This window comes from Phallusia mammillata, chromosome 1, assembly GCF_965637545.1.
Source record: "Phallusia mammillata chromosome 1, kaPhaMamm4.hap1.1, whole genome shotgun sequence".
Lineage (NCBI taxonomy): Eukaryota > Metazoa > Chordata > Ascidiacea > Phlebobranchia > Ascidiidae > Phallusia > Phallusia mammillata.
In genome coordinates this window covers 5350002-5492276 of record NC_137252.1, presented here as the reverse complement: position 1 = coordinate 5492276, position 142275 = coordinate 5350002, and the positions used below count along the sequence as shown (strand labels likewise).

The following is a 142275-nucleotide window of genomic DNA, read 5'->3' as shown; positions in this document are numbered from 1 at the left end:
TTGTACTTGCCCAGTAAATGAGTTTCAATGTGCATGTTATGAAAGTAACACATGTGCTGGTTTGCGTGGCTGTCTGCCAAGGTCGAAGCTATGTGACAGGGTCGATGATTGTAAAGATTACAGCGATGAAGCCAACTGCCCTTGCTGGAAGAATGAATTAGAGTGCAAGTCTAAACAATGTATCCCTTTATCTTTAAAATGCAACGGGAAGTACGACTGCAATGACACCAGCGACGAAACCAACTGCACTTGTAGTGGTGATCAAGTAATGTGCGGATGCATCTATGGTGAACAGATATGTCCGACTACTGGGCAATGCATACCTAACACATTGGTGCTCGATGGTAAGCCGGACTGCTTGGACCAAAGCGATGAACCATGTCAGACGTTGAGCCAACAATACAGCATATACTGCCTACATCATTTATTTAACTGCACCAGTAAAAAATCGGTGGAGAGATTTCTGAAGTATCTGGGAAACATTTCTGCGAACTGTGTTCAGCATCACAGCCCGTGTAAAGGGCACAAGGATAAAATGTGCACAGATGATTACTGGATTTGCAACATTCCACAATGTCAAACACAGAATGCATCACTATCGACACAGAATACACCTCCGGTTTACTATCAAGATCTTAACAACAGCATGAAGTTTGCTTTGTATTCATTTTGTCCTTTTATAACTCCAGATGATTACTACATAAACAGATACCCCAGTTTCAAATGTCTTGGATACTGGTTAACATTTCCATGCAACTTACCACAAATCAATCTCTACGATCAAGACGCCCAGTGCGCTGACAAATCTGATCTGTGTTTTGTCAACGGAGAATTCCGATGTTTCCTTTGCCTGGACAAGAGACTGGTTATCTCAAAGAATCAGGTGTGCGACGGCGCGATTGATTGCTACGACCTGTCAGATGAATGTTTGTGCGAGAATCAGAGCGTGTGCAAAGCTGTGCTTGGCGATTCTCAATCAACTTGTCCACCAGGCCATATGCACTGCTACGACCAAACAGATTGCCTTCCAATAGATTCTGTGCTGTGCAACCAATCTGTGAACTGCTTGAACGCACATAACGTTAAATATTGCTATCCGCAAATTAACTTGACCTTATGCACCAAAAGTGGGCCATTTGGTGTGGCATGCGATGGAAGACCTGAATGTTTAAGTGCCACTGATGAGTGTCCTAACTGTCCAAATTCACCAGCGTTTTGCTTTGACACCCAATTTATGTCATATGCCACTAACTATTGGGCGTGTGATGGAATAAAGCGTGCCCCCTACAACGAATCACTTTGTCCTAAACGCTATTTTTGCAGCAGTGGCACCTTCATAAGTATTGACGTCATAAAAGTTTGCGATGGAAACTACGACTGTGACGATAAATCGGATGAGGCAAAAGATCTTTGTAAGAACAAAAGATTTTATTGTCTTAATGGGAATCCACTTTCAGTGCCCATTGCTGAAAAGGAAGACGGAATCAAAGACTGTTTGGATGGCAGTGACGAATACCCACCAGTGAGCTCACGTGATACAATTTTTTCCAATCAGAAAGAAATGATTGCCAACCCTATTTTGAACGCGTTTATATGGATAATGGGTATCCTTGCATTGATTGGAAATTTCACTGTAGCTGCAACTACTGGTAAAAAGACATATCTAAACTGGAAATCGGACAATTGTGTAAAAATGTGTACTGAAATATTCATTATCAATCTATCAGTTTCCGACATGTTAATGGGAATCTATTTACTTGCTGTTGCAGCCAAAAGTGCCCAGTTTTCTGGAAGTTATTGTTATTTGGATTCCAAATGGCGATCAAGCACACGATGCTCAATCCTAGGCGCACTATGTTTCATTTCATCGCAGACGTCGGCTTTAACCATGACACTGATATCTGTTTATCGACTTGTGTCTGTCTACAAACCATTCCTTACAATGTCACTTAGGCCTAAATGGATTTTGTTGGCGTGTTTTTTAGCTTGGTGTGTTTCGTTGGTCATTGCCATCATTCCAACAATTGATTTTCCATCTGGTTACTTTGTGACAACAATCTGGTTTCCTAATTTCGTTCACAAACGTGATTTTGTTTCTTTTGAGGCTGCAATGCTTTTGGCACAACGTATGTCACCCACCAACAGCACCGTGCTGTCATGGCACGACGCCAAACGAGTCATCGATATTAACATGTCTGGGCAATCAATCAAAGGAGAGTTTGGTTACTACGCCAAAACCAGCGTGTGTTTGCCAAGACTCTTTGCTTCAAGTAGCCATTCAGCGTGGGGATACTCACTGTTTATTATCACAATTGATTTTATCATGTTTCTTTTCATGGTTGTCGCTTATGTCCTTATTTATCGTCGCAGCAATCGCATGGCCGAGGCAAAAAGCAATGATACGAGCGCCAAAATGCAGAAGCGAATATCCAGATTGCTTCTGACCGATTTCTGCTGCTGGATTCCGATTTGCCTGCTTAGTTTTTTGTCGCTTAGTGGTGTAGTATTGTCAGATATCGTTTATGTGTTTGCAGCTGCGATTTTGCTTCCAATCAACAGCGCCCTCAACCCGTTGCTTTATTCATCCATGATTGACAGCGCAGTCAATAAATGTAAGAAATTTCGTGCTGCTTGTGCTCGCCGAAATACTACTTAACTCGTTGTATGTAACTCTCCGTAAGTTTTGTTTTAAATATATGTGTTGCCAATGTTACCAATACCCCTTAACCAACCAAATATTCTATTTGTGTACACATATGCGTGTTCCTTCTTTTCCTTTCACGTGATGCGCTTGTAACCGATCTTCTTGCTACAGTTTTGTACAGGTTTGGTTTATTCAAAATCAATACATATCTGGAAATATCAAAACGAAATGTTTGTGCTGAAAACAACAAAACTTTCTTTTTTGAGTTTCTACAAGATGGTCACTAATAAACGGTGTGGCAGTAAACAAACTTATGAATTTAAAACCAGTTTTAGAAACATATGCTTATAGTTTAGTTTATTACCAACAAAGGATTTTTTAAAGGAATACTCAGTTTAAAAACACACAAAGGGTTTAGTATCTACTCGACACTCTTGCATAATTATTTGGAAAACATTTAATCCCAGATTGTTTAACATGTACTAACCCTAAGGGTTGACAATTCAAAACACTTCGATCTGACTCTTTGAATGAACATGCTAATTGCTGAACATATAAAACCTAAATGGCACCAAACACTACAGTTAAATTCCCATATCTGCATTTTTACAAAACATAGTAAGGGCGCTACAAGCGGTTGAACATACAACACAAGAATCACAACGCACTGAGTTATTCATTATTATCCGTCTCACTGGTTTGAGGCTTAAAAATGCTTGCTTATGTACCGTTCGGGTCGTGAGATAGTATGTGAAAATAGTTGTAAAACACGTACTCGTGAAAAGCTTAACTATGTTCTGTCGTAGTTGTCAACACATTTACGAGAATATGTCACCATTATTGCATTTGATAAAAATGTTTTAAAGTGCAAAGTCCGATACAAATACAAACAGAACATACTCGTTATCCATCAGTCAAACTAACGCTTTGCGACGATCTGTTGGCTGCCTCGCGGGGTCATTGGCCGACCCAAAGTAGATAAATTTGCCGCCACGATCTGTTTCCTGTTTGGTGGAGTTTAGAAATGTAAAGGAACATTCTCAACTTGTTTTGACATTCAAAATAGCTGAAACACTATTTCACTTTTGTCTGTAAAATAGGGGACGTTCAAACGTTTAAAGATTTCCAAAGAAATCGGAAGTAAATGGACTCGTGTATTTTCGTCTATCATGGTTATTAAACAAACTCACGGCATTTAGTCCTCGATGTAAAGACACGACCTGGTAAATACTCTGTCCCAAAATACTTGAAATCGTTCAGAACCTTTGGTAAAACTTGTATATCTGGACAAAAACAAACAATGAAAAACCTATATTCTGAACTTTTACGTTTTAGATAAAAACAACAAACACTAAATAAAAAGTGAGCAGAAAACAAGGTTTCCATGTACATCAGTTCCTTATAATCAAAATAATTCACCCTTTCAATATCGTATCATTTTTATTTTCTGAACAGTTTGCAGATACGTTGTGTCACAAACAACGTTTTTTTGACAATCCAGCACAACTGATTACCCAGACAAATTACTGTTGTTAATTATTTGTGGCGTAGATGTCGATGTTGGGCAGCAAACGCTTGTGTTGCGTGAAAACGTCAGAAGAAGCGATTTGCAAAATTTTTGTAAGGTTTAGAAGCGACGACACAAAATTAAAGCCTAAATGATGTCACCTAATCCTGCACAAATGCGTTTATTGTGTTGTATTATATACCCCATGAATTTCTGCGCAAAAACCCAGCATATGGACTTGCTTGCCGAAGATGAATTAGTAGAAAGGTAAAAAGCAGCATACTTTTAAGTGAAGGTGCTTGCGAAGTGTTTTAAACAGCATCATAGCCACTTTTGGACTGTTTATATCTTCCCTTAAAACATAAGAGGAAGCTATTGCACGTGCATCCTGTCTCCACATCAACACCAACAATAATTATTAATCACCTGTGAGGGAAACCGGGTTTACTCAGTTGAGGTTACGCTGGTATATCAAAGTCAATGTCTTCCTATTAAATGTAGTATGCGGCTGCAACACCAACACTATTACCATGTTTCTATACCGCTATTGGGACTTCGACCAAACTTAGCCAAAATCTTTTTATGTTTTAAATTAGGCGCCAAAAACGGGTTATGTTTTAACGTCGCCAGCGCAATCAATCGCAACGTGTTGCAGCGATTTTTTGCCTGCCCAGTGGGGTTTGGGGCGTAACAAAGCTTGACAAACTAGTTTGTTACAATCTTGAACCCCTTTTTGTGATAAAAAAAACATTCAAAATTGCTGCAAAATAACTCTTATATCTAAAAATGAATTCTAAAATCGTCAAAACCCCTTGAACCCCTTTGCAATGTCGTTGTTATTTAGGTTGTTTCTATACTTTTTCATGGGTTCAGTACGACGGTTTATTTTAGATAGTTTTATTGCATTTGTACCTCTGGTTCCATACTGCTGTACACTAGGGTGACACTAAACCTTACAAGGGTGCCTCGATCTTTCTCTATAATGGTATCATCGCTGGAAAAAATGTGTTTATACAATTGAAATTAGATTAAACTTTCGAAGTTTTATCAATATATGTCGAAGTTGAAAACTACGCTTACTTATTCTAAGTATAAAGCGTCGTTACCAATCGAAGCAAATTGTTTCTAATTGTTTTGAATCAAAGGCTACTGGATGTTTTGTTAAATTTTCCTACCACTGCAAATACATTTACAATCTACTCATAAAGTTATTATAATTGGACATAGTAATAAAATCAAACAACCCAGAAACATGAATCAACAGGGTTTTGACACACGTTATTTTCATGGCAAGTTAAAAGCGGTAGGCCTACGTTGGAGTATAAATAGAAAAACAACAAACCAAAAATGACAAGAAAGATGTAGATCGGCTGGTGGAGCAAAAAGTTACGATATTCTCACCAGTAATCAATAGGCAGGCCAGACCTTATGCTGACTTCGAACCCTGTTTCCGGGAGCAATCACAGATCAAGGTTTTTTTATAACCTGGTGTGTGTCAGCAGGGCCGGATTAACACCATTAGAGGCCCTAAGCACTAAAACAATTTGGTGCCCCACACCATTTTTAATTCAAAATATAAACGTAATTTTTAAACGTAAAACAAAATTATTCTTTAAGATTTCGATTTTAACATAATATACAGCAAGGGTAATAGACTATAAGCTTAGCTGATATTAAACTTGCAGATTTGTTTCAGAATGTCAGAAATACTCCAAAACTCAATTTAAAACGCCTAATTTTGCTGCTGCCACTGTTGCCCAATTTTATAAACATACTAGTAACTTATTAGCGTCGTGTTTAATGTACGTTTGCCACATACGCGAATATGTTTTCAAACAGCATGCTATTAACTATTAAGCATTGCCTTATTGTCTTGACCAGGGGTGCCCAATCTTTTTTGACTCAAGATCGACGTTTGAGGTAGTCCAACTCTCGGGATCTACCATTCCAATACAAACTAACAAGATAATGCAAGACTATGTGTGTATTACCAAAGGAAAACCAGCATTTTCCGAGCCCAGCTTTACGTTTTTGTCGTGGTTTGGGTGTGACTTTTTACACTGCATTGAACTTAAATTTTTATAATTCATCCGATGCTAATCTTGATAATAGAAAAAGTACCGGCACAAAGTAACCATTACTACTGTAACTATTATCTATGTGACGTAACTATTACTTTTGCGACGTAAAGCGTCGACTGAGTATTTGGGGTGTAAACATATCAACAAATCCTAATGAATAACTTTCACAATAAAGTCATCTATGTAGGGCAACATTCCCTAAAAACGCATTACAAAACAAGTATTTTAAATAATTTTCTGAATCCCTCGCGATCGACTTGATATCAGTCCGAGATCGACCAGTCGATCGCGATCGACGGGTTGGGCACCCATGAGTCTTGACTGTTTTAGGTTTTAACAAACAGAACAACGCAACGTTGTTACGTCATATAGCACGCAATCAATCCCTTTTGTCAGTTATTTTATTTTCTGGCTTTATAAACAGAACTTATTCATTTTCATTACATTTTGAATATAGTTGTGTTTTTTGTTAGATTTAATAATTTACCTAGAAACCATTTATGTGGTGCCCCTCCTTTACTTGATGCCCTAAGCACGTGCTTATATTGCTTATAGGTTAATCAAGCACCGTGTGTCAGGCGCGCCGGATCATTTGGCCAACAGACTTTCGTGGTTTTTGAGTTTCTCGTAGATATATACTTAGAGTTGTTGTGTGTAGGCAAATTGATACCCTATTAATTTCTTTATCTTCGAGTAGGTCGATCTGTGGCAAGTTGTTGTCTAGAGTCAAAATATGACCTGACATGCTGATGAAAGTCATAATGCTAATCGGCAACCAACAACAGAAGTTAGTTGCTATGATTTTGTTCTCCATGCCTTAGATCTGATGGTTCTTCGCTTTCACCAACCCTCCATCGCGGGATTTCATGTAAATCATCACATACGCGGTGGCGATGTACAAAAGCGCGACAATGTTAAAAATTTGTTTGGCAGAACAATTACCGTTATACTTACTAATAAGGAAATTATCAAGGTTATTGATTGCTGAAAATCATGTAAAGCTTTGTATCAATTTCAAAACTGTTGTAAGTTTGCCTGGTTCATTCTGCATGCAATGATGTGACTGCGAGTTTTAAAACAACCCAGTGTTTTCTTCAGTTTTTTAAAAAGCTTTCGCATTTGAAATCATTTGCCATGCTCTTCCTTGCGTTGTAATTTTGTGATGCAATAAGTTAATCTGTAATCAGTTTTTGCAAAGCAGCAGCTGTGCAACGTTCTACCCTAATTTCAAGATTGTGATACTTCTTTGCTTGACTGCTAAGGTTTTAACTTCATCATGTTGTAGGATGTATTTGAATAATATAGTACACACGGAGTAAACCAGCTTTTAAGTCAACCCACTCGTATACACTCCATACGCATTTATAAACAAGCGGCATTCAAAATAGCGTGAACTTGGTATCATGGTTGATGTTTGAAAACGACAACCTGTTATTTGGGATGACATTGTTTTAAATTAACTACACAACAAGAGGAGAAGAAAGGGTGTTTTGTATGCGGACTAATTTTGGAAGTTTATTTTAGTATTATCGACAAACAGTCGGGTGAGAGGACGTTCTGTGTGACATGTTTTGTGTTTATAGGAGAAGTGCTGTTTAAATCAGACTTTCGAGCTTTTTGAATTTCCCGTAGCGCATGGTTGCTCTTCGCTGGAAGCAATAAAATTAGAGTTCTTCCTTGTAGGCAAGCTGACACGATCTATTAATTTCTTTACATTCATATAGATGGTCTGTGGGATGTTGGTGTAGATTATGGGGTTGAGTGAGCTGTTGATGGGAAGAAGGACGATCGCTGAAACTGCGTAAGAGTCTGGAGTCAAAATGTGACCTGACATGCTCATGAAAGTCATGATGCAAATCGGCAACCAACAACAGAAGTCGGTTGCTATGAAAAACGTGATTTTCTTCTGCATGCTCTTGATCTGATGGTTGTTCGATTTCACCTACGCTCCTTTGTGGGATTTCAGTAAATCATCACATACGCGGTGGCGATGTACAAAAGTGCGACAAAGTTAAACGTTATCACAATTGATGATTTTATGTTGGCATTTAATTCCTCGCTACTGATGACAAAAAATATGTTTGACAGAACATTTACCTCTTTACGTACGTTTGCCATGAAAGTGCAGTGTGCTGTTACCTATTAGGAAGTTATCAAGGTTATTGATTGATGCTATCCATGTGAAGTCTCATATCAATTTTAAAACTGTTCTAGTTTGGCTGGCTAATTCCGCATGCTGTGACTGTGAATGTTAAAACAACCCAGTGTGTGCACTTTAGTTTTTAAAAAAAGTGTTCGCGTTTAAAATCATTTGCCATGCTCTTCCTTGTGTTTAATTTTGTGCTGCATGAAGTTAAATTTTAACCACGGTTTGCAAAACTGCAGCTGTGTCACGTTCTACCTTAATTTCGAGATTTTCCTATTGGGCCTACTTTTCTTCTGTACTAAACATTTAACTTTTATCTATTAGTATTTTTGAAGCTGTGTTTGAAATAATACCGTACACTCAGAGTAAACTAACTTTCAAATCAACCCATCTCGTAAGAACACTCACACACATTTATTAACAAGCGGCCATTCAAAATATTGTGAACATGGTATTATGTTTGATGTTGGAAAAAGACAACAAAGTGCCGATTGGTGTGACATTGTTTTAAATTAACTACACAACAGGAGAAGAAGAAAGGATTTTTTTGCATGCTGACTAATTTTGGAAGTTTATTTAACTATCATCGACATACAGTTGGATGAGAGGACGTTCTGCGTGATGTTTTGTGTTCATCGTGCTGTCTAAATCAGACCTTCGTGCTTTTTGAATTTCCCGTAGCGCATGGTTGCCCTTCGCTAAAAGCAACTAAATTAGAGTTCATCCTTCTAGGCAAACTGACACGATCTATTAATTTCTTTACATTCATATAGATGGTTTGTGGGAGGTTGGTGTAGATTATCGGGTTAAGTGAGCTGTTGATGGGAAGAAGGACGATCGCTGAAACTGCGTAGGAGTCTGGGGTCAAAATGTGACCTGACATGCTCATGAAAGTCATGATGCAAATCGGCAACCAACAACAGAAGTCGGTTGCTATGAGAACCGCGATTTTCTTCTGCATGCTCTTGATCTGATGGTTCTTCGCTTTCACCAACCCTCTTTCGCGGGATTTCATATAAATCATCACATACGCGGTGGCGATGTACAAAAGTGCGACGAAGTTAAACGTAATCACGATTGATGACATCACATTGACGCTTGTATCCCCTTTGCTGATGCGAAACAGGCGAGGAATGCAAACACTACTGCTGCTGTAATAACCGAAATAATTGTCCCACATGGGCACCACACAGCTGTGACTTGACCTTAAATACTCGGCAAGGTCAACCCAGTCATATGACGTCACTTGTGGTTGAGATTTGTTTTCGAGGGCACCGATGCGTAACGCGAACTGCCTGACGTCAGCGAGTGAAACTTTGTCAGTGTGAAAATAAGGACTTGGTGTGATTTGAGCGCTTGTGATCATATCGGATGAGAGGAAGCGGGAGAGTGGAAGCAAAGCGATGAAAAAGGAAATGAGCCAGATGAGGCAGATCCACATCATAACAATTCGTGCTCTGACGCTCCGCGAGTTGAAGGGATTGAAGACGCTGTAGAGTCGATATGAAGTGATACAAACCAGGGTAAGGACCGATGTTTCACTTGAAACTACAGTCAAGACACCAACGGCGTTGCACAAGTCGCTTGATCTCCATGCTTTATCAAACAGACAGTAGATGCCTGAAAACTCAACCGCTTTAATCCCGATCACGAGCAGAACAATCCCCATCAGCAAATCCGACACCGCAAGATTAAATATCAATACACGATTTATTAATCCCAACTTGACACGTGTTTTATCGCTAGTCAACCGATGAAAGTAAAGTGCCGTCTTCATCATGACTGCCAGGTTGCCAAACAACGCGAAGACAGCCATGAACCAGACGAGGATCTCCAGGGCGCGGACTTTTATCATTTGCTCGTTGGATGCAAGTGCGTCGTTTTGCAAGTAGTTTGGAGGACATTCGTCCGAGGAATCGCTGCAGTCAGAAACACCGTCGAGGACTTTGGTCGTTGGAACAAACAGAGGTTTTTTGTTGCCGCAGTAGAAGTGTGAGGTGGTCGAGCAGTTCACTTCATCAGTCGAGTTTACACAGTCGGACACGAGGTCGCAGGTTTTCTCTACTGGAATGCTGATACGATCGCGAAAACCTGCATATGGTGACAGATTAATGCAAATGGACTTGGTTAATCTTAGACTTTTTGTGGCACAACAAAAACGAAGCTCAAAAGATTTGCACCCCAAATAATAAAGCTTCCCACATCGGGATTTCTGACCCTGCAAAGTGTCAAAGCTCGAGTGTAGTTTAATACGTATTGATTTTTCGTTTTTGCTCATTACTGTTTCAATTTATTATCTCACTTTCAAACGCAATGTTGAAGTGAAGAAGTGTTAGTACGTTAGAATTACAAGTTTTGAAAGACATGTTTTGACAACTGAGGTTTAGTTTTTTGCCCTAAATTTGTGACTATTAAAACGATGTTTTGCTGACGATGTTAAGAAAAGTGTACGAAGTTAAAAAACAAAAAACTTTTTTGCCTTCTCCAGAATAAATCTTAGGTACACAAACTTTAAATATTACCTTGAAGTATAGAGCTCACTTTGCCGGCGTTGCACTTAAACTGGTTGGGGCAATTTGTTTCGTCGTATCCTTCTCTGCATTCGTCTATCCCGTTGCAAACCGATTTACCGAAGATTAGGTCCAACAACGGAGTGCACTTTCTCAATTCAAACCATACTTGCTGACCTCCAATCATACTTTTAGGAACTGGAAACTGGAAATCATAAACAAATACACACCGTGATCACTGTGCGTGCTTTGTCTTATACAAGTGACAAAGGGCAACAAAGTACTGAGTTAAATCAGGAAAAGGCTGCAACGCAAAACCGAAATAATTGAACTCCTGGAATCAGAATAGAAATAATAACCATTTGATGTTGCAAATAAGATTTTTTGAGATTATAAAACTTACGTGATGACTGGCAATTTGGTCGCACACTGAAAGTCGGTTGCTGCAGTTTGCTCTTTCGCTGCATTCGTCCTCAAACACAGAACATTCAACAATACCATCACACCTGCAAAGTACAAAGCACATAAGATTTTATGTTGCATTTTCGTTTTGTCATCGAATCTAAAACTATAAAGTTTTGCAAAATATATTTTGTAAGAGCCAAAATTGTACCGCAGTGAATTTTTTATTTTTTTTCTCTAGTTGTATTTCCGATTTACTGTTTTGCGCAAAAAAACTTTTAATTCGAAGAGTTGATCTTACCTTTTAGCTTGAACTGGAACAAAAGAGTTAACAAGGTCCTTGTCTATAACAAGTGTAGCAAAAGCTCGTACTTCAGAATTAATGACGTTGCATTGAAAGTCAGGAATATTTATGATGCTGCTCTGTTTGGTCTGTTTCCCACAATTCAGCTCGTCAAGCTTCGTGATTGGACAATCTACTCTACCGTCACAAACTTGCGACTTGGCAATACAAACGTTTTCAGAACCGCATTTAACTTGTCCTTGACTACAGAAAATGCAGGGTGAGCTTCCAGGGACTCCGTAGCAAACATTATCACACAGATATCTTGACGAAGCCGATGCTGGGACACTCTGTGCGCAAAGGCATTCGTCTGTGACATCTGGACAGTCGAAAATTCCGTCACACAACTGCTTTGGTGAGATGATGATGTCAGAATACAGACAGCGGTGACAAGTGAAAGTTCCGTTTACGAAACATAAGTCGGATGAGTCTTGGCAGTTTGGATATTCGTCTGTTAACGACCATTGTGGAATTACGCAGTATTCAAGGCGATTGTCAAGCCCTGCGTTCTGCTTGTTACATTTAAAACCGGTAACTTGTCTAACATCCTCGGTACTTCCTGGACAATCTGAGTATTCATCACACGAGTAAGTCCGGACAACGCAAGTGCCAGGATCATTTGGGCAGCGAATCATCCTCGGCTCGTTACAGCTCTCAATCTCATCGCTGCAGTCACCGCAGTGATCCATGCCGTCGCACAACAAGGACGTGGGAATGCATCGCTTGCTGTTGTTGCAACGGAACTCACTCTCCACACAAGTGTCATTCTCAGTCCATGGAACTTCGTCACTTCCGTCCTTGCAGTTTACCAACGTGTTGCCTCGCCACGAGCGAGGAATACAACGACCGTTGTCGTTGCATTGGAACTCTTTATCCGGAATACATTCGAGAGCTTGCTTCTCATCAGAAGCATTGGGACAATCGTTAAATCCATCTAATACTCGATATCTTGCCAAGCATCTCCCATTTGACTCACATCGAAACTCAGTGACATTGTGACAACTTGTCAACTTGTCAACTTGTCAACTTCATCCCGTCCATTTGTGCAGTCATTCACGCCGTCCAGAACCCATTCTCTTGGAATGCATTGCAGGGGAATTGTGTTATTTTCGGAACAGGGGAATTCCGAGTTTATACACGAGGCAAGACTCATTTCTTCGTCACTTCCGTCCTTCACCACCATCGTGTCACAGTCACGCTTTCCGTTTTGCACCAGCCAACGTGGAATACAAATCCTGCTTCGCTTGCATGTGAACTCTATAACAAACAAACGTCAATGATCGAGTCATATCAGTCGTTTTGGTTTGCTCCTGATGGAAAATGGAGTCGCCCAATTTATTGACACAATATTTTTCCAGACGCGAGTGTTGACTGTGAGTAACATTCAATGTGTTTTGCTCTCATCTTACCTGAATCATTCCTGCATGGTAAAACCAAGATTTCGTTAAGTTTGCAGCTTTCCGGTGTGTTAACCAGATGCCGAGGTACGCACTTTTGTGAAAGGCGGCAGACGAATTCATCGTCGTTGCATTTGAGGGAATCTTTGGACAAATAATGATAGTGAGTGAAATTATTATAAAGTGATTCAATTGATAAGTTTTCTGAAAACCGGTTACAAACTTTCATGTTTGATTTTTTTGCAGCATAAAGTTTTGCTGTTGTGTGGCACTTGTATGACAAAGAAACACTGCAAGCGATACAAAACCATCCCAATGTCTTTGCATTTAATGTTCATGCACTTGTCAAGATATGCCACATCAACAATTCAAAACAAATCACGAACCCATGTACTCATCGCTTTTGTTAGTTCCCGGACAGTCTGGGTGATAATCGTGAACCATGTACCGTGGAATACACAAGTTGGATCCAACGCAGCGATGGTATCCGTCCTCCTCTCTGCAGAGTGACTTACCAGGAGCGCTGCTTGCTACAAAACAAATGTTCGCTTGTGGGACTTTTGTACGTTTGTCGCCAAAAATGTGTTTTCAGACCCTCGTCTAATGTACCGTGGTTAGCTGTTAATATATTTAAAACCTGCTGTAGCTCTTACCTTGTTTCATACAAATACAGCATAGATACAGTAGGATCCCAACTTTGGCCATTATTATACTCGAGCAGCACTCAATCTGCGAAAATTTGAATACATGACATCAAACCGTCGGTAACAAAGTTGGCACAAAGTTGGTGAGAACAATTTGGTCACCGACTTGACTTTGCATTATGCGATAAAACATTGATGAAAATCGTTCCGATCTGATTTGCATTTTAGCCAATATGATGAGAAATCAGTGACTTCATTATTGCACCGAACTCGATTTAAAACTTTGCATAGAAACCGATTATTGTTTTAAATCAAATGAGGAAACGTAACCGAAATACAGCTGTAAGTCAACAGGAATAAATCCTTGATCTTGTTCCACGCGCATTCAGTGTTATTTACCCTGATGAAAGCGACCTGATATATGACGTCGAAACGTCGGCTTATATAAATCCCTAACGTTTAGCGCATTTCGAACATCTGCAATAGTCTGGAAATTTACAGTTATATTTCTCGAGGTAGCCATCAAAATATAATCAACTTCGATTCACTAGCTCACTGCTCAAACAGAAACTCAAAACAACTTCCTTAAACCGATATCAACAAAAATATACGAAACTAAACAACGACGAATTCAAACTTCCTTAGATCTGACAATGGGGCGTGAAACGTGATCTGACGTTGATAATATTAATGTCACGAAGTTTTAGATTCACAAAGAATTTGTGCAGTTTTCTTTAGTTTCCCTTCAACCGTTGGATGTTTATTCGTGACGCAACGAAGTTTGCTTGGTTTCATAGCTTAAGTCGATTTGAGAAAATGTTTTTCTCGTCCCTTTGCGTTCAGCAAAATAGAAAAAATATTTACTTGATCCACCACGTGCCTTTGACCACAACGCTTCTCGAAGTCAGCAATTCAAACCGGTTCTAAGTAAGGTTACAGTGCACGTCTTGAATTGGCGCACCTGCAAGCCAGAGGACAGCTTTGTGTTTTTAAACTTATTGAAACAGTCAATAAAAGACTTGTAAAACCGTATTGTTAGCTAGCACTTTGTGCCTGTTTATGATACCACAAATAATCTTAAAATGTAAACGGAAATAAGGATACTTTACAATCGCCTATTTGCCTTACAACTTACAAGATGAGAGATAAAATAACTAAAGTCTTTCAAATGATAAAGCCAAATAAGCAAGAATATCGTTTTTCGGTCTGTGGCCCAAATGTCTACTTATAGTAGCGATTCGTGGCTCACCACATGCTGCAAATCTTTCTTTTTAAAATTTAAAATTACATGATCTTTTAAAGAAGTAAATCCAAACCTTATGTAACTTTTGCTACATAATTATTCTTTGCAAATAATATGTTTCTCAAAACAAAGCTCATAATATCTAGAGTACTACCTGAACAGACCCAGCTTTAAAATTCAAATAATGATGTCATAAGCTACACAGATTGTATTTTAATTACAAGTCATGCACATCATATATTTACAAGCATAACTATACTTCACAATCAAGTTACTACACTACATACAAGTTCTTGTAGTTTTATGTCACAGTAGTAGACGGTCGCAAAATTAGAGTTTGAACTCGGCCCGAAACCCAAAAGTATAAGCCAGTTTAGGCGCAAAACCAAGAACTACCACATTGAAATAGCGACACAGCGTCGATCTCCTTTTCCGGTCCTTCTTGACGGTGGAACGTTCCACTAACGTTACAGTGTAGTAATCGCTTAGTTTGGGCTGCATAGGGGAAAACAGTTCCCATACACCGCTGGTAAAATGCTCCACAAATTTTCCATTATTTTTTGTTTTGAACTTTGATCGTATGTCAACAAACCTTCCCTTTAATGTTTGTTCATCGGCCCGTACCACATGTTGTTCTCCACACAACCTACAAGTAAGGACTGCGACGCCACTGTCCTCACAAGTCAGGTCGTGAAAAAGTGGAACTGTTTCCTGTAAAGTTTGAAGGTGATCGTGCGGCTGTTGTTCCACAGCGCTACACAAAGAGCAGTCATAACCGCATCGACTCGATGATCCTACATGCACATCACAATCATTAAGTACCACAGTTGTGCTTAGTTTATGTGCCAAATGATCATTGCATAATAGAATTAGTATATGACAGGGACCAAAAAAGCTTACGTCGTAACGGTATATGTATGTCCTGAGAAATAAAATAATGAATGGAAACCAAATAGAAAACAGTGCATGGCATCATAAACGCAAATAACAATGTCGGTACAGGCACATTACAATTGTTTGCATCCTGCTATCTGTATTCAACGCTAAGTTTTAGTGAATAATAAATTTGTGCAAATCAGCAAATTTAGTCAATAATAGATTCGATTTTTTTTCTTTGTTAATTGACGGTATTAACCTCTTTCTGCTGATTCCCCACATTGTATTAAGTACTGACGTCTACTTTTTTCTTGATCCCGTTTCATCCAGTCATCCAAGGCAGAACGCATAACGTCTTTACTATTCATCTGTTGTACAGAAAAGTTGTTCTAGTCTGCTAATTGTAACCTAATAGCCTCTAAATTAATCTGTAAGTTTAGTAAATTTCAAATTGATGGGACCTTAATTATTGGCATTTCAACATCATGCAGTACCAAATATGTTAAAGTTTAAAACTACCTTTGATACAATGTCGGTATGTCAGTAAGTCAAATCATATGTCGTTCTGACTCCTACAAAACCGGGAAACAAAAACAAATTCGTGTACTGAAACTAACAGATTGATTACACAAAGTGGTGTCCACTTAAAATATTTTCGCAAATCAGTGAAATCAAGATCACCAAAGCTATTGTATTCATTGCCCTCGCAAAACTCGTCAAATGGCGGCAAGACAATGCGGTTGTCACTTTGGCCTAATAGAACAGTATTGTAAAAACGTTATGACACTGTAAAATAAAAAAGTGCGAATTAAATAAAGTATTTCATATCATTGCAATCTCTATTTGACCGAATTAGTTTTAATTTATTCCTTTTGATTACAGTTGCAATCAGCTCAATGAAATTTACAGATCATACCACCAGAATAAAAAGAACCTGCAGAATACGGCTCTTTTTTTCACTTTCGGCGAAAGCCCTTGATCTATAAAATACAGCATACATATTTTATTCTGTAAAAACATACATTTTGTAAAATACTCTTGTAGTGCTAAACGATTCAAAAGTCGAAATTTCAACAAAAAGCGACTAGACGAGGTGCATATAATCGAATAAGTACATCAGTGCAATCTCTATCTCCCTGGGTCAGTTTGTGTCTCGGTTCCGTTGATTAAAAAATATTCCTTTTGTTTTACAGCTGCAATCGATCGCATCATTTAAATTAAATTTACATGAAAGAATAATTTCCAACACAATTGCACTAAATTACCAAGTTTGAATACCTGCGCAACGTTGAAACGTTATGGAGCGCAACAAGGTGTTGTGCACGATTGGTGGATAATGGCTGAACGCGCTGCAGCATTATGTGACGGACTGGCGGGAGCTCACAAAGAAGTGAGTGTGGCGCGCTGTAAGTATGACACGACTGGGGGGAAACGATGGTGGGAACGGTCGAGGGGGGCCTGGAATCTAACAACCCGTGTTAGGAAACGAGGGTTGGGTTCGAAAAAGAAACCACCGAAAGAAACCCCTTCTGGCTCGTCACACTACAAAGCCCTAGTCTTCTTACTTAGTTAACTTTAAACTTATATGCAGTTGATATTATCGATAAAAGTGTTTTGGGCCGATTTTTTCGCGGGGTTTGGACCTAGGATGCTCCCGAGTACGAATCCCGCTCAGGTTTTCATGAAGCGTGTATATGGGTCAGATGCTCGGGACCATTCGGCAAATTTCATGTCCGGAATTTTATGTGTAAATAATCACCAGGGCTCTTTACGCCACCTATCGGCATTTATTAAATTTGTCTGATGAAAATTACTCGATTACCAAGACAATAGTCCAAAGTGTAGTGCCTAAATGCTATCAACATTTTATGTATGCTCCTCTTCCGGCGCCTGAAACAGTTCGGCGAGGTTTTTTTCGATGGTTTCCCTCTTTTTCCAATATGTGGTATATTTTTGGGGTCCACTGGCAAAAATTTAACAAAGTGTCAAATACACGATGCCAAACTAACATTTATGCTTTGCAAGGTTTTTTTTAAAGTCAGTGCGTAACAAACTGTTGTTTTGGATCAAGTATTTCTAACAGCATTTACCAATTCGCTTTAACGTCAAGTCGCGTGAGAGTTCATGTTTGCCTCAACATAAGATGATGACGCGAATGCAATACGTGCAGGAAATGACGTTCGCTGGAGCTGTGACTCGGTTGGGACGAAACTCAAGTTTCGCTTCATTTAGGTTTACGTCGGGTTAAAACAAAATCAGAACAGTGGCATACATAGTTGTCAGTCAACCTTAAGATCGTGCAACGGTAGTCGAATAATAATTGATTAGGTTGTGATTAATATGACTACTAGTTGGTATGTGTCTTTGCTGTTATAAGTCAAAAACTAGCCAATGAAAATTGTGGGTTCTTGCACCGTCCCATACGGCGCAACGCAGAAACAAGAGAATGCAACATAAGGGCGAAAAGATGTATGATTAAAAAAACGAGTGGAACGGTTGCAATAATTTACAAAACAAAATCGGAAAACAATGACAAAAAATATAACAATGTGTCAATTTGTGGAAGCCTAAACGAGCTTTGGATAATCCAGTGTCTTTGGCAGTCAGTGCGTGTCAAAAGGTCTTTGGATTACTTAAACATTTTTAAACGTAGCAAAAATAAAATTAATTAAAGAAATCAGCATCCTTCTTCAGGCAAGGGTCGGTCTGACATCACGTAGCATGATGAACCACGTCACAACACGTTCGATCAGCGCATTTGCAGTGTGCGTCGATTTTAGTATGGAAGTAAGCTGTATTGACTTTGCTACCTGTGTTTTTGTTCCTTTGTAGATTACCAGGGCATAATTAAACACAAAACAAAATATAGTGTTACGATTGACTTTTCCACATAAGTTGCGACAAACTTAGCAGCCCCAGCAGAACGCTCGCCTTGTTTCAAGCTATTTGGATCAGTGCGTAAGGTTGTACACTAGAATTATATATTCAGATGACTTATTTTGCTCCCGTAGATTTCGTTCAACTCGATACGAAGGCAAAACCTGAGATCTCAGATTTTCCACAGCGGGAAATAAATATTAACTTCACTCCAGTGGCGCAAATCAATTACAAATGTGTGGAGTACGGCGAACTCCAAGTTTTACTTCCGCATTCTTAGTTGGGAGAATTGTGGAACTCGTGGCTATAGTTGTTATATAAATTGAAGCACTTGTTAAAGCTTCCTTATCGCAGATACTAATTTGCAGCTTTAACCTTAGTATAGGTGTTAAAGAAGTTCAATTTTTCTGTACTGTTAGTGGTGTACAGCATTGTCGGTACCGTAAACCGAACAGATTGTTTTCGCTACTGTAGATTGTACAGATACATCCTATTGCCATTGACCTTTCAAATCCCATTTCAGTAAACATTGTTTTTGTTCAATTAATTGCTACTAAAATTTTGGTAGTTAAACAACCTAGCCTAACTTTGTTGTTTATATCACCATGTAGAATCTATAGTTTATCGTTTACCAGGAGAACCACATTGTTCCATTTTATTGTATTCATCGGATGGCGAAAAGTTGCTTTCAAAATGTCAGGTAAAGGATTTATTGTTTTTGGTTGTTGTTTTTCCTATTTGATTCAGCCTTGACACATTTACATTAAACTTAAAGCAGTAAACTTAAATTGTATGTGACGTAGTTGTCACAATGTGTAAGGTTTTGACTAAAATAGCGTCAGATGGCATTGCTTTTCAAACTGGACTGAAAAAAATAAAGTCGTTATTGTTTAGTAAGGAAGACCTTTAATGATATTTGAGTAGTATACGACACCGTTATACCCGCTAGTCCGAACTAAAATTTCGTTAAGAAAAACGATTTCAACTTGCAGTGTTTTTGTGCTTTTCGGGTAATAAATCATTTTTAACTAAAAATGACACGATTTCTTCGATTATCGTTGGTATCTTCCAACCGTTGTTTTATTCTAGACGAAGAAAACGAGCAACCCACAAGACTACCGCCTTACGGCGATAAATTAGTCGACGATGTAGTCTACGACAGCTTTGGTGAACTTCCACTTACGGATGTTCAAAGATATCTCGATGGGAATAATATCTCAGATTTGGTAAAGTTGGCAGAATATTACCGTTGCAAAAAGTCTTGTTTGAAAGAACAGTTATTTAAAACAAGTCAGTTGTGTTGATAACACCATTTTACTAAAAACAATTCTTAAGTTGAATATGTTTTAATTGATCAGTTAGGAAACTTTATGCGTTGACTTTGGGATTCAGAATAGTTTCAGATTTTGAAGAGTAAATCGAAACTTGCAAAGGGCATTTTCGGTCAAAATGTTTCGACCAACCGAAAAGGCATACGTACCGAGGTTTAATAGACAAATGTAATGTTTTGATAACATTAGAACGTTTTCGTTTATAGACTACAAGCTCAGTCGCGATGGAGCAACTGAAATCAGAAAATGACTGGCACGACTAGCACTTGCACCTTTACGACTTGCACTTGCAGTCTTACCAGTATTTGAATTACACGCCTTATTTTTGAAGCGTTTAAACTTATCAAGAAAACTGTAATTGGTAACAGAAATAGAAAAGCCAGTAATCTATAACTTTATTGTTAAACAGATGGGTGGAAGAAACGCGATGTTTCGTGCATTGATTGATTGGAAAACTGAACAAAATCTTGAACGTCAGTGTCGTGAATTATGTCGCCTGGTTCCACAAGAAGGTGATGCATTAAAATAGATTACAACTGTTTTTTTTTCTAGACCCTGTAGTTCAACGTTTCTAAACGAAAACTCTAAACCAAAATATTTTCTTTTCTACGTGTTTTCGTCGAAATACTCTCATGATCGGTGAAATTTACATAACTTTTTCGTTTTAATTTGAAACGTTTGTCCAACAAAAATAAAAAAGAGTTCTAAAACCAAATTTTGCTACATTATTTTTTATAATATGATCTATTTTAATATTCATTTTATTGATTGTCGCAGGAGAGGATGATGATGACGTGGCAGTTGCATTGCAACGCTTAAACTTGCGTGACGATGTTGAAGGTAAGGCGTGTTTGTTTAGCAACTCGAAGGCAAAATTGTAAGCAAAATTAAACACACCGAAAAATGAAATAAGTGTAAACTTGACAGATTGGCCAGTATCCGTCGATCCCCAACTACGAGTCTGACATGTGCAGCACACGAGGCAGGCAACGGTGCTTGTGTTTCAACTTTAAGAGTGTTTGCCGCTAAGCCTGAGTAGCTTCGTTGGTAGAGCGGTAGTACCAGAAAGACTTATTTCGTAGCTTCGAATCCCACCGAACGCTAGTTTATTTCTAGCCTACGCCTTGCCATATGGTGGTGGTGAATGACTGTTTACCCGCTAATTTGGCATCACGTCTTCAATGAGCTGTTTGTGTTAAAAGGTGTTACTTTTTTGTTACCAAATGTACCATATTTTGCAGGGTTTTCGGAACGATGCAATGCACTACGTTGCAAGTTGTGTGAAGCGGTAAATCCAGTGAGACAAACTCACCTCGTAACTGCAGGAAATTTGGCTATACCGCTTAATGACAGACTCACTTGCCAAAACAGCGGCATTGCAGTGTTAACTTGTAGATTTTGTGGAGAACAACATGTGATAAAAAGCGATGAGCGATCGTTTCGTGAAAGTTTTGCCGGTATAAGGTATTCATTTAAGCACATAGAAGAAGACAGAACCTTTGTTCGACATTTTTCTCGGGGTTTATGGCAACGTTTTGGTCCCGTAGAGCCACAGTTTAGAGATTACTACAGCGTGACTTTTGTAGAGGGTTGCAACGCGAAGCACAGATGGAAAACGGTGATTCGTTCCACAATTAAGGGTTAAATACAATTACACTGCTTGTTTCATGGCGCCCTAGTATTCTCCTGACGCAAGCTGCGCTGTTTTACGTGGCCATGTTTAATTTTATTGGTTTCATGCACTTATTTTTCCATTTGATAAGGATTGCAATTACTGATAACTGCAGGTCTTTACCGTACCGAAGGCGATGTGTTTTTAGTCATACTTGTATTTAAATCAATTGTTAGTAAGTTTTAAAATATTTTTGTGAGTGTAAATAAACTTTTACTGCATTGACGTGTCCTGGAATTGGTTTCGCAAAGGTTTATCCAATGCTGTGTTAGTTCAAGAAACCGGGTCGTTGATAAACACGCTACTACTTGACGACGCTAGAGGGCCTAAGACGTTGACAACAGGTAAAATTGAGAAGAAAGGGCAGGAACTTGAAAAAAAAAAAAAGGGGGGGGGCAGGAACTTGGCCGAATGGTCCGGCGCGCCTGACCCATCAACAGACTTAAAAAATCTTGATCGGGATTGGCCCTGGGAGTGTCCTGGGTGCGAACCCCTTAAACAATGAGCAGAAATCTTGGCCAAACAGGCTAAGGTACCTGACACATGCAAAAACATTTAAAAACAATTTGGAATCATCTTATGAAACAAAGTTTATTCAAAACAAAAATGCATACAAAACTGTAGAAACACAAAAATTATATAGTGAACTGTTTAATGTGTAGAATCATACTGTTGTAGAGTAACTCGTTTGCGCGTAAGTTGTGTTCGCATTTCAACTGTTTTAAATTGTTGTTCAGTTAGGTTACGTTGTGTCAGTCAAAAAAAGCAGAACCGTTACAAAAATGCTGTGTCCCGGCGGTTATCACTGGTTTTGGAGTTAAAGAACATGGCAGGCTACGCTTTACTCTAGTAATTTTAATTAAAACAAAATGACTGGATAATAACATTATGGAATAAGATTTTAGGCCCAAAAAAGGGGCAATACCGCAAGTGTAGGGTGCATGAAATTACGATGAGCTCACCACTAAAGTCATATGCTTTTTTAGTTCTGTCAGTATGCAAGCAAATACATAGACACTTTGATTTTTTTAAATACAGACGAATCCGGTTAATCGCATACCGGTTAATCGCATAATCCGATTAATTGCATCACAATTAAAAATTCCAAACCGTCGCCCATCGTTTGTTAAGAAAATCGTCCGGTTAATCGCATACCGGTTGATCGCATAAACCGGATATTCGCATCGATTTTCCACGAAATATGCGATTATCCGGATTGATGATCTCTATGTGAAAGTCGAACAGCCCGAGTATTTGACATAAAAAAACGACGATATGATAGAAAAATCCTCCGTTTGTAATTTATGCGAAAAAGACGTAGATGCATTTTTGCATTCCACAGCAAATAACCTAACGTTGAATGACACGTCTCGACCATAAAATATTTTGGAAAAGTTATTAGGAGATTAAATCGGCGTTCAGTGCAACGCTGTGCGATAACAAGGAGTCGTTATCTTACAGCCGTGCACATTGATCCTTTATATTGGCTTATCTAATCGCCAATAGTTTAACTCAAGCGTTTAAATAAAGAGTTCAACGTATTAAAATTACGAAACTGGTGTCCGGCAAAGACGCTAAATGTAATTTCTTACAAAGTGCGAACTGCACCAAAAAGTGTTAAACTGTATTGAAATTTAAACAATGTTAAATGTAAAACAAATGTTTAAAAAGGTTTTCTGTTATATTTTTCATGACCCGCCAAACACGTAATGGTTGTAAAAAATGTTAGATCGCAAGTAATCACACCATGTTGTTTAGATTCACGTAGTTAGTAACGTGCCAATGATTGCCATATTTGTCTTCTGTTCGTGACCTTGCGCAACTTATCAGGTAAAACACCAATTAAGAAAGGCATTTATTCCTGCAATATTTGTTGCTGCTTTAAGTTTTTGAAGCAACGATCACACGTTGATCACGTGACAGTCACGCTAGTCTTGCAGCTGTAGTTTTGCTGAGTAAGCTAGAAAGTAGCGCCACAATCTGAGTCGTTAAAGTTTTGCTACAATCAAATATTCTTTTTGTCAATTGGATAACGGGTTATAATAGAAACTGATACAGCTCGCCTTACTGCCCTTGCGCTGTGGAATGTGCCAAAGTTGTAAGTTTGACTAGGTTTCGGTCGTGCACTTGCGGGTTTGGGCTTGCTCACAAATATGCACCTAGCACTTTGCCGGTTAACGCGTTGGTTCGAACTAGAAATCGAAATAGGTAAGAAACAACAGGCCATTTTACATGTATATTAGGCGAGAGGCCTGGCACATTTATAAGAAAAACTACCCAAAACAAGACTACGACATAAACCGTCATCATAGGGAAGTTTCCAAATTTAAATGTTGGGCCGCTTAGCTACGATGCGATGTAACACATAGTTTCAAATAAACCTGACTGCAGGAGAAAGCACAAATCAAGCGAACTGTGGCGTGTGCGCCAATTAAGAGTGTGTGTGTGTGTGCGTTTCTACTGTTTCTTTAACACACTTAGGCGATTGCACCATAGCCACGACAGTTAGGAAGCATGATGTCATGTATTGCGCTGAGAGCAGCAATTTTTTCAATTCTCGCAACAAAAGAGAGAAAATACTGCTCCGTTGCCATAGTTGTGCGTCACTGCAACTTTGTTTCAGCTGGGGAAGTGAAAATGAGCACTTTTGTAAACGGGCATGTACTGTTTACATAGCAACCGGATTATCGCATAATCCGGTTAATCGCATCAAATACCCTTGGCAAATGGATGATGCGATTAACCGGATTCGTCTGTATAACGTAACTTTGGAATATAACGTAACTATATGTCGAACAAATTAATTTTGATTGTTGCATCTGAGACCAAACGGTCGTTGTATAACGAATACTCTTACTTACAGCAGCTAATTTATTTTGGAATTAAACTTCAAATTTCTCGTTAATCTTATCTGTTAACTTTGGCAGGTAATTTATCGTTTGTCTGAAGTTGACACGAGATGACGTCACAACAGCTACATAGGTTTTACTGCAAGTGTCGCTAGAGAGCTGTGAATAACCAGATTATTAGCACTGGAAACGAGAAGGAGGTTTGCTGTTATTCAAGCAATCGAGCATCAATGATCAGCCTATTTGTTAAAGAGGAAAACGAAGATTCCTACGCGACGTGACGTCAGAGTGAATCATGCATAAATAAGTCGAGTACTTTTTTGATCAGGACTTCTCAAACTGTGGTGGCGGCCCAAATCGGAATCGCGAAACATCGTGCGTTACTATGTTATTGTCCTAATAAATAGTATAGGCACGAACAAAATCGTTTTCTCGATCGGTTTCGTCATCGTTAAGTTGTCATGCCTTTGCCCCTTGACTTGTCACAAAAATGCCACTTGAGTTTTCCAATGGGACGTTTATTTGTAGTGGATGTTTTTTGTTTAAACATCATTCACGTATATAGGCTATACCAGGGGTCGCCAAATTACCGCCCGCGGGCCGGTTTTGGCCCTCGAGGTCATCTTATCCGTCCCGCGGTCACATTTTTTGTTTGGCCAAATCGTATTGATTACTTTGTAACATTCAAAAAATAATCCACACCTTACGGAAGTTTTTCTATCACGATATGAAATTAGCCCTGTTCTAGATCCCTAAAAAACTGTTGTTTGCATTGACGTAAACCATTCTAAGTTAGAATTTCTGGATTAAAATATATAACAGTAGTACGAATTTCGACCTTCACATACGCAATAAATTATAACAAATAAATCTCATATCAACTAGTTAGAACACTAAGGCTCCTGTAATTTGATACTGATGCATTTTTTTAACCGACGCCAGTTAGCACCATAGCAATTTTCATTCGTTATTTTTTCAACGCATTGCTGTTACCAGTTTACAAACATAATTGTTTGTGGATTTTGGTTTTTAAAAATTATAATCAAAAACATGATCGGTTGAAACATTGCCTAATTTATTTGTTAAACGGCAACTATTGCCAACGTTGTTCCAGGTTTTCGCTTAACGTAACACGATACTATAGCAAACCCTGAGTTTCCTTTCAAACTAAATCACATCGTGAAATAGAAATTCTTTCAGCTCCTTTGGCGCGAATCGATTGCAAACATTGTGTGTTGGGGCGAAACTGGCGCGAATCGATTGCAAACATTGTGTGTTGGGGCGAAACTGGCGCGAATCGATTGCAAACATTGTGTGTTGGGGCGAAACTGAAGATTTAGTTCCGTCTGCCTCGTTGGTAGTAGAAAGGATCAAATTATCAACAGTTGGTAGTTGTATAAGACCAAAGAAAAAAATTAATTAAAGACACTTGTTATCAAACATGTTATTGGACTGGCGCACTGTAAAGTTTTGTTTGTTTTACAACCATGCGCCGTTTACCAGCCCGTCTATAACAGCAGATAACATTTTATAGTTTTAACAACGATTTGATTTCTTAACTTCTCTTGAAGCGTTTGATGTGCGTTTATAAAGCGATTGCGATGAGTCAACATAAATAGATTTTCTTTTTTCCTCACCCATTCGATTGTGCCAATAAAGATCTTGAAACCTCCGCCGCAGTGAACATTGCTTTGTGTCGTTATTTCTGTCACCCACGTAAAGTACACATAAAACGTTTCGGCAGGCATAAGGTATCAACTAAAATTCTATTTAGTTACTAAATAGTGCTCCTCTGGCAAATGAGTAAGATTGTTTATACTGACGTTTTATTTGCCGATTGAAGTGTTTACCTTGATGTAGGCAACCTTAATAATTCATTAAAAAGTAACACTATACGAAGGCAAAACCCGAGTTTTCCTAAAAGTGAAAACAAAGTCAGCTTTGCTCCAGTGGCGCGAATCGAAGACTTGTATTGCGGACAGGGCGAAACTGAAGTTTTGCCACCGTCTACTTCGTTGGGAGAAAAAGTGGAACATGTTGGAGTCACTTATTTGAAGTCTAAGCACTCTTTACCCAACACGCTGTTAACACGGACAGCCATTTAACGAGTAACCTGCCTCTTTGCAGATACTGATTAGTGGTTTTATCTTTAGTCCGTATCAAACACATATGTGCGTATTGCACTATATCGAATTTTTTTTACCAAACCGCAAGATCTGTTGGGCAAAATGCAAACAGTGAAACAATATAAAATATATATTCGAAGCGACCTATATATTTTTGCTGCACAAACATAAAGCTATAATCGCAAAGAGACAGATAGCGTGACAACGGATTCGTAATAAACATTACGCTATCAAACATTGTTCCAACTGCCGTTTCCTGATCTAAGATCGGCCATTGTCAATCATGTTGTTTCCCTATTTCGCGTAACGTAACACGAAAAGAAAACAAAACTAACGTTTTGCCCCAACCGACTCACATTCCTTTCCCGGATCGAATGCGGAATAAAAACAAAGAAACATTTGTTCAGAGCGTTGGGACGCCACAGCACTAAGCAACCGTTGGGTTGTTACTACAATGAACCAAACACTGTGTGTGTATGTTGTGAATAGATAGAACACAAATCCAACCTGGACCATTAAGCCTCGTAAAGGTTTAAGCTTTTAGGAAATTTCTAACTGTTACAAAAAATAAAGTAAATACTGCTATCTGTACAAATGAAGTTAGAACAAAGGTTTACGTTTCAGTTTTTAACCCGAACTATGCGGATTAATACACTATTTATTGATTCACTTTAAGCAAAACGTATTTTTCCCTGTTATATGCCACTGAAGTTAGCAAAGTTCTATGATTTGCATTATTTCTCTGCTGTTATTACTTCATGATAAATAAAGCCTTAACTTTAATATTGTGAAAGGTGACATCGTCCAAATCGCTTTCGCCGCATCTTGCAACGGGCCTTAAGAACAAGCACGATGTATACATATTTGTAATTTGGTAGGTACAATTTTTGATGAAACTGAAATTAACCACACTTCATGTTTCGTAAACTTTCGTTTTGTGTAATTTATTTCTCCCATTTTGCAAGCGCAATACTCTTTAAAGCTGTTAAACTTAGCGCCACCTTTTTTGAAGCTGTTTGAACTTAGCGCCACCTTTTTTCCAACGTTTGATATTTCTGGGCACAATGAACAAGTTACGATAATATCGGGTCTGTAGAATCGCTACACTACACTTAATAAATTGGTCTTCATTCCCAATTGGTAAACACTAGATTTGTTTTAATTCCTTTCTAAACCTATATGTTTTCGCTTCGTCGACTTTACACGTAGGTGACGTTTTATTTCAACCACTTACCCACATTCAAGCGCTATGTTTATTACTGTTTAAAGCAAGGGTCTCAAACACGAGGCCCAGGGGCTGCAGCGGCACTACCAGGGGTTCTTGTACGGCCAGCGAACCAACTTTAAAAAAATAAGTGTTTAACTCAGATGGAATACCTTGTCAGACCAGTGATTACAAGAAACAATCATTCGAAATTAGTGATAGCTAAAAATGAATGATACGTTTAGATTTTAGAAGCATACGATCGAAATGGTTCGTCCAGTCAAGAATCAGCAATTCCCATTGTTAAGTCATATTTTTTGATTGTTTCATTATTGTATGCCATGGTTTTCGCGTATAGTTACAGTAAAGTATAGTTGGTTCTTTCACTTTGCTACACTATTTGTCGCATATAAATGTTTTCAAGCACATACTATTTTGTTGTTATTACTCGAACAAACGTTCCAAAAGTGGGGCCATCGACTAACTTTTTTTTGGCCCTCAAGGAAGTTTGAGTTTGAGACCCCTGGTTTAAAGGCTTATCCGAGGTAATTGTTTAAAATGTTCGTATTTTAAACCAAAAGGCATCTGTTTCTAATTGTGACGTGATAAGCAAGTGCCCAAGTTTGATACTCATACAAACGGACCAGAAATTTCTTCTCAAGTTTATTTTGTTTGTTTACTTATCAACTCAAACACTAGAACACAAGTTACTATTCCGCTTATGGATTTGCAAGCGTGATCCGCACTATGCATTCAAGTTAATAACACTGGTAAAAGCAAACTTGCGTTTTTACATTTACAAACACATCAAAAAGCGCACAAACGCACACATTACAGACAAAAAGCCTTGTTGATTTAGAGTTGTTGATTTTTATAATTTTCATTTTAACTAGGCCGTTATTTGTACAATCGAGTTACAACATTTTTTATCCACAAAAACACTACAAACATGCTATTAAATTCGACTTTGAGATACAAATGTAAAGCACCTGTCGAGACTTATAATCGTGCGCAACTACACACCAAAGAATTTATTTTAGAACAATTTTTTGCAGGCAACTTGGTCGTGTAGTTTACCAATTCTCTTTTGGGTAGTTATAAACCTAAAATCGTCTGTAATTCATTCAGCATATAGAACACCACACCTAATTTTCGAAAAAACACAAACAATAAAGTTAGAGGGGGTAACTTTGTAATTATTGTCACGGTGTTATTTTTGATTTTAAGTTTGCCTGGTTTGATGATAGCGTTGTTTTGATAAAAGGCAATCAAAACCATAGTCATGTAAGCGACTGATAATAAATACGTTACGAACCAGATTAAAATTTAACTCATAGTCTGTTTTACTGGCCTCTTCTAATGGTGGCCCCAATTTTGTTTATCCAGTACAACTTGTTGGCACTGGTTTTGTCGACAAATGTCACTGAGTAGAAATAAATAATGTTTGGATTTTCAGGCACTTGTACACGGCTTCCGCACTCTTTGCTGGTAAAATGTAGCAGTAAGTTCCTATGTAGCACGTTGTTCCTGAATTCCGATTTTAATTGACCGAACCGTGTTAGAAACGTTTGTACAGTGCTTGTCGCTACATGTTGCTCGCCACACCACACACAAGTGAACACAGCAACCCCACTGTTAGTGCAATTAAGGTGCTGTTGAAGCGGAATCGGGCTCATTCTCGGAGGACAAAGGTATCTTTGAAACGGTACCGCATAGCACACAGAGCAGTTTGGCTCACCACATCGGCTTGATGATCCTGTAAAAGTAACATGTTTAAGATAACTTCTTAACGTATACGTGCTGAAAACAAAGGCATAAGCGGAAACGATAGAAACCTTTTTTCGTTAATTTCAAATGAAAGTAACCTTACACCACAGCACACCGAAAGAATTACCCATATACATAGACTTTACATTGTTTGTTTATAGTTTATAATTCTGAAAGTTTTGAACCCTGAAACATTTGTTGAACCCTGATGTTGGCGGTTGGTACATATCCATGAAATCAGTGGCATATACAAATACTATTTTTCTGCTTATATCGCACTGAACATATCGGTGGAAAGTATTTCCTAATTTTTAAACTATAATAAAAAAATTCCAGCCTTTAAATAAATTTGAGCTTTTGAGGCCGATCGTGTTCTTATTTGTTTAAAGTAAAGCGAATGGTAATTTACAACGACAGAAAGTTTACAAAATACGTATTAACGTATAAATTTTAAGTAAAATTTTCAGGCATTGAAATTGCACCCTGGTTACAACTGGACGGGATAAAAGCGACTGTGGTGCTCGCGTTTGTAAAGATGCACATGTTACAATTTAGCTTAATATGTTACCTGGTGGTGGCACGGGTGCAGGCATAAAAGGCATGGTGACAGAATTCGAAGGTCCTGACATCTTGCAATAACTTGTTGTTAAATACCTATTTGTTCAGAGTAACAATTTGTCAAATCTACAAATTCATACTACTCTGTACTAATCTCAAGTAGGTTTGTTAAAATGGTTATTTATCCAAAAATAACGGATTTCTACCTAATGCGATTGATACGCTACATTCCTTTAGTTCTTTCATGCAAGATTTTTGAACCATTTTGTAACCAAATCAGCACTGCTGTGGTTTGTAGTTGATGTAACTGACTAGAAATGGCCTCTTTCACTACAACGTTCCGTACTCTAAACCGCTATAGCGGTTTATATATATAGTCGACAGTACCATTGATAACAGGTAATGGGTGAAATTCCGTTGAAACTTTAGCTGCTAATCGCTTGACGCCAAACTTAGGTTTTGTTTCCGTCTTATATTACACTGGGACGCAATGGCGCAACAGGTAACATGAAGGTGGAAATTATAAATGATCTAGTGGAAATGAATAAATTTATTTGTTGTCAACCGGAAAAATGCACTAAGAAGCTGTGGCTAAGGGTTACATAACTGTTTCTAACTTTGGTTTCACGAGAAATTTGTTCCAATCAACATAGACTGAAAAGAACCGGATGCGTTGCAATATGTTAAAATCAACGCAGGGCGAAAGGGGCCTAAAATGGTTGGGACATCGTTAAACATCCAGTGCCACTTTGACGTAGGGGACAGTAAATATGTTAACTTAAGGTTCTGACTCAACCATTATTATTCTAAACCATGTGATAAAGGACGTAGTGGGGCGAATCCATTACAAAAAAGCTTTCGTCTGCTTCGCTCGGGATAAGGGACTATCCGTAGCTATGATTAGTAATATATATTACTAATCATAGCTACGGATAGTCCCTCATCATATGAGACACAAGTTTGCAAACTTGACTAGTTGCAGATAACATTTCACAGTTTTCACTTAAGTACGTGTTGACTCCATGTGATTTTATTGCTAATGTTACACTAACAACATCTCTTTATGTGTTTGCCATGCGTTGTTGGTACTATTGTTACTAACAACATTGCAATGGAAACTAAACGCTTTCAACGAAGCGTCAGCATTTTTGCTTTGCACAATCATATTTAAACACGAATGTTTTTCACCAATATTCTGTACGTGACCTTGTACAAAACTATGGCAAAATAAACTAGACGAACATTTGAACTAGCTAAAATATATCATAAACTTCAACCACACTATATGAATGGTGTCACTTTTCAAAAAAAAACTTTTGAGTCTATTTAGTTTTCAACTGTTTTGTCGAGTTTGTTGTTTGTGAAGCAGCTTTACCCTTTTAAAAGTGAATTTTGAAGTTCCAAACCCTACGCGTCCCGACGCCATGTCATTAATTATTTTGTAATAATGGCGGTTGAACCGAAACTCAGGTTTTGTTTTTCTCTTTTTGTTGGGCTAAAAGGGCCGCGTCAGCTCAAAGGCAGAGTTTTTAATGATGATCTATTAAACAATTCGCCTTAGTTAAACTTTACTTTCGTGCACTTGTTTATCACACGTCATCCGCATGTAGTCATTTGGTAGTTTTAATCCCAAACCGTACGCACCAAATACCAAATTTAGGTCAGTCTTTGCTTATTTTTTAACTTATTACGTGTTATGTCGATTTATATTTGTTCGTGTGACGATTTCTCAAAACAAAAGAAACTATTTAAGATTGAGTTTTCTGGAGTGCTGTTTGTGTCAGTTGTTTAATGGCTTGTATAATGCTCTGTTTCGTCACTTGTATAATACTCTATTTTTATTCATCTACTCCAAAAAAAAATATTTTTCGAAAATTGGTTTATTTTTTCGGACATGAAACTCTAGTTTGTACATTTGCACATATGGCCTCTTTATTTAAAAAGATGTTTATTAATAACACAGTATCTAAACACATGCACAGTCACACTTAAACCACACAAAATAATTTTCAAGAAAAGCCAATTATATGGATGGTTTGGGCGGTCGTTTAATTGTAGCGCCAATACCAATTTTCCAGTTATTTTTAGATAACTTGTCCCCGACGTTGTCGACTAACGACAGGATGTAGAAACCCAATAAGCTTTGATCAGTAGGTAAGGATTTCTGCACATTACATATCCCTTTGTCAAAATGCTGCACAAAGGTTCTTGCTATTTTATTTTTAAATTCCGATGCCATTTGATTAACTCTTTCCTGAAATGTTTGCCTATCGGTTCTGAACACATGTTGCTCTCCACAGAACCTACAAGTCAGCACACCGATCCCTTTGCTTTGGCAAGTAAGATGACAATTAAGTAAAAAGGGTCCATTTCTCGGAGTTAGAAGCGAGTAGGTTTGGTTCAAAAAAGGGCACAAGGAGCAGCAACGCCCACAGGGACCCGATCCTGTAATGCAAACATTATTTGTCAATAAAAGTGAACATTCTCAAAGTTCAAGTTCTAGCAAAGTTCTAGTAAGACGGGTGTTTCTGAGATAAAGGATCCGCAAATACGTTTTTGAAAAAACAACAAACAATAAAGCCCCACATACTTGCGGCTCAACGAAGCAAAAAATGTTTCCGGTTGATTTTATCTTGCCAACATTTTGATCTGGTGGTTACTTAAAGAATTTAAACTCTCACTCGAATTACTGTACTCGCAATTGCTGCAGTGCAATGTGGCATCAATCTCCATTGTCCTATCTAATTTTGAAGTGTAATACTCCACAATAGTAAAATATTAGTTTTCGCAGAATGTGGGAACCAAGTTGCAATTATCAATAACTTTTGTTTGTGCCAGACTATGCAGATAAAATTGAAGTTTTAAATGGATCAAAAATCAAAATAAATTGAAACCTTGCAAAACACGGAATAACCCCGTTTAATAAAGTTGGAAAATAGTTTTGCTAGAAATACGCCCCAATTATTTGATAGGTTTAGCGAGTGTGGTGCTTACCAAAAATACTCGTTGGATCTTAAGTGTAGCAATTTTACTTAAAATGTTACCTGGCGGTGGCTCGTGTGCGGGGCTAGAACTCATGTTGACAGACTTCGAAAATCCAGACATTTTGATATGACGTAAAACAACTAAGTTTATTTGTAGCTCAGGGCAATTTAACACATCTACAAATTCATACTAATCTGCAAACAAAATGTTGTGGTTTATAGACAGTATAGAAGATTAGTTTCTGTTTTGTGGTAAAACCATTACAATTTGGAATTCGGGACAATCCTCATTTTTGACACTTGATTCTATTTTTAGAAAAGTTAATTTTGCTGTCGCAAGTACATGGTTTGTTTAAATGGTTATTTGCAAAAAGTAACGAATTTCTACCTAATGGGGTTGATATGCTAGATACTGACTTGTGTAACGCAAAAACTTAGTGTCTATGCACCGTGTTTGTCCATTTTGTTGCCTTTAAGTAGTCACAAATAAACAACAAATATATGCTGACTGGTTTGCTCATGGTCTTCCACAAAAGGCAACTGTAGGCTAACTGGTGAAAACATTTTAATTCATTCGAGATTTTGAAACCGTTTTGTAGCCTATAATCAGCAAGCACTGCTGTTGTTTTATAATTAATGTAACTGGCTAGAACTGACTGCTTTCACTACAGCGTACTGGTGCTAAATAAAGCTCTATCTCATAGTACTACTTGACAACAACCCATGGGTTAAATTACGTTGAAACTGGAGCTGCTAATCGCTTGACGCCAAACTTAGGTTTTGTTTCCGTCTTATATTACACTGGAAAGCAACAGCACCACCGGTTACATAGAGGTGGCAATTTGAAAAAAATCTAAATCAAATAAATCTCCTACATCGAATGAAGGAAACTGGATGCGTAGTGATACGCTAAATGCAACAGGACTAAAATTAACGTCAACTCAGCAGAGAATGGCCTTCTGTGATGTTTTGACAATTCAAACACTTTGTATATCTGACTTTTTGAATAAACAAGCTACTTGTCAAACATACTAAACCAAAAGGACGCCAAACACTACCAGGTGGAAAATTTTCCCCGTTACATACATGTAATATCATCGAACTTATTTGGTTCGGACTTGGATAGGGTGCGAACTTCCGAGACTTATCATTGTGTTATGACACGAAAGGTAACATTCAAGTATGATTTTCTATGATGATTCATGCTTGAAGAATCTCTGGTAATCCAGACATAAATTGGGATAAGTCATAGATAAATCATCCTAAACATCCATGTTTGAATCTTCTCTGAACTAATGGCCAAAAACATAAAGTAGGCATCTTATCGTATTTTTATTTTATTGAAAACGAACTTAACGACGATTCATTGTTCTGTGTCCGAATCCGCCAAAGCTTCGGTTGAAGAACCACTTGATGACAAATGAGCCTGGATTCGGCCGGCCCGCCTTCCACCCTCCCAGTCGTTCGTTAAAACCACAACTATCTCGCCGTTGATTGTGGGGACCTTTTCATTTTTGTAGTCTTACCACATTTTGGAGTCTGGCGTGGTGTTCTTTATTTTATTCATCATATTTTATCTACTTAGCTGAACCAATAACACAAAAATTGCTCAATAGATTCATAAAAGGCTGGCGTTTATGCAAACAGCATGGCCTTTTTAATATAGCGATCAAATGAATCTGAAAAATGTTAGATGTTGTCATTCACACTTGTTTATCTTTAAACAAATTGAACAATTGATTCTATGGGATTTCAACAGTTGATTTTTTTGAATGCCTGGGAACTCAACTTAAGATGGCGCGTAGAGTTTTCACAATAATGATTATATAGACACAATGGGGGTATAAAGGGGGTATATAAAGGGTATAAATTATTACAAGTATATATACAAGTATATATACAAGTATCGATTAATAAGTCGCACATTCCAAGTACTATGTAGGTATGTGGTCAAGAATTTCTGCTTCAAATTCGTGTAAGAAGTTAAACGAACCGTCGTACTTTTCAGAATTGAGCTAAGTTTTTTATACGGTTTGATGTGTGGCTTAATGTCTTGCGTCTTAATATCACAGGTGAAATATCGCTATTGCCTTTCAATTGTGGGTTGGGCAGTGCTTTTGCATTCTGCAGTTGTGTGTTGGTAAGTCGCTTTGTTTCGTGTTTACTCTTGCCTAACGATCTAACAGGCTAATCACTGACAGATTATTATACTTAGGCGCTGGCGTCGAGGCAAGGTAATTGTATAGTCATCAAGCTCATTTGAGTTGCACTTACTCTTTTTAGGCGATATTTGACCCTGCTGCTTGAGCGGTGCTTATTTTTACATAAAACTCAATGTGAGTCATTTTTGCGTCCGTGCGATGAACTCTTGCGCAACGGCGGCGCGGTATCATGTGCCATTTGCATAACATCTTTACCGCTTAATCAGTATAGCTTTTTCATATTTTTTCCTTAGCATGTTTAATTGATTAAATATGTCATAATTATCGTTTTGGTGTCAGATATAGTCATGTCAAATCAAAATTTTTTTTTATACAGAGTCAACCTGCTTGGAATGAATATTATTATTGCTTTTCAATATCAATGTAGTTGTTATACTACTAAGGGTCAATCTTTAAAGGTTCTGTTACAGACGCTTCTGGCTTTGGCGTGACGTAGACCATGCAATTATAACATTTCTTTGTAATAATTATAGTTATGACATAGTGCAGTTGTTGCCATTTAAGAATTAGCAAGTCAAAAAGTAAGCTATAATGCTTAGACATATCCCATACATGCAATAGGCGTAACGAATAAAATTGAGCGTATACAAAGGCAAGTCGGCAACGTAACATTTAGTTAGGCATTTGCTTGACAAAATTAAACGTACATTGTGCTTGACTATTAAAAAAATTATTGTTCAAAATACCTGCGTATCAGCAGCGCTTATGCGATTGGGTAGCTAGAAACCTTATAGTTATGAGACATTTAAACCTACATGAACAGTTAAACCTATATGACGCCAAACACTTACAGTTCAATTCCCAAGTCTAAATTTTGACAAAACATAGCAAAGGCGCTACAAGCGGTTGAACTTCATTACCTGCTTAGTGTTAGGTTTAAAAATGCTTGGTTATTTTAAATAGCGTTCGGGTCACGATATTAGTGTAAGAGAGTAGTGGCATAACACGTACACTATGTTCTGCCGTAGTTGTCAACACATATACCCCAAAATTTCAGCATTATTGCACGGGATAAAAATGTCTGAATTTAAAGTTCAAAGTCCGATGCAGATGTTAATTCTTCAAAAATTTCATAGCAGCACAATTTAGTTAAAATGTTGGGGAGGCCTAAATTGGTGGAACCGTTTAACTTGGGACCTAAAAGCTTGAACATGCAAAGAAGCCCTGTTGAACCAGGCGTCGTAATAAAGGGTGCAGCACTAACACAACACAAAAGTGCTTTTATGCGAATTATAGTTCAGCTATACCTAATACAAAAAAATAGAACAAAGAAATAAATTAAGAAACGGGTTAGCTGTATGAAGAAATAACTGCAGCAAATCATCGGCTCATTTTATGTAACTTACAGACTTCAGCACACTTGCAAGTGACTTTGTTAGTGAACACAGTAGCCGATGTTAAAGGCATAGGTCACATCTTTAGTTGTTTAAAAAGGAGGGCGTATGGACACTTTTTTGTTGGTGTCAAAGGACAACTTGGTGTTTGTTAAATAGAAGGACACGCTATCAAAACGAGCACGTTTTGTGTTCCTAATAACTCCAAAATGTGAGCAACCAATACGGTTCCTGATCACTTGCGCATAGTAAGCACGGTCACACTATTAAACTAAGATGGCAGCCACGTACTATCTTATTAATTATTGGACACATAGTTTTATTGGTTTCGTTAATTGTGTTGACAATTGGCACCATGATGATGTAGTTATTAGTTTCGCTGATGGGACTTATTTATTTTTTGTTTCGGGATCGGGGTCGCGCATCTCATTTATTATTTCAATTTCATTGACGTTCGTGAAGTTGAGAAGAGCAAGCGCAGCGGCTTTGTAAACAAAAAAATATATAACACCGTAACTACGTTAGCTATTGCTTGCATAAGTTATTTGTGTGTTTAATATAGTCGGAAGTTTCTTTGTTATCAAAGTTAGGTGAGCTCCAAAACAAAAGCTTGAAAAGTAAAAACAGAGCAACATGAAAAAAGGGTGTGTTGACTGTTCAAGGTATTCTCTGGTGGTGATCAACGTTGTGTTTTTGGTAGGTTTGTTTTTATTGATATGCAAATTTATGTTTAAAAATTGAAACCCTAACCTGAAGTCCTAGACTAACTCCAAATTAACTACTGTATCCTTTTTAACAATCTCACATTCCAAAGCCCTTATCTATTGAACATATACATTGGATTCTGTCAAAATCAATGATTTCTTTTCTATTCTGCTTAATTGCCACTAACCTCGTTTGATTGTTGGATTAGTGAATTTTATTTCTTTTGACTTTTTCTTAGATATTCGGACTTCTGTTAGTTGCACTTGGAGCATTCATTGTTGCTGTTCCTGCCACTAATTATGTCATCACTGTATCTTCCACAGATGTTACCACAGTAAGATTAAAAATAATAATATTATAGAGGCAAAACCAGTTTGTCACTATTCTAATTTGTGTTTGTAGATTTGAATCACTTGTCCCGATTATCTAAAGGTTGTGTATGATGCATACACATTTATACTACCCTAACCGGTTTATTTTCTTAACAAATGATAAGCGGCTGTTTGGGATTTATTGAACTGTATTAATAAACCGTTTTTTTGTTTGTATCTGCTAAATATTGTTTTGTATTTATCAGAAGACATCAGGTCTTTTACAGCAAAGATCTTTGAAACTACAAATTTACTAGCAGACCAAAAATTATACAACCATTTAAAAAAAATTGACAACTCCCAATATGTCTGAACATGTTTATAAACTAGGGCTGAGCAATTTTTATAAAAAGATAATACAAGGCTTTCTTTATAACTAGGAGCAGATTTGGAATGCAAGTATGCTGGTGATAGCCACTGGTGGATTTATTATGTTAATCGCCCTTATACATTGCTGTGGAGCTCTGAACAGCAGCAGCTGTATCATGATGGGGGTAAGAGATTACATACAAATGTGAACTTCACTCTTGTTTTTATTAAAATATGTAATGTATGACCTGTTCTACTCAATAAAAAAAAGCTAGATAGTGAAATTGTATCTGTAGTTTAAGTTGGAGATTCTCCCTATGTTCCAAAAAGTATATACATAGCTTGAGCTATAATGTTGGTGGGTAGGGTTTCTTATCTACCTCAATATGAGCATTGCTAACAGTAGGTGTGTTTTATTTACATTTAATATTCAAATGTTTGGATCCAATCCAAGTATAAAGTGTTTTTTGTTGCCGGTGTGAACACAATTGTGATAAATTTTCTGTGCTTTGCTGCTGAGTTATACCAACTTTCAAACTGAACCTTATTTTATTGCTTGTTACTGTATCACACTTTCGCACACATGTATATGTATCTAATGCAGGTCAGCATTTTTACTGGAGTACTTCTTGTTTTTGAAATAACATTGGTTGTATTGGGCTTCCTGTTTTCAACTCAGGTATATATATATATAAAGTTTTTACTATGCAAAAGATAGAGTCTATATATCTGATAGACAGTTAGGTAAATCTTACAACAAGGTCTATTACTTCAAGATTGGGTCCATTAATTCATATATTTTTTCTCAAATCTTTTTCCACTATTTGTTAAATGAAACATGGTACATAGCAATTTAAATTTACACACACTGTAGATAAATATCCTTTTACTGAATTACAGCTGGGTTAAATACAGTTTACTAACATGCTCAGATCTAGATACACATATTGTTTACATAGAACAAAAATGCAAAAAGTGTGGGTTGCTGTTGGTTAACATATAGGTTTTGTAAAACATGTTTTTTTTGTGCATATGTGTCAATTTGTTAGTGTGCTTGATAATATCAGAGTTTTTCAGCTGAACCAGCCACTGCCTTATCAAAGCTTTTAATATTCATGTAATACTGTTGGGTAGTTTGTTCCACAAATCCTTGTAAACGTAGAATGGTTAAAGAAAATCTTTAAATCTTAACATTTAATTAAATTTAGATTGGACAACACATTGTAAAGGAGTTGAGTTACTCACTTTATGATTATAAAGGTGACAATGCAACTGATCCTGTCTCTGTGGGTTGGCGCGAGATACAACGCAAGGTAGAAAGCTCATATGTACTATATATTAGTGATTCTAGTGATCATTTTTTTACTTGCATACCACTTGTTTCATACAGCATTTGAAACTCCTTATAATTTGTAAATCTGATAGCATACCGCTTGTATCCAGAAAATATGCGACAACGTTTTTTGTGAACACAGTACATACAGTTTTTATGTATGTCACATCGTTACCTTATGTAACCGTTAATAAGGCGATTAAAAAATTGGTTGTAGAAAATGAAAGTACTGATAACACTTAATAAAGCACTATATTTGGTTTGCACATAATTGTTGTCAAACACACACATGTATAATAGTTGAAACAAAAGTTATTTTAAATGTTTTTTAGTTCAAGTGTTGTGGAATTGACACAGATCAAGGATATACAAACCACACCAACGTAAATATCAGTGCTGCAGATGTTGGATCGTGGTGGTACAGAAACGTGGGAAGTACCATGGGTCAAGGTAAGACACATCCTGAAACTCATAAAATCTGAAACACACACCCTTTAATTTTACGGCCCTGAAATTTAACATAGATTCTTAACAGCCTTATGGTAACTGTACCCTGCTTGTAAATGTTTGTCACCAAAACCGCTGTATCAAGTTGTACCACAAACCTGCAAATACCATCTGTAAATTAGACTGCACAATGAATTGGTGTTCCTATCTATGTACAATCTTGTGTCACTGTTTCAAAACCATGTTACTGTCACAATATGTCATGTTTTATATCCTGTTTGCTAAATGTTCATTACGGACTGATTTTATGATGGTGTCAGCAAATATTTAATTGTTTAATTATTCTATGCCAGTGGTTCGCAAACTGTGGTACTCATACTACTAGTGGTACCCCGGAACTTTTCAGGTGGTACGTGAGTAGCTTTCTGTGATACCTAATTTAAGTCTGATCTAAAATTGCAACTCAACGGACCCAACTGATCAGCCTTGGTTTGGGCCAAACTCGTGTTTTGGACATTCTTTGAAACTGCTAAATATGCTAGCCAGGTTGAGAAAATGGGCCTATTTATTGGTCTATCGATTCAAACAGGGTTTAGCACCTAAACTAAACTTTAGGTGGTACGCAGAGATAAAAATAGTTGTCAGGTGGTATGCGATCCATGTAAGATTGAGAACCACTGTTCTATGGAAATACACTTACGTAAAAAAGGTTGATGGTTGACTTTCTCATTAGATTTTAATTGTAAGGACATACAAAATTCGTCATTTAATCTAATACATAATTCATTTTTTTACATTTTTCCTGGAAGCAACACATCTGTAAGTATACAAAAATATTAACTTAGTTGATGTCTGCAAAATACTAACACATGTGATCTGAAACTTCTTTGTTTCTAACCAACAATACCAATCAGTTTCCTCACTGCTCTAGTGCATGAAATTTAATTTGCTGTCTGATTTAGTTGTAGTATATGTGGTTTTTGTTGTTAACTAATGTGAACCGAAATCACCCGAAAAGTTTCAGACTGAGGCCAATGCCGATATTATCAGTTAAGTTTCCTGATAACCGATGTTTTAAGCTGACATTTTGTTTTCACTTGAGGACCTAAATTGCAATGTTGTTTATCAGTCAGACCATTGTATGATAAAGTAGATGACTAAAAAGCTGACATTGATAATAATCCGTAATATGCTGAATATCGGCCCAGCCAATAATCGATCAATTCCCAGTATGTATATTTGTAAGGCAGCTGAGTTATTTTCCAAAGCAGCTTTTAAGATGTAAGGGCTGCAAAAACTAAAAGACAATTTAAAGAAAGCATGACTTGTGCTTACTAGTGACAACAAATCTATTGCATTTTTAAGGTTATAAAACCTTAGAAATTGATTTTATGCAAAATATAAAAATAATTTAAAATCCAAACCTGCACATTTTGGTAATGTTTCGGCCAACTAGTCTTTTATGCATCAGTAGTGTTAAAAAACAGATTATTTCTTCTGTAAATCACTGTAGACAACCAAAGATTTTTTAATTAAAGATATGCCATACTTCACTGTATCCTTTTGAAATTTTGCACAAGGTTTAAGCATGTAGGGCAAGTAAATACTTGGTTGTGCACAAACAACAACCGTTCATAAAATCTCAACTTCATGTTCGTTGTCAATATAATGCAGTGAGCTTACAAAAAGTCTCGTATGACAACTTTGTGCATAATATACTTATATACTTAAATCCTTTTGGTCAGTTTAAAAAAACCAAGCAATCTAGCAAAAATCCATATACTCCATATTTAGTCCATATACAGCTTCCAGTACATACCTTTTTCTGCACATGTACATGGCATTACAACTTTTTCTTCAAGGCAACAAGTTGTATGTCCCTGTTCATGCAGAAAAAGTTTAAAATCCGTTTGAAAACAATGTAGCCCTTCCAACATATTTCACAAAATGATAGATTTGTAAACCTGGTGTTTACACCAAAATACAATTAAACGAATATATACCTTATGGGTTTCAGTTAATTATTCAGCTGTTTGCAACAACATGTTTGTTGGGGCAGCAGTGATCCATCTGTTTAAGTTAATTACATAAATTGTAGTTTAAAAACTATACCTTCAAAATCAAAAATGTATTGTTTTGTGATTAAGACAAGTCTTAGTCGGTTGAAATTCTCCCAATCGAGTCATTACATCACTGATAAACACCAACTAAACATTTGTGTTTATTTATGCACATAAAACAAATTTGATTTTGCTGCCATATGTATAGTTACAAGGTATGTGTTAGGCTGTTAAAGCTTGTCTTTTACGTCATTTAAATACTTGCCTAATTACAGAATGGCCTGACTCCTGCTGTGTACAGAACAAATTCGGGGAAGCAAACAACACAGTTTGTCATCGAACCGTGGCTGAAGGAAACCCTGATCTTTATACCAATGTAAGTAGCTTGTACTGGGTTAATCATTGCTAGGATGAAGTGGAAGTTTGCATTTCAGATTAAGTACTTTCCATTCTAATGTTTCGTGGGTTTGCTTGAACAGCTTGAGTTTGTAATGTGCTGTGCAAAACTTATTACACTCACAACTAAAACTGCCTTACATTGTCTAGTTTTCTTGTATGTTTTCTTAAAAAGAAATGTGTATGTGTGTGTTTATACCATGACATAACTTCTACGTTTAATGAGATACGTCCAAAGTCTTTGGTTGGTAAAAAAATTAAGAATAAAATTTTTTTTATTGCCATGATCTTTTTCTGATTTTTTAAATTCATAATACAAAAAACGACAGCATTTTATATTTTTATGTTTGTTAAGGTGGCCTGGTTTAAAAACAAAAATATCTTTAAAACAAAGTGTTATTATACACATGTTTGTTTAGAATATAACCCTAGCTTATGTCTAAACCAAATGCATTCCATGCCCCTCTTCTGTTGTTGTTTACTAACAAAATGCTTTTGATGTTTAGGGATGTTATGAGCAAGTTCTGCGATTTCTTCAGGTCAACATGGGACTCATTTCCGTCATATGTATTGTGATCTTTGTTGTAGAGGTAAAAATGTTGTATTGAAAAACTTCTAAACTAGACTTAACCAAGCTTTATACAGCTCTTCTGGCAATTTTAGTTTTGTAATGGCCCTGATGAAGGCGACCTGTATAGGAAGTCGAAACTTTGGGTCAAAAATACAATTGCCTAAAAAGCCCTATCAAGTTGATATTATGCCAACATCCTATATATTACACAAGCTCTTTAGGTTTTGCAAAAACACGGTTTATATAATAACCAAGCGACTAGTTTAAAACTTACCAGAAACAATTTCTCAGCCCATTGTATTAGGTGTGCTATAACTATTTTGGGCAAAGACATTTTTAATGTAAATTTGAGAGTTTTAGTTTCTTATTTCAGTGCAAACACTCTTTTGCCATCATAAATGTATCTTTGTAATGTAAGCATATTTAATCTAGACCTTTGTTACATTTTACATCACCTTAACATTTATTTGTGTTTCGTAGATTGCTTCCATTGTCGTTTCTTGCAAACTCTACAAGGTTTTTAAGAGCCCACAGTTCCAGAAACTGTAAAGTCATTCCATTGCTTAAGTGTGCAATAATTCTTAACTGTGCATTCATCAAACTGCCACTAAAATTATTGACTTAATAGTGCTTTTTTAATTTTTAATATCATCATTACAATAACATTGTGCGTAGAACACATTGCCTAAAGTTGCAATTTTTCACTTTTTTTGTATTTGTATTGTTTGTCATTACTGTTCTGTTTTTGTGCAAACATATTTCCTGTGTCTTTTTGTTTAATTGTTCACAATGGTTGAAAAGTTAGTTCTTTATGGTATTTTATTTCCAAAAACAGTGCCCTTTTCAATTTTACATATTTTCTTTGAAGTTTTATGCGATAAGCAACTGGAATTACAAGAAATCTAATTCTTTGACAAAGTCCCTATTGAACAAAACAAATTTATATTTGTAAAATGTATACCCAATATTATCATGAACAGATAAGTTAGGTTAACTACTGAACAAATTTGTCATGCTTTTTAATGCAATTAAATGAAGTGTTTAACTTGACAATTTTTGGTTAACTATCGCTATTCAATTAACCAGATTTGCCTGTATGAAAATCTGCTCTCTGTTATGCACTTAAAGTCATGAACTTCTTACTTTTATGTTTTAACATTGTGATTTTTACATTTCAACTTCCATTGTGGTACTTTTTATAGTTGAGGTGTAAGCTTGTTGCACAACCATTCAGGACTTAGCTGAACAAAAAGTTTCCTCCCATACATGTACAATGCCACAACCTCCAACCTTGGGCAAACATAAATTATATTACCCTGCAACTTGCCTTTTATGTTTATGTTTGGAGTAATATAAGCTGGTTTAATGCTTTCAAATGGTTTTTTGCAGAGTTTTCGTCATGCTTTCTGTTTTGGGCCCATAAGAAAAACCCAAATCCATTTCATCACAGTCAATCTGTGTTAGCTTATTTATGGGTCCCCTTCCCTGAAGGGGACACATATTGTTTTTGTCCGTATTTTTTTTTCTTTTTTCTGTCTAACGCTGGTTTGTAACGCTGGTTTGGTCAAGAAAGAGTGCTTCAAATTTATTCAAATTTGGACATATGTTAGATATTAATCCAAACTTGGTCCACCTGAAGTTTGACCCCAAATTACCCAGCGGTTCACCCACAGGCCCCCGAAACGTAAAAATTTTAACGCTGGTTTGTAACGCTCGTTTAGTGAAGAAAGCGTGCTTCAAATTTATTGAAGTTTGGACATATGTTAGAAATTAATCCAAACTTGGTCCACCAGAAGTTTGACCCCAAGTTACCCAGCGGTTCACCCACAGGCCCCCGAAACGTAAAATTTTTAACGCTGGTTTGTAACGCTCGTTTAGTAAAGAAAGAGTGCTTCAAATTTATTCAAATTTGGACATATGTTTAATATTAATCTGAACTTGGTCCACCTGAAGTTTGACCCCGAATGACCCAGCGACACACGCTCGTTTGGTCAAGAAAGACACTGTAGGCAGAAGTCCCAAGAGAGTACGTTTACGAATAATAGGGCAGAGCGGGAAGGCTCAGCTTGACGTCGGACAGACGTTTTACGAGACGTCGTTTCGGTGATTAGAAATCAGCTGTTTTGCACAGCAATGCTATGTCGTTTTATTAAGTTATCACTCACATTTTCAGTTTCGGCAAAGGTTTCACACTTATGACGCCATTTAAACCTAATAAGCGTGCTTCGGTTTCGTATAATGTCAAGCAAAACTTTGTTAAACAAACTAAATATAAAAAAATAAACTTGACTTTTTTACAAGATAAAAGTTTTTTTAAATGCTCGTTGTCAGGTTGGCCGCTGCATGACCACGGGTTACTTAAGGTCAATTAGTAGGTATTACTAACACAGTTCAGAACTTTCTTTCGTCATAACGTAGCGTTTTTTTTTTTTTTGAATCAAATACCCAAGGCATGTATAAATTAGGTCAAACGGTGTTGTTGAACACCAAGGACGGCGTGCTATTGAAAACGGTGTCAAAAGGTCAAACAGTCGTTTGGTGTGTGCATCCTAAAAGGTTACTACATGTCAATGGTACTCGTTTTGCGAAACAAAGTTAAATGAAAAACTCGTTTTACGAAACAAAGTTAAGCAAGAGATTAAATTGAAAGTATTTGTTTCGTTCTTTTTTAATGTTTTTGTAATTATACGACAATAATAGTGCAAAAAAATACAACAAAATTTTTCATTGTTGGGTTAATGCTTTCTAAAAATTTGTTTTAAGAATTTAAAAATCACCGCAACATTAGTTTACCGTAAATCCGCACAAACACGCGTGTGGGGACCCATTAGTTTTTGTTTACAAAAACAATCATATGTGTAGATCAAATGATGTGTATAGTAAATTGGTAAATATCGTATAGAATATATAAAATGGAAGTATATCAGAAAGCCACCATTCTAGTTCCATCATTTAATTGTTAGTTTAGATAGATTGTGTAAGTTTTAAACCTTCTAATTTACTTGTCTTGTTTGTTGTAACACTGTTATTTTTGCACATTTAATTTCGGTACCATGTTTGAAATCTTTGAAACTCATGCTGTTTAATTGTTTTCCCTGTTAAGAAATATTTTCTCTAATAATGCCCAGCAGTTGTTCTCAAACTCGGTTTTTGGGGCCGCATGCGGCTCCCAATTACTTATTCTGCGGCTCGCACCAGACCTCGGAAAACCACCTAACATTGCTATTTTAGCTTTCAAAGTAATAATCTTCAGTGATTTTCTCAAGGTTTCAAGGCACTTAAAAAAATACCATTTGGCCTCGACAATAAAAAAGTTTGAGAACCACTGCTCTACAGTGTTAATCATGTATCTGACCAACTGCAATCATCTACCTAAAGTTTACCTGCATGAAGTACCTTTAATGTACAATGGTGCGGAGTATTAAGGTTTACCTTAGAAAAGAACAATTTGACATTACAAGTAATTATATAATCTAATAGTGTTGTATGTGTCAGTGTTATTGCTTGTAGGTAGATGTAAGCAATCTTGTTGCCCCATGTCTGTTTTTCTAAAGAAATGAACTTATGAAATACCCGAAAAAAGTTTTTTTGCACCAGCAGTACAAACAGACACATCATCATGTTTTTCTATTATTTTGACAAAAATTTACACCAATTACATTCCAACAAGTCAGTGTTACCACCCGAAAAAAACTTTGTGGGAAGGCGAATAGTTAGCACCATAATTTTTACAGGAAAGTGTTTAGCAAGCCTAATATGCTTCATCACAAAATGATAACTATAGTTTAAAGGCTACCCAAACATTTTCAAACATGGTTTTGTGTTTTGTCTGTTTCTGTGTGACTGAATTTAAGTGCTTTGTAAACAAAACAGCATTTTTAAATAAGTACATAAATAAATAAACAAAACTGTGCAACCAAAATAATTAAACAGCAGTAGAATCGTTTTTCAAGTTTATTCTAACATGATTTTGTCCATAAATAAACAATGATATTGTAAACTAATCTGCATAATAACTAATTCATCAATAAATAAATGTAATAACAAACTATAATCATCATTAGGTATTCAGAGCTTGAGAAATATATGAACAAATGTGTAAATAAATGAACAAAACTATAACATATTCATGATTAATATAATGCACAACAACGGTTTTCCAACTTATATTTAAAATTGAGTTTGTTAATAAACAAATACAGTAAACAATGATGTTTTCAACCACACAGTATACGAACCAATGCATTATTAAATAAATAGATTGCAGATAAAAAAAACATTTCAAGAAAATAAAGCACATACAAATGAAAGTTTTGTAGGCCAAAAATGCATGAGCAACCTTTGCAAAACTGAGTTCTGTCTAAAGCTTTTAGGAATGGTTTGGTGCATTACCTACATTATTCAGTTGAATTTCGCTTTGGAGTGCTTTGAAAGCAACTCTCAGGATGAAATGGAAGGAACTCCTCAGTTTGACTTGAAGCATGTTTTCGATTGCTTTAACAAAAACAAAAATAGTTTTTTTTTTGTTTAATAATACACAACACATTATTTTGTTTACATGCAATTGTTTTTGCATATACTTACTTGGTAGCAACTTGGTTTTCAGCAATCAACATTTTTGCAACTTTGCTCAGTGTGTTGGTCATATCTTGTGTTTCTTTATTGAGCTGTTTCATTAACTAAAATATGGTTCAGCTATTAGAACAAACATTCGATGGTGATAGCAATAAATATGATAAAATTGTGCTTTAAAAAACTCGGAAAACAAATCTTAAACCAGTTTTTTTAAAACACTTTATTACAACTTGGAAGTTCAAACAATTACTTTCTGAATGTGACATTCTTTTCTCTGCATATGTTTTATAGCTTGTGCAATCAGATTTTCAGCAGATTGACAAGGAGTGGTTGCAGAAGTCAGCAAACTTTCCCCAATTCCAGATGAATAAGTTGATTCCTAAACAAAAACTTTTACATGCAGTTATAAAACAGCTTCATCAGGTATATTTCATCAAAATCCAAACAGAATTTGTACCACCTGGTATTCTTTTTTCCTATTTTGCTACTAAAGTTGTTGGAATATTTTACATTATTGAATAAACAGAATTTGATTCTTTTTTCTTATTGTCTTATTACAGTCAGTGTATTTTATATTTATTATACTAAAAGCACTCTATGTCAATGGAAATTTACAAAAAACTTACAGAGCTAGACATGTCATGAACGCTATGAGATTTGTTAAGCTTAGTTTCTTTGTTTTCTAATTGTGTGATGCAAATTCGATCTGAATTACTGTATGTTCCACTGAAAAAATAAGGATCATTTGGGTTGATGAATGGATTTTTTCGTTGAGCATCTGCTTTAGAGATGTTAACAAGATGTTAAAAAATACAGCAAGACAGACAGAGAGAGATGTTACAACCTGCATAGCAACGTTGCCTCCGCAAAGATGAACTTGGACTTGGACTTGGACTTGGAGATTGAAGATCTGAAGCAGTTTTAGGAAATTTATTTCTTTTTTCTCTCATCCGACAAAAGTTGATTTCCTTCTGCATCAGTGTTTTAGGCCTAAATGGCCAACATGAGCAGGTTCGACGCCTGTTCCGACTATCAAACGAAGGTTTCCGTTTCTAAAAAGCATCAATCATGTTTTTGCATGTAGTGTGATATTACAAAAGAAGCTAATAAACGCTATGTTCTCTTAATTGAACTGAATTGAACAAAAACTAATCAGCGAAATGGAAACTTAGAACATTTTTTCACTATAGCAAGGTGAAAATAATGTGGAGAATCAGGGTTGCCAGGTTAAATTTTTGACAGTAGGCCAGACTATAGGCCAGAACGCTTAACCTAAGGCCAAACTTAAATTTTATGCTAAATTTCTACAGGAGAATATGGACTTACATCAGGTCGTTTTGAACGAACAGACGGACACCTCATTTTGCCACTTGGTGATACAGTAAGAAAAGGAGATGTTTTCATTTTGTTGCGTCGAATAAAACATTCTAAAATCCTAGAATCAAGTTTTCAAAACCAAAAAAATGAACATGTCATTTTCATTTAGTTGGTTTCAGTTTTAAATAAATCTTCTAGTAGTAAAAAAACGCTTCCGCTTCACCATACAAAAACTTTAGTAAAGCAGACTAAACGAGTTTATAACAGAATTAAAACAAACTTTAAACTAATCACAAAACTTTGCTAATATTGAGCAGAAAAATAAAGAGCGGCAAAGCAAACACAAAAAAATCAGAAACACCGCAGTAATCCCAGGAGGAATACGCACATTTTACGTAAAATCAACTTTAAAATATGTATATTTAAGTTAATGAATGCCGGGAGACATTCATCCTTTTACTGATTTGCATCTTTTATTTTTGTCTTTTTGACAATTTAGATGATGAAATGACAATATATGAAAAGCGTTTTATTACAGATGTTTTAAGGTTATCGTCCGTGACGTCACTTCACACACTTGGCATTTGCCTTTTTTCCTTAAGGCCGGTTTACACCAAGCGCGTGCGAAGCGAGCAACGCGAAATTTCTTTCTCTGTTTAAGCAACGCGTGGGGAAGTCCCATTTCGCACTTCTCTCGTTTGCGCGCTTCGCGTCTGGGTTGCTCCGTGAGCAACAGAAACGGCGCTTCGCGCGAGAATTTGGCCCAGAATATGTAGGAATGATCAATCTTGGTCATTTATGTCGGTTACTTTGTTGTCATATGGAGGTTTAGGCGCTGCAACTTTATTGCACAATGTCAATTGATGCAAATTGTAAAAATATATCACTCATAAAAGTGCTTGACAGTCATAAATCGCGCTGTCATATCAAAAAGCACATGATCAATATACTATTTTCAAATGGTGGTAGAATAGGTGCAGTGGTATCAGAATTAATATGTCTGGAACCAAGTTTTCCAATGTACAGACCCACCAGGTAGATTAAATAGGAAATAACATAGTTTTTAGAAACTTAAATAGGTATTAACTTTGTTGTATTTTATCCCCAAAAAATGGTACATGTTTAAGTTTTAGAGTGCAAACAATCAAGATAAAAAAGACACACGAATACTTAAGAGCACAATTTCTTAAATTAGCTGCACAGAGTAGTAGTTTAGCATTACATAAACTACGACATTGGTTTAGGAGCAATTGTACTACTATCAGTTGCAAAACCACATCTTTAATGGTCATAGGCTTTGTATTGTGTACTATTGTTCGATTAACCCTTCACATGCAACAACTAAACACAATTCCATGAAATTAATTGCAAGTCTTATCATATATTGGCAGTGCATCACTGCCAGTTGAGCGGACGAAAGAACTTTGTTCGCAAAGTTCGCGCCTGGTGTAAACCTCGATTTTCGCGTCATTCGCGTGAGGAAAAAAAGAGCCGTTTGCGTTCGCGCTTGGTGTAAACCGGGCTTTAGTGCTTTATATACCGTGTTCTACAGCTTGATATTGTTTTAAAGTGTATTAAAAGTGATTACGGATCGATGGCCTGTTTATTTCGCGACATGAAATAAATTAAAGACTAGAATTTTGTGTTTGGCGTTGTTATAGTTTTAGTTAAGTTTAGATAAGCAATTAGTATCTTTTTCTTCTAAAGGACAGGTCAGAACAAAATTGGTAATTTTTGGTAATTTTTGATACGGCGCATATTAACCTTCTGATAATAATCGCTGTAAACAACGGTTAAATAATGTCTCATAAGGTTTCTAACTTACGTAATCTCATGAGCGCTGCTGATACGCAGGTAGGGATTTTAGACAATAAATTTTGTTCAAACAAAAAACTTACCTATTTTTCTAAAATCACAATTCCCTGGATCACTTTAGGTCAAGAAGGAAATGTTTGGAAATACTTGTTTTTAACTTATAGCCCTAACTGCGGCAAGTCGAAAATAAAGATGAAAATCAAACGGGATTTCACTAAGTTACTAAACAGTACTTATAAACTATAATAAACTATTTAAGATTTGACCTAAAGTGAACCAGACTCCAGTGCTGCTCATTTTTATGCGTCAAAGTATCTACCAATGTCTTGTGACTGAACCGTACGAAAACAAGATCTTCGGTTAGAAATAGCAGACGACAGACACCATATGAGTGTAGTAACAGAAGCTTGAGGGTTAGTGATTTGAAGTGCGTGTGCTGTAGGCTACTCTGGTAAGTCAAAACAATAGTATTGTTGCCATTTTTATTCGTTGGTATAAAACATATATTAGTAGATGTATTTTCTTTTCTGCTTATTGATAACACAGAAACGTCATAGCTTGTGTAGAAGTCATAAAGATTTGCACAGAAATTTTTAATTTTTTAAAATAAAACTAAATAGGTTACATTTCATAAAGAAACAATAATCTTTTTTTCAAAAATATCCCCCGCCCCCTCACCCTACACTTTGGACTAATATAGAACACGTGAAACCCATGCCTATGCAGTAAAATGTGTGTTTGGAATAAAAGTAGTTTGACAAATATTCGTTATAAGCCCAGTTGATGTCGCTTGCGCGAACAACAAGCCCAGTTGATGTCGTTTGCGCGACAACAAAAATTGTCCAAAGTCTCAAAAGTAGTTTTAGGCCAGTCATTTTGTCTTGGGTCGTAAAGTCATTTTGTTAGGCAAGTCATTTTATGTTGGGTCGTAAAATTTACGAGAGCTCCACTCCCTTTACGGTTTTAAAACAGTAACAATGGAAGCACTTTTTGATATGGGTTCACCAACAATGTCGTGTAAATATCAGTAACATGTATCAGTTTAGTTGGTTTCAGACAGAGGTGACTCATGCAAGGTTTTGCACATTATAAGAATGTTGTAGAAAGCACTAGGACTAACTTAAATAAAATTTATTTTTGCAGTGGTGCGTAGTTAAGCTGTCTCTAAATTGTAGTCCGTCAAACGAAACGACAAAAAGTCATTGGATTAGGGCTTGGTCATATTGTTTAGAAAGCTAAAAAGGATTTTGATTTTAAGGTTTGTCGTCTTGAAATTTTGAACCTTTAGATCAGCAGTTCTCAAACTGGGGTCCTCGGTCCTTTAGGGCAGGGGTCAGCAAATACTTTTTGGCGCGACCCTAGAAAATTGCTCTAAATTCTCGCGACCTAAGCGTTTTGCAAAATTGCTCTAAATTCTCGCGACCCAAGGGTTTTCGCATGTACGTTTGTGGAAAATACTAATCAACTAAATATCAATATTAAGACTGCTATTATGCTATTGTCAATTGCTATTTTCACATAAAACAGTAGGTAAACGAACGTATTTATTCTAACAAATGAGAAATTTGGGCTCTGTGTTAAGAACACAGCTAATCAGAAAACGCTTGCTTGCATAGGTGCGCTTCACTTGTTACATATACTTTATGTCATAGTTACGTAGTCATACGTAACAATGCAATAATAATGAAAAGGTTAAAAATTATATTCAGGGGAAATGTAATATACTTCGCGGGTCGCGACCCACTATTTGCGGACCCCTGCTTTAGGGGACCGTGAGGCAATTTTGGGGAGACCGCGAAGCGGTTGAAGTAATTCTATAATCTTATTTAGCGTCAGTTTGTGCCGCTGAATACGTATCAAATTATAGTTGAGAATCGACTGTCTATATTGGTAAACAATAACCTTTATTGAATGGCAACTATCAAAAATGCAATTGTTCGCGCAAAGTCGTATTGGGGTCACAAGCTGTCTTTGGATCATTATTATGCGCAATTTTGCATAAATAGCTAAAATCCTGCAATCAATTTTCGTTTTTCTGAAATACACATTGACCGTTTTGAAAAAAATACTGAAAACGTTCCACTGCCTTAGATAAAGTGTTGTTATCATCAGTAAAGTCACTATTCGCATTATTGACACAGTGAGGAGGTCATGGGGCCACACCACCTTATCTTTGCAAAATAATAGGCACTTTTTTGGTCCCAAAACATTTTCAAGCAAATTGTATTGAGTCACTTTTAATTTCCCCCACTAAAGCAATGTTCTGGTGACACCATTTTTTCTGACGGTGGCAATATTTGGTCAATGCATTTTATGGCAAGATGACTACATTGTCTGCTCGAACGTGTTCGAATGTGCCCGAACAAGTAACTACAGCCATAAATACAGCACTATTTTACGATTCTTTGTGTTTTTTCATCAACAATGCTATGTATAGTACTGGCAACGGGCCTATATTTTTGTTGGTTCAACTGGATTTTAGGTTGATTAAACTTTTAAACATGGTCGGATTATAAACACTTCAAAGGTTCTGTTTCAAAACTATGAAAAGTATGAGCTGTTTTAGGAAAGAATCCGTGCGAATTGTCACTGATCCGAACTCAGGAAAAGATTTACCGTATTTATTTCGAGATGATCACCCGCAAGTATACCAGAAAAATGTCGTATCCAATCATCATCGCAGCTCTTCGTGTGAAATGTAAGTTTACGTGGGTTGTTTACATTTATAAACTACGACAAGTCAAACTCTTCAGGCTAAAACGCAAAAAACGCAGAACTATGTGGTACTTTGACAAATAAACTTAAAACATATAGTTGTTGTCTGTATAATTCAAGTTTTATTCAGATTAAATCCGAAAGACCACGTTGACCATCCGAGTATCATTAAACGCTTGGGAACGAAACGACGTACAACCGGTGACCGTTCACTTATGTTGGAAGCTGGCTGTAGTGTGACTCTACATGACGTCATACAAAGAAAACAACAACTTTCATGGCTTGAAAGGTGTTACATAGCGATGCAGCTTGCGGATGCCCTGAGTCATTTTCACTCAAAATCAATCTGTTTTGGCGATATCACGTCAAAAAACGTTTTTCTCACAAGTGCAATGCAGGTAGATTGGCAAACAGACATAGAAGTTTTTTACTTAAATATATGCGAAGTTTTGTTTCATTTCAGAAAATGCAAAAAAACAGTATTTTTATTTCTTTAACAAAAAGATAGCACAAAATTGAATTCCAGTGACTTTGTATGTAGTTTGCAGGCCAACTAAGTACGGTGCATTAATAAGAATAATGATGTATTGAAAACATTGACACCGAGTTAGAGCTAAGTAGGAATTTGGCTTTAAATGATTCATAACGTTCTATATTAGACTAAAATTGCATGTGCTGACTTTGGCAGGGCAAAAGGATTTGTGCAAGCGATTGAAAACGTCTTGCACAAACAACAAAGCATAATACCTTTCTTTAAGAGATACATTTGTTTCAGGTTAAGATATTGGAACCGAACAGAATACAAACGTTACATTTGACCAAGGTCGGTGTAAATCGACAAATCAAACAGCCTTCTAACGATATTTACAGGTATGCAGAAAGCGTTTGCACTGGCAGAATAAAAAATAAGTTTGTTTTCCCTGCTAACATAAAACATAGCGACATTTATACGGAATAATCACAAAATAGAAATGTAGCGGCGCAACCTTGGGGCGTAATCATAAAACGCAATGCGTCGAATTGCAGTTACGCGATGGTTCTTTGGGAACTGATCACAAAAAAGAAAATTCCGACAAACACATACGTGTACCACGACATACTCGCAAGCGTGGATCGAGTGCTAAAAACGCTTGCAATATATTGAAGCAATGTATGGAAGATGACAAAAGCATGGAAAAAGGTGCATTTTACTTGCGCGTGTTGTAGTTGTTTAGATACCATTTTTGTGCTAATCCGTTATTTAAAAAAGTTGTAAATATATTGAAGTCAAGGGGAGAACTCGCCATACCATTTCGTTAAAAAAAGTTTTTTGAGATCAATTTATTGGGGTGCTTAGTTTTGGTGTACGAGAACGCATTGTGACATAAAATTACATAATTGTGTATCATTAACGCTTGAATCTATGCCAAAAACGATTTAATAGTCAACATTTATTTTAGTAACGGAAACTTTAAAAGATTTTTGGAATGTAAACCTGGAAGAAAGAATATCTGACACACCACCTTTCCAAATGCCAGAAGAACGTGAGTAAAGTTAATTTTGATTTTTGTTGTTACAGCAATAGAAACATTCCATGCAAAACAATCACACAACAAACTTGGCATTGAAAACAGTGAAAAAAACTTCGTTTGTGAACTTATTTACTTTTTTTTTCACAGAAAGCAGGATGTTGTCATTCAAATGGAGAAAAATGTTCTACTTTTCATCCAGTACATTTCAGAAACTTCAGGTGTAAAATGCAAAAATGTTTTTGACTTACAAATAATTAACACTAAATGCAAGTAGTGTGACCAAATTCCACATTGAGTTAAGTTTATTCCAGTAAAACAATAGTTTGTAAGACAACTTAGCTAAAATACTGATCAAATTAAAAATGGTGGTAAAGTTTTAACACCAACTTTCCAATAACTTGGGATTAAGGTAATATTTGTTTACAGAGACTTTTTCACGAAAGCAATTCATATGATTTCATTGAAGCAGAAAAATCAAAGTCACAAGTAAGAAATGTCATGTTTATTTTCAAAACAGCCGTGTTAAACAGTTTAAAAAAACCTTAAATAAAAAAATCATTTAAAAAAAGGAATTTATGTCATAAAATAATGTTAGGGCATAAGAAAGTTTCAAACAATTTGTGATGGCGTTAAAAATGGATGAAACTGTTTTATTTTGTTTCAGAAAGTTTACACACACAGTGATACACATGAGTCCATGGAAGCAGGAAAATCAAGTAATATTTTTCCAATAATAGGTATGACTGACATTACCTTTACAGAAACCATTTTCCAAAAAATGCTTCTTTCCTTAACTGAAGCAATTTTTAGCAGGCCAAAAATACACCAAGTTAATGGAATACCCACAAGGCCAGGCAATTGAATTAGAAACTGATGATTTGTTCCAGGCTTTACCACAGGTTGAATAATCAATTAGCTATATTTTACCTACAATTTCTCATATGTCTTTGATCTGAAATTTTTTTAAAATTAATATGAAAAATGTGTTGCTAAGTGTGGGCTAAATTATTGACAAAGTTGAACCATTTATAAACCTTACTTTGAACAATGTAACAATGTAAACAAATTAATTGAACAATGAAAAATATCAAGTTACTTAGAAAATCAGTTAAAATCTTTTCTACAAGCATTTTTACCAAATTTCCCTACTAGCTTTGTTATTTAAAGCAATAAATACATCAGACTTTAATTGAGCCAAATAAAAACATATAGTTACCTACTCAGGATCTGTTCCAATAATTCAGTGGCAAAACAAAGAAAATAACATTGATATGTTTTGTTATCTTGTTGCTAATTTCATAAAATAACAGGAGTTTGTAAGCAAAACAGAAGAGTGGGTAGGAAAACTTGGAGCAAAACTAACAGTTGGTGGATGTATTGTTGACATTCCACCCGGCGCACTGACAAAATATGTTAAAATCAAACTGACTGCTTCATATGGAAATGAGGAGGATGAGGTTGTCATTTTGAAGAAAGTCCTAAAGCTTTAGTTTCTTTTTACCTCGTTTTTTTTGTATATTTTCTCCACAGATTGAACTTACACCAAAATTTGATTGCAAACCTGATGGGCTACAATTTCACAAACCAGTTACCATTCACCTTCAAACTTGCTATTTGGCTGACCAATCAATTCCAGTTGATGTAAGCTTTTAGTTAAATTGATCTAGTTCATTTAGTCCATCTTTTATGTTTATTATCTTTTGAATTAAATCAAATACAGCACAAACACTAAACCCTGGGAAACAATGGCAAATGTTGATCACCATGACAAGAGGTTCATTACATTCCAAACTGACCACTTCTCATTGTAAGTGAATTACATTTAGTGGACAACAGAATGGTGTTTAACCCATCTTTTTAGTTTCAAGGCATTTTTAGAAAAACATATGAAAGGACAAATAACTGACTTTTGTGTCACCCAAATATTCAGCAAGGAATTAACCACTTCAATTCCACAATTTGGGTAATTATTGTGAGATATTGGAAAAAAATTAACCTAAAATTTATGAAACAAAATTTTGCTTCCACTCTGGGTGTGTTTACATTTTACCAGATAATGACAGCAGTTTATTTACAGCTTGAACAAAATGAGCTTTTTGTCTGCTATTCAATGGAACGGAACTCCTCAAACAATGACAAATGAGAGTAGGTGTAAATTATTCACAGTTTATTTTTTCCACATTTGCATCAATAGTCACACAATGCATAGATTTCAAAACTCATTGTTGGAATGTAAGTTTTTTAAATTTAAGTTTAACCATGAAAGAAATAAACTTGAACATGTTATATAACTTAGCTTAAACCTTACTTTCAATCCTTGTTTTCATAGTTCTATTTTTTCATTTAGATCAAGGACAGAATATATTATCAACTAAAGTAAGTGCAACAAATTGTTTTACTTTCAGTTAAAACAAACATGAGTAAGGTATTTTCTATGAACAGAATACATCAAACACAGTTTTAAAAATTGTTGGTACAAAAGGGGGGAAATTAGAATCAGATGGATGCTCATTGGTTATTCCGACAAATGCTTTGACACAAGATGTTCTGATCACAATTACTCCATACAAGTTTAATACAGTGGGTTTGTATATCCAGTGAAAGAGAATATTTGGTGCAAGTTGAATCATTTAGTCAAAAATATAACTGCCAAAGATTGCACATAGAATACACAGTAATGAATCATCACCAATTTTTTTCATATGTTTTTGAAATTTAATTCGCTTTGAAAACACACAGGACTTAAAGAAATGATAGGACTAGAAGCCAGATGAAAGAAAAAAAGACCACAAAGCTTTAAAAACTTATGTTTAAAAATTTAACCTGTACTAATGCAAACAAAATAAAACATTGTTTACTAATGCTAAACAGATGAAGAAAATACGTCTATGCTTAGCAAAGCCCTGCCTTTTTTAGAAGAACAGATCTGTTTGCTATTTCATCAGGTAGATATTGCTCCACATATAAGATGTGGACCACCTGGATTGAAGTTTGACAAATATGTGACAATCACTCTCCCCATTTTAAGGAACAGAAACAAAACTGTGGTAAATATTTGAATACAAACAGTTTTCACATGGTATTAATGAATGTGCAACACCAGAAATTTATTTTAATTAGTGTGTTTTTAAAATATACCTCCCAATGAAGGTTAAATACTGCAATAGAGATTCTCCATGGGCAGTGTTGACAAAATCACCCAAAATTTCAGGTGCAAACATATCCTTTCAAACCAAGCACTTTACCAAGTAAGTAAGCAGTGGAAGGTTTTCCACTTGTTTTCTTTGGTGCATTTATAACGACAGCCTGTATAGATTCTATACAGGTAACCATTTTTGTTGTGTTTCAGATTTAAGGTTGTTGCTCACAACCAAAATGATTCTTGCCAACTGACAAACCTAAAAATGATGAAGTTTGCCTTTCAAAGACTACAAAGTCCCAACGTTGATCAAATCCTTTTAAATTGCTTCATTGCTGGTGATTTGGCTATTATAAGAGACAATAGGGAGTTTCAGAATTGTACTTCAGCACATCAAAATGAGTTTCGAATGAGGTGAAGATAACAAGGTTTTAACCAGGGTTGCCATCAAAATGGACCCCAAAATAAGAACTACTAAAAACTGAAACTTTTATCCTAAATAAAACCAAACCAATCTTTGCATGTGTATGAGCCACAATATCTCACATGCCATGTTATTAGGCAAGAACACTCTGTTCTAGCCTCACCTTGTTGATCGAAAATACTTCATAAATCTCACGACAGCTCAAGTCTAGGTTTAATTCATTGTACTTGTAGCAGGGATTTGACTCGTAATTCTTAAAAATAAGGAAAAAAATTAGGAATCAAGTTAAAAACAAGGATATGTTGTTGAAAAAAAGGACAATCAATTTTTCTGTTTGTACCAATGATGTTACCATTTTATCAAATTAAAGCTTTTAATAAAAAACTAAATTAAACTTATTTTTTATCTTTAGAAGAGAAGAAGACCCAGTAAACCTGTCCATTACAAATAATGATAACCAACCAGAAACACAACAAGATCATATTTTTGAAAAATCACTAGCAGAATTCCATTACCGAATAACAGGCACTAACCATCAAATCAATTACATTCTCCAATGTGGTAACATGGTTTTGGAAAAAGCAAGGGGACGGTTCTATGTACCAGGTTTGTTCAATTTACCTCATTGTAATTGACCAAAAAGTTGACCAACACAAATCTACATTTCATTGTAGAATTGGAAAGAAACAATGAAAGAAATATGGGTAAGAGCAGAAAAGAAAACACACACTACAAGTAAACCAAATCATTAAAATGTTTTTCCAAAAACTGACTTATTTGGCAAAGGTTTTTAAAATGAGGTGTGCGCAAACTCCCCCCACAAAAAATCTGACATTTAGTACTAATACTGTAATAAAAAAATATTTCTTTTCCAACTAGTACATGTTCAATTCTACAGTGCCCTTTGATGAGAATCTTCTTGTAGTTGCAAACAATGTTGAAAATGGGGATTGGAACAGATTTACACGATTGCATTTAAGGGTAGATGAAGCAATACTGCGCAACTCTATAACAAACAACCGAAATGACGCAGAAGCCCACAAACGATGCATCCTTATGGCATGGTCTCAAAATGGTAAACACCAAGTTGAAACCCTTTATTGATAAACAAAAAGTGTTATTTGTTTTTTTTTAGTTGAAAATGATGCAACAAGACTGCAACAACTTATTGAACTTTTTCACACAAATGAGCGGGAACAATTTTAGTGATTTAGCTTTCATATAGTTGAACCTACTTTGTAGAAACTGTGGTCGTGATTTTGCAAAACATATATTGTTCAAACTTGGCTTAATCAATTTGTAAACGTGCGTAGTGAAAAATACATTTTTTAGTTTAAAAATCATGCTTTCACGTGTGATTAAAGTTTCCAATATGAGTTTGCAATGTTTTAAAGTTGTCAGGAAAGATTTAGTAACACAACCATGACCCAATCTAAAACTCACCAAAAAAGCAAATAGCACGCTTTGATGCGCATAAGTGAACACGATAGTGAGGTCGCTACATGGTATATATATATATATATATATGTAACATTATATATCCATTCCCAAACTATTGAACTGTTCTAGTACATCACCAAATCAACCAGTGAAATGTGACCAACCTTTATCATTTGTCTATGATTTCTCCTGGTTGTACCCTTCATTATTTACAGGCAATCACAAAAAGGAAAAACAGCAGCACAAAACTGGTATTGGAAAACTAGAGGGGTGGCTTAGCACACTTTGCTATAGCTTATACACAACAACCTATTTTGTAATGTTAATATACCCCTATGTTCTTGTACTTTGGGTCCCATATTAGCCAACGTGTTTTCAAACATTCATTTGTTTCTGCAAGCAGAAATTCATGGATGCCCAAAACCTCAAAGTTTTAAACAAATAACCAAGTCCAATACAGCTCGGTAGATCGGTACCTTTAAGAATCATGTTATGTCGTAAAAACTGTCGGAATCTCAAGCAATTTAGACATTATTGTAAGTTTGTAAGCCTACATAGTGTGAAACACTGAAATTGATAAAAGGCATATTTACATACTGTCGAAACGTCATTTCATTTAAATATTGTGAAAAAATCACCCATTTTAGGGGTATAGTAGGTTTATAACAGGGTGAACACAATAAACGACACTTAATTATGGCAAAATGAACAAACTATCTGAATTTCATTCAAATCAGATATCGTTCAAAATTTCACCCATATTAGGGGTCATGGAGGGTAAATAATGGGGCTATCAAGTCCAACGAAACATATGGCACATTTACAAATTTTAGCCAAATCCATCAAACGTTTCATGGCAAAAGTGCATGGACCAACTTCACTAGAGAAAAACAACAACTGAGTGAAATCAAGGAAACCCATAGGGGGTTATTAAAACGCGTATTTTGAAATTATTCCCCATCGATATGATCCTGATTAGAACCAACATGTGTTTTGACAATTGTTTTTTGGATGTCGGATTGCGTAACTCCCATGGTGTAATAAACTGCCAAATCGTTGATTTTGCATTAAAAAAATACGTTTGGTTGTTAACTACCCTTTTTTATATCGGAGATGTATATTTAGCATTACCAATGTAGAGGCTGATGAAATGCGCCATAAAAGAGACCACTTTGCCAAACATGTTTTAGAGCCACTGTTTTACCCGTAATACAAGCCTGGGAACTCAATCACGAAGTGTATGCTTTGTTCAGTATAAGCGTGGTGTTTTGAAACACAATTTCGTTATTTAAACGTAAAGTCGCGCCTATATGCAGATTTAGGTGGGCGAATGTTGCTGGCATGAATCGATAAAGTTAGCACAAACTTTTATACTACTATATATTGTTTTCAGCCGTAAATCTTTTTTATCTAAATGGTTTTACTTTCTTTGACTCAATCAAGTAGACGTTGTTTGGGTTAACATCGCCATGAGTGATGGACTTCGAGCGCAAATAGCCAAGTCCGTCTGCTAGTTGCTGGGCAATCAGTAACCTTTCAAGCCAGGGGATATTTTCTTCGCTCTGTATAAAGCCGAGCAGATTTTTATTAACAACAGAGTCAAACAAACGTTGGGATCCGTCAGTCGATTTATTTAAAAAACCGTAGTAGTCGATGACATTTGGATGACTGTCGAAGTCTGTTTTCTTTAGACGACAGTCTGTGAATGAACTATATCCAAAACAGTTCTATCCAAAACAGTTCAGCAAAACAGCTACAATGTTTTTAAATTGTGCGTAACTTACTTTCTTCGTAACTTCTTTTTTTTGGGAGCTTTGCTCGGAATTGGCGTATGTTGTTGTGGTTGATCTGCACCTGAACGTTCACTAAACTTCGCACACATGCAGGTCGCTTACACATCGCTGCTGCGCATGTTTTTATGCGACTCTTGTTTCGCACTTTTTTAACTTTAATTCACGTGACTCAAGTGGATACAAACGGGTGTAACTGATGTGGCCTATGTTAACTACGCCAAAACATTGCTTTTTCAAGGGACAATAATTGTTTTCCTCTTTGTTTAAAGTTCATTGTCGTAGAATCTCATCTTCAACATTTGGCAAAAACATAGTATGTGACAAGCTTATAATCCAAGTACGATTAAAGCCTAGGTGCAAAAGGGGGCCCACGACCAACTAGCCCTTTTTCGTGCCTGAAAGCATCATTTTTGCTTAGTTACGGTCTACAAAGCTCACTAACTGGAACGCGAACGGCGACCGTAAACCACAGAACAAAGCTCTTAGTGAAAACAAAACTGAAGGTTCAGTCATTCGTAAATCAGGAGGTTCGTCTGGCGGAACATGTAGCTGGGAGTCAGAATGTGACAAGTTGTAGGATATTATAGTGGCGTTTGTCGTTTTTAATTATTTGACTTGGTTCTACATTGGATCATGACAATTGATCTGTATTTTTAAAATAAACAACAACAGATTCTGTTGTCGGTTTTTTGGTCAATACTTAAACAAAAAGTCAATACAAAAATTGTTATTACCATTTTATGTATTAAAGCTAAATTAAACTTGCTATTTATGTTGAGAAGAGAAGAACACCCAGTAAACCTGTTCATTGCATTACATAGAATGATAACCAACCAGAAACACAAGAAGACCATATTTTTGAAAAAATAACTAGTAGAATTCCATTACCGAATAACAGGCACTAACCATGAAATTAACTACATTGTCCAATGTTGTAGCATGGTTGCACAAAAAGCCAGGGGACAGTTCTATGTACCAGGTATGTTCCAAAAGGTGTACATGATTATAACCAGTTGACCAGCACAAATCTACATGTTTTGCAGCAATAAGAACAAACTGGGCTAGAAATATGGGTAAGAGCAGAAATGGAAACTTCTGTTGCAAACAAACAAATAAATCATTAAAACTTTTCTACTGAAATCTAAAGATATTTTTTTTAAAAACTGATCATAAACACTGTAAATAGATTGCTAATATTTTTCCAATATTTAAGACAATCCCACCCACCAAGATGAGTATAACTCTACAGTGCCAAGTAATGAAAATCTTCTTTAAGTTGCGAACAATTTGGAACAAATTCGCAAGACTGAATTTAATTATTGACAAAACAACGCTTGATAACTCCATAACAAACAACAGAGGTGATGCAGAAGCACACGAACGATGTATTCTAATGTCATGGTCTCTGAATGGCAAAAGGCAAGTTTAAATTCATTGTGGAAGCAACCTAAACTCTTTTCATTTCTTTCAGTTGGAAACGATGCCACAAAACTGCAGCAACTAGTTGGGAATTTCACAGGAAAGAGGGGGGACATTTGTAATTAGTCTAGACTTTATTACATTAATGTGGTGCATTGAAATCTGTAGGATTGCAAAAACTATGGTTTAATATAGTTTTATTAAATGTTGTTGTGTAGAAATGTGTTTTTCTTCTGCCATAACAAATCATGATTTAACTAAGATTGTAGCTTCCAATATATGTGTGCAATGTTTTAGCAGAGTTAATTACACAATTGTATTAGATCAAAGTCACATAATAATTTTCGTGTATAGTATAGGTGAAAGCATCTCTACCACATGGTTACTTTCTTTGCCTTACCTTTTCAGGTTCAACAGTATATATGCCTGATTAAAATCAATAAGGATTGTTTGCAAAAGAGTTTTGCTGTGGTCATTACCTTAAAATAATCTTCAAAAGTATGAGCGGTGTTTCAGTATCAGGGCATCAATTAACACTCAATAATTACCGATAAAAAGAACAACAACAGTACCTCAAAACAGACTGCAGTGTCACTACATCGAGATAAACGTATGTTCATAGTGCAATATGTTCAAGTTGAACATTTTAAAAATATAGTTTCTGATGATACAGTTTAACTTAATCTGTTTCATTGCTTGGGCAGTGTCACAGTGTACAAATGTTAAACATACACATGCTAATTGATTCATGTTTAAACATGAAACTGCATTGGAGAAAACTTAATTGACGTAAAATGTGAAACCTACTGACACCTACAGTATGCCTACTACAGTATTTAAAGTGACATTTAGTGTTTGTTACTGGATCTTTCCCGCAAATAGTAGGCATCACATGCTGACAATCGCTGGTAATATGTGTAATTTCCTGTAAGCATAATTGATGAAGCATCATTGCTTTAAGAGCAGAGTGAGTCAACAAACAGTGTTAAATGATATATATGGTTGTCATAAGTGTAATGGTAAAAGTCAAATCATTCTTCCAACATGCTATTGTAGGGGTATTGGTCCTGATGACGTCGTACTTATTACTACAGAAGTATCTTTCGCTGTCAATGTTTATACTCTAAGTCCCTGGCTATCTGAGCTACTGCTTGTCTGAGCTTATAGGACTATAGTCCGATTATGAAGACAGCGTTTAACTTAGTTTTTTGAGTTGAGAGATATGAGCGAGATTTGCATTCTAAAAATGAGAGTTACAACACATGTGAATATATAGTGGCAAAGGTGGCGATGACGCAACTGTACAATTGTGCTTAAGGTGTTAAACAGCGACAACTGACATTTAAGGTCGAGTACTGAAAAGGTGACGATGACGAAATAAAACGTTCATGCAATCACAAGCACTCGTACGATATTATACGCGCTTATGTATGACTTCAATACACGATACTCCACACAATGTCGCCAAAACAACAATTCCAAGTAATGTAATGTAATAATAACAAGTCAAAATAATGGTTCTGGGGAAACACTAGTATAAATGTCAGCAAAATTTTCCGAATTTTCCACCTACCTCTCAATGTAAGCCAATAGTTTGTTGAATAGTACATGTCATTAAATTAACTACTAACCAAGTTTATTAGCTTTAAATCTATTCAAAATGATATTAAAATGGTTTTTGATGCTACACAAAATTTTGATGAACTTCAGTTAATGCCAAAGTGAGGATAACCAATGTACTAATAACTTTTATGAAATTTGAAGCAACGTGAACAAATGCATTTTTTTATTTCATCACAACATTCAATTTATAATTTTTCTTTTTAATTGACTTAGCCTACATGAATTTTTTGTCACGGTTATTGTGTTGTTAGCATTTTACATATCATACAAATCTGTTATTATCGATCTTCCAAATTAGGGACAGAAATATTTTTAGACGTTGAAACAAACGACAAATTTTCAGATCCAGAGTGCAAACAGAGAATCAGCATTCGATTCTCACCTGTATTTTATTGCATTAGATGCTGAACACAGTTTCAAAAGTTGTTGAGGGAGAGGAAGGCAAGATAAATTCAGTAGTTGTATGATCTTGATACAGAGAGCTGCGTTAAATTTTAAGGCCAGCGCACATCGCATATTGTTTCGGTGGATTTTTTTTCAGTTTTGGGTTGTCGGTTATGACTTTTCATTTGCGAATTAGGTGCCGACTCCGATTTGCTAGAAGCTCGAGTGATGGCTTATTTTGAAGGTATAGTTGTAGAGAATAACATATGTAAATTTCACAGGGCAGCGGTGAATTTTAGGGCCAGCGCACATCGCATATTGTTTGGGTGGAATTTTTTCGGTTTTGGGTTCTCAGTTATGACTTTTCATTTGCGTATTAGGTGCCGATTCTGATTTGCTAGAAGCTCGAGTAATGGCTCATTTTAAAGGTATAGTTATAGAGAATAACATATGTAAATTTCACAGGACAGCGGTGAATTTTAGGGCCAGCGCACACCGCATATTGTTTGGGTGGATTTTGGATATTATTTATGAATTATTAACCGCGAATTTGGCAACGCCAACTTGTTGCTAGAAGCTCGAGTGATGGCTTATTTTAAAGGTATAGTTATAGAGAATAACATATGTAAATTTCACAGGGCAGCGGTGAATTTTAGGGCCAGCGCACACCGCATATTGTTTGGGTGGATTTTGGATATTATTTATGAATTATTAACCGCGAATTTGGCAAAGCCAACTTGTTGCTAGAAGCTCGAGTGATGGCTTATTTTAAAGGTATGAATGTAAGGAGTAACATTTGTCAATTTCAAAGAGCTGCGTTAAATTTTAAGGCCAGCGCACATCGCATATTGTTTCGGTGGATTTTTTTCAGTTTTGGATTATCGGTTATGACTTTTCATTTGCGTATTAGGTGCCGACTCCGATTTGCTAGAAGCTCGAGTGATGGCTTATTTTGAAGGTATAGTTGTAGAGAATAACATATGTAAATTTCACAGGGCAGCGGTAAATTTTAGGGCCAGCGCACATCGCATATTGTTTGGGTGGATTTTGGATATTATTTATGAATTATTAACCGCGAATTTGGCAAAGCCAACTTGTTGCTAGAAGCTCGAGTGATGGCTTATTTTAAAGGTATGAATGTAAGGAGTATCATTTGTCAATTTCAAAGAGCTGCGTTAAATTTTAAGGCCAGCGCACATCGAATATGATTTTGGTGAATATGGCATATTGTTATTAATATTTGGACACGATTCCGATTTGCTAGAACATTGTGTTTGGGCTTATTTTGAAGCTTGTGTTCAGGAGAAAACTTTGCAATACATTATATAATATATATGCAGCACCCCTGGCGTTATGACGTTCATATCGTTGAATATTAATTTTGAAAATACGCGTATTAATAACTGAACAATATTTTTTTTCGAAAGTTTGTGCGCTGAAAAGCTTTAAAACCGTAGAATATTGTGTGCAAATTTCAGTATCGCATCTTTTTTAGTTTTAGCGTAAAGCGATTGGGCGCTGGCTTCTTTTTGGTCAAAAATGCCTTGTCAAAAAATATGACAATTGCAATTTCACCATATGTCTACTGCACAGTAAGTGCATACTAACTTTTGGGAAGCAACAAAGCAGGACTGAACATCAGGGATTACATGTTGTGTAAATAATTATTTGTGAATCTCAGTTAGACATTCCACCATATATGATATGGAGACCACCAGAAATAAAGTGTCACAAGAATGTGACAATCATTTTAGCTTCTTTGCAACGTCTAAATATTTCCAATCATCCAATGGTATTTGTTAATGTCTTCAACCATACATGGGCTTGTTAAACTAAAACGATCATAGATCAAGTATCACAATAAAGGGTTAACATGGAGGACATTAAGCGAATCATCACAATGTACAGATACAAGTATTTGCTTAAACACAAACCGTTTTACAAGGAATTTGCAGACCAGTTTCATGTGCTTTAAGGTAACATCATCAAAATGATGATAACTAGACACATGTAACTGCTAAATTGTTGGTTAGTTTACTACAATAATATGGCAGTTTTGATATTTTAGAATTATATTTGCCTTACATTGTGTGTGTTACAGACTGGTGCCTCCAACCTGCCTTCTAAAATTTTTGGGACTGGTGCCTCCAACCTGCCTTCTAAAAATAATCTTAAAACCACATCATGTGCCCATTGATAAGAATTGTCTTATCAGCCACACTATCACAGCATGTGCTTTGTGGTCTCACCATTTCTTAAAATGTGGTTCCTTACATAAGATTCATAGGACAACTTTAGGATCAATTTGACTTTAATCCTTCAATAAGAAATTGGTGTGCTCTAGTTTTTTGTGAGTGACGGGCTATGTATAACACTTGCAAGTGTTAGGCGTGGTAATTAAAACCGTACAAACAACTTACAAACAACAGCTAAATATGTCCAGTGTGATTTCGCTTGCCCTGAAATTACACACAAAAGGTGGGACTGCATGGCATGAAAAATGGTGCACAACAGTTTTGTACTGACCAATGCTATCAATCATAACAAGGAAAAAAACACTCAAAAAATATCCCAGAAAAGATCTGCAGTTGTAAAGATAAAAGTTACTTACACTGATGAGCTAAATTTGACATTAAACATGTTGATTCTTGACCTTGAATGGTAAAAACCACAATGCATATTCTTATTAGAGTTGTCATACTTTAAATAGACTATAGAGTCAGATAATTTATTGCATCTATTTTATGATCAAACTTCTTCAGTGTTATATTTATAACTCAAATAACACCTTAACATTTTGTACAATAAAATCATAGTTCACATTCTAATATGTAAAGGCATAGCTATATATACTTTATTAAATCTATACAATACCCAGAGTCCAACGCTACACAGTTAAAAACCACATAAAAAGTACAATACAATACGACTGGGGTTCAGATGTTGGTTGAAACAATCAAGTGGCCCTAATTCTAACATTCTGTATAAGGGAAGGAGGGTGTAGTCAAACAAACAAAAAAATTAAAAAAAGAAAAATTGTCTGTTTAAATGATTAATGTATAAAATAAACACATAATAAAAATCAAGCTTGGCTTGGAAAGTGGTTTGGAACTTGCATCAAAAAGTAAAGGACGATAAACAGCATGACCAAGGCAACAAAATACTGTAGCCTACAAAATTTAGTACCTAAAAGAGTTCATATGGGTAAGTCTAGAAGCTCAACTGCTTAATATACATGACTTAGTATTTAAACACACATATCACTTGTGGTGCTCGGCGGTCGTGAACAGTCACATCTTTAAGCGAAATATTCTGGAGCCAGCAACCCCTGTTTTGGAGCTTTGGTTTTCGTTGTCTGATAATCACCAACAAAAACATATGTAAATTAGTAACAGTAACAAATATTTTTAACATTTAAAGAAAAAAATATTTTAGCATTAACACAACATCACTTTGTATCATTGTAATATTAAATATATATTTACAAAAGTAGTAAAAAGGAACAAAACATAACCCAATCTCTAGTTTTAACCTTGAAATTGATGTCCAAGGCATGTTTAAAATGGTTAAAACTTTTACTGAGAGTTAATGTGGTAGGTACACTTATGACAGTGTCATGGGAGTTCATTGTTAAACAGTTGTCATTAATAAAAAGCTCGCATTCTGTTAATAAACCAATTTTTAGGATGTAAAAAGAGTGATTCTAAAATATGTTGTTTCAAAACGCTGAAGATAAGAAAAAGTTTGCTCACCACTTTCAAAACTCTCGTCAGTAGTATTTCCGGAAGAATCAAGGTCGCTTTCAGAAACATTTTCTTAAGAGGAAAATGACATTTCAAAACATAGAATAATATTTTGGAGCAGGTAACAAAAGAAGTTGAACATGTAAATAATTTATTATTTACAAAATTGGAGTTTACGGTAAAATGTGTTCTGCACATGGAAATGTATACATGAAACGAATAAAATTCACATGAAATATTGTTCCTAACATGAAACACTGTTTCCAAAAAATCATCAAATGGCTGGTTTTAATGACAATTTGGATTTTTAGGGAAAATGCCAAATGTAACTGTTTTTTATCAGACCCTAAAAATAATATAGTTTTATCCTAAATAACAGTGTGCAGAATGATTACATATGTATCATGTGGAGTATTGTGTATTGTGGTACAAACTAGTGCAAATACCACAAGAGTGGTTTAGCACATCGTAAGTATAAGAATGTTTAAAAAAGCCATAAAGTTTTGATAAAACCAGACTTAATTGTGAAAAACCGTCTACAACAGATATCTCAAACTCAAACCATTTTGATAGCCAGAATAAAATTTTAAAATAAATGTTTCATTTACAAAAAATTGTGTCGAAAAATACCTTTTAAGAAAAATACAGGAGGAAATACATAACAGTCGATTGTCATGCTTGTTGCATATGCTTTGTCACATACTAATTGCTCATGATTAGAGAAACATGTTGTATTATTTAATAGAGTATACATAAGCCAATATAATATACATTTTGTTCAAACTACAGATGCAACTGGCTACTTGTAGAACCAGTCCCGCGAACGAATGTAAAGAAGCCAATGGACAACCAGTGCCTGCGGGCATAGGGATAGTGACCCCTGAATTAGCGGGTCGAATTAAGTAAATTATTTGGGGGTAAAATGACTAAGTAATCTTGGGTCAAACTTCCAGAGGATCAATTTCGGATAACTAACTGACACACATGTGTAAATTCCGTAAGTTTAAAGCACTTTTTTGGGTTGAACAAACCAGTGTTGGTCAGAAAACATATGAATGAAAACAAAACAAGTCCTTCCTAGAAAAGGGGGCACATAATAGATTAAGTTATAATATTTTACCTTTTATCTTGGTTTTTACATCAGAAACTGTATCTTTCCATTTATGAGAAAATGTACTGAAGCAACATAATTTCTGGCAATCACTAAAATACAACCAATCATATATATTAAAAAGTAAATAAAGCGCAATAAAAACATACCCTCCAAGAACAAAGATCTCATCATAATGAGCAATAAAACATGAAGATGCATTTGGCAAGAGATATAGTGCATTTGGAAGGAACGTCCATGTTGGGTTATCAGTGCTTGTGTCCAAAAACTCTGCACTATTTAAATGTTGACCACAGGCAGAGGTTCCACCTTGAAGTTAAAGCATACATAATTGTCATTTGTTATTACAGAGGATACAGAATGGTTTAACAGATGCTTTTGACCAGACCTGACTTGGAAATAATTTATACATTTGTTTTGTTGATACAAATTAGACTTAAAACAAGTCTACAAGTGTTGAGTATTTCCAATAAAGCTTATCTCGGCTTGAAACAAATAACAACCATAAGTGTAAACATACAAATTTAGAACATATAAATTAAAGATTAATAATAAAATAATGTCTGTCCTGCTCAATCCCAGAATTTTTCAGATCAAACAATATTGCCAAACAAACTATTTTCATCACTCAGGGAGACAACTAAAGGCACCTTGATCCAGGGAAACTAATTACAGAACTTTCCAGCGCCACACAAACTAAAATTTTAAGAAGTGTCAATACCAGTTCTCAGTAGGGCCATGTCTAACAATAATTCAAACTCATCTAAATTGCATTTCCTGTCCACCAAGAATAAAAACTTAAAAAAAACTGTTCCAACATAATTTTAACATGACCAAAAAATATGACGTGAACAGCTAACACATTTGAAATGGGTGTATTTGACGTGCTGGTTATTTTATGTAAAAATAGTTGACATTGTGCATATTTATTGTTACTAAACCTTACCAAACACATAAATAGTGTGTTGAACAGCAGAAGCAGCAAATAGTTTTCTTTTTTGTTGGAGTGGTGGAATTTCTGTCCACTTGTTTGTCATAATGTTGATACAATCCACCGAAGCAAGAACTTGCTCAACTTTCTCTTATTTTCATCACATTTGAAAAAGAAAACAGAATTACAACCTCATAATTACAAAACTAACTTTACCATCAATAAAGCACAAAACCATTTCATTAAATTTTAATAGTGATGTAAGCATGTCCTTTTGATATACAACTGATCTAAAGTACTAAAATCAGTGCAGGTGAGATGTTGTTTAGTGTTAATATAATTGCTACCTTTTAATTGTCCAGGTAATGGTGCTGGAGCTCCAAAGCTAGGCACTTTAAAAATAAAATAAATTGTGATAGTTATATTTATAGGTGTGGTTACGCCAAACCAAAACATTGCAATCTATTCAACAGTATTTTAACTCCTTGTAAGTGTGACTGTAGTCAACAACTTGTTTGCCAGGATGTTGCTAACACTAGTTAGTAATTAGAAGCTAAGTGGTTTGTGCCATAAATATCCTTGATTATTTAGTAGTTAAGAAAGAATTATGGAAAAATTAACTGTGTCATATCAATGATACTTCCAATGTCGCAACCAAAAGCTTGTTCTAGAACAATGCCTAAAACATGATGACTTGCCTTATTGATATCAAGAAATTAAAAGACCATCAACATCACAGAACAATATTAGTTTCTTAAATTGTTTACACAAAATGTATAGACAGGGGTAAATCGAAGGTAAATCTTCAGTATGTATGATCTTTTTTAATGCAGACTCATTGATGCTGTGTAAACTCACAATCAATTTCATTTACGTTTTCAATTTTTAATAAAGTGCTCACGGTCACCTTGGGTTGATCCAAATCCTGCTGAGTTAGAGCCAAATAAACCTTGTAAAACAAGGAAATTTTGTTTTATAATCTTAAAAAAAAGAATGTACAAAAACTGGAATTATTTTTCACTACTGCCAGTAAAAGACCTCAAGCCTTAATGCAGATTTTTTTTAATTCTTCATTGTGGTAAAACTTTTTATAAACATGTGAAGTGTTTACACATCCTGGTATTTTATTGGTTTATACAGCTTTCAACAACATGTAAACTAATAGTAAAGAGTATAAAATTGTTAACGAGTAAAAACATTGGTCTTTTTGCTTTTTTGCCCAAATATACATTCAATTTGGTTAAATGTAGCATAATTCCAAGGTGTGATTGAATTTATTACATAGGACCTATATTCAGATTTGATTTGATATAAATAAGGGGTAACACCTTGTAAGTATGACTAACAGTTGTGAACAACATGTTTGGCAGGATATGGATTACGCTAATTAGTAACTAGAATGGTGGCTTTTTGATATACTTCCATTTTATATATTCTATATGCTATTTACCAATTTACTATACATATCATTTGATCTACACATATGATTGTTTTTGTAAACAAAAACGAATGGTTCCCCACACACCTGTTTGTGCAGATTTAAGGTAAACAAATTTTGCGGTGACTTTTAGATTTTTAAGGACAAATTTTTAGAAAGCATTAACCCAACATTAAAAATTTTTGTTCGACCCAGACATGGTCGTCCAAGGTCAGGTTTCAAACACACTCTTTTTCTAGAAAGCTGTAACAGTTGTGTTACAGACACTTTAAATTAAAAAGCAATTTGCTACAAGTGTATACATAACAAATTGTTTTTCATATAACTTTATTTCACAAAAGTACCATTGACCTGTAGTAACCTCTCAGGGTGCACACGCCAAACGACTGTTTGACCTTTCGACACCCTTTACGATAGCACGTAGTCCTTAATGTTCAACGACACCGTTTAACCTAATCTATACATGCCTTGAGTATTGATTCCTAAATTGATTGCAAAAAACGCTACGTTATGACGAAAGAAAGTTCTGATCTGTGTTAGTAATAGCTACTAGTTGACCTTAAGTAACCCGTGGACATGCGGTGGCCAACCTGACAACGAGCATTTGAAAAAACATTTATCTTGCAAAAATGTCAAGTTTATTTTTTCATCTTTATTTTGATTAACAAAGTTTTGCTTGACACATACAAAACTGAAGCACGCTTATTAGGTTCAAATCACGTCATAGGTGTGCAACCGTTGCCAAAACTGAAATTGTGAGTAATTACTTAATAAAACGAAATAGCATTGCTGTGCAAAACAGTTGATTTCTAATCACCGAAACGACGTCTCGTAAAACGTCTGTCCAACGTCAAGCTGAACGCTCCTGCAATCGTAAACCAGTGAGTTACTCTCTTGGGACCTCTGCCTACAGTGTCTTTCTTGACCAAACGAGCGTTAGACACATTTACGTTTCGGGGGCCTGTGGATGAACCGCTGGGTAAATCGGGGTCAAACTTCTGGAAGATTAAGTTAGGATTAATAACTAACATGTGTCCGAATTTAAATAAATTTTAAGCACTCTTTCTTTACCAAACAAGCGTTACAAAACCAGTGTTAAAAATGTTGCGTTTCGGGGGCCTGTGGGTGAACCGCTGGGTAATTCGGGGTCAAACTTCTGGAGGATCAAGTTTGGATTAATATCTAACATATGTCCAAATTTGAAAATATATAGACAGTTTGAGGGTAAATTTACAGTATGTATGATCTTTTTTAATGCAGACTCATTGATGCTGTATAAACTCACATTCAATTTCATTTAGGTTTTCAAATTTTAATAAAGTGCTCGTGGTCACCTTGGGTTGATTCCAATCCTGCTGACTTAGAGCCAAATAAACCTTGTAAAACAGGGAAATTTTGTTTTATAATCTTACAAAAAATAATGTGCAATTATTATTCACTACTGACAGTAAAAGATCTAATGCATGAATGCAAATTTTTTAATTCTTGAATGTGGTAAAACTTTTTGTAAACATGTAAAGTGTTAACACATATTGGTATTTTATTGGTTTGCGTCCATTCAAAATCACTTTGTGTGTTAAAACACTATTTACTGTGTAAAGTAGATATGCAGTTACAAACCTCCCCCAGTTGCTTTTGAAATAGGAACTGCCTGGGTTGTTTTCAATAAAGTCATGCTTTTATCTGTAGTGTATGGTTTATACATCTATTAAAAGGCTGTATTCACAGTTATATCCATACTAATCAGATAGTTTTAGGTTAATACAGCTTTCAACAACATCTAAATTAACAGTAAAAAAGCATAAAACTGTCAACAAGTAAAAACACTGGTCTTTTTGCTTTTTGTCCAAATATACATTCAATTTATTCAAAGGAAGCAAAATTCCAAAGTGTGATTGAATATATTACATAGGACCTAAATTCAGATGTGATTTGATATAAACAAGGGGTAACACCTTGTAAATATGACTAATAGTTGTGAACAACTTCTTTGGTAGGATATGGCTTACAGTGATTAGTAATCAGAAGCCAGATTGTTTGTGCCATGGTTTTGTCATGAAGATGGAGCTAACTACTCATTTATAAACTACTACTTGTTTATGCCATGTTCTATGATTGCAAATCTTACAGTATTGCTTTTAAATGTTTTACAATGTAACTTTGGTACATTACATGGAAATATTAATTCCTTGGCAATTTTTCACATAATTAGTTTAATGAAACTATAAAATCATTTACTTTTTGTAAACACTGATCATTTTTCTTGTTCTTTTTATATGGAATCCATGTTGAAATATAAATAAAACATTGTTTAATTCACTTAAAAAAAATTTGTGCTACTGTACATTAGTATGTAGCAGTAATGTAATTACCTTTCAAAATTGTAGCGATACCTCCGACCAGATAAACATTATCTAGACAGAAAGAAATAGTTTATATGAAGTATATATATATTTCCACAACCACATACTTCCAATAGCAACAGCACATGCAGCAGCTCTGTTGTTGGGAAGGTTTTTTGCTAAATCTGGATAAGATCCGCCTTTAGAAAATGTTTCAGAACGATTTTCGAATTCTTGACCATTTCTGCCACCAAAAATACACAACACACCTAAATATCCATAAAAAAGCATAGTTGTAGTATGGGTATTAGCGACAGTGCCATTTGTTCATTTTTAAAGATGTTTGTAAACTTTACCTTTAGTTAGATAAAAACAAACTTTTATTTAATTTAGAAAACCCTAATAATTAAGTGTTGATGTTGCAAGAAAGTAAGCTGTTTAGGTGTCTGTTTAAGACTCCCTTACTCAATGGTTTCATACTAATTAAGAATAAACATGCATGGTATAACCTAGTTATCACAGTTGGCAATTAGGCCACAGTTTATTATCATATAAATAGTGAAGTCCTAATTCAAACAATAGAATACATCTCAAGTAATCATTAACACCAAACTTACATTATTTTACCTAAAATAGTTTCTGAGTAAACTCAAGACTTCCTAATACCAACAGCTGGTTAACAATATGTACATATTAAACAATATGTACATATATTATCAGTCATGCTTAAAATTAATGAAATTCATAACATAAAAAATGTTAAATGCTAGTTTGTCAGAAAAACATACTATACCATGCATAGACACAGCACTGGCATTATATCTGGGAAAACTCATGTTCCCTTCCTTTTTCCAAACTTCTCAATCGAATGAAATGATTGAAGTTGTTGCTTTATTATGGGTGAGAGAAAGACCTCCACAAAACATAACTTTGTTTTCATGCAATGCAATTGCACTTTGGTAACTTACATTGAGTAGAGTTTGAACATCCTACATCAACATTTAAAAAACATTTAGATTTATGAATGAAACAGTTACATGTGTTGACTTACATCACATGAACTATCTTCTTTTAATTAAAGAGTTTGAACTGTTGATTGTGGTGTTAAAAGAAACCAATTCTTGTAAACTAAAAAAATAGCACACTTTTCAGTCTATTCAACTGCATTTTAGTAACCCCAGGGTTAATGAAAACTGATTTAAAGATTCACAAACACAATTCATTAAAAAATCCTACCACTGTTGGATCTTGACTTTTGTTTTTCTGATGTGTCAGGCTCTAGTTGAAAGTGCATGACATCTTCCACTAAGTCACGGCAATTTATATTGTCCCTGATAAGTTTCTGCCAAGAAACCAGACTAACGGTTATTAGTCTTGCGGTTATAACGGTTATCCAGCGATTAGTCTTGAAATCCCGACCTTTTTATTTCACACAATCAACAGCTCACAAAGTTACACAGAACGTTGCTTTTCTTCTTTCTTGAATAAACGGCTTTAACAGCGTAAAACGAATTCTTTGTTTTACAGTACATTATTTTATCAAAAAGTTTATTCAATTTAATTTATGGTAATGTGCAATTTTATAAGGTTGTAGCGCTCTCTAACAAAACTGCTATTTTTTTCAAGTCTCAACGGTTGCGTTCTACATACAGTTGTCCAGGATGCAATGGCATAAACATCAGAAAATGCGTGCATGGCATGGAAAAACATGTTTATTATAAAGAATGTTCACGAAAGGTATTGATCAAATAGAAATGTAATTTCTTTCAACAATTAATGTGACGAGCTAAAATCCACATCCTATCTTTCTATAACATGCTTTTGCAGACAAACATGGTAGCAAAACAATACACCTTTAATGTTGGAAGCAAAACCTAATGGTTGGTTGCCATCTAATGTGTAGTTGTTTAGTAATTCAAGGAAATCGCAAAAAAACGACCACTTCAGCTGAAAAGTGGACAAGCTACAGCCAGTTATTGTAATGTTGTTGTGGACCGTAACGGAATATCAGCGATACGTCAATATTCGCCTTGTCTGTGTCTTAATTTATTTAAGTTCGTTTAATTTTCCTGCTTACTTCAGCCAGATATTTTTGTTGTATTACATGTTAGTAAATAATTCTCATACTTTTTCTATTCTTGTACCAGTATGTACAACATAGTTGGTGGTATGTCTGACAACAGTCGAGACAGGTTTGTATGCTTCACGCATTAGATGTTTTAGTAGTAAGCAAACTGATGAAAATGCAAGGAAATGACTTTGTTTCTTACTGCAATTTTAAAAAAATGGAGAAAAAACTTATGTTTGACATTGAAACAGCACTTTGCTATTTATAAAATATATACATAATAAAAAGAAAGCTTGGTTTGGAAGCAGTAGTTTAAAACTTACTTAAAAATACAAAAGGACAAAATAAAAGAACATCACCTAGGCAACAAAAAATACCTCATCATCCAACAAATTACATACATATAAAAGCACACTTGCTGTTATGGATGTTTGATATACAAGGTTCCATATTGACACACACTATTTGTGGTGCTTAAAGTCTCTTTTTGTTGGCAGTCACATCTTTAGGCCAAATATTTTGGAGCCAGCCACATCTATTTTTGAGTTCAGATTTTCTTCATCTAAACATCACACCACAAGAAATAAGAAATGGTGAATCATAATTCAATAATACATGTAGTTCTTTTACCTTCTATTTTTGTTGTTACATCAGAAACTGTATCTTTCCATGTATGAGAGAATGTACTGAAGCAACATAATTTCTGGCAATCACTGAAATACAACCAATCATATATATTAAAAAAGTACATAAAGCTCAATAAAAACATACCCTCCAAGAACAAAAATCTCATCATAATGAGCAATAAAACAAGAGGATGCATTTGGCAAAGGAAATGGTGCATTTGGAAGGAACGTCCATGTTGGGTTATCAGTGCTTGTGTCCAAAAACTCTGCACTATTTAAATGCTTGCCATTGGCAGAGTTTCCACCTTAAAGTTGTAGCATACATTACTGTCATTTGTTATTACAGAGCTCATAAATAGGTGATAAATGGCTTTAGACCTCACTTAGCCAACAAAAAAATTATATTTGCATGCTTACGTCTAGAAGTGTTGAATATTACTTACAATGGTTATTGTATTCAAGTCTTGAAACAAAAATGTAATAGAAAACATACAAATTTATCACACTAAAATTTTACAATAAAGGAACATCTGTTCTATTTAATCCTGAAAAATTTGAGGTCACACAACATTGCCAAAAAAACAATAACTATTTTCATCACTCAGGGAGATAACTGAAGGCACCTTAATCCACAAAAACTAATTACAGAACTTCTCAGCGCCACACAAACATCAAAATTTTAAGAAGTGTCTCAATACCAGTTCATAGTAGGGCTATACAATAATCCAAGTTCAAGTAAATTGTATTTTACCTCCACCAAGAATGAATGATACAAGTACATAAAAATTATTTTAGCATATTTTTAACATGACCAACAAATTATGCTGTTAACAAAAAAATATAACAAAAGAGTTAGTATATTGTGTATATTTATTGTTACTAAACCTTACCAAACACATTTCAAAACCCAGTGTGTAAACCCTAGGCCAAACAGAATCAACCGTACTTGTAACTAGATTTTTTTTTACCAAACACATAAATAGTGTGTTGAACAGCAGAAGCAGCAAATTGTTTTCTTTTTTGTTGGAGAGGTGGAACTTCTGTCCACTTGTTTGTCATAACGTTAATACAATCCACTGAAGCAAGAACTGGCTCAACAACTTTCACTGTACAAAATTATATCACATTTAACAACAAAATATAAAACCCAATAATTTCAAAATCAAACTTTACCATCAATAAAGCGTAAAAACATTTTATTAAATTTTAATAGTGGTGTAAGCATGTTCAGTTAGCTACAAAACTGAACAAGGTTTTGATGTACGAATAAGCCAAAGTACTAAAATCAGTACAGGTGAGATCCACTAACATGTTTAGTTTTTTTATAATTGCTACCTTTTGCTTTTGCAATTGATTGTGCTGTAGATCCAAGGCCAGACACTTTAAAAAAAATGTGATAGTCATATTTATGGGTGTGGTTAAGACAAACCAAAGCCTAGTTATCTACTTAACAGTATTTTAACACCTTGTAAGAGTGACTGTAGTAAACAACTTGTTTGCCAGGACGTTGCTTGCACTAATTAGTGATTAGAAGACAGATGGTTTGTGCCACAAAAATCGTTGGTTATTTGATGGTTAAGAAAGAATTATGTAAGAATTATTATGCAATATGTACTAATAGCAAAGGACCCAATTTTCAGCCTAATGCATGGGCAAAATTTTTAATACCTCATCAGGTAAATCCACCAATTTTCTAATATATATTTTAATGATACATAAATAGAAATCTAATACTACTTACTTAAAAAGTACTGAGCAGTTTTTAAAACTTTATTTACCTGATTTGTGAATTCTATTGTATAATCATTTAGGAAACTAACCTTTTACTGATAACAGATGCAAAACACTAATAATTATGCAGGAGTGGTAAAAGCAATTCCAATCAGAAACAGAAACCAATATTCAATGTACTAAAATTAGTGCAAGCGTGACCCACAATGTTTTAGTTTCATTTTTTTCAACATGTGGTTTCCATTTTAACAGGTTTAAAATTTTGGATGTAGTCACCTTTAGCTCCTTCAGTTGATGGTAGTCCAAAGCTAAAGGTAGCTTTAAAAATCAAAGAAATTTGATTAGTTACATGTTCTAGAATCAATGTAAAATCTAATTTGAAGTTGATTATTATGCCATAACAGGTTTGATTAAATTAAAAACTAAACAACTAAAATGAACATGCCATTCATATGGTGAAACATAAGTTACTCAATGGATACATGGTTAAATCACTGTGTATTTTTTGCAATTGCAAAGTTTAAGCATTTTAGAAACAAACCTTCTACTCACGAAAGATAGTGCAACAACACTAACAAACCTTCAATTAGTGGCAAAGGCATTTCTGATTTAAAACAGAAACAAACAAGTTTTTCACATACAAATTAATCAATATAATTATGGCAAAGTTATTAGGTTTGATTAGATTAAAAAGATAATGACTGGAATTAAGAGATGCAATATCAAGTCTCTGTGAATATAAACAGTTTATCAGTTATTGGCATCATTCCATTTGAAAGAAGTAGTATTAGCTTGCATTCATTTAAAATCATTGTGTGTATGTTAAAAAATTCCTTAACTTTACTTTGCAATAGTAATAATAATGTGACATTTAACACAAGCAGTTACAAACATCCAGTTGCTTTTGGGACTCTCTGGGTTGTTCCAAATGGACTCGTGCTTTGATCTGTAGTGTATAGTTTATACATCTATCAAAACGGTGTCAAACTGTATTCACAGTTTTATCCATGCAAATCAGATGGTTTTAGGTTAATACATCTTTCAACAACTTGCAAATTAATGCTAAATAGTATAAAACTGTTAAGTAACAAACACATGTGTTATTTTGCTTTTATGTCCAAATATACATTACATTTTGTTTAAATGTAGCATAATTCCAAAGTGTGATTAAATTTAATACATAAGACCTAAATTCATATTTGAAATAAAGAAGGGGTGACACCTTGTAAGTGTGACTAACATTTATCAACAACTTGTTTGGCAGGGTATGGTTTACGGTAATTAGGGACCACATTTTTTTGTTTCCTTCCCCTTTCCAAACTTCTCCATCAAATGACACAATTGATGTTGTTGCTTTATTATGGGTGAGAGAAAGGCCTCCACAAAACACTACCTTGTTTTCATGCAACACAATTGCACTTTGGTAACTCACATGGAGTGGAGTTTGAACATCCTACATCAACATTTAAAAAAACATTTAGATTTATGAATGAAACAGTTACATGTGTTGACTTACATCACATGAACTATCTTCTTTTAGTTGGAGAGTTTTAACAGTTGAGTTTGGAGTAAGAAGAAACCATTTCTTGTAAACTGAAAGAATGACACATTTTAAAGTCTAATAAGCTGTGTTTTAGTAACCCATTACTGAGCTTAACCAAAACTAAAAAATACTACCATTGTTGGATCTTGGCTTTTGTTTCTCTAATGTATCAGGCTTGATTTGAAAGTGCAACACATCTTCTACTAAATCCCGACAATTCATATTGTCTCTGACAAGTTTCTGCCAATAAAATCACCATGTGTAAACAAGACACTAACAATGCTGTTGACATCACAAGTTTACCTCTTTTCTGATGATGTTGGTCAGAAATACTTTTGTGACAAACTGAAGTCGAATTAAACTGAAAAGTCCTAAAAAAGATTCTTGTCTTGCTTGGAGATTGTGATTTGTCCAATTTACCAGTGCGGTAAACAACACATCTTCTACTTCAACCTAGTAGATTATCTAGTTTTTAGTACAACACTTCCAAGGCAGAATAAACATCAAGGCAAGTATATCCATATTTCTGTAATTTTCACTTACAAGAAAGCATTAAAACGATCTCAAAAAAGTTTGATTTATTAATAAATACTAGCCGATCTACCCAGCGTAACATGCTTAAGATGATTAACAACAGTTATTGTAACTTAAAACGTACTCATATATATTTTGTATTTTAAATGTATTTGAGCTACATTTAAATCTCAAAATAGACAAAAAAGTCAGAATGAGTGATTATTATAATACGTAAGTTACATAAAAAAGAGCCTACATTCAGTTCATCTGATTCATAAAAGCAACGGACTTCATTTTCAGAAAGGTCAAGAAATTTCTCTGACATACAAACTTCATCAAAGTGTTTGTGAATACATTCTATAGCTGCCTGTTCCAGAGATTTCAGCATAAAATGTTGACTTATTTCTTTTAAGTCCAATGAGTTCGAAGCAGTCACAATCAGTAGTGTATATTTTTCAATACATTCCAATAAATCTGGCAAACAAAAGTGTAGTACATAAAAAAGAACAAACAAGACATAGTGTATCATCATTTTTAGCTGTTTAAAAAATTGTTTTGTACTAATAATTATAGTGTTTTTATTTAGGTTAGAATTATCTCAATATTTTAGATAAAACCAAACAAAATTTACAGTCGAGTCCAGGTAATTGCCTCATCAATTTTACAATATTTTTGACACAATTAAAGGGATGTGATAAACTATGTTAATTAAATGAAAACTTCTCAAAGATATTAAAGAACAAGGTCAAAAAACAAACAATCATAATTAAACTACCTTCCATTTGAAATAATGAGGCAGCTTTCAAAACTGGCACCACACTGTCCCAGCACATCTTCACTTTTCCTGTGTATACAAAATCTAGAACTTGTTCAATTGTATTTGCAGACACTTCTTTTAAATCAACAACTCCAGTGTACTTTTCTTTCATCTGTGTGTACATAATAAGAAAACAATAACACAGTTTGTCTCTAATTATTTACCTGCCTAGCAAATGAACTGTACGTTGTAATTGAGCCACCAAGTGCTACTGATTTAAAATAACCAAACTAGAAAAAAAGAGTATCTTACATTTGTATTAAACATTGTTGCAAAGTATTCACTACTTGCTGCTAAAATATTTCTGTGAGCTGCAAATTTTTGTTCTTCCACATTAAGTTCCACATCACAAAAATACCCTGTATCTCTAAATCTGAAAACAAAGTTTTTTTTAAATATATATCAGACACAATGTTCACCCCGAGCTTTGAGGCCAAGGGTGTATATATCAGACACAATGATCCCCCGAGCTTTGAGGCCAAGGGTGTGGGGTCATTGGAAACAATCACAAAGAAACATTAAGCCATCATTTTTTCGTGAGTAACTTCCGTTCTTTCGTAATGCCCAAAATGAGGGGGTGTTGCCAATTTTGAATTTGTTTTGAGTGAATGGACATTTGTTTACTGATTTAAGCAACAATTTCCCACTTGACCATTGTGCCCACATACACTTTAATGCCTTGCTGGAAGCTGAATTTATTGCCAAACTACAATAAACCTTTTTTACATAATATGATTGTCGAACTAAAGTTGATTTGACATTACCTATTAAATTTTATGACTATAGCATATTGTTTAATGTGGGCACAGTTCATGTTGAGGTACTCAGGGCCTATTTAATGTCTTAATATTTTTATGTTGTTCAGCTGTTTTTTGGAAAACAATACCTATTCTGATAGATACTGGACTATAAATTGGGCCCACACGTCCTGTTACTTGAAGGGAGCCATGATCTATAAAAGGTTAAGAACCACTGCTTTAAAAACAAATAGCTCTGTGGTACAGGCCTTAATTTAGACTCATTTCTTCACTACCGATTCAAACAAGGTAAAGAAAGAATCATAGTAGATCAGGCCCATTAAAGGCATGTTACCAAATCGACCAGTTACCAAGCATTTCCACATATGGCAAGACATAGGCTAGAAAAATCTAGGCTAAAGAAAGAACTAGAAAATGTTTCTGCATTTATTTGATTGTTTATAATTATGTTGTGTCGCAGTTTATTTTGGGCTGAAAGTTTGTTGAGGCAAATCAAAAGTGAAAAGATTTGTGAAAAGAGTGTATAGTTTATTTTACTTTAAAATACATTTTTGGTAACATATTCACCTAGCCAACAACAGCTGCATAATGTTAATAGGGTGTAAATGATCAGTAGAATGAAAACTAAGAAGTTGAGTTTATTTGGTTTGGTGAAACAACACACAGTGACACATTGCACTAAACAATCATTAACCAGGAAGGAGGATGTAGATGGAGCACAAAACAGTGGAAAACACTTGGTGAATCATGCTAAAGCTACACCACACATAAAAATGTATTGGAAGTAAGTATGGCCACTACAAGTGAAACATTAGGGGACCTGCTAGTGGGGTCAGTCAAGGGACTTGTAGAAGCTTGCAACCCTTGTTAGGGAAATATGATGGGGTTAGATATTGAAAGAAATGACTGGAAGAAACACAGTAACTTGTCTATAAGTGCCGACAAGAGACAAACATTTTACAAAAATTAAATTATGCTTTAATAGTTATACTTGTTAATTTAAATGACTTCGTGTTTGATAACATTGCAAAAAAATAAGATTCATCACTTAGTTGTACTATCTTTGATCAAGCAGAACATTTTGTTGTATTTTTGTTGTTCGATTGTAGACAGAAATTTATGGTGTCCCAGTATCTTTAAACTTACCTATTTAAATTTGTGAAACATTTTCCGGGAAATAAATCACTTGACACATATTTTTCATTGCTCATAATTAATGCTCAGTTGAATAAACACTCTAACGAAGCATAAAAAATGCCTACAACCTACGAACCTAGTAACATTGAGTTCCAATCAGTACATATACCATAATAGATTAGGTATAAATAAACTTATTCAAACATCATTGGATATCAATGTGATCATGTTAACTGACCAGTTCTTTCTGGCAAAACTCTATCCTAAAGGCTACCCTACCAATAACTTGTTAGATATCCATAGTCATCATAAGCTTACTTACTTCTACTTCCTATCCATTGCCCATTTGACTGGTAAACAATCTACGTTCAAGTGGGCAAACCGTGCGTACGTTCAAACTTACGTTCCCGTAAGCAAGTCAAATATTATTCCTTACTAAAAATGATTGACTTGCACTGCTGGATGTTGTTACACGTTGTCATTCCTAAACTATTGGAAGACGTTGAACCAGAACTAACATAACACGGCTTTTCTTTGGGATTGGTTAAAAGTTTGTTTTCGTTTCCGGGAAAATACCCTGTCTAGTCCAGACTCGTTAAAAATGCTACGTGTTGAGTTGCGTTTATTTTCTCCCCACCGTATTTATTTTTGATCTACTGCCTCAACAGCTATAATAATTCAAAATATCTGGCTTTAAACATTCGAAGCAAAATCTATTTAAGGCTGTAATGCAACTTAGGTTTTGCATGGCTCATTTTTGTATTCGGCCCAAACCATTTACGTTTTTCTATGTTACAAATTGTTTCAAACATGCCATTAAGCAAATTTCTAACTGATTCTTTGCTAACCTTGTTTTGGAGTACATTCACAATGTCATTGGATTACATTCACCGCTCCACTCGCACCAACTGATTTAACAAGTTAGAACTACCTTTTATTTCAACCCTTTCTAAATGTGTTAAAATGAATATGCCTGGCGTGCTACGACTTTCTTAATGTGGAAACATCCTCTACGTTTTAAAGCTTCACCTTCACCTTTTAAAGCAGTTTTTCGAGGCCCCACTCGATTTGCATCACCAACGTTTCCACCCAGTCGTATTTACCCACCACGCCAACCTAACTTCCTTGTGAGCCCAAGGATGGTATAGCTGTAGAATGTTCAGTCATGATTCACCAATTGTGTCCACCACTTAGTATTCCGGTATAGCTGTATCCATGAGTCACCAATCGTGCCCACCACTTCGTAATGCGGTATAGCTGTAGCATGTTTGGCCATGATCCACCAACTGTGTCTCACTTTTTTGCCCTTCATAACGTTTTAACTTTTTTATTTCCGGCTTTACGATTGTTTAGTGCAACTGTGTAACTATGTTTTAGTTTACTAAGCCAAATAAATTAAACTTAATTCTGTTGTAGTTTTGAGTTAAGTTGAGTTTATTTTGCGTTTGTAAACAACTTGTGAGAAATTATCAGTAAAAACATTGCATCAGCACCACATGTTAAAAAAAAGCAAACAAAAACATAAAAAAGAGCAGTAATAAAAAGGTACAAGCAAGGTTGGTAAATTTACAGAGATTTCGATCACTTTTTAGCAGAACACATTTACATTCCAAGACCAAAAATCTTTGAACCACCAGAACATTTGCAAAGTGATTCAACTTGCTCAACTAATCAAATAAAAATACAATTGGAGCGATCATTTGGGAAAACAGAAAAAAACGTTACACAATAAAAAATGATTACCTTTTTCACTATTTGGCTTCTTGATTGTTTTTGACCATGTTAAAGAAATAGTGTTAAATGAGTAAGGTTGTTTGCCCCTAAAAAGAAACACAAGTAATAACTTATAGCCTGGGATGTTGCGGCATGATCAGGAAGAAAAAAACTTGATCACATTTTAATACACACTAACTGCAAAAATATACAAAAATGGTGTGTGAATGTGATCACATAATTTATTCTTTTTTACTGTTGATTTACAGTAACCTAGGCACAAACAGCTGAAGTTAATTAAAGTACCCTAGGCATAGTAAGAGCACAAAGGCTGTCATATGATGTTTAACACTCAATAAACAAAATTAGTTGAAGCATGGACAAGCATGAAAGCTAGAAAGATTACCACCAAGCTACTCAGATTTGTGGGTAGTTATGCTTAAATCAAAACAACCAAGCATCTAAATTTCTATAGGTGCAGGATACACAATTACAAAAACCAGACACCATAATAACAAAAAACAGAATTAGTCTGTCTTAAAAACCCTTACCCTCCAAGAACAATAAATTCTTCATTTGAAGCAATACATGATGATGCACAATACAAAGGTAATGGTGCAGTTGGTAGCAAAGTCCATGTTGGGTTATCAATGCTTGTGTCAAGAAATTCAGCCGAGCCCGGATGTTCCCTTGTGTTAGTCCCACCTGGAAATATTGTAAGAAATAAAGACAGGTTTTAAATGTTCGTTTGACAAAAAAATTGGAAATGTTTCTTAGCATTTGCAAAAACAAAACAAACAAAGGTGCAGAAATAAATTGTTGTAAAGAACAACTGGAAATCAGCAAACATAATAAAACTTGAATGTAAATCAACTAAATGTTACCAAAAACGTAAATCTTGCTTCTTAGTTTTGCAACAGCAAAATCGTTCCTTCCATGATTCAATGGAGGTCCATCTGACCATTTATTGGTTTTTGTTTTAAGACAGTTGACAGTTGAACTGCAGAGACTATTTGGAGTGCTTGCCCACCTTGTGTCCACTCAAAAAACAAACAGAAAAGCATAAGAAATGTTCAGTTTTCACACAAGAGTAAATTGTACACCTTGATCACCTGTATATACTTAACTTAACAGTGTAAATCTACCAAACACCATATAACTAAAGAACAAAGAAATTCCTTACACAAGAAAAGGTACAACTAATTTCTTACTTGGTGCCACTGGATTTCCACCAATGATATAGACAACATCTGGAAATTTACATTGAAGATCGTTTGTAAAATTAAAAATATATGCTTAATTTTGCAACTATAGACATTCACTCAAGGATTGTCTGTCTACTGTGAGTGTTAAACAGATTAAAACAAACATAAGTACCTTCAACAACCACAGCAGAAGATGAATGATGAAATCTTGGGGGATTTTCAGTGGTGTAAATTGTACATTTTCCATCCTCAAATGTTTCACATTGATGTACAAATTTGTCACATCCCAAATCATAACCATTTTCATAATTGTAACCACCAAATATATATAGAAGACCTGTATTATAGAAATATCAAAATAACAATAATGCTATGATTTTTAAAAGCTAGTTTAGTCAAACTAGTTCACATGTTTAGGGCATTTTCTTTACCCACATGAAGGTAACAAAATGCAGAAACAAACCCTTAACCTGCTACTGACACAGCACATGGAGCTCCCCTTTTATGTAGCATATCACCCTCTTTCTTCCAATGTTTTCCATCAAATGAAATGATAGAGGACATGATGGACCGATTAATGTCTGTTTCCATACCTCCACAAAACATGACCTTGCCCTGGTGCAAAACTATTGCACTCATGTAACAAACATGAAAATTTGGCGTTGAAATCTGTAACAAAATCATTTTGCTCAATTTTAAAGTACACTCTTGCTAAAGTAGTAACTGTGCTTCTGTTTCACCTAACATTACAATAGCCGTCATCAAAGTAAGAAAGCATAGTTGTTGCGCCCTACTGTACAGTTAAACAAAAAAACATGGAAGGATACATGCATTTAAAATTTAGCGCATAACAGACTTCCAAGACTACAAGTTCACAAAAGTCCTATTGTTCTGTGGTATTTCCTGTTGCTGGAGACAAGATTTCACAGAAAGGAAGGTCAGTGCTTGCCATCATTGCAATAAATTACAGGTGGCAAGAAGTGAATGAGGCAATTTAAAAAAAACAGCCATTTAGCATTTCAATCCATGTGGTGGTATCATTTCAAACAAGTTCACTTAAGGGAGAGCTTTTATGATCCATGTTTTCATAGCCAATTAACATAATAATTGTTTCAATCACCTGCAGCTATTTTTTATCAGTTAAATTTTGTAGTTTGGCAAATAACAAACATTGATACAGTGACAGAATTGATTTTCATTGATGTACCACACCCTGTCATAAATTAGCTTCCATGCCTACTAGCTTGATATGTCCTTCATTTTGTTTCCACTCATGGCAACTTATTACTGTGTGATCATACAACTTGGCTTTTCAATCTTAATTTTTTTACGATGCATCTTTTACCAACAATATCAATATAACTTATAGTGTGCTAAACCAAATAAACTGTGTGTACACAATTAAAATGATACAACAATACATCACGTGTAAAACAATGCATACCTGTGACCTGGGCATTGACTTTGTCCAGCGCAAAGCTTCAATAGTTGTTGCACCGCATACTACAAGAAACCAATCATGATTTAGAAAGTTTATCTCTTCATGCGATAAATTCTTCAAAAGTTCATTATCAAGCTGTTTTTGCCTGAAGAAATTATTTGCAGATATTAATAATTTGTATATTTTCTAAAAAAGGTTTTGGCTGGTTACAGTGATTTTAATTTTTAAAATATATCTTTGTCAAAAATACCTTATATAATAAAAATAAAGTAATTGTAAAGTAACTGATTAAAGGTTTTTTATAGCGATACCACACACAACCAAAATAGTTACATTAGTAAAAATTTGCAGAACTTACTGATTAAAACTGTCTTGGCCACCAACTCTATTAAAAAAATATGATCTCACATTCCCCATAATCTCTTTTCAAGTTTCTAAGTTTAAATGCAATGTTATACTTAGTTGAGGAAATTAAAACAGCTTAGTTCTCAGTAGGAATATTTCAATCAAAAGTGTAAAATTAGTATATTACAAGCAAAGGAAAACACCTAAGAAACTGCAAACAATGCATGTATAAACAGTTTTACATTATGTCAATGCTATGCAGTTATGCAGCTATTCAGGCCTTAATTAATGCTATGACTTTTCTTCACTAAGTGGAATTAGCTTAACTCAACAAAGTAACTTCCCTTTTTTGCAACAAAAGTGTTTTATTTCCGACTTCAAGCCTCATAATGAAGCTTAGTTTTCCTAATTGCAGCCCCTCAAAACAGTGTGTTTTTCCATAATTCTCAAACACGACTGAAACGACTTTATAGTGTCCCTAAAGCTAAATAAAAATGAAAAATAGCAGCGTAACCAGTTCAGATGTTATATGCTTTACTAGAATTTTTTTAATATTAAAAAAAATACAATCACTAAAAATAAATGAGTACTGTTCTGTTCCCTTAAGGTAGATACCAGTTAGGGAAATACCCTGATACCTTTTTCGTATATTTTTTTTCTAAATATACCACGTTTATTGCTTAATTGACATATTAGCCTCCAAAAAACTGTCTTTTACTTTTTTAACTTTGTAAAAAATAATTTGGTTAAATCCTATGTTTTAAACCCTCTGCAACTGCTTGCAGTAAAACATAAAATTAGGAAAGGGGCAGCCATACCGTATTTACCCGATTGTAAGCCGCCCTCGTTTATAACCCGCCCTCGATTGTAAGCCGCATGTTGAGGTTTCAAAAAAATAATGTAAGCCGCCCTCGATTGTAAGCCGCACGCTGGAATTTTAGATACGATTGTTTCTTAATACATCTTTCTGTTGTTATATGGTATGACTATTTGCCCATATCTGTTAGTTACGTTGATAACTGTATCCGACAGAACGTATATCGATGTATAATATGTACACGCATACATGTTTTGAACCCCAAATAAGTTAAAATGGTGGAGTGCAGAAATAATTTCGGTATAAAATTAAAATATAAGCCGCCCTCGATTGTAAGCCGCCCTCGATTATAAGCCGCACAAACGGCAGCTAAAAAACAATATAAGCCGCGGCTTACAATCGAGTAAATACGGTATACCAAAACCCATTGCAGCGACCGTTGCTAGACGCGAATTCCGTTTGTGCACACATCCGTAGTGACTTTGTATTAGCACAAGTTGAGTTGAGTTATCTTATAGTAATATGGTATCGCTCAAAACAACATGTATATGTACGTCCAACCGTCAACGACGAACAGCCAACATAAGTGACGACATATGGTATATAGCTCCGACACCATCTTTTACTAACCACGATCATGATGTATATTATGAACGCTGAAATTGATGGCCAAAGTTACCCCTTCTGTAGCCGATCATGGCGAAAATAACGTACTCTAGTATATGAAGTGCCTGAACCAGTAGAACGTGACGTAGGGGCCAAGTTTAAAACCCTAACCGTGTAAAACTATAAAACAAGCACGGGTGACAAGTTGTCACTGACAACGCCAAGTTCTGATCAATTTTTTCAGGAACAACAAATTATAGGGGCACAACAAAATACACCAATGAGTATAAACAAATTAAGATGCATCTTTACGATTTGGGATATGACGAAGAAGTCAAGAAACTATTAGATCGAATCAAGCTTGTTCCTAACATCAGAAAAACTGGTAACTTGCAAAACCGTAGCTTTGCAGTAGGGTGATAATCATCAAATTAATAAAGTTTCAAAACGTGGAAAATTAAATTGAAACTTACTTTATTTAATGCAATTAAAAATTTAGTTTCTCACTGAAATATTAGCATCTAATCTACTGTGGTATCTTTTGAAAATATTTTTGAAGAACTTGTCAAATGATTAACCACAATTGCATATATAAACTCCTTTTTGTTGCAACTTATTGAGTAAAAATGAATTTCATATTTACATCGATTAAGCAATCAAACTGCATTTTTTAAACGACATACTTACTAACCTCAATACCTATAAAAAGAAAACTGCGAATGCATTTCAGTATTGGAGTCACCTTGCTAAAGTCTGCAGTTCAGCATGGTAACAGTTGAATACAAGCCGTTCGTAAGCGTTTGGAATTTAGAAATAAATAAATGTTGTACAAAGTTTTTTATGTTTATTTAAACAAAGTTTGTTTGGCTTACTGATGAGTACCTCACTTTTTTCTCATCACCAGTAACTAGGGTCTTTTATTTTATGTGGACTAAAAAATACTAAAGACATTTTAAAATGATCAGACGACTAGCAATTACCACATTACTTTATTGTTTGTTACATTCCCGCACCAAAATTATTTGAGCAATAGGAACAAAAAGCAATCTTCAATACCTACACCCAAATGTGGCTATAGTATAACATTAATTTTCTTTTTTGAAGGGCATTTTATAAAACATAATACACAATAACAAAATTATTTAAAGTGAACAAAAGGATGGGTATTTCTTTAAAATCAAAATTGCACCAAATTACACCCACACAAAATTGCACACCATCTATTTTAGGTACTAGATAAAACAAACTACAGTGAAAGATGCAATGACACAGGTTGTCAGACTTTTTATTGCTATTGTTTAAAATCTATGTATTATCAAGAGAAGCAACTTAAAAAATCTACTTGCAACAACTTATATTTTATCACACACAACAAAAAAATGTTATAGTAACTTTTTCCATTCTTCCAGTTTTGCTTTCTGATTGTTTTTGACCATGTTAAGTTTGTTGTGTCAAAGCAGAAGGGTTGTTTGTTCCTGAAACATAAAAGAAAAAAAGCTAAAAAAACAGGGTTTTATTGTAACCAGTGCATACATATGTTTTTACATTTTTTATAAAAGACACTACAATGTGTATTGGATCTCTTTGGATTTGTGTTAAATCAGTAATTAATGCTAGAATTGTTTATCTGGTCTCGTTAAAAACTGCCTTGTCAATCATATTTGTGCATATGATAGTCAATGTGTTGAACTGTTTTCTGTTATAACTTAAACTAAAACTATACAATGCAACATCTTCATTGTGGTGCACAACTAAACAGGCAAATTTCAGTAGACACATGCTATTTAGGTTTCTTTGGGTTGGTATGTAAACTAGTTTATCTATCTTGTGTTTGAAGAATATATTGAATAGAGAATATTCTATAAAAAAAGTAATGAGTTCTGTAAAGATGACTTACAATCACAATATACTCATGAGGTTGTGGGTTTTTATTCTGTCTAGGTCTCTTGTGTTTCCCTGAGCAAAAAAAAACATTGCTTGCTTTAACTCAGTAAAACCAAATGGTTTGAACTAAATTGCAGTTGCAGTTACTAACCTTAAGGTATAAAAAAATGAAACACAAAATAACTAAGGGAAGGATGAAGGAAATACAGTGATGTCTTTAAAACTCACCCTCCTAAAACAATGATTTCATCGCTCGAAGCAATACATGATGATGCACAATATAAAGGTAATGGTGCAATGGGTAACAAAGTTCATGTTGGGTTATCTATGCTGGTGTCAAGAAATTCAGCTGATCCTTGATGCTTTCTTGTGTTTGTGCCACCTATGTAAAACAGTTTCCCTCACCGGGTTACAAAATATACCAAGAAAAAGAACTACAGAATCATGAGAGTTTAAATAATATATTTTGGACTTTTTAAGTTGGTTGAGTTTTTAGTAAAGTTAATATTTGACTGATAATAGCTAAATAGCCTAAACATTGTAACACCATAAAAATCACAAACATACAGCAAATGAAATTAGGCAGAAGTTCTTTTCTATAGGTAACCATTAAAAAGTCACAAAAAATAGTATGTGGTTAAACTGAGTGTTACCAAAAACATAAATCTTGTTTCTTAGTAACAGCAGAATTTTGCCTTCCATGAGTTAGTTGGGGTCCATCTGACCATTTATTTGTCTTTGTATCAAGAAAATCAACAGTTGAATCAAAAAGACGATCTAGTGTACCTTCCCATCGTGTATCACCTAAAAAACTCATATAACTGTAATATCCTGACCATACAATATCAAACAGTTTATATGAGATATTTTTTGCATGTCACTAGATTTGAAAAGTGAAAAATAAAAAAGAACAAAATACTTACATGGAGCAACTAAATTGCCACCAATGACATAGACAAGATCTAAAAATGTACAAATGAATAAATCCATTATTTTTTAAACTAGATAAATTAAAGTGGATTATTTGTCACATTGTTTCTCCTGCAGCTTATATTGTAAGAGATTTCTTTTCATAATCTGGTTGGCTAATTTCATTTCAGCAAAAACAATATATGTGCAGTTTTCAAAAAGCCCCTTTTGTCACATTGTGATCATCGTTCTAGAGCAGCGGTTCCCAAACTGGGGTCCGTGGTCCTTTAGGGGTCTGTGAGGCAATTTTGGGGGGACCGCGAAGCGGTTGAAATAATTCTATAATCTTATTTGGCGTCAGTTTGTGCCAGTAAATAGGTTTAAATCAAAGTAGAATAGGGAATCGACTGTCTCCATTGCTAAACAATGGCCTTTATTGAATGACAACTATCAAAAAGTGCAATTGATCGCGCACAATTGTAATGTTTTTGTCCTGTTTGTGATGTCACATGCTGTCTTTGGATGATTGTTATGCGCAATTTTGCATAACTAGCTAAAATCCTGCAATCAACTTTCGTTTTTATGAAATACACATTTAGGCTTAAGGACCGCAAGCCCTCGAAATAATGGCAAAGGGACCATTTTGAAAAAAACATGAAAAAGTTTGGGAACCACTGCTCTAGAGACAGAGATACAGTAAAATCTAAATTTTCTTACCCTTAAGCACCAAAGCACAAGATGAATGTCTGAATCTTGGAGGATTTTCAGTGGTGTAAATTTCACACTTTCCATCCTCAAACAGTTCACATTGATGCACAAATTTGTCACTCAACAAGCCATAACCATTTTCATAATTGTAACCACCAAATATGTATAGAACACCTACATTAAATAAAATTCAAAAATAAACCTGTTTCATTGGTAATAACTCAAGTTTTCTGTTTGTATGAATAAAATGTATAAAGCGTGAAAATCAATTTGATCTGGGTGTGTATAAGGAAATAAAAAAGAATATTAGGTAATGACTAGATGGCAAAATAAGTATTTCTCAGTAATTTTCTAATCAATTATTTGTCAAGTGTTACCTAACATACTTTTGCACCACTTTTTCAGACTTAAGTCTGACTTAAGTTAGTCTTGTCAAAGTGTAACAAAACATCTTGATTTATGGTTTCAATAATAATATTTCAATGTTTTTTTTAATATTAGCACACTTTACTGTTAAAAACAAATGAAATAAACCTGATACTGAAACAGCACAGGGAAATTCTCTTTTATGCAGCGTATCACCCTCTTTCCTCCAGTGCGTCCCATCAAAAGAAATAATACAAGACATCACAGTCCAATCTGGTTCTGTGCCTCCACAAAACATGATTTTATCTTCATGCAAAACTACTGCACTCTTGTAGCAAACATGAAATTTAGGTTTTGAAATCTGCAACAAAGTACACACAAAGTAAGTGATAAGACAACTTCAAAGTAAAAGTGACATATGTATTGGGGTGACCTTTATGTAACATTCCAAAAACTTAGAGCCATTTTCAATCACTGTTTTAGTTGGATGTGTGACTACTACTGTCTTGGCAAAGCCTGCTAAGCCTAGCCTAACAAAAACTGAGATTGACCAAGTATGTTATAAAGTCAAAATTTAATACAACGTTTTTTTGTTCTTACCTTTGGTTTGCGCCTTGATTTTGTTAATTGAAATGGTTTAACTGTATTTCCTTCACACCGGCTCACAAGAAACCAGTCATGATTTAAAAAAAATTCTGCTTCAGGGGATGAATTACACTGGTCAACACGATTTTTGGTGTCTTTAATGTTAAAATTGATATTGACTAATTTTGGGGTACTGATTTCAAAAATCATTACGGTTTTCTTCAATCAGATCAACTTTTTAAGTTATTTACAAAATCAAAATTTATGACCATATTGATTCAATGACTTTAAAATCATGCTTTTTTGTGTTTGTTAAAGTTTTGTTACATTATACACATCATTTTTTACAGTGCAGTCAGTTTTATAGCATGAATATGCGGTCTATGCTTATGGTCTGTCTAAAAATGGTTGGTGCAGGCTAGAGGTAACTTTAAAATATACATGTTTTATGGAGTGCTTTTCAGGCTAGTAAAGCAAGGTGGTAAAACTAAAATTAATAGTGGCTAGGTCATCTGTACGGTGTTGCATGAATTACCAAGATGTTTTGGTGTACACCCATACAACACAACAAAAAAGTAAAAAAGATCTGTATCAAATGTGCATATCTTGCACACTTCGATGTGGCCTTAGGAGTTTAGGACAAGCAATGGGCGCCACTTACCTAATGTTGGCTGGAATATTGCAGTAATGGACAAAAACAGTAGAAAGGGACTGAAATTATTAGAAAGAGTACATAATTAAGTGATTAGGCAGTCTGAAACATTCGACACGAAAATGAGTATAAAGCTACACTGCCCTTAAAACGTAGGGGAGGGATATTAATGATGAGAATTCAGCTAAAAGGTTCCAACAGGATATCAGTAAAACGAAACGGGTCAGGGAAGGGGGAATAATGTGGTCCTGGCTAACTGCTGTTGGTCAATTAAACGGGACGATATTGCTGCCACTCAGTTTCGAAAGTTACCGAAGTACATGTGTAGGGGTATACCTGATAACTTACAAATTTGAAACATTTTTTTGTTTTTTTTGTATTGAATTTTGTTAGTTAGGAGTGTCCACCTGTTACATTTAAAATTAAATTCGAAATTTTGTTCTTGCAATAACGTTAATTCCAAATAAAATACTCAAAACCAGTTTCACTATAGTGTATACATATAGATTGTTTTTCAAATGTGGATGTACCATAACAGGAAAACTAGACGTGATACAGATAAACTGATTGCATTTTTGAAATCAGGGCACTAGAATTAGTCAAAAACAGTTAAAACATTCTAGACACCAGTAAAAAAATATTTTTTTGTTGCCCAGTGTTATTTTTCCATGATTCATTTTTGACTGCTTTACGTCTAAAATGGTTACAGTTTCTAATTTTTGACCTTTTATTCAAGTTTTGGTTGCTAAAACGCCATAAACTGCATGCCAATTAAATTGAAAAACAAATTTAATAAAAATATAAATGTTATGTGGTTTAAGGTCATGTAACATTTTTGTAGAACATGTATGCAGGTTGATGTTATTTTAATTAGAAAAATGAAACAAAAATGTACAAACCGATTTATCGCATGTTGGCCAAGAATGCTATCATGAAGAAAAGATATTACATTTCCCATGGTTTGCGTAAATCTGCAAAATCTGCAAACATCCAAATTCATGGCGGTATTTTGGTGAAAGGCATAAGGCCAGTTTGTCAAAATAAGCAAGTAACCAATTCTTTTAGAAACCTTCACATAATGTCTGGTCAGTTTTTGAAAAAAGTTTTAATGTTAAATACACATTTTATTTAATGTTAAATACACTTTTTGTGTTCTTGGGTAAGGTAAACTTAATTGCATTGAGGGAAATACCCTGGTACTTTTTTGATAGAAATTAAATCATTCACACAAACACGAAAACGTACCTGTATTGTAGCGTACTGATGTTTTTTTTAAATTAATTGAACAAGTATTGACGAACCATACGATCAACTTCCTGAATCAAATCAAAGAACTTTATCGAACCATTTTTTTGCAGTCCGACAAACAGCGCAACAACACTTCTTTATTGTAACCCGCCAATTGTTTTCAAATTTCAACCAAACTTTAAAAGCCCATTTACAATCTAAGGGGCGTGGCGTTCGATAGCTTAATTAGCCACTTCTACAGCACAACATCGCCATAAATAGCCACTTGAGTGTGTTGTGTAAAGTGTTTTGGCCATTTTTTGCTCGACCTTTTTAGGTTCAGTGCCAAACTGGAAACCACAGTGTGTACAAACACAGCTCAAGTCTTCTAAAAAGAAACTTTCGGTAGATAATGCTATTTTTAAACGAATATTTAGTGTTACGTTAGCCAATCGCAATAAGTTTGAAAGGGTCGAAACATACTGGCATCTGTATAGTCGAAATTCAAAGTCGCACAAAGAATCCAAAATTCGCAAAACCACAAATTTCTATTTAAGGTAAAGGTAATCGATCGATCGGGGATCTTCTTAAACAATACTAGTGACATGTAATTTTATTTTGTCCTGTTTAAAACCTACGCTGTAATAAGGTTATTAAACAATAATTAGTTAAGATTCCTTTGCGGACGTTGTCACGAAATGTCAATCAAAATTGCAACTGATTGGATTTTTCTTACTCTTAACAACAATTGGAAAATAAACCACATTCTGAGGTCAAAGGCTTAGACTCTCGGTAAAAATGAAAACGGTTTCGAATGTGTCCTCAAGTAAAGAAAAGAAAACTAATTGATATGTTTCGAATGCAATAACACTGAACTTAAATGTTGATCATAGCTTGTGCGAAAAAGAGTCAAGAGCTACTTAAGTTTGAACTATCGTGTTATGACAAGCGTTCAACAGTCAAGAAAACCTATGAAGTTGTTTATCTGAAAACTGGTGACAAACACGTCATCAATGACGTATGATCACGTTTCAAGCATCCGCGGAAGTTGCATCTCTGCGTTTTATATTATGACATTTTTGGTTTAGACGTAGTTGGTAATTTGACCCTTCAATAAGTATCAAGGTTCTGAGTCAAAATTAGATCCAGAGATTCACTCTTAAATTTACCACGGAATTAGAGTTATGTGGAAAATAGATTCCTATGTTCACCTTAGAAGCAAAAACTGCACGTTTTCTATTGTCCACTTTAGAAGGATAGAAGCACAAAATTTGAAACAGAAACAGCAACAATTAACAATAGAACTAAGTTAATAACAATTAACACAGCCTTCAACATAAAAATAAATTAATTAGAATGCTGTTATGAGAAGTTACTTTATTTTTTGTTTATATCTACATAATCAAGGAACACTTAGAGTTCTGTCATAAAGACTATGACTAAAATTGGAATATTGTTTTTTCTTCTGTGGATTTGTCGTAGGCAAAGTAAGTGCAAATAGTTTTAAATAAATATGCTGGATTAGTTGTATGTGTCCTAATAGGGGTTTATTTTATAAACTACATGAGATTAAAATTACCGCTTAAAGTTTGATTTTAGGGAATATAATTGTTGAATGCAACGTAACTATTACTAAGTTTCGTTTACAAGCATTTTATTCGTGGTAAATGCGGTAGACTAGATTATTCCAAAAAGCCCTGTTATTTATTTCTATGCAAGTTTATTACTATCTTAATTATTGCATAACTTTGTGTCAAACAGTTTCATAGCGTTATAAACTAAGCGTTAATTCATGTTCAACTTCATTTTATTGTAATGTAAATTAATATGTTTCCGGCTCTATGATCTTAATACACGCCTCATTGTACCTCCTTTTTATTAATTATTAAATCAGCTGGCACAATAATGCAATATATTTCGTGCAAAAAGTTAGAACGACAATTATTACGTAGTAAAATAACGTACGATTTGGCACGCGGCGTTCGGCAAGTTGCCGACCCCTGGTGGAACATAACCGCTAAGTGTAACAGAAAAAAACAGTACGTGAAAAATGAGCAGAAACAATACCGACAGAAAATCACCCGGGGATAATGCTTGAGCCAATTCGGTTGTGTTAGTAGTATGATGAATAGCCTTTAACCGGATGCCGTAAAGTTAAACAGGAGTTTAACAAAGCGTTTTGAATACCAGCTGCCTTAAACTTCAGTCAACACACAATATGTGCAAAAACTGATAGCAAACAAAAAGTACTTGAGCAAAATTTAAATTTTCACTCTTTGTCCAGTTGAATCGGGAATACTCGAAAAACGTAAACGGCATATTAACAGTGTTTTTAGCTACCATGGCACACCAACGGAATAAATTTTCATTGGCCGTGGTATGCAGTTTAGTTCGTCCGTTGTGGGTTAAATAAAGTGTTTTGGAAGTACGCCATTGCATTAAATGTAAGTGCAATCTAGGCCCGTCAACTACATTTTAATTGTACTCCAGTCCTGTAACCTTAACTATTGGGTAAAAACAAAAAAATACAAGGGATTTATTTACGTTTTCATGTCTACATAGTAAAAAATCTGTTCAAAAATGATTTATAATATCAAAATATAAATCTTGAATGTTTTAATTTTAAACTGAATCGTGGTACGTGACAATACTCGAACCCTTTCAATCTGATTGTGAAATTAATCACAAGAGGCATTGAACACTCTGGTGTATCAAAAAACATGCATACTTAAAGGTAGCACAACAAAGCCATGTTTTTTCGTGCAGTTCATGGAGCACCAGGAACATCACCTTGCCGTGAAGAGGACGGGTACCATCGTTGTGTTCAATCCAGAAGATGTATACCGAGGTACAAGGTTCACAACTATGAAGTTGAATGCCGAGGACACGATAAAACAGATGAGTTTTCAGGTTCGCAAGTTACTTTGCTTGATAAATAGCCCTTTACAAATATGAACAAGCTTTGTAACGTTTCACAATCGGTTTTTCGGACCAAAATAATTTATTGCACAAAGACAAACGATTACCGAATTTGACAAAAGTTCCATCTTCGCAATTGCAATACAACTGTCAGAAAACTTTATTAACCTTGCAATCTAACTGTAAGTCTTTGGTCGAAATGACTTAATCCTTATCTTAAACTGCTCAACAAATCTTTGGCTTTTTTTTGAAAAGCACTATTTCAGGAAACTAAACATATCATGTTAATCATTATCACTGTCCGTCCACAGATCCTCTTAAATGTGATGACGATGAATTTGTGTGCCGCTTTTCACAAAAGTGTGTACCTCGGTATCTAATCAACACAAAACGAAGCTGTAAACTCAATGAGAGTTTGGTTCTTCCGTGTAGGAATAAATCAGGTGGGCGCAGAAAACTTGGTGTTTTTTGCGGAGACGAAAGTTGTCTTGGGATTATGGGGGAAACCCTGGAAAAACGTAAAAATAAAATTCAGTATTAGTAGGGAGATTTCTGAAAAAACAAAAAAACTTGGACTTGTGCATAAACGGTGTCTTACAAAATCTGTTATAGGGATTTTTTTGTTTGCTGAACCAGGTCTCATACATTAAGCATTCTATGAAGGCGATAAGATTTAGTGTAAACTATAGACTAGTAAAGCAGCTTTAAAACTGAGCTTGAAACTTTAGTTTCATTGCAGAGTTCACATGCAAACGAAGCAGGATTTGCATTCCGCGTTGACTGGTGCAAAACGGAAAGCGAGATTGTGACACGATGGTGGTAAAGGACGGAAGTGACGAAGAAGCGAGTTTTGCTTCGTGCGATATCTCAGAATTCTCCTGTTCCCAAAATAACACAGTTCCCTTGCAATGCATTCCAAGAGAATGGGTTCTGGACGGCGTGAATGACTGCACCAATGGAAGAGATGAAGTTAAAAAGTTGACAAGTTGTCACAATGACACTGAGTTTCGATGTGAGTCAAATGGGAGATGCTTGGCAAGATATCGAGTATTAGACGGATATAACGATTGCCCCAATGCTTCTGATGAGAAGCAAGCTCTTGAATGCATTCAAAACAAAGAGTTCCAATGCAACGACAACGGTCGTTGTATTCCTCGTTCGTGGCGAGGCAACACGTTGGTAAACTGCAAGGACGGAAGTGACGAAGTTCCATGGACTGATAACGACACTTGTGTGGAGAGTGAGTTCCGTTGCAACAACAGCAAGCGATGCATTCCCACGTCCTTGTTGTGCGACGGCATGGATCACTGCGGTGACTGTAGCGATGAGATTGAGAGCTGTAACGAGCCGAGGATGATTCGTTGTTTAAATGATCCTGGCACTTGCGTTCACCGGACTTACTCGTGTGATGAATATTCAGATTGTCCCGGAAGTACCGAGGACGTGCAACAAGTTACAGGTTTTAAATGTAACAAACTGATCGCAGGGCTTGACAATCGCCTCGAATACTGCGTAATTCCACAATGGTCGTTAACAGACGAATATCCAAACTGCCATGACTCATCCGACTTATGTTTCGTAAACGGAACTTTCACTTGTCACCGCTGTCTGTATTCTGACACCATCATCTCACCTAAGCAGTTGTGTGACGGAATCTTCGACTGCCCCGATCTCACAGACGAATGCCTTTGCGCGCAAAGTGTCCCAGCGTCGGCTCCGTCAAGATATCTGTGTGATAATATTTTCTACGGAGTCCCTGGAAGCTCACCTTGCTCTTATTGTAGTGAAGGACAAATTAAATGTGGTTCTGAGAATCTTTGTATTGCCAAGTCGCAAGTTTGTGACGGAAAAGTGGATTGTCCAAGCACGAAGCTTGACGAACTAAACTGTGGCAGACACACCACTCAGAGCAGCAACAGAAAGATTCCAGATTTCCAATGCAACATTATTACTTTAGAAATACGAACTATTGCTTTAAAGTTTATGAATAAAGATCTTGTTGACTCGTTGCTTCCAGTCGAAGCCAAAAAGTAGGTTAAAAAAGCAAATGAGAAAAAACATTAGACAAGAAAATGATTTGAACGGCAACTTTGGTGAAACAAACTTTAAATTTTGCATCTAACTGCACGAAATGTTTCTGCCTTGATAACTCTTTATGAATAAACCATTACCAAGAATTTATAAACCTGCCACAACCAAACAAAAATGCTAATGAAAAAAGTTTGTGTGTTTGTACTTTACAGGTGTGATGGTATCGTGGAATGTTCTGTGTTTGAGGACGAATGCAGCGAAAGAGCAAACTGCAGCAACCGACTTCCAGTGTGCGACCAAATTAAAATTGATAACGTAAGTTAAAAAAATCTTAAAATTGTCACTACCGACACCAACGTCTCTGATATAAGTTGCGCTGTCGTTTTTGAAACGGTTTAACTATTGCTGTGTCACCGAATAGTTGCATTAGCCTGAAACGTAGGTCCTGCATTGAACTGAAAGTTAACTGCGAATATATGCAAGATGATAATCTATAAATTGGCTGTTGCGGATAGGCATCATGTGTAAACGAGTATTGCTGATCTAACAATTTTATTATAAACAACTGATGTGATGGAGTCCCATACGCATCGAAAAAGATAATGGCTGACGTCGAATCACGAAGGTCTTATACAGCGGCAAGTCATCGGTTAAACGCCTAAAACAGTGGCTTGATTCAACAAAGTCTAGACAAACATAAATTCAATTCTGGGATCAGCCCAAAAGCGTCTATGCAGACCACCGATCACAACACACTCAAGTCCCAGAAGGATACGAATCCTTTTCTAGTCTACGCCTTCCCATATGTTGGTGAATGCTTGGTGACCGACTGATTCGGTATGGCGCCTTCAATGGGACTGGGGTAGTGTGATTCATTCAACAAAGCTCGACTTGCAGACCTGGTGCGTGTAGTTTTTTTTTAATAACGTTACATTTTTTAGATTGCTTTACCGGGCAGTTTGCTTGAAGGTCAAGCAATTCAGATGAGCGTAAGAAAATGCAGTCAGTTGTTTGGTATTGTCCTCGGCAAATCGGTCTGCAACGGAATTGATGAATGTGAAGAAAAATATGACGAAGCAAATTGTACCAACCAGTTCAAATGCTCGGCTGGCAAAGTCAACACAGTAATTCAAGGTAACAGCTGTCAATCATAGATCGTTTAAAGGTGTTAAATAATAGTTTTGTAATATAATATAGTTTTAGTTTAACTTTTATGTTCAAAATAACGAACAAAGTCATAATTACGTAGTTTCCCGTAGTGAATTTTGTATTTCATTTTTCATACCATAGTAACAGGATGTTGACGTAGTATTCTCTTATGGCTTCGTTTTCATTTATTTATACACGCAGGTTTTCGAGATCGCATCAGCATTCCCATGGAAAAAACCTGCGACCTCGTGTCCGACTGTGTGAACTCGATTGATGAAGTGGACTGCTCGACTACATCACACTTCTACTGCGGCAACAAGGAACCCCTCTTTGTTCCAACGACCAAAGTCCTCGACGGTGTTTCTGACTGCAGCGATTCCTCGGACGAGATTCCTAACGCCGCATTTGCATCTTACGAGCAAATGATAAAACTCAGAGCCCTTGAGATCCTCGTCTGGCTGTCTTTGCAATATTTGGGAACCTGGGTGTCATGGTGAAGACAGCGCTTTACTTTCATCGGTTGACCAGCGGCAAAACACGTGTCAAGTTAGAGTTAATAAATCGTGTATTGATATTTAATCTTGCGGTGTCGGATTTGCTGATGGGGATCGTTCTACTCGTGATCGGGATTAAAGCGGTTGAGATTTCAGGCAAATACCGTCGGTTTGATAAAGTATGGAGATCAAGCGATTCGTGCAACGCCGTTGGTGTTTTGACTGTAGTTTCAAGTGAAACATCGGTCCTTACCCTCGTTTGTATCACTTCATATCGACTCTACAGCGTCTTCAATCCCTTCAACTCGCGGAGCGTTAGAGCACGAATCGTTATGATGTGGATCGGCATCATCTGGCTCATCTCATTCCTCATCGCTTTGTTTCCACTCTCCAGCGTCCTCTTATCCGATGTGTTCACAAGCGCTAAAATATCGCCAAGTCCTTATTTTCACACTGACGAAGTTTCACTCGCTGACGTCAGGCAGTTCGCGTTACGTATCGGTGCCCTCGTAAACAAATCTCAACCACAGGTGACGTCATATGACTGGGTTGAGCTAGCTGACTTTTTAAGGTCAAATCACAGTTCTGTGGCGCCCACGTGGGACAATTATTTCGGTTATTACAGCAGCAGTAGTGTTTGCATTCCTCGCCTGTTCCGCATTAGCAAAGAGGAATCAAACGTCAATGTGATGTCATCAATTGTGATAACGTTCAACTTCCTCGCACTTTTGTACATCGCCACTGCGTATGCGATGATTTACATGAAATCCCGCGATAGAGGGTTGGTGAAAGCGAAGAACCATCATAGTAAGAAAATGCAGAAGAAAATCACAGTTCTCATAGCAACTGACTTCTGTTGTTGGTTGCCGATTTGCATCATGACTTTCATGAGCATGTCAGGTCACATTTTAACTCCCGACTCTTACGCAGTTTCAGCGATCGTCCTCCTTCCAATCAACAGCTCACTTAACCCGATAATCTACACTAACCTTCCACAGACCATCTACTTCAATGTAAAGAAATTAATAAATCGTGCCAGTTTGCCTACAAGAAAGAAGTCAAATTTAGTTGCTTCTAGCGAAGGCCAACCGCATGTTACAGGAAACTCGAAAACCACAAAGGTCTGAGAGTTGGTCAGCTATTTATATCGTAGCTGTTTCAAAGCAGAATAAACGGTCCTACATCTAATAGTTTTGGTGGCGCCAATTTTTGTTTATGAGCCTGTTATTTGTGCCCGCTAATTAGTATGATAAGTTCATAACTTTTTTCATTGTTTTTTATTTTATTTTATTTTATAAACCACTTTAGTCGTGCTAAAGAACGACAAAATGGAAATAAGTAAGTATTAAAAACCAAAAAAAAGTTATTCTGTGAATTTAACTTGTGTTAACTTCAATTTCTATTTTTTCTTCCGTTTTTAAACAAACTTAATAGCGCTTCAATTTTGCACAATGAAATATCTCTTAAACATGTTTATTAAGTTGATTAGGCTGTTACTAAGCTTAGTTGGTAGTGCAGTGACAACCAGCCAAGATTTCGTTTAACGTACTTTTTCTTCCGATTGTTGCTTCTCCCAGGCAAATTGTGGAACTTGTTTTTTCCCGGTATACCATACAATCGAAATTTCGAAAAACTGTAATCCTTCTGCACAGCAACCGTCTTGCGTCTTACTGTGTTTTATATGCATGTTGTGTATAAAGCGCCTTAATAATATACAGTTTTAACGATGCAGAATAAAATCTTTTAAGCAAAGAGATGGCTTTACATGAGATGCTGTAAAAGTTTTTTTTAGTTCTTTAAAATGGTAAACGATACTATTTTTATCTTGACAAACTTGAGCATTGTAGGTACAAACTAGACAATATTTTTAATAACAAAGGTGAACCAATGATTAGACACCAAATAGGCCAATAATTACTTTTTAAGACATGCAGGATTTAGGAAGAATTCGTTGAGACTTTGCAATATTATAAAAAAAGCTGTTTGTCGATGCATGTGTCAATGCTCTGCCCATAGTGGCGTTGGTAGTACAAATGGAACCGGGGTAAAACTATATTACTATGTTAAAAGTAACATATTGAACTATTTTAATTCAGAAGGTGGAGAATAACGTAGCAGGAGCAACCAATGCACAAAACAAGAAGCGGAATTGTTTTACGCCCATTACGCCCTGTTTAGGATGAAAATTATTATTTGTTACTCCCATGGGAAAATAGTCTCTTTGTTCGCCAGTTTTTAACTGAAGACAATTTAGAACATTCGAGTTGGGGAAGAAGTGAGGATAGGAAAGCATAAGTTCTATTGAACGTGTATATATATATATATATCACATTCGTTATTGATATTTTCTGAAAGGGTTTTAACTCGAAAGATATTCCGTTTGTCTTAACTTTTAGTATTATGATTACGCACAGCCTGAAATCTGCTATGTATGAAAACTTGTGTTTCAGAATTCAAAACCATCATTTCCGACTTGTTGGCTGGATTTATTCAGTCCAACGTGACCCAACCAATGCGAAATCCAAATGTTACTGCTGAAATGGAATTCGCACTAATCCCAGACGTACACAACATTTTCACTTATAAACTTGACGGGTCAACTCAGCTACTGGAATTCAATAGAAGGCAGAGTCATTATAAGAGATCTCCTACATATAATGTGTTTGCTCTTACAAGGTTCTTTCTTAATAGCTGAGGAAGATGCGGGCAATTTACCATTTCATTGACTCAATCAGTTCCTTCTGGCAGATTGCGAACCACACATCGATTCATCCAAGCACCGTGATCCCGTACATGAAAATTCAAGAGCATACAAGTTCTGATGGATCACCGGTCTGTTTGAAAGTCTTGTTTAACGTGAACATGACAAGCGAATTTTAACATGAAGATTTGGTCCTTAAGACATTCATCCGTTGTTTGGCATTCTGTACTACCAAATACATTCTGTAAACCTGCGTATTTATTCTCTTTTCAATAACTTTTGGGTTGGTTTCGTAGTTGACAAATTTGAGAAAGCACCGGAAAAGGTGTTAGAGGTTTACAGATCGTGGTACAAGATCCCGTCGTTTCAGTCTATCTTCATGAATTCACGGTGAAAGTAAAGACGGTTTAGTCTATACTTTCACACAAGGTAAAGAAAACCACTTGATACGTTAAGAATGCTATGACACTGAACTTACAGTTTAATCATAGCTTGTGCGAAAAAGAGGCAAAAACAAGTGCTATTTTGATTTTAGATGTCGTGTTATGACAAGCGTTCAACAGTCAAGAAAACCTATGAAGTTGTTTATCTCAAACCTGGTGATGAACACGTCATCAATGACGTAAGATCACGTTTCACGCATCCGCGGAAGTTGCATCTCTACGTGTTATGTTTTGATATTTTGGTTTAGACTTTGTTTGTAACTTTGACCATAATTTTGCTTTTGATTCAAAATTAGATCCAGAGATTCACTGTTAAATTTACTACGGAATTAGAGTTATGTGGAAAATAGAAAGCTATGCGGAGACGTTTTCTATTGTTCGCTTTAGAAGAATAGAAGCAAAAATTTATAAACAGAAGCAACAACAATTAACAATAGAATAGGGTTTTCATACGTCATGATTTCTTTTGACATGTCAGGGAATTTGGTGTTAATCTGCGTCAGGGAGAAACGTCAAAATGTACTTAAAAGTCCGGCATTTAAGAAAATACATGTATTGTATTTATTTTGTTAAATAACTGTACCAACGGAGAAGGTTTACAGTAGTTTACTACAACAGCGTCTTAACCGTTTGACGTGAAGAGGTGAACTGGCGGCGCGCAGGTTAACGCGCAAGGTTACTGTTTCGTTTTGCAATGTGTGTGTGGGCGTAACTCTACCTGTTTGTTACTAGTTTCCTAACAATAGAAAGTGAATGCAAAAATAAAAATCTGTGTTTTAAGAAAACACAGCATTCAATGCTACGTGGAAAGTTTCATTGGCTTTCACTGCTGACGAAAAAGGTTTGCACAACTCAGATAAATTTTCAGGGATTTGTATCATCAAAAATGGTAACCTAAAATAGGACTACAAAAATTTAACACAGCCATCAAAATAAAAAAAAATTAATTAGGAAGCGGTTATCAGAAGTTACTTCAGAATTTCTTGTTTATTTCTCCATAAACAAGGAACACTTATAGTTCTGTTGTAAAGACTATGACTAAAATTGGAATATTGTTTTTTCTTCTGTGGATTTGTCATAGGCAAAGTAAGTGCAAATGATTTTAACTAAACATGTTGGATTAGCTGTATGTTTCCTAAAAGTGGTTTATTTTATAAGCTGCATGAGATTAAAATTCCCACTTTAAATTTAATTTTGGGGATATAATTGTTAAATGTAACGTAACCATTACTAAGTTTCGTTTACAAGAATTTTATTCGTGGTAAATGATTATTCCAAAAAGCCCTGTTATGGATTTCTATGCAAGTTTATTACTATCTTAATTATTGCATAACTTTGTGTCAAACAAGTCCATAGCATAATAAACGAAGTGTTAATTCAAGTTGAACTTCATATTAATGTAATGTAAATTAGTATGTTTCCGGCTCTTTGATCTTAATACACGCCTGATTGTACCTCCGTTTTATTGATATATTGATATTTAAATCAGCTGGCACAATAATGCAATATATTTCGTGCAAAAAGTTAGAACGACAATTATTACGTAGTAAAATAACGTACGATTTGGCACGCGGCGTTCGGCAAGTTGCCGACCCCTGGTGGAACATAACCGCTAAGTGTAACAAAAAAAACAGTACGTGAAAAATGAGCAGAAACAATACCGACAGAAAATCACCCGGGGATAATGCTTGAGCCAATTCGGTTGTGTTAGTAGTATGATGAATAGCCTTTAACCGGATGCCGTAAAGTTAAACAGGAGTTTAACAAAGCGTTTTGAATACCAGCTGCCTTAAACTTCAGTCAACACACAATATGTGCAAAAACTGATAGCAAACAAAAAGTACTTGAGCAAAATTTAAATTTTCACTCTTTGTCCAGTTGAATCGAGAATACTCGAAAAACGTAAACGGCATATGAACCGTGTTTTTAGCTACCATGGCACACCAATGGAATAAATTTTCATTGGCCGTGGTATGCAGTTTAGTTCGTCCGTTGTGGGTTAAATAAAGTGTTTTGGAAATACGCCATTGCATTAAATGTAAGTGCAATCTAGGCCCGTCAACTACATTTTAATTGTACTCCAGTCCTGTAACCTTAACTATTGGGTAAAAACAAAAAAAGACAACGGATTTATTTACGTTTTCATGTCTACATAGTTAAAAAATCTGTTCAAAATGATTTATAATATCAAAATATAAATCTTAAATGTTTTAATTTTAAATTGAATCGTGGCTCGTGACAATTGTTTTAAGTTAAAAGTTTAAAAGCGTTTTAAAGGCGAGTATTATTACTCGAACCCTTTCAATCTGACTTAGTCAAATTAACCAAAAGAGGCATTGAACACTCTGGTATATAAAACATGCATACTTGAAAAAGCACAACTAAACCATGTTTTATCGTGCAGTTCATGGAGCACCAGGAACATCACCTTGCCGTGAAGAGGACGGGTACCATCGTTGTGTTCAATCCAAAAGATGTATACCGAGGTACAAGGTTCACAACTATGAAGTTGAATGCGGAGGATACGATAAAACAGATGAGTTTTCAGGTTCGCAAGTTACTTTGCTTGATAAATAGCCCTTTACAAATATGAACAAGCTTTGTAACATTTCACAATAGATTTTTTCTGACCAAAATAATTTATTGCACAAAGACAAACGATTACCGAATTTGACAATAGTTCCATCTTCGCAATTGCAATACAATTGTCAGAAAACTTTATTAACCTTGCAACCTAAATGTAAGTCTTTGGTCGAAATGACTTAATCCTTATCTTAAACTGCTCAACAAATCTTTGGCTTTTTTTTGAAAAGCACTATTTCAGGAAACTAAACATATCATGTTAATCATTATCACTGTCCGTCCACAGATCCTCTTAAATGTGATGACGATGAATTTGTGTGCCGCTTTTCACAAAAGTGTGTACCTCGTCACCTAATCAACACAAAACGAAGCTGTAAACTCAATGAGAGTTTGGTTCTTCCGTGTAGGGATAAATCAGGTGGGCGGAAGCAGAAAAATTTGGTGTTTTTTCGAGGAGACGAAAGTTGTCTTGGGATAAAGGGGGAAACCCTGGAAAAACGTAAAAATAAAATTCAGTATTAGTAGGGAGATTTCTGAAAAAAACAAAAAAACTTGGACTTGTGCATAAACGGTGTCTTACAAAATCTGTTATAGGGAATTTTTTGTTTGCTGAACCAGGTCTCATACATTAAGCATTCTATGAAGGCGATAAGATTTAGTGTAAACTATAGACTAGTAAAGCAGCTTTAAAACTGAGCTTGAAACTTTAGTTTCATTGCAGAGTTCACATGCAAACGAAGCAGGATTTGCATTCCGCGTTGGCTGGTGCAAAACGGAAAGCGAGATTGTGACACGATGGTGGTAAAGGACGGAAGTGACGAAGAAGCGAGTTTCGCCTCGTGCGATATCTCAGAATTTGCCTGTTCCCAAAATAACACAGTTCCTTTGCAATGCATTCCAAGAGAATGGGTTCTGGACGGCGTAAATGACTGCACCAATGGAAGAGATGAAGTTGAAAAGTTGACAAGTTGTCACAATGACACTGAGTTTCGATGTGAGTCAAATGGGAGATGCTTGGCAAGATATCGAGTATTAGATGGATATAACGATTGTCCCAATGGTTCTGATGAGAAGCAAGCTCTTGAATGCATTCAAAACAAAGAGTTCCAATGCAACGACAGCGGTCGTTGCATTCCACGCTCGTGGCGAGGCAACAAGTTGGTAAACTGCAAGGACGGAAGTGACGAAGTTCCATGGACTGAGAATGACACTTGTGTGGAGAGTGAGTTCCGTTGCAACAACAGCAAGCGATGCATTCCCACGTCCTTGTTGTGCGACGGCATGGATCACTGCGGTGACTGTAGCGATGAGATTGAGAGCTGCAGCGAACCAAGAATGATTCGCTGCCCAAATGATCCTGGCACTTGCGTTCTCCGAACCTATTCGTGTGATGAATACTCAGATTGTCCAGGAAGTACCGAGGATGTGCGACAAGTTACCGGTTTTAAATGTAACAAGCAGATCGCAGGGCTTGACAATCGCCTTGAATACTGCGTAATTCCACAATGGTCGTTGACGGACGAATATCCCAACTGTCATGACTCATCCGACTTATGTTTCATAAACGGAACTTTCACTTGTCACCGCTGTCTGTATTCTGACATCATCATCTCACCAAAGCAGTTGTGTGACGGAATCTTCGACTGCCCCGATCTCACAGACGAATGCCTATGTGCGCAAAATGTCCCAGCGTCGGCTTCATCAAGATTTCTGTGTGACAATGTTTGCTACGGAGTCCCTGGAAGCTCACCCTGCTCCTTCTGTAGTCAAGGACAAGTTAAATGCGGCTCTGAGAATCTTTGTATTGCCAAGTCGCAAGTTTGTGACGGTAAAGTGGATTGTCCAATCACGAAGCTTGACGAAATAAACTGCGGCAGACGGAGCAGCATCGGAAAGATTCCAGATTTTCAATGCAATATTATTACTCCTCATTTACGAACTTTTGCTTCAACGCTTTGGAATAAAGATCTTGTTGACTCGCTGTTTCCAGTAGAAGCCAAAAAGTAGGTTAAAAAGGCAAATGTGAAAACACATCAGACGAGAATATGATTTGAAAGGCAACTTTGATGAAACAAACTTTAAATTTTGCATCTAACAGCGAACAATGTTGGTGCCTTGATAACCCTTTATGAATAAACCATTACCAAGAATTTATAAACCTGCCACAACCAAACAAAAATGCTAATGAAAAAAGTTTGTGTGTTTGTACTTTACAGGTGTGATGGTATCGTGGAATGTTCTGTGTTTGAGGACGAATGCAGCGAAAGAGCAAACTGCAGCAACCGACTTCCAGTGTGCGACCAAATTAAAATTGATAACGTAAGTTAAAAAAAATCTTAAAATTGTCACTACCGACACCAACGTCTCTGATATAAGTTGCGCTGTCGTTTTTGAAACGGTTTAACTATTGCTGTGTCACCGAATAGTCGCTTTAGTCTGAAACATATGTCCCGCATTGAACTGAAAGTTAACTGCGAATATATGCAAGATGATAATCTATAAATTTGCTGTTCCGAATAGACATAATGTGTAAACGAGTATTGCTGATCTAACAGTTTTATTATAAACAACTGATGTGATGATTTCCCATACGCTTTAATGCCTTTAAAAGGATAATGGCTGACGTCGAATCACAAAGGTCTTATACAGCGGCAAAGTCATCAGTTAAATGCCAGAAACACTGGCTTGATTCAACAAAGTTAAGATAAACATAAATTCAATTCTGGGATCAGCCCAGTAACGTCTATGCAGACCAGCGATTACAACACACACATGTCCCAGAAGGATACGAATCCTTTTCTAGCCTATCCTGTCGTGGGTACGAATCCTTGCAGACCTGGCGTGTGTAGTTTATTTGATAACGTTACATTTTTTAGATTCTTATTCCGGGCAGTTTCCTTGATGGCCAAGCAATTCATATGAGCCTAAGAAAATGCAGTCATTTGTTTGATATTGTCGTCGGCAATTTTGTCTGCAACGGAATTGATGAATGTGAAGAAAAATATGACGAAGCAAATTGTCCCAACCAGTTTAAATGCTCGGCTGGCAAAGTCAACACAGGAATTCAAGGTAACAGCTGCCAATCATAGATCTCGCAAAGATTTAAATAATAGTTTTGTTATTAAATATAGTTTTATTTTTAACTTTTATGTTAAAAATAACGATCAAAGACATAATTAGTAGTTTCCCGTGGTGAATTTTGTTTTTCATGTTTCATACCATAGTGATAGGATTTTGCCGTAGTATTCCCACAGTGCTTCTTGTTTTGATTTTTCGTAATATAGTCTACAGAGTTTTGACCAACTACAATTATGATTTTTTTCCAAAGCATGACTGAAAAAACATTACATTTCCTTTTATACCCTGTTGTGAGCAGCCTCGAAAATTATACATTAAAAAAGAATGCAGAAGTAAAAATTTTTTAGTTTGAATACAGTAACGTTAGTGATTCGGTGTTCAAGGAGAAATTCGAAACTCTTATGGCTTCGTTTTCATTTATTTTATACACGCAGGTTTTCGCGATCGCATCAGCATTCCCATGGAAAAAACCTGCGACCTCGTGTCCGACTGTGTGAACTCGATTGATGAAGTGGACTGCTCGACCATATCACATTTCTACTGCGGCAACAAGAAACCCCTCTTTGTTCCAACGACCAAAGTCCTCGACGGTGTTTCTGACTGCAGCGATTCCTCGGACGAGATTCCTAACGCCGCATTTGCATCTTACGAGCAAATGATAAAACTCAGAGCCCTTGAGATCCTCGTCTGGCTGTCTTTGCATTATTTGGGAACCTGGGTGTCATGGTGAAGACAGCGATTTACTTTCATCGGTTGACCAGCGGCAAAACACGTGTCAAGTTAGAGTTAATAAATCGTGTATTGATATTTAATCTTGCGGTGTCGGATTTGCTGATGGGGATCGTTCTACTCGTGATCGGGATTAAAGCGGTTGAGATTTCAGGCAAATACCGTCTGTTTGATTGGTGTCTTGACTGTAGTTTCAAGTGAAACATCGGTCCTTACCCTGGTTTGTATCACTTCATATCGACTCTACAGCGTCTTCAATCCCTTCAACTCGCGGAGCGTCAGAGCACGACTCGTTATGATGTGGATCTGCATCATTTGGCTCATCTCATTCCTCATCGCTTTGTTTCCACTCTCCAGCGTCCTCTTATCCGATGTGTTCACAAGCGCTAAAATATCGCCAAGTCCTTATTTTCACACTGACGAAGTTTCACTCGCTGACGTCAGGCAGTTCGCGTTACGCATCGGTGCCCTCGTAAACAAATCTCAACCACAGGTGACGACATATGACTGGGTTGACCTTGCTGACTTTTTAAGGTCAAGTCACAGCTCTGTGGCACCCACATGGGACAACTATTTCGGTTATTACAGCAGCAGTAGCGTTTGCATTCCTCGCTTGTTCCGCATCAGCAAAGAGGAATCAAACGTCAATGTGATGTCATCAATCGTGATAACGTTCAACTCGCCACCGCTTATGTGATGATTTACATGAAATCCCGCAGCAGAAGAGGGTTGGCAAAAGCGAAGAACCAACAAATCAAAAGAATGCAGAAGAAAATTACGGTTCTCATAGCAACTGACTTCTGTTGTTGGCTGCCGGTTTGCATCATGACTTTCATGAGCATGTCAGGTCACATTTTAACTCCCGACTCTTACGCAGTTTCAGCGATCGTCCTGCTTCCCACCAACAGCTCACTTAACCCGATAATCTACACTAACCTTCCACAGACCATCTACTTCAATGTAAAGAAATTAATAAATCGTGCCAGTTTGCCTACAAGAAAGAAGTCAAATTTAGTTGCTTCTAGCGAAGGCCAACCTCATGTTACAGGAAACTCGAAAACCGCAAAGGTCTGAGAGTTGGACAGCTATTTATATCGTAGCTGTTTCAAAGCAGAATAAACGGTCCTACATCTAATAGTTTTGGTGGCGCCAATTTTTGTTTATGAGCCTGTTATTTGTGCCCGCTAATTAGTATGATAAGTTCATAACTTTTTTCAATGTTTTTTTTTTATTTTATAAACCACTTTAGTCGTGCTGAAGAACGACAAAATGGAAATAAGTAAGTATTAAAAACCAAAAAAAAGTTATTCTGTGAATTTAACTTGTGTTAACTTCAATTTCTGTTTTTTATTCCGCTTTTAAACAAACTTAATAGCGCTGCAATTTTGCACAATGAAATATCTCTTAAACATGTTTATTAAGTTGATTAGGCTGTTACTAAGCTTAGTTGGTAGTGCAGTGACAACCAGCCAAGATTTCGTTTAACGTACTCTTCTTCCGATTGTTGCTTCTCCCAGGCAAATTGTGGAACTTGTTTTTTTCCGGTATACCATACAATCGAAATTTCGAAAACTGTAATCCTTCTGCACAGCAACCGTCTTGCGTCTTACTGTGTTTTATATGCATGTTGTGTATAAAGCGCCTTAATAATATACAGTTTTAACGATGCATGATAAAATCTTTTAAGCAAAGAGGTGGCATTACATGAAAGGCTGTAAATGTTTTCTTCAGATCTTTAAAATAGTAAACGATACTGATTTTATCTTGACAAACTTGAGCAGGGTTAGTACAAACTAGACAATATTTTAAATAACCAAGGTGAACCAATGATTAGACTCCAAATAGGCCAATGAATTTTTTTGAAAAACATGAAGGATATAGGAAGAATTCGTTGAGACTTTTCAATATTATCAAAGAAAAAGCTGTTTGTCGATGCATGTGTCAATGCAACATATTAAACTATTTCAATTCAGAAGGTGGAGATGACGTAGCAGGAGCAACCAATGCACAAAACAAGAAGCGGAAATTTTTTACGCCCCCTTTGTTTAGGATGAAAATTATTATTTGTTGCTCCCATGGGAAATTTTCGTCGCTTTGTTCGCCAGTTTTTGTTCTACTGAACGTGTAACTTATATACATATATATATATATATCAGTTTTATATCACATTGGTTATTGATATTTTCTGAAAGGGTTTTTACTTTGATTACGCACAGCCTAAAATCTGCTATGTATAAAAACTCGTGTTTCAGAATTCAAAACCTTCATTCCGAGGTGTTGTCTGGATTTATTTAGTCCAACGTGACACAATCTAGCTTAGGAAGATACGATCAATTTACCATTTCATTGGCTCAACCAGCTCCTTCTGGCAGATTGCAAACCACACATCGATTCATCCAAGCACCGTGAGGGTGTACATGAAAATTCAAGAGCATACAAGTTCTGATGGATCACCAGTCTGTTTGAAAGTCTTGTTTAATGTGAACATGACAAGCGAATTTTAACGTGAAGATTTGGTCCTTAAGACATTCATCCGTTGTTAGGCTTTCTGTAATGCCAAAAACATTCTGTAAACCTGCGTATTTATTCTCTTTTCAATAACTTTTGGGTTGATTTCGTAGTTAACACGAAATTTGAGAAAGCACCAGAAAAGGTCTTAGACGTTTACAGATCGTGGTACAAGGTCCTGTCGCTTCAGTTCATCTTCATGAATTCACGGTAAAAGTAAAGACGGTTTAGTCTATACTTTCACACAAGGTAAAGAAAACCACTTGATACGTTAAGAATGCAATAACACTGAACTTAAAGTTTGAACATAGCTAGTGCGAAAAAGAGGCAAAAACAAGTGCTATTTTGGTTTGAGATGTCGTGTTATGACAAGCGTTCAACAGTCAAGAAAACCTATGAAGTTGTTTTTCTCAAACCTGGTGACGAACACGTCATCAATGACGTAAGATCACGTTTCACGCATCCGCGGAAGTTGCATCTCTGCGTGTTATATTTTGATATTTTGGTTTAGACTTTGTTTGCAACTTTGACCCTTCAACAAGTATCAAGCTTCTGAGTCAAATTTGGATCCAGAGATTCACTGTTAAATTTACCACGGAATTAGAGTTATGTGGAAAATCGAAAGCTATGCGAAGACGTTTTCTATTGTTCGCTTTAGAAGAATAGAAGCAAAATTTTTTAAACAGAAACAGCAATAATTAACAATAGAATAGGGTTTCCATTCGTCAGGATTTCTCTTGACATGTCAGGGAATTTGGTGTTAATCTTCGTTAGGGAGAAAAGTCAAAATGTACTTAAAAGTCCGGCATTTAAGAAAATACATATACAGTATATATTTTGTTAAATAACTGTACCAACGGAGAAAGTTTACAGTAGTAGTTTACTACAACAGCGTCTTAACCATTTGACACAGAGGTGAACTGGCGGCGCGCAGGTTAACGCGCAAGGTTACTGTTTCGTTTTGCAATGTGTGTGTGGGCGTAACTCTACCTGTTTGTTACTGGTTGCCTAACAATACAAAGTGAATGCAAAAATAAAAATCTGTGTCTTAAGAAAACACAGCATTCAATGCTACGTGGAAAGTTTCATTGGCTTTCACTGCTGACGAAAAAGGTTTGCACAACTCAGATAAATTTTCAGGGATTTGTATCATCAAATATGGTAACCTAAAATAGGACTACAAAAATTTAACACAGCCTTCAAAATAAAAAAAAATTAATTAGGAAGCGGTTATCAGAAGTTACTTCAGAATTTTTTGTTTATTTCTCCATAAACAAGGAACACTTATAGTTCTGTTGTAAAGACTATGACTAAAATTGGAATATTGCTTTATCTTCTGTGGATTTGTCATAGGCAAAGTAAGTGCAAATGATTTTAACTAAACATGTTGGATTAGCTGTATTTTTCCTAATAGTGGTTTATTTTATAAGCTGCATGAGATTAAAATTCCCACTTGAAATTTAATTTTGGGGATATAATTGTTAAATGTAACGTAACCATTACTAAGTTTCGTTTACAAGAATTTTATTCGTGGTAAATGATTATTCCAAAGAGCCCTGTTATGGATTTCTATGCAAGTTTATTACTATCTTAATTATTGCATAACTTTGTGTCAAGCAAGTCCATAGCATAATAAACGAAGCACATCCGTTTTATTGATATTTAAATCAGCTGGCAAAATAAAGCAATATATTTCATGCAAAAGTTAGCACGACAATTATTACGCAGTAAAATAACGAGCGATTTGGCACGCGGCGTTCGACAAGTTGCCGACCCCTGGTGGAACATAACCGCTAAGTGTAACAACAAAAAAACAGTACGTGAAAAATGAGGAGAAACAATACCGACAGAAAACCACCCGGGGATAGTGCAACTTGAGCTGTTTCGGTTGTGTTAGTAGTATGATGAATAGCCTTTAACCGGATGACGTAAAGTTAGACAGGAGTTTAACAAAGCGTTTTGAATTGGCCGTGGTATGCAGTTTAGTTCGTGGTAAACTGTTTAGTTCGTTCGTTGTGGGTTAAATAAAGTGTTTTGGAAGTACGCCATTGCATTAAATGTAAGTGCAATCTAGGCCCGTCAACTACCTTTTAATTGTACTCCGGTCCTTTTTTCCTAAACTATTGGATAAAAACAATAAGCACGAGATTTATTTACGTTTCCATGTCTTCGAGTTATAAAACGAATTATATCCATCAAAATATAAATCTTAGTTTTAAATTTAATTGTGGCTCTTGCGCTTGGTTGTTACAATACTAAAACCCTTTCAGTCTGATTTCTGTTGAAGTTAACCACATATGTGGTCTTAATGAAAAAGTCTGGTATACAAAAACATGCATACTTGAAAAAGCACAACCAAGCCATGATTTTCCGTGCAGTTCATGGAACACCTGGAACTTCGCTTTGCCGAGAAGAAGACGGTTACCATCGTTGTGTTCAATCCAAAATATGTATACCGAGGTACAAGGTTCACAACTATGAACTTGAATGCCGAGAAGGCAATGAAACGGACGGGTTTAACGGACGCGGAGACGATAAAACAGATGAGTTTTCAGGTTTGTAAGCTGCTTTGCTTGATAAATAGCTCCTACCCAATATGAACAAGCTTTGTAACATTTCACAATAGGTTTTTCGGTCCAAAATAATTTATTACACAAAAACAAACAATCACCGAATTTGACAATAGTTCCATCTTCGCAATTACAATACAACTAAACGGTCAAAAAACTTTGTTAACCTTGCAACCTAATTGTAAGTCTTTCGTCGAAATGACTTAATTCTTATGGGAGATTAGGGATCATTGGGCCAAAATTCAGTTTTTCATGACTATTTCTTTGAGTTCGAAAGAAAAATTGCCATTGAACACCTGTACTAATACTACACGTTTAAACACACTTACACAAGGGCATAACTTTTTTTATTTGGAAATGCGTTGGCAATTCCGTTTTTAAAATTACAAAAAATAATGCTCAAAGGTTTACCCGTTGAGCCTCGCATAAAGGACCTTTGGGTCAGTATTTTCATGTGATATTCTGGACCATTAAACAACGCATGAGGAGCTTATTAAGTGTTGTGTTTGAAAGCAGAACAATTTTATTGAAAAAGAAATCTAATATTAATAAATCAATAAAAAATACAACCAGCATCAATAGCTTTGTAGGCCCACAATATCAGACTCTATTAATATAACAATTTATTTGTGTAAAGGTTTTTGACAGTTCAATATGCAACATAAATACATAGGCCAAACAGAAAAAAGCATACATAAAACCCACAAGCACAACGCATGTATTAACGCTATTAGGGTGTAAAGTGAAACCAATTGGTCCTGTAAACAATTGGCTCAATGGTCCTGTATCTTGTTGTTACAGCTTTAATACTATGGCAACACAAGTACTTAACAGGAAACTAAACGTATCATGTTAATCATTATCACTCTGTCTGCAGATCCTCTCCAATGTGATGACAATGAACTTGTGTGCCGCTTTTCACAAAAGTGTGTACCTCGTCACCTTATCAACACACCACTAAGCTGCAAACTGAATGAGAGCTTTGTTTTTCCATGTAGGAATAAATCAGGTGCGTGTAAGCAGAAAACTTTGGCGTTTTGTTTGAAGCCAAAAGTTGTGTTAGGATAATGGGGAAATGCCGGGAAAAATGTAAACATAAAATCGAGTATTAGTGGGGAGTTCTGTTTAAAAAAAACTGAGACTTCTGCCTCTATTTGCATGGTGAGTAAGTTGAACGATGTCTTACAAAATGTGCTATTTGATAAATTTTTGTTTGCTGAACAAGGTGTTGAATTTAGCATATTATGAAGAGAATAAGTTTAAGTGCAAAGTATAGCCTAGTAAAACAGCTTTAAAACTGAGCTTGAACTTTTTTGTTTCATTGCAGAGTTCACATGCAAGCACAGCAGGATTTGTATTCCGCGTTGGCTGGTGCAAAACGGAAAGCGCGACTGTGACACGATGGTGGTGAAGGACGGAAGTGACGAAGAAATGAGTCTCGCCTTGTGTATAAACTCGGAATTCCCCTGTTCTGAAGATAACACAGTTCCCTTACAATGTATTCCCAGAGAGTGGGTTCTGGACGGCGTAAATGACTGCACAAATGGACGGGATGAAGTTGACAAGTTGACAAGTTGTCACAATGATACTGAGTTTCGATGCCAGACAAATGGGAGATGCCTGGCAAGATATCGAGTATTAGACGGATATAACGATTGTCCCGATGCTTCTGATGAGAAGCAAGCTCTTAAATGCATTCCAGACAAAGAGTTCCAATGCCTCGACAACGGTCGTTGCATTCCTCGCTCGTGGCGAGGCAACAAGTTGGTAAACTGCAAGGACGGAAGTGACGAAGTTCCGTGGACGGATAACGACACTTGTGTGGAGGGAGAGTTTCGTTGCAACAACAGCAAGCGATGCATTCCCACGTCCTTGTTGTGCGACGGCATGGATCACTGTGGTGACTGTAGCGATGAGATTGAGAGCTGTAACGAGCCGAGGATGATTCGCTGTTTAAATGATCCTGGCACTTGCGTTCACCGGACTTACTCGTGTGATGAATATTCAGATTGTCCAGGAAGTACCGAAGACGTGCAACAAGTTACTGGTTTTAAATGTAACAAACTGATCGCAGGGCTTGACAATCGCCTCGAATACTGCGTAATTCCACAATGGTCGTTAACAGACGAATATCCTAACTGCCAAGACTCATCCGACTTATGTTTCATCAACGGAACTTTCACTTGTCACCGTTGTCTGTATTCTGACATCATCATCTCACCTAAGCAGTTGTGTGACGGAATTTTTGACTGCCCCGATCTCACAGACGAATGCCTATGTGCGCAAAATGTCCCAGCGTCGGCTCCGTCAAGATATCTGTGTGATAATATTTGCTACGGAGTCCCTGGAAGCTCACCTTGCTCTTATTGTAGTGAAGGACAAGTTAAATGTGGTTCCGAGAATCTTTGTATTGCCAAGTCGCAAGTTTGTGACGGAAAAGTGGATTGTCCAATCACGAAGCTTGACGAACTAAACTGCGGCAGACACACCACTCAGAGCAGCAACAGAAAGATTCCAGATTTTCAATGCAACATTGTTACTTCAGAAATACGAACTATTGCTTTAAAGTTTACGAATAAAGATCTTGTTGACTCGTTGCTTCCAGTAGAAGCCAAAAAGTAGGTTAAAAAAGCAAATGTGAAAACACATCAGACGAGAATATGATTTTAAAGGCAACTTTGGTGAAACAAACTTTAAATTTTTCGTCTAACAGCGAACAATGTTGGTGCCTTGATAACTCTTTATGAATAAACCATTACCAAGAATTTATAAACCTGTCACAACCAAACAAAAATGCTAGTGAAAAAAATTTGAGTGTTTGTACGTTACAGGTGTGATAATATCGTGGAATGTTCTGTGTTTGAGGACGAATGCAGCGAAAGAGCAAACTGCAGCAACCGACTTCCAGTGTGCGACCAAATTAAAATTGAAGATGTAAGTTTGAAAATATACGATACTAAATTTTTCAATATTGACACCAACGTCTCTGACATAAGTTGCGCTGTCGTTTTTGGATTGGTTTGACTATTGCTGTGTCACCGAATAGTCGCATTAGCCTGAAACGTAGGTCCTGCAGTGAACTGTAGATCGGCTACGAATGTATAATCTATTAATTAGCAGTTGCTGAGGGGCCTATTGTGTAAAGGAGTATTGTTTATACAGCAGATATATTATAAACAACCGACGTTTCAATGTCCGATACTAGACGTCATCATTAGGATAATGACACATCACGAAACACAAAAATCTTATAAAGCCGCAAAAGTATGGGTTAAACGCCTGAAGTAATACCACAATTCAACGAAGATCGATTTGCAGACCAGGCTTGTGTAGTTTATTTAGTAACGTTACATTTTTTCAGATTTCAATCCCGGGCAGTTTGCTTTATGGTCAGAACATTCAGACCAAGCTAAGAAAATGCAGTCAGTTGTTTGGTGTTGTCCTCGGCAAATCGGTCTGCAACGGAATTGACGAATGTGAAGAACGCTTCGATGAAACAAATTGTCCCAAGCAGTTCAAATGCTCGGCTGGCAAAGTCAACACAGTGATTCAAGGTAACAGCTGCCAATCATGGAAGTTGCCAAAAATATGGTCACATTTATTTAGAAAAGGAATATTACTACTTATTAGAATTTGTGCAATCAAAATGTCAGCTGCAAACGATCAAACCTCCCTCTTACAAGAGAATAATTGACGAAGCAACAGTGCTTCCTAATCAAAATCAGTCAACAAAGTTGTTTAACGATATATTTTTCACCCCAAAAGGGCATCTTCAGTCGTTCTGTGAAACAACGAGTGTAAAAGTAAAACAAACCAAGCAATGAACTAAAACCATATTAAACACAGCAAAGAGATACGGCAACCTGCTACAAGCCCTTGCTGACTATGCAAGATCTGCGACAGAACTGCGTCTAAGCTACACGAAAAGTACACACTGCAACAAGCGATAAGGGAACAGTGCACACCCAGATAAAAAAGAAGGAAAAGCGTAGAGACGAGATAACCGTCTAGGCCACTGGCAACGAAAAAATAGAGTGAACACAAACAAACAACCCAGTCCAAATGAAATACAAAATAAAATCGATTAAAACCAGTAAAAGAATAAAATGATATCAAATAATGAATGGAGTTATCGCACCCTGGGCAAAACCATTTTTTGAATATTAATAGTAGCTTGGGTAATTTTGAGCCACTTTGCCTCACAAGCGTCCAAGTCTTTAAAAGGTTTGAACTGATTGACACCTCTATCAGTAGCAGTGATCACTGTATTATTTCTTGTAAACTGACATTCATGGTTTTAGTTCATTGCTTGGTTTGTTTTACTTTTACACTCGTTGTTTCACAGAACGACTGAAGATGCCCTTATGGGTGAAATATATATCGTTAAACAACTTTGTTGATTGATTTTAATTAGGAAGCACTGTTGCTTCGTCAATTATTCTTACATATAATTTTATGTATAATCAGTGATCGTCGACAAAAAGATGCATACTACTTGCGGGATAGATCCTGTACCAAACACTAAATGTCAATCTTACAAGAGAATAATTTATTAGGAACATAGTTTAACTTTAACAATAGGATTTTAAAAACCGACAAAGATTATCTTTTATAACTAACGTAAACACCATTTAGTCTGCAAACAGTTTTGTTATTGTTCGGGGATTTTAGGAGAAAATCAAAACTCTTTATCGCTTCGTTTCCATTCATTACATCACTTACAGGTTTTCGCGATCGCATCAGCATTCCCGTGAATAAAACCTGCGACCTTGTGTCCGACTGTGTGAACTCGACTGATGAAGTGAACTGCTCGACCATCTCACACTTCTACTGCGGCAACAAAAAACCTCTGTTTGTTCCAACGACTAAAGTTCTAGACGGTGTTTCTGACTGCAGCGATTCATCGGACGAATGTCCTCCAAACTACCTGCAAAACGACGCACTTGCATCCAACGAGCAAATGATAAAACTCAGAGCCCTTGAGATTCTCGTCTGGTTCATGGCTGTCTTCGCGTTGTTTGGCAACCTGGCAGTCATGGTGAAAACTTGGCTTTACTTTCATCGATTGACCAGAGAAAAAACGCGTGTTAAGTTAGGATTAATAAATCGTGTATTGATATTTAATCTTGCGGTGTCGGATTTGCTGATGGGAATCGTTCTACTCGTGATCGGGATTAAAGCGATTGAGTTTTCAGGCAACTACTGTCTGTTTGACAAAGCGTGGAGATCAAGCGATTTGTGCAACGCTATCGGTGCCTTGACTGTAGTTTCTAGTGAAACATCGGTCCTTACCCTGGTTTGTATCACTTCATATCGACTCTACAGCGTCTTCAATCCCTTCAACTCGCGGAGCGTAAAAGCACGAATCGTTATGATGTGGATCTGCATCATCTGGCTCATCTCATTCCTCATCGCTTTGCTTCCACTCTCCCGCGCCCTCTCATCCGATATGATCACAAGCGCTCAAATCACACCAAGTCCTTATTTTCACACCGGCCAAGTCTCACTCGCTGACGTCAGGCAGTTCGCGCTACGCATCGGTGCGCTCGAAAACAAAACTCAACCACAAGTAACATCATATGACTGGGTTGACCTTGCTGACTTTTTAAGGTCAATTCACGGCTCTGTGGCGCCCACGTGGGACAACTATTTCGGTTATTACAGCAGCAGTAGTGTTTGCATTCCTCGCCTGTTCCGCATCAGGAAAGATGAATCAAACGTCAATGTGATGTCATCCATCGTGATTACGTTTAACTTCGTCGCACTTTTGTACATCGCCACCGCGTATGTGATGATTTACATGAAATCCCGCGATAGAGGGTTGGTGAAAGCGAAGAACCATCAGATCAAGAAAATGCAGAAGAAAATCACAGTTCTCATAGCAACTGACTTCTGTTGTTGGTTGCCGATTTGCATCATGACTTTCATGAGCATGTCAGGTCAAATTTTGACCCCAGACTCTTACGCAGTTTCAGCGATCGTCCTCCTCCCCATCAACAGCTCACTTAACCCGATAATCTACACCAACCTCCCACAGACCATCTATTCGAATGTAAAGAAATTAATAGATGGTGCCAGTTTGCCTACAAGAAAGAAATCAAATTCAATTGCTTCTAGCGTAGACAAACCTCATGTCAAGGGAAACTCGAGAACCACAAAGGTCTGAGATTTCGGCAACTATATATCACGTTGATGATTTAAAACAGAATAAACTGTCCTACACCAAATAGTTACTTAACTACTTTCGATTGTTTTTTCCATCAAGGCTACTTGTGAGATTTGAGTTTTTCTCGGTGTACCATAGGATCGTATTGTCGAAAACTCCTAATCATTTTGCATAGAAACCGCTTTGCGCCTTACTGTGTTATGTACATGTTGTGTATAGAGCGCCTCATTAACATACAGATTTCTTCAGATCTTTGCAATAGCAGACGATTTTTTATCTTGACAAACTTGAGCAGTGTAGGTACAAACTAAACAATAATTTAAATAACCAATGAGAACCAATGATCTCCAAATCGGCCATTAAATATTTTTTTAAAAGGCTATGGGCATTCTAAGGCACAATAAAAAAAAAACGTGAGGACAAATGCTAATAAGTTTCACACCTTTGAAGTCGATTCACAAAACTTTTAGAAAATAACAGTAAAAATAAGGACGGTTCAGAATATGTCCTCACGTAAAGTAAACCACTTGATATGTTTTGAACGCAGTAACACTGAACTTAAATTTTGACCATAGCTTGTGCGAAAAAGAGGCAAAAACAAGTGCTGTTTTGGTTTGAGATAGTGTTGTGATAATTAAGCGTCCAAGAGTCAAGGAAATCTATAACAAAACAACAATATACACAGTTGTGTATCACAAGCCCCGTGACAAACACGTCATCGTAGTCAAATAACGTTTCACGTTTTCGAGGAAGTTACGTCTCTGCGTGTTATCTTTAGATATTTTGGTTTAGACGCTGCATAGTTTTTGTTGCCAACTTTTCAATGCATCAAGCCTCAGAACCAAAATTGGTTATCGAGATTCAATGTTAAATTTACCAGGGAATTAGAGTTATGTAGAAAAAAGATCCGAAGACTATCCGGAAACTGAAAGTTTTCTATTGTTTACTTTACGGATAGAAGCAAAAATTTAAATCAAAACAGCAAAATTTAACAATAGAATTAGTAACGGATTTTACAGAACTAGCACAGCCTTTAAAATTGAAAGTATAAGTTTTATTTAAGAAGCGGTTGTCGGAAGTTATTTTAATATTTTTTTATGTTTTATTCATAAACACAGTAACACTTGGTTCTGTTTGTGTTAAGACTATGCCTAAAATTGGAATATTGCTTTTCCTTCTGTGGATTTGGTTTAGACAAGGTAGGTGAAAATGTTTTTAACTAATAAGCAAATAATCTAATCAATATATTTCCTAATAATGTTTTACATTATAAGGAATATGACGTTAACATTTTCCCCAAAAAGCTCTTTTGTTGTATTTTGGCGTGTACTTGTTAAGTGCCACGTCACCATTGATTATTAAGTTTCTTCTTGTGCCAAATGCAACTCAACTTATTTATTCAAAAAAGCACAATTAAGCTTATTTGATAGAAACAAAATTATTCATACGCAAGTTCATTCCAATATCATGTGACTGTGTAGTACAGGGTTCGGAAACTATTTTTATCACTGATGTTTAAATAAGCTAAAACCAAAAAAAACTATTTCAACCAAAGGTTTTACAACACCATTATTATCGTAAAGTAACGCATAATAACGTCAGAAAATATCCCGAGTATGACGCAACTTGCCCGTTTCTGTTGTGTTAGCAGCATGATGAATAGCTTTAACCGGATGCCGTAAGTTAAACAGGAGGTTATCAAAGTGTTTTGCATACCAGCTGCACTAAACTTAAGTTAACACAGAACATGCAACAACAGATAGCTAATGCAAAGTAGTAAGGCGAGATTTTTCAGTAAATTCAGACTCTTCGTCCGTTTAGTTTGGGAATGCTACAAAGCCATAAAAACGGCTTATGAACTGTGTTTATAGCTACACTAGCCAACCAAACCAATGACTTTATGTTGTTCATGACATGCACTTTAGCCTACTGTTGGTTAAATATAGGGTATGTGAAATTACTAATAATTATGTGAAGATACTCTGGACTGTTATGAAAATATATTTTAGTTCAACTTCGTCCTATCCCAGACTACAAGAACACAAAAACTATTTACCTACAGTCTCTGTGCCCACATATGTACAAAAATCGGTTTTAAGAAAAAATTACAACCTTCAAAAACTGAACCATGAATAGTTTGATTTCGAATTTTACTGCAAAAAATAGTTTATCGTTTCTGCACTGTCCTGTCACAATACTTGCACCCACTTAGTCCGATTCGGGTCAAGTTTATCACAAAATAGCATTGTGGGCTTAATGGAACTGTCCTGAATTAGGGAAACAAGCATATTTGGCATCGCAAAACTCAACAATCTTTTCGTTGCAGTTCGCGGAGCACCAGGAACATCACTTTGCCGAGAAGAGGACGGTTACCATCGATGTATTCGATCCAGGATTTGCATACCGAGGTACAAGGTTCACAACTATGAAGTTGACTGTCGAAGAGGAGATAATACGGATGAGTATTCGGGTTCGTAAGTTGTTTTAATGGGTAATGTCATAAGTTTCACAAATTTGTATGCATTACAATTGAAAAGCAAACTCAAATAAGTAGAATTAGAAAATAATGATAAAAATTATAACACAAGATATGTAATAACTGGGGCGATTATTTTTTGAACGAAAAAAAGAAAAATTTTGACCTACAAATTAAAAATTTTGACAAATTTTGACTTTAAAAAACTTTTTTTTGACAAAATTTTGACCTATGTAGAATTCAAGTAGTTAAATTACGCATTATTGTACAAAAAGTTGAAATATGGCTGTAGGCTAATGCGAAAGAATGTGCAAATGTCTAACAGAAGAGCAAAAATTTGAACACAGACCTGGCCTATTCTGAAAAGGGAATTGAGCTAATTACAATCACGGCCAAAAAACTGCAGCCAAGACACAACGAAAATAGTTCAATACCTTTGTCTAAACCAGCGGTTCCCAAACTGGGGTCCGTGGACCTTCATGGGTCCGTGAAGCAATTTTGCGGGGTCCGCGAAAAGGTTGACGTGCCTCTATAGTCTTATTTGGCTTCAATTTGTGTCACTGAATAGGTTTAAATCAAAGTACAAGTAGAGATCCACTGCCTCCATTACTATACAATAGATAGCCTTTATTGCATGACCACTATCAAGAATGCAATCGTTTGTGCACTATCGTAATATTTTCTGTCTTGTATGTGATGTCACAAACCGTCTTTAGATCGTTGTTATGTGTAATTTTGCATACCCAATCAGCTAAAATTCTGTAAATAAACTTTCGTATTGCTAAAATACACCTTCAGGCTTAAGGTCCGCGAGTCCTCGATATAATGACAAAGTGACGTTTTAAAAAAACAATGAAAAAGTTTGAAAAACACTGAGTGAGAAAGTTGTTACATTAAAAAGAATCGTGACTGAACTAGTGTACTATAAGAAACAATGATTTTGCATTTTTCCTATGGCATTCTTTGATTTTTGTAGGGCCGCGAAATATCAAAATAATTGCAAAGGGTCCACCCGGCAAAATTTTTAGAAAAGTTTGGGAACCGCTGGTCTAAACGAAAGATAACTGACGTATCTAAAGTTAAACCGAAGCAAGAGCCTCACCTGCAGCTGCCGTAAAATGACTTGGAAACTACCAAAATATTGCACATTTTGACGTGTGTTAAGCATGCCATCATATCAATCTAATTATTTCACTCACTTGATGGTTTATGATTCTCCATAAGTAGATAATAAACCATTTACAAAAGTATAAAATAGGCTACATTTGTAAAATACACAGGTCACTGACAGTGCAACCTTTAGAACACCACGACAATGCAGTTTGTAAACTATTTTGACTTTGTGAACATTTTTGACTTTGTGAACAATTTTGACAATTTTTGACCTATTCTGAAAATTTTGACAAATTTTTGACTTTTTTGACAAGTCAAAAAATAATCGCCCTACTAATAACCAAACTTGGTGTCACATCGTCATTACAAAAGAACTTATGGTGCGACCAAATTGTGAGTCATAAGTCGAGGTTCTTAAGTTAGGGTTTTGCTTTAACTGATTTGCAAACGTAATCACTTCTCATCTCAAAACACTAACAAATCAATAGCTAGTCGTAATACCGCCAATTTAAGCGAGACAAACCATGCCAATCAACATCCCTGTTTACATACAGATCCTCTCAAATGCAACGACGATGAATTCGTCTGCCGCTTCTCACAAAAGTGTGTACCTCGGCATCTACTCAACACACTACAAAGCTGCAAACTAAATGAGAGTCTGGTTCTACCATGCAGGAATAACTCAGGTAAAGTTGGAGCAGAACATTCCGGCATTTTATTGCAGACTAAACTTGCTTCAAAATACTAGTATTAGGAGCAAGTGGAAACCAAACCGGGGATGGTTTGAGATTCTTGCTTCATTAGCAATTTGTGAAGCTTTAGTTTTTTTGCAGAGTTCACATGCAAGCGAAGCAGGATTTGTATTCCACGTTGGATGGTGCAAAACGGAAAGCGTGACTGTGACACGATGGTGGTGAAGGACGGAAGTGACGAAGAAATGAGTCTTGCCTCGTGTGATCTCACGGAATTTCCCTGTTCCAATAATAACACAATTCCCTTACAATGTATTCCCAGAGAATGGGTTCTAGACGGCGTAAATGACTGCACAAATGGACGGGATGAAGTTGACATGTTGACAAGTTGTCATAATGACACTGAGTTTCGATGCCAGACAAATGGGAGATGTGTGGCAAGATATCGAGTATTAGATGGATTTAACGATTGTCCCGATGCTTCTGATGAAAAGCAAGCTCTCAAATGCATTCCAGACAAAGAGTTCCAATGCCTCGACAACGGTCGTTGCATTCCACGCTCGTGGCGAGGCAACACATTCGTGAACTGCAAGGACGGAAGTGACGAAGTTCCGTGGACAGTGAACGGCACTTGCATGGATGGAGAGTTCCGTTGCAACAACAGCAAGCGATGCATTCCCAAGCCCTTGTTGTGCGACGGCATGGATCACTGCGGTGACTGTAGCGACGAGATTGAGAGCTGCAACGAGCCAAGAATGATTCGATGCCCTAATGATCCTGGCACTTGCGTTCTCCGAACCTATTCGTGTGATGAATACTCAGACTGCCCAGGAAGTACCGAGGACGTGCGACAAGTTACCGGTTTCAAATGTAACAAACTGATCGCAGGGCTTGACAATCGCCTTGAATACTGCGTAATTCCACAATGGTCGTTAACGGACGAATATCCAAACTGCCATGACTCATCGGACTTATGTTTCGTAAACGGAACTTTCACTTGTCACCGCTGTCTGTATTCTGACATCATCATATCACCTAAGCAGTTGTGTGACGGAATTTTTGACTGCCCCGATCTCACAGACGAATGCCTTTGCGCGCAAAGTGTCCCAGCGTCGGCTCCGTCGAGATTTCTGTGTGATAATGTTTGCTACGGAGTCCCTGGAAGCGAACCCTGCGCTTTCTGTAGTCAAGGACAAGTTAAATGCGGTTCTGAGAACGTTTGTATTTCCAAGTCGCAGGTTTGTGATAGAAAAGTGGATTGTCCAATCTCGAAGCTTGACGAAACAAACTGCGGCAGACAAACCATTCAGAGCAGCATCAGAAAGATTCCAGATTTCCAATGCAACATTATTACTTCTGAAGTACGAACTATTGCTTCAACGCTTCTGAATAAAGATCTGGTTGACTCGTTGCTTCCAGTAGAAGCAAAAAAGTAGGTTAAAAAAGCTAATATGAAAACACTTTAGCCAAAAACTGGATTTGGGAAGAAGCAACTTTTGGCGTACAGTATTACAAACCTTTATGTTGCACCTAAATGCAAACAATTTGGTGCCTAAATAACTCTTTCTAAAAAAAAAAACATTACCAAGAACTTATAAACCAGTCACAACAAAACAAAAATGCTATTGAAAAACTTGTTTGTACTTTGCAGGTGTGATGGTATTGTTGAATGTTCTGTGTTTGAGGACGAATGCAGCGAAAGAGCAAACTGCAGCAACCGACTTCCAGTGTGCGACCAAATTGAAATTGCTGGAGTAGGTTAAAAAAGACATAAAAATTTTCACTTCTGAAACTGAGGCCGCTGATATAAGTTGTGCTGTCGTTTTTGGATTGGTTTGTCTATTTCTATCTATTATGTCACCGAATAGCCATTAGCTTGAAACGTATGTCCTGCATTTAACTTAAAATCTACTACAAATTTGATGCAAGATTATTATATATTAATAAGTCGTTGCTGACAACCATAATGTGTAAACGAGTGTTGCTTATCCAACAGTTTTATTAAAAAGCCGACGTTATGACTACGATACGCCTTTATTCGGATAATGGTATATCTCGAAATACAAAGATCCTATAAAGCGGCAAAAGCATGGTAGAGCTACTAACACAGGAACTTACTACACACCGGTTTGTGAATTTCTGGTAGTTATCGCAACGGAGCATAGGCGTTTACGGTGACAATAATTGCATGAGTCAGCAATTTACAAATTGCCTGGAAGCTAGGCCTGCGCATATGCTCTTTAGCGCTACGTACCGGAACTTTCCAAACCGGCGTCTTGTGAGTTCCTGTGTTAGTAGTTCGACCCAAAAGCATCGGTTAAACGCCTAAAATACCGGCTTCATTCAACGGAGCACGACTTGCAGACCTGTTGTTTAGTAGTTTAATTAACAGTGTTACATTTTTTAGTTTCCTATCCCAGCTAGTTTGCTTGATGGTCAAGAAATCCAAATAAAATTAAGGAAATGCAGTCAGTTGTTCGGACTTGTCCTCGGCAAATCGGTCTGCAATGGAATTGATGAATGTGAAGAACGCTTCGATGAAACAAATTGCCCCAACCAGTTCAAATGCTCGGCAGGCAAAGTCAACACAGTAATTCAAGGTAATAATTGCCAATCACAAAAGTCGTAAAGGTGTTAAGTAATAGTTTTGTAACAATAATTTTTTTTTTTAAATAATTGTATGTTAAAACAATTTACAAAGATTTATTGACGGTTTCCCGATAGTGAGTGTTGTTTTTGATTTTTCATAACATAGTCTACAGAGTTTTTACTAATTACATTTATGAGTTTTTTGCGTAAGCATGACTCAAAAACTTAGGAACAATACACGAACTTAAAAACAATTTAAAATTCAAATGCCTCAAAAAACTTTACATTTCCTTTCACACCCTGTTGTTAGCAGTTTCGAAAGTCACACATTGAAAAAGATTGCAGGTGTAAAGACATTTTAGTTTGCAAACAGAATTGTTATTTATGGGGAATTTAATAAAAAAATCAAAGTTATTTATTGCTTTGTTTTCATTTATTAAGCTACATCACTTGCAGGTTTTCGCGATCGCATCAGCATTCCGGTGGAAAAAACCTGCGACCTCGTGTCCGACTGTGTAAACTCGACTGATGAAGTGAACTGCTCGACCACCTCACACTTCTACTGCGGCAACAAGAAACCTCTCTTTGTTCCAACGACCAAAGTCCTCGACGGTGTTTCTGACTGCAGCGATTCATCGGACGAATGTCCTCCAAACTACCTGCAAAACGACGCACTTGCATCCAACGAACAAATGATAAAACTCAGGGCCCTTGAGATTCTCGTCTGGTTCATGGCTGTCTTCGCGTTGTTTGGGAACCTGACTGTCATGGTAAAAACTGGGCTTTACTTTCATCGGTTGACAAGCGACAAAACACGCGTTAAACTGGGATTGATAAATCGTGTATTGATATTTAATCTTGCAGTGTCGGATTTGCTGATGGGAATCGTTTTACTCGTAATCGGGATTAAAGCGGTTGAGTTTTCAGGCATCTACTGTCTGTTTGACAAAGTATGGAGATCAAGCGACTTGTGCAACGCTATTGGTGCGTTAACTGTAGTTTCAAGTGAAACATCGGTCCTTACCCTAGTTTGTATCACTTCATATCGACTCTACAGCGTCTTCAATCCCTTCAACTCGCGCAGCGTCAGAGCACGAATCGTTATGATGTGGATCTGCATCATCTGGCTCATTTCCTTTCTCATCGCTTTGCTTCCACTCGCCCGCTTCCTCTCATCCGATATGATCACAAGCGCTCAAATTACGCCAAGTCCTTATTTTCACACCGATCAAGTCCCACTCGCTGACGTCAGGCAGTTCGCGTTACGCATCGGTGCCCTTCAAAACAAAGCTCAACCACAAGTGACGTCATATGACTGGGTTGACCTTGCTGACTTTTTGAAGTCGAGTCACAGCTCTGTGGCGCCCACGTGGAACAACTATTTCGGTTATTACAGCAGCAGTAGTGTTTGCATTCCTCGCCTGTTCCGCATCAGCAAAGAGGAATCAAACGTCAATGTGATGTCATCAATCGTGATTACATTTAACTTCGTCGCGCTTTTTTACATCGCCGCCGCGTATGTGATGATTTACATGAAATCCCGCAGGGGAGGCTTGGTGAAAGCAAAAAACCATCAGATCCACAGCATGCAGAAGAAAATCACGGTTCTTATAGCAACCGACTTCTGTTGTTGGCTGCCGATTTGCATCATGACTTTCATGAGCATGTCAGGTCACATTTTGACTCCCGACTCTTACGCAGTTTCAGCGATCGTCCTTCTTCCCATCAACAGCTCACTTAACCCGATAATCTACACTAACCTTCCACAGACCATCTACTCAAATGTAAAGAAGTTAAGGGAACGTGTCGGTTGGTCTACACCGAAGAATTCAACGTTAATTGCATCCAGTGAAGGCCATCCTCAGGTTACGGGAAACTCGAGAACCACAAAGGTCTGAGAGTCGGACAGCTATTATCTCGTAGCTGGTTTACAACAGAATGAGTAGTCCTACATGTAATAGTTTTGAGTTTCGTCAGTTTTTGTTTATCAGCCTGTTATTTGTGCCCGCGAGTCAGTATGAAAAGTTCATTACTTTTTGCATTGTTTCTTTTTTCATTGTACTAATCACTTTTGTCTTGCTGAACACCGACAAAATACAATTAAGTAACTCATAATAAGCAACAAAAGATTTTCTGTGAATTTAACTTATGTTAAGCCTAATTCTATTTTTTGTTCCGCTTTGAAACAAACCGAACGGCGCAGCAATTTTTTTTTCAAAGGAATATCTCCTGTCCATTAAATCGATTAGGCTGTTACCAAGCTATGCTATAGGCGACCAATTAAGATTTAATTGTACTTAACTACTTCCCATGGTTGCTTCCATCCAGGGAACTTGAGTAATTCCAGTTTTTTTCGGTATGCTCGACATAGGATCAATATATAAAATAAAAGTTTAAATCATTTTGTACAGGAACGCTCATGCGCCTAACTTTTTTTTATCGATGTTGTGTATAGAGCGCCTCGCTAAGATACAGTTTTTACGATTAATATAAAATCTTTTAAGCAAAAAAGGTGATATTACCTTAAATGGCTTAAAGCTTTCTTCGCGTCCATGTGCCAATCGTGCTTGTTTTATCTTGACAAACTTAAGCAAAGTACGTACAAAATAACCAATAATTTAAATAACCAAAGTGAAACAATAGGACTCAAAATCAGTCATTAGCTATTATTTAAAAAGTCATTAATGTGACATATTCAGGCTCATTTAAATCAATGCATAGCAAGGATAAATGCCAAATGGTTTCATCCTCTCGTTAAAGTGGGCTTACAAAGCTTTACGTTAAGATTTTGCATCATAGAATTACCATTATGTGTAAAGAAAAACCTGTACCGAAGCCTATGTCAAGGTCTTAATGTTGGCCCTGAAAGAATGAATAAAACAGCGGCAAAAACATGCCGGGCAAAAACAGGAGATGCATTTCAAAAAGCGCAGAAAAACATAGAAGTTGCAACCAATGTAGTAAGCCAGGAAGAGGCGGCTAAATATTGTTAAAAAGACATTAAATGGGCATGTTCAGGCTCACTCCAATAAAAAAAACGGCGAGGACAAATGCGAATTGGTTTTCTAAAACCAATGTTGGCTTACAAAACTTTACGTTGAGACTTTGCAAAATACAATTACCATTGTGTGCAACGAAAAAGCTCTTTATTAATGCTCTGTGTCAACCTAGGGGCCATAATTTGGTGTTGGAAGAATAAATGGCAAAAACGTATCACGGTAAACACAGCAGATTGAAACAGTTGTCTTTCAAAAGGCGGAGAAAAACATAACAGGTGCAACCAATGCACTAAACCAAGAAGAGGCGTCAATTTTAGATGCCAGTGTGTTAAGAATCAACATTATTATATGTTGCCCCTGTGGGAAATATTGGTCGCTTTGCAGATGAGTTCTTAACAAAGACATTATAGAACACTACGCCTTTTTACTCAATTAAAACAAATACGGGTTGGCTTCGTATCAAAATCGTAACGTAGGTTACCAACATGATGTCAGCTCTTAGTCACATGCTTTTCTATGGAACCATGAGGACGAGCCTCTTGTACCTTCGCAGTAAAAACATATTTTAGCTATGAACGTACGTTGCATCCGGCCACAACGCACGAAATACTAAACTTGTTCCGTTCAAATTACACCGCTAGATCAAAAATACATTGAGTTGTGTGGAATGATATTTAGCTGTGTGTCTTGCGTGACAACATGCAATTCCTTACTGTCTATGCCCTGTCAGTGCTCTTAGAGTATTTTAATAGAAGAATCTGATTTGTCATGGTGTGGTGGTTGTTTATGAGAACAAGCTGTCTGTAAAGTGGTTGTCCGTTATAAAAATATCTATGAAATTGAAAACTTGTGAAATTATAAACTAATTGCAGATGTTAGCTCATGGACAAAAAAGCTGGTTGGAATCGAAACTGAACGATACTATTTACACAAGTAAAACGAGCTATTCTAATTTTTATTGTAGAATCTAGAGGCGCTGTTCTTATAATGCTATTTTGCAATGCATTAACACGACTTTTACAATTTTTGCAAGGATTTTTTACGCGATTGTGCGCTTATTATGGGTTGTAGGCCTAATTGTCTTTTAAACTCTCGTGGTTCCAGCCGATGCACCATTTCAAGGCCGATAGATGTTTTAGAGGTCTCGTTCAAAACAACTGCTTAGAATTAAAATCGACTATATTGCATGAATTTATATTGTTGCTTGTTTAAACTTGAAAGATAGTGTTGCTGTTTACCGAGCATAGATGATGTTTTTTTCATTTTTGCTTGTTTAAACCTGAAAGGAGGGGCAGAACAAATGGCGCACAGCCCAATTTTCCCACTTCTTTCCCCCTCTTTAAGTAAGCCCACTTATAAATGCAATTAGAGTGGAATTTTGTTCAGTCTCGGTTCGTGCATAAAGTGTGTTTAAATAAATCAAAATACAATTGCAACAATGATGAATCAATGTGGTTTGTTTCTTCAACTTATGTTGGGTTTCTACAGCATCCAATCCACGCAATCTGACCACAGTGAGTTGCATAAGCGTTTTGTTACTTTGGATGGTGACGGTATTTATACATGTTTTTTTTTCTTATTTTACAACTCGACCGAATAGTCAAGGGCGCCTGACCTATGTTCAGAATTAACAAAGCGTGTCGGAATTCGTCCACGGAAGTGTCCTGAGTTCCTACCTCGTGAAAAAGGAAAAAAATCATTTGCATATCCTTGTGACTTTTTGTTAAAAATGCGTCAAAATGTAAAGGTAAAAATGTGCAGGACAAAATGCGCAGATTCCAAAGAGTGTAAGTTAAAATGTGTGCAAATTTCCGAAAACTGGGCAGGTGCTAAGATGTAAATAAAAATGTGTAAACATTTTTCGAACATGTGCAAGTCAAAATGTGCAGATGCCCAAATGTGCGACTGGTTAAGAACTGCTTGTCTAAACAATCTGGTAGGTGGTATATCGATATAGATATCCAGTACAAGTTGAGAGAAATAACAAAACAATGGTAGGTAAAAAAGACAAAATCTTTACCTCTAAGTTTAAGTAAGGTTCAATTTTACGTCATACCTTCAGACCTGCACATATGCACTTATTCTAACCTACAAAACTTCGAACAAAGTGCGCACATTTACGCTAGCACATTTTCGCGCAGATGGTCGCCAATACATACATTTTAACACATTGTGCTTGCCCGCATGGGGCCGTGCGGTCGCAGATTGTGCAACCACCGGACTAGTCAGTTTCCACATTTTAAAAGTGGCAAATATTTAGGGTAAAAGTACTCTTAGCCATGGACGTTGAGGTCGTTTTACAAACAAACAAAATATCAAGCGGAGGTTGTTTATTTCACATTGACTTAGCTGTTTTGGTTTTACTTAAGCAACACTGCTTTGCCGCATTTGTCCAAGAAACGGGAGACGATCGGTCTTGCTTGAAATTCGTGTTTTTTTTAAAATAACTTCATAAATTGTCCAGCTACTAACAAAACTAAAACGCTCTTAAAAAGCCACTTTTACAACCCTGTGGCGTGCGTTTTGAACCCTTACTGGTGACAAAAGCAACCCTGTCAATAAGCAATATTTTAAATCCGTTGTGGAACGACAGTGATTTGTTGACTGCCTGTATAGATTTTGTTTAAGTCACAACATGTGTGTAAAGTCTGTGTGTAAAGTCAAAGTTTTTACAAAACCTTAGTATGTGGAAATTCACAAACGTATGAGCTCCTGGGCATAAAAAAGTTGCTAAAATCAAAAGACATTTTTAAATATTGATACAGTGTGATCGTTCGGGTTACTGTTTTCGCTACAATAAAGTTTTTTCTGAATATTCTGTTAGTTTCCATTTACCTTGTTATCATTACTTTTCAGATAAACGATATGTCATTTATTATTCCTACCGAGCAGGTAAAGCTGTAAATACAAGTGCTGTTTGTTTAACCTATATGTCTTCGTGTGGCTAAACTTTTATCTATGGTTTGTTAATAAATTTACCAAACAATTATATTTGTATGTGCGAGCAGTGTTTTTTTAAGGTTTTTCAAGGTGCAAATTTCTCCAGCGGTTTCCCAAAATTAAATATGGCTATTTGTTGGTATTTAAATGAAACACTTGCGGTCAGATACAGAATGCTGCTACCAATTCTACATCGGTTGCTTCGATGCGCGACATATCACAGCATTTGGGCGTAAGTCTGAAAAAAATATTTAATGCAGGGTATTTATATCTGTACATTATAGTCATTATTCTGTTGTTATATTTTTAGTAAAAAAAGTAATTAGAGTCCGTATAAAGTTTTGGATTTTTTATAAAGTTTGGAGCAGACCGTCAAGACAATTCCCTGCGAATGTAATTAAAGTTACTTAGTTATGTGGATAATTGTGTTCGCATATATATACGAAGCGTATAACACCGCATGATAACAGTGACTGGGCATAAGTTGAACAAGTTTTGAGATTAAATTCTATTTGGTCAACAACACATGTTGTTGTCACATGCCTACTGGACCTAATGACCATGTTGTTTGTAGCGTATGTTTACCACAACGATTGCAATATTATAAACTACGAAAAGTGGAACTCTGTGAACTTTAACGTCTACCGTAATTTTATGGTAAATGCAACACTGCAAAACAACAAAAGTAAGTAATTTTGTTGTTAAATAAATATGCACTAAAAATAATTAGGATGCGTTTATGTGATCAAACAGAATCGTAACGTATCTATACGCTCTTTATACTTTTCAGCTTCACTTGTTTTCACAGTGCTACCATGCAACGATACAGGTAAACTTTTCCTATTGACAGTGGACATTTTACAACTAATCAAGTAGAATTGCTATTGCGGCTAGGTTCAAGGCAAAAATAATGACCGAACTTGAGATAACTAGATATCTACATAATTTTGGACACTCAAAACATCTCCAAAATTTTAGCTTCTAAAGGTTTTGTGCTGTGCTTAAATATTGATGAAGAACTGCAATGCATACGTTAATTTGATTGATGTATTTTTTTGTTTCAAGGTGCTTGTTTGGCCGAACATGAATCCAACAACTCTTACACTCCAACAGTGGACCCAACCATATTATCTGCTAATCCAACTACCCCAATAATGGACCCAATAAGTGAGCAATTCAATTCAATTTATTTATTTTTGCTTCAGCGCCCACGTATAACAATAAAGACTGATGACATACAGTAAACATGTAAAATAGGCGTTAAAACAAGAAAGTTAGTTGAGCCTCGTTAAGTTGAGATTTGGTATTACGAACCCCCGTCTCGCTAACCGGACCTCGCTAAACTCCTCGCTAACTAACGAGGACCTCAGACCACTCGCTAACGCCAAATTGTTGTTGACAAAGTCAAACAGTCACGTCGAAAATCAATTGTGGCTACGTATTTTGTTGGTAAATGTTTGCACAAACGAATAAAACAATCGTAAATGTCGGTTTTAATTTAATTTTAAAATGGCGTTTGCGAAGAATAACTGTATTGGATTGATGCCATCAATTCACGAGGATTTACACATTTTCCAGTTAAAATAAATTGCAAAAATTCCGGTAAAAAGTGTCTGATGCCGGAAGAACAAGAAACATTTAAGCCATTGTACCAACCGTCCGTGTGGTAGTGACTCAAAATTGTTTACACCCTCCATATTTTCTTTCAACACTCTAGCTATAAGATGAACGTGTCTAGATAGGTTGTTTTTATTGCTCACAGAAGTTATTTTGTGTTAAATTTATAGCATTGTCAAGTATTTTTTTATTTTTTTAAGTACTTGTCCGTTTTATAATGTGTCTCAAATCTCTGCCTGCAAACACTGCCATTGAGGAACCTCCACAATAAATGCAATGATCTGCATGACAATATTGCCAGATACTGAAGTGATTCCATTTTAATAACATGATTATTCAAACAGCATGTACTTGTGTTTATTAGAAACAAAAAGTGACAGTGTAGCATTACATGAATAAAATTGAAACGAGAAAACAAATAAAACACAAAAATTTTGAACAAATTGACAAATGAGTTGTTCTAATATACCATGCGAGGTAGGTAATACACAGAAACACTAATGCACATAATACAAACACCATGTACAGTATTAACACTGAAAAAAATGTAACTTTTAAGTGCCTAAGGCTGATTGTACTTTATTCAGCTTTACAGCAGTTAAATTTGACCTGTAATTTTGGTCACAATGCTCCAATTTGGACTTATTTTGTGTGTGTGTCCAGCAAGCCTCTTTCTGCATCATGGTTTTGGTCTGTCTCTTTGTAATGAGGACACTGGTTCTTATTTTGTTTTAAATCTGTAATTAAAAATTAATATGTGATATTGGGATGGTTAATTGAAGATGCAAACCATAAAACCTTATAAAATAAGTTGTACAAAACATGTGTTTAGGTATAATAAAGTTGTCATTGTTTCAAACATAAATGAAAATCACCCTAATGTCACCAGTTAGAAATTGTAAATCATTTTATAAAGTGCAAACTTCCGTTAATCACAGATCTTACCGTATTATTATGAAGCTCCAACGTTTTCTTTTCACAAAAAATATACCAAAAGATGTTTTGCACCTTTTCTATGATACGAAACTTTCATTTCAACTGTTGTCCACGTTTCAATAAATTCTTGCAATGTTTCTTAATGTTCTTATGCTACTTTATCAAATAAACAACTTCCAAACTCTTCGTAAATTAGGAAATCCAAACATTTTGAGGTTATATTGCAAATTTACATTAAAAACAGCATAAATGACAGGCTAAAATTGTTTGTCGCAAGGTGTCGCATAGCGTGGCGTGACGATTTCGCTGAGTCAGACGTCTTTTTTCTTACGATTTTGACGCATTCTCTCGTATTTGCGTCAGGCTTTAGCGAGGCGTTTGCGAGGACACTTCGTAATACCAAATACTTTACCGAGTTCCTCGCTCGTTAAGTCCTCGCTAAAGATTTTTTTACCGAGCTCGGTAAGTTAGCGAGCGAGGAAGTGTTCATAATGCCGCCCCAGATGCTGCAAATAAAAAACATCCCTTTATTACCGTTTATACATACGTAAGTTAAAAAAACGTTAGAAATATGTCATTTACGTTGAACAAAAAGAGTTACCCTACTCTCCCACGTTAGTAACAATGGTACAACTTTCTGTAAACCTGGCATGTGTTGTCTTTTTGATAACTTGTGATTTGCATTTCGCAGCTGACATGTCATTTGAGGAAGCACAGAAGGAGTTGTTCGACGTTTACAGATCGTGGTACAAGGCCTTGTCGCTTAAGTTCGTCTGCCTACGTCTGGATGACAATGCTGGTCGTTCCACGAGCGATGGTTGCATGGGAAAGTCAGTTAACGGAGTGGTGACGTGTTCGTGTGATCAACCTGGTCTCTTTACTGTGGCTCCACAAATCATGGCAAAAGTCAGGCCCGATGGAATTGAGGTAAGTTTAGCTACTACCGCAGTAACTATCCAATCGTTTTCTTATTTCAAAACTTGGGAAATGTAGGCCGTTTTTGTTTTGTTAGTGTACTAATAATGAAATGCTGTTGATTCTTTGATTTTACCATCTGAATAGCCTAGGTTTCTAACTTTTCATAATTAAAAAATGAGATTATAAAACTCCAGGTTCATAATTGTGAACAACGATTAATATTTCATTAAAAAGGCAATTTTACCCAGCAATCTTTTGCAGAATCTTTTCTACGGCGGATCAGCAGCAGGTCTCATGCTTCTCTTCGTCACATCGATTGGCCTGCTCAGGTTCAGCAAACGAGTGAAGTGCGACCGAATCGCCGTGCAAATAACCCTGGTCTGCTCCCTCTTCCTTCTTCACTTCGTTATCTTGTTCGAGAAACTTCCCATTAATAGATTTCCTTTGTGCGAAGTGATCACATTCCTCTGTCATTATTTTGTGATGGCAACTGGTAAGTGGGTAAAGTTTTAAACTTGCTTGTCACGATCCGACATTGCTTTCAAAATCCGATACCGGCTACTAACATTACAATCATTGCACCAATTTCACAAAAAAATATAAACAAATTTTGATCAGGACTTCTGGCTCTTGCCGATGGAGCGACGATCTTTGCTAACTTGAATCCTCGAACTCTTCGATTCAAACGTCAAAACCCGACTCTTCTTCTTACGATCCAGCTCGCTATATGTTGGGGTATTCCTCTCATCATAGCTGGCGTCACAATTGTCATCGCGCTTCCACAGGTCGATTACATCTCGATGAGCGAGTATGGATACGAGCGTTGTTGGATCAAACACGATTCCAGTGTCTTCTTTGCCGGGGTAACTGTTCCCATAGCAACCATCTTCATCGCTTGTTTCTTGCTAGCGATCGTCATCTTCGCCTTTGCCTCCAGTGCAAAGCGAAACCGTCAAGACGCTGCTCCCCAGGCATCCGCTTATGACGTCATGACGACCAATGACGTAGATATTGATCACGTGTTCCGAATGTTGGTGGAATACGTGATGACGTGCTTTGCTCTGCTGGTGCCGTGGATCAAGTACATTATACCAGGTTGGTGTTCGAATGTCCTTTAAGTAGTTTTTATATTTTATCACACGTTTTTACAAAGGTACATGGGCTGGTTGTTTTAGCCTTGACGGTTTCGAAAATACGTAAGTTTTGTGTCAAAATATTTTTGTTTTCAGGAATTCACAACATCGACGTCACACTGGCTGATATGTACGCCACAGTGATGATGATCAGCTTACAAGGAGTGTTTGTCTTCATTATCTACGTCATCGTGAGTCCAGACGCGAGACGCGCGTTTGTGGGAAAGACTTTAAAGTATCCTGAGCGGTACAAGCTCTACTGGTACGGACCAAGAAAAAAGCCGGAACCCAATCCACTTCAAGCTTTATAAGAAAAAAAGCTAAAACATTTTTGAACATAATAACGAATTTGATGCCTTGCGTTATGCTCTGTATATATTCCGTCAAGTAACTTAAAGTTGTGTGCTTTGTTCTCATTTGGTTTTAAAAATTGTCAGTTTAAGCATTTTATAGTTAACTGTATACTAATGTGCTCCAATACAAAAGGTTTTGATTTTAACACTTTTTAGTTATCACGTTTCATTAACAGCAGCAGATAAGTATGTTATAGTTGGCTCCTCTAAATCCCTAATTTGACAATTGTATCTTGCTTGTAAACGTATGTGTAATTTTTACATTTATTGGTATTCTTTTCTCTGTCATCTGTTTTTGGAATTGTACTACCAGCTTGCTGTAAGCAATTTCAGTGTTTTTGTACATGTTTTACTTGCATTCAATCAATATGTCAAATGTGATTTGGTTATTCATGTAAGGGTTGTTAGAGCGTAGTCTTACTTAAGGTCGACACACATAATGTACGCTATTCTTTGTCTCGTCTCTACCATTGTCTTTTACTTTTGCGTAAATCATTAATGCTATTAAAGGCTTTAGTCAACTTAAAAAGATTAGGAGTTTGTTGAATTGTATCTTTTTACCGTTCTGCTGTGATCTCATTCTTTATTCATTGCTTTTTATGGCAATGAAATAACTTGCATTTGCATTTATGTAACACATGCAAAAACGACCGTTTTAAGCAAAAATGATTCAATTTTTATGTAGATTTGTCAAACATGTTTCCCAAAGACTTGTTTTATATTCAGTCACAAAAACAAAGCAGTACCGACTATAACATCAGGATTAGTTCATAAAAAGTAATTAATTATTTAATAACTTCCTTCATGTAAACTACGGTAACAGGACTCCATTAACGGAAAATTTGGCATAGAGTT

The 142275-nt window shown here is 36.1% G+C and overlaps 11 protein-coding genes and 4 pseudogenes across 18 annotated transcripts; 9 read left to right on the top strand and 6 right to left on the bottom strand.

The window, feature by feature from the left end:
• Positions 1-9027: 9027 nt before the first annotated feature.
• LOC145219155 (uncharacterized) lies at positions 9028-13735 on the bottom strand. Its single transcript, XM_080086578.1, is given in 8 exon segments — positions 9028-10469; positions 10901-11093; positions 11292-11394; positions 11592-12658; positions 12661-12890; positions 13043-13174; positions 13417-13560; positions 13684-13735. Coding segments are annotated over 8 exon segments (3363 nt in total).
• A 3394-nt stretch (positions 13736-17129) lies between these two features.
• Positions 17130-21815, top strand: LOC145219073 (uncharacterized). Its single transcript, XM_080086478.1, has 5 exons — positions 17130-17199; positions 19760-19896; positions 20411-20513; positions 20779-20841; positions 21243-21815. The coding sequence occupies exons 1-5, from the start codon at positions 17130-17132 to the stop codon at positions 21644-21646; spliced, it is 777 nt and encodes a 258-aa protein (XP_079942604.1). The 3' UTR covers positions 21647-21815.
• A 15339-nt stretch (positions 21816-37154) lies between these two features.
• Positions 37155-44285, top strand: LOC145209498 (CD63 antigen-like). The gene is made up of 9 exons (XM_080079793.1): positions 37155-37413; positions 37661-37756; positions 38174-38287; positions 38707-38781; positions 39311-39415; positions 39768-39885; positions 42218-42318; positions 42845-42928; positions 43390-44285. The coding sequence occupies exons 1-9, from the start codon at positions 37351-37353 to the stop codon at positions 43456-43458; spliced, it is 825 nt and encodes a 274-aa protein (XP_079935919.1). The 5' UTR covers positions 37155-37350; the 3' UTR covers positions 43459-44285.
• Positions 44286-46519: 2234 nt separating this feature from the next.
• LOC145209499 (uncharacterized) lies at positions 46520-49001 on the bottom strand. Of its 2 annotated transcripts, none has more exons than XM_080079794.1 (6): positions 48811-49001; positions 48329-48536; positions 48111-48265; positions 47735-47863; positions 47494-47588; positions 46520-47403 (listed from the first exon to the last, which is right to left on the bottom strand). In XM_080079794.1, exons 1-6 carry the CDS (start codon positions 48886-48888, stop codon positions 47307-47309), a joined length of 762 nt encoding a protein of 253 aa, XP_079935920.1. In that variant the 5' UTR covers positions 48889-49001; the 3' UTR covers positions 46520-47306. The 2 variants fall into 2 exon arrangements, with proteins under 2 accessions (XP_079935920.1, XP_079935922.1); XM_080079796.1 differs by having other exon boundaries at positions 48111-48262; positions 48811-48998.
• Positions 49002-54410: 5409 nt separating this feature from the next.
• LOC145209497 (uncharacterized) lies at positions 54411-57578 on the top strand (annotated as a pseudogene). The gene is made up of 12 exons (XR_013855114.1): positions 54411-54511; positions 54771-54854; positions 54990-55060; positions 55269-55328; positions 55507-55579; positions 55653-55741; positions 56373-56483; positions 56563-56649; positions 56704-56805; positions 56920-56987; positions 57190-57218; positions 57285-57578. The product of XR_013855114.1 is annotated as an uncharacterized LOC145209497 (transcript).
• Positions 57273-59781, top strand: LOC145209500 (uncharacterized). Its single transcript, XM_080079797.1, has 8 exons — positions 57273-57422; positions 57788-57889; positions 57963-58090; positions 58192-58395; positions 58818-59011; positions 59080-59109; positions 59304-59480; positions 59541-59781. The coding sequence occupies exons 3-8, from the start codon at positions 57987-57989 to the stop codon at positions 59609-59611; spliced, it is 780 nt and encodes a 259-aa protein (XP_079935923.1). The 5' UTR covers positions 57273-57422; positions 57788-57889; positions 57963-57986; the 3' UTR covers positions 59612-59781.
• An 8115-nt stretch (positions 59782-67896) lies between these two features.
• LOC145232603 (uncharacterized) lies at positions 67897-76140 on the bottom strand. 2 transcript variants are annotated; one of them, XM_080097266.1, is made up of 14 exons: positions 75866-76140; positions 75681-75757; positions 75423-75618; positions 74758-74898; positions 74660-74701; positions 73908-73970; positions 73622-73663; positions 71757-71798; positions 71197-71241; positions 70865-70999; positions 70068-70227; positions 69928-70010; positions 68817-68879; positions 67897-68419 (listed from the first exon to the last, which is right to left on the bottom strand). In XM_080097266.1, the coding sequence occupies exons 3-14, from the start codon at positions 75463-75465 to the stop codon at positions 68355-68357; spliced, it is 924 nt and encodes a 307-aa protein (XP_079953392.1). In that variant the 5' UTR covers positions 75466-75618; positions 75681-75757; positions 75866-76140; the 3' UTR covers positions 67897-68354. The 2 variants fall into 2 exon arrangements, with proteins under 2 accessions (XP_079953392.1, XP_079953398.1); XM_080097272.1 differs by lacking the exon at positions 75681-75757.
• Positions 76141-76148: 8 nt separating this feature from the next.
• Positions 76149-83957, bottom strand: LOC145232583 (kelch-like protein 12). 3 transcript variants are annotated; one of them, XM_080097246.1, is made up of 15 exons: positions 83835-83957; positions 82183-82303; positions 81889-82042; positions 81370-81587; positions 80901-81050; positions 80732-80837; positions 80571-80647; positions 80295-80507; positions 79943-80000; positions 79331-79372; positions 78659-78703; positions 78292-78429; positions 77469-77628; positions 77328-77410; positions 76149-77259 (listed from the first exon to the last, which is right to left on the bottom strand). In XM_080097246.1, the coding sequence occupies exons 1-15, from the start codon at positions 83897-83899 to the stop codon at positions 77195-77197; spliced, it is 1695 nt and encodes a 564-aa protein (XP_079953372.1). In that variant the 5' UTR covers positions 83900-83957; the 3' UTR covers positions 76149-77194. The 3 variants fall into 3 exon arrangements, with proteins under 3 accessions (XP_079953372.1, XP_079953378.1, XP_079953383.1); XM_080097252.1 differs by lacking the exon at positions 78659-78703; XM_080097257.1 differs by lacking the exons at positions 76149-77259; positions 77328-77410; positions 77469-77628; positions 79943-80000 and having other exon boundaries at positions 78366-78429.
• Positions 83958-85241: 1284 nt separating this feature from the next.
• On the bottom strand, positions 85242-88734 carry LOC145203748 (kelch domain-containing protein 3-like). Of its 2 annotated transcripts, XM_080076046.1 has the most exons (9): positions 88543-88733; positions 88188-88329; positions 87214-87412; positions 86916-87080; positions 86750-86788; positions 86423-86578; positions 86090-86243; positions 85569-85645; positions 85242-85492 (listed from the first exon to the last, which is right to left on the bottom strand). In XM_080076046.1, the coding sequence occupies exons 1-9, from the start codon at positions 88599-88601 to the stop codon at positions 85428-85430; spliced, it is 1056 nt and encodes a 351-aa protein (XP_079932172.1). In that variant the 5' UTR covers positions 88602-88733; the 3' UTR covers positions 85242-85427. The 2 variants fall into 2 exon arrangements, with proteins under 2 accessions (XP_079932172.1, XP_079932181.1); XM_080076055.1 differs by lacking the exon at positions 86750-86788 and having other exon boundaries at positions 88543-88734.
• A 2139-nt stretch (positions 88735-90873) lies between these two features.
• LOC145203743 (kelch domain-containing protein 3-like) lies at positions 90874-95876 on the bottom strand (annotated as a pseudogene). The gene is made up of 7 exons (XR_013853379.1): positions 94420-95876; positions 93988-94180; positions 93463-93627; positions 92760-92798; positions 92490-92640; positions 92065-92218; positions 90874-91427 (listed from the first exon to the last, which is right to left on the bottom strand). The product of XR_013853379.1 is annotated as a kelch domain-containing protein 3-like (transcript).
• A 3157-nt stretch (positions 95877-99033) lies between these two features.
• LOC145218961 (uncharacterized) lies at positions 99034-104003 on the top strand (annotated as a pseudogene).
• A 201-nt stretch (positions 104004-104204) lies between these two features.
• On the top strand, positions 104205-112803 carry LOC145218883 (uncharacterized; annotated as a pseudogene).
• A 4423-nt stretch (positions 112804-117226) lies between these two features.
• On the top strand, positions 117227-123654 carry LOC145218792 (uncharacterized). Its single transcript, XM_080086228.1, has 7 exons — positions 117227-117473; positions 118366-118497; positions 118816-120106; positions 120320-120422; positions 120850-121042; positions 121335-121415; positions 122213-123654. The coding sequence occupies exons 1-7, from the start codon at positions 117227-117229 to the stop codon at positions 123652-123654; spliced, it is 3489 nt and encodes a 1162-aa protein (XP_079942354.1).
• A 1129-nt stretch (positions 123655-124783) lies between these two features.
• On the top strand, positions 124784-132585 carry LOC145218705 (uncharacterized). Its single transcript, XM_080086139.1, has 7 exons — positions 124784-124853; positions 125981-126124; positions 127798-127929; positions 128077-129367; positions 129587-129689; positions 130343-130535; positions 130981-132585. Exons 1-7 carry the CDS (start codon positions 124802-124804, stop codon positions 132420-132422), a joined length of 3357 nt encoding a protein of 1118 aa, XP_079942265.1. The 5' UTR covers positions 124784-124801; the 3' UTR covers positions 132423-132585.
• Positions 132586-139587: 7002 nt separating this feature from the next.
• LOC145218610 (adhesion G protein-coupled receptor E3-like) lies at positions 139588-141378 on the top strand. Its single transcript, XM_080086046.1, has 5 exons — positions 139588-139630; positions 139708-139943; positions 140196-140427; positions 140553-141029; positions 141164-141378. The coding sequence occupies exons 1-5, from the start codon at positions 139588-139590 to the stop codon at positions 141376-141378; spliced, it is 1203 nt and encodes a 400-aa protein (XP_079942172.1).
• The last annotated feature ends 897 nt before the right edge of the window (positions 141379-142275 follow it).

What these genes read in the sequence shown, in the direction of transcription:
- LOC145218792 (XM_080086228.1), top strand. Translation starts at nt 117,227, where the DNA reads ATGAAAAAGTCTGGTATACAAAAACATGCATACTTGAAAAAGCACAAC. An exon ending in TAAAACAGATGAGTTTTCAG is followed by an intron (nt 117,474 to 118,365) that starts GTTTGTAAGCTG and finishes CTCTGTCTGCAG; the next exon opens with ATCCTCTCCAATGTGATGAC. An exon ending in TCCATGTAGGAATAAATCAG is followed by an intron (nt 118,498 to 118,815) that starts GTGCGTGTAAGC and finishes GTTTCATTGCAG; the next exon opens with AGTTCACATGCAAGCACAGC.
- LOC145209498 (XM_080079793.1), top strand. Translation starts at nt 37,351, where the DNA reads ATGAAAAAAGGGTGTGTTGACTGTTCAAGGTATTCTCTGGTGGTGATC. An exon ending in GCTTCCTGTTTTCAACTCAG is followed by an intron (nt 38,782 to 39,310) that starts GTATATATATAT and finishes AATTAAATTTAG; the next exon opens with ATTGGACAACACATTGTAAA. An exon ending in TTGTGATCTTTGTTGTAGAG is followed by an intron (nt 42,929 to 43,389) that starts GTAAAAATGTTG and finishes TGTGTTTCGTAG; the next exon opens with ATTGCTTCCATTGTCGTTTC.
- LOC145209500 (XM_080079797.1), top strand. Translation starts at nt 57,987, where the DNA reads ATGAAGGTTAAATACTGCAATAGAGATTCTCCATGGGCAGTGTTGACA. An exon ending in AAACAATGAAAGAAATATGG is followed by an intron (nt 59,110 to 59,303) that starts GTAAGAGCAGAA and finishes TCAATTCTACAG; the next exon opens with TGCCCTTTGATGAGAATCTT. An exon ending in TATGGCATGGTCTCAAAATG is followed by an intron (nt 59,481 to 59,540) that starts GTAAACACCAAG and finishes GTTTTTTTTTAG; the next exon opens with TTGAAAATGATGCAACAAGA.
- LOC145219073 (XM_080086478.1), top strand. Translation starts at nt 17,130, where the DNA reads ATGGCTGAACGCGCTGCAGCATTATGTGACGGACTGGCGGGAGCTCAC. An exon ending in TCGCCTGGTTCCACAAGAAG is followed by an intron (nt 20,514 to 20,778) that starts GTGATGCATTAA and finishes TGATTGTCGCAG; the next exon opens with GAGAGGATGATGATGACGTG. An exon ending in CTTGCGTGACGATGTTGAAG is followed by an intron (nt 20,842 to 21,242) that starts GTAAGGCGTGTT and finishes CATATTTTGCAG; the next exon opens with GGTTTTCGGAACGATGCAAT.
- LOC145209499 (XM_080079794.1), bottom strand. Translation starts at nt 48,888, where the DNA reads ATGAAAACATCTCCTTTTCTTACTGTATCACCAAGTGGCAAAATGAGG. An exon ending in GAGGCAACGTTGCTATGCAG is followed by an intron (nt 48,266 to 48,328) that starts GTTGTAACATCT and finishes ACATCTCTAAAG; the next exon opens with CAGATGCTCAACGAAAAAAT. An exon ending in AAGAATGTCACATTCAGAAA is followed by an intron (nt 47,589 to 47,734) that starts GTAATTGTTTGA and finishes ACCATATTTTAG; the next exon opens with TTAATGAAACAGCTCAATAA.
- LOC145232583 (XM_080097246.1), bottom strand. Translation starts at nt 83,899, where the DNA reads ATGAGCAATGAAAAATATGTGTCAAGTGATTTATTTCCCGGAAAATGT. An exon ending in CTCATTATTTCAAATGGAAG is followed by an intron (nt 81,588 to 81,888) that starts GTAGTTTAATTA and finishes TTTGTTTGCCAG; the next exon opens with ATTTATTGGAATGTATTGAA. An exon ending in CCAAAAGCAACTGGATGTTT is followed by an intron (nt 79,373 to 79,942) that starts GTAACTGCTTGT and finishes TGATTTTTAAAG; the next exon opens with CTACCTTTAGCTTTGGACTA.
- LOC145203748 (XM_080076046.1), bottom strand. Translation starts at nt 88,601, where the DNA reads ATGGGGAATGTGAGATCATATTTTTTTAATAGAGTTGGTGGCCAAGAC. An exon ending in AGTCAATGCCCAGGTCACAG is followed by an intron (nt 87,413 to 88,187) that starts GTATGCATTGTT and finishes ATTTTGTTACAG; the next exon opens with ATTTCAACGCCAAATTTTCA. An exon ending in TTCTGCTGTGGTTGTTGAAG is followed by an intron (nt 86,789 to 86,915) that starts GTACTTATGTTT and finishes GTAAATTTCCAG; the next exon opens with ATGTTGTCTATATCATTGGT.
- LOC145232603 (XM_080097266.1), bottom strand. Translation starts at nt 75,465, where the DNA reads ATGAGTTTTCCCAGATATAATGCCAGTGCTGTGTCTATGCATG. An exon ending in CAGTGCTGTGTCTATGCATG is followed by an intron (nt 74,899 to 75,422) that starts GTATAGTATGTT and finishes ATGGATATTTAG; the next exon opens with GTGTGTTGTGTATTTTTGGT. An exon ending in ATGTGCTGTTGCTATTGGAA is followed by an intron (nt 74,702 to 74,757) that starts GTATGTGGTTGT and finishes CTTTCTGTCTAG; the next exon opens with ATAATGTTTATCTGGTCGGA.
- LOC145218610 (XM_080086046.1), top strand. Translation starts at nt 139,588, where the DNA reads ATGTCATTTACGTTGAACAAAAAGAGTTACCCTACTCTCCCAC. An exon ending in GAGTTACCCTACTCTCCCAC is followed by an intron (nt 139,631 to 139,707) that starts GTTAGTAACAAT and finishes TGCATTTCGCAG; the next exon opens with CTGACATGTCATTTGAGGAA. An exon ending in GATCAAGTACATTATACCAG is followed by an intron (nt 141,030 to 141,163) that starts GTTGGTGTTCGA and finishes TTTTGTTTTCAG; the next exon opens with GAATTCACAACATCGACGTC.
- LOC145218705 (XM_080086139.1), top strand. Translation starts at nt 124,802, where the DNA reads ATGCCTAAAATTGGAATATTGCTTTTCCTTCTGTGGATTTGGTTTAGA. An exon ending in ACCATGCAGGAATAACTCAG is followed by an intron (nt 127,930 to 128,076) that starts GTAAAGTTGGAG and finishes GTTTTTTTGCAG; the next exon opens with AGTTCACATGCAAGCGAAGC. An exon ending in CTTCCAGTAGAAGCAAAAAA is followed by an intron (nt 129,368 to 129,586) that starts GTAGGTTAAAAA and finishes TGTACTTTGCAG; the next exon opens with GTGTGATGGTATTGTTGAAT.